This window comes from Homalodisca vitripennis, chromosome 8 (genome assembly GCF_021130785.1).
Source record: "Homalodisca vitripennis isolate AUS2020 chromosome 8, UT_GWSS_2.1, whole genome shotgun sequence".
Classification (NCBI taxonomy): domain Eukaryota; kingdom Metazoa; phylum Arthropoda; class Insecta; order Hemiptera; family Cicadellidae; genus Homalodisca; species Homalodisca vitripennis.
Genome location: NC_060214.1, coordinates 104,498,937 through 104,643,115, shown reverse-complemented (window position 1 = coordinate 104,643,115; position 144,179 = coordinate 104,498,937).

Genomic DNA, 144,179 nt, shown 5'->3' with positions numbered 1-144,179 from the left:
TTATTATTATGTACAGTAATGTTTTAAACCCAGGGTGAATTATTACCTCACCTTATGTAGGTCCATGGTTTTATCCCAAAACGTATTGTTTAGCATTGCAAACAAATATACATACAAATACTTAATTCCTTTTAATAAAAAGAAAAAGGTTTTTGATTTTAGAGCAAAAGGATCACAGGGCAGTCCGTCTATGTAATAATTGTAATAATTTAATCACTCTAGATAGGAATGTAATAGGGTAAAAAGGTAATAATAGTATAAAGAATATAATAGATTTATCATTATAAGTTTACATCCTTCTAAACAATTGATATTGCACGAAATATGATCGTAAAGCAAGCATTTAAAAATCAGACAGCGATAGGTAGAATCATATATTGATGATATTGTAGTTTTGGGTAAGATAATTTAGTAAATCGTTTACTTTTGTCCAGAGAACTCTATTCTTTTTGGGATCAAAAGATTAAAGAACAGTCCGCATCTCTGTCTGTTATTTTTCAAATTACTTATACGTTACTTTATGAATAGTTATTCGATGATCGGTGTGTTGTTTTATTTATTAGGAAAGCTTATTACTGCTTAACTACGTTTAGTGTAGGCTTCCATTAGAGTCTGCGGTCAGTATTTTGTTTAATTCACGCCCACTCAATCAACTGCCACTTGATATGCGACAGTAATAACGGGAAATACTGGACAGCTACAGTGTTGGGAGTTCTGTTCAGTCATTGCCATGCCTAAATGTTTATTCGTCTAATATTTGTACATTTTGGGACCATTTGTATCGTATTTACTGTATTTCGCATTACATATATTTCATTTAATTTATTTATATTAGTTTCTAAATCGGCAGAGCCATCCATGTTTTCTAATATGCCTGAAGATAAAGGAATAATTCCTTATAAGGCATCACATTTTAAGAAACCATTACATTAAGAATCCATTAAAATCTATGAACAATGTACAAGGAATCAAATCATTTCCACGAAAACGTGTGTTTTGTATTGATTAAAACATTCAAATGTAACAATGTTATACATGTAATAAAATCATTTCCATGAAAATATATAAATCCGTATGAAAGTTATCACAATCGATGAATACTGACCATTCACTAATTGGTTTACACAAATATCATATAGGTAATGTTTTTTTATTCCACTATTTTATTAACACTACAAACTGAAATGGGATATAATAGACTTATCGTTATACATTCGTAAGTTTACATTCATTCAACAAATGATATATCACCAAATATGATCGTAAAACAAGCACTTAAATATCTGATAGTAATAGATAGAATTATATATTGATGATATTATAGTTTTGGGTCAGATAAGAGGAAAATTACAAAACTTCTGTACTATTTGCTATGTAAGGCTAGTGCACAAGATTTCAAATTTAACTAGAAAATTTTATTACATGAGATTGTAAATCTACATTGCACGTTTAAGAAAGATACAAAGTTGTTAGAAGTTTTGGGATGTCCTCCATTTTTACGACCAAGTACATCCCGAGCCCAAGTAATTTGCTTCTTAATCCACCCAGAACAGAAAACTGCTTTAACAACCGTAGCTAATGACCTTAACGTCCATTACATTCCGCTGAGAATATAAGCTGGAACATTGAAAAATAGAAAAGAAAAGTAAAATAAATGTAATAAAGAGCGGAGTTTTGCTTTATATAGTATTCTGAAATTTTAAATGTGGTAAAATTTGTATTTGATAAAAAGAAAGAATAATAAAATATATTGTTCTAATTTTACAAATAACGTGTGTTGTAATAGAAATTTAACTTTAATTCATCTACCTAATTAAAACCCCTCTTCCGATACAAGTGTGGTGTTATCCAATATTCAACTCGGATGATTTGGAAATATTAATTAATTTGTAAACATAAACAACATTTGAAACTGCAAAGCGATTACAAGGTTATTTATTACAGTATAACCTATACATAGGGTAAATAAATGACGTATCACTTTCATGTATTACATAATAGGTGTATAACTATTATGTGTATAACTTCATTTGGGTGTCAGCATCACAATAATATCACAATTGTTTGGAAAGTACTCAATTGCAATGTCATTCTCAAGATTTCTTTTGCTATATATTTGTTGATCATTGTATTAAAAAACAGGGTTCCCTTGGTGTTTTTATAGCGTTCTAAATAAGCCACACCCATTTAAAAATGTTCGTGTTAAAATAAAAACTAGATTTAAAGTAGCACTAGTACCCTACCTTTTTATCTGTCTTTAAAGACAAGGTTTCATTACTTTAACCGGGCAACACACAAAAGCTAACGCGGTGAGTCATACAAGTCTTCGAACCACAATATTTGGCACAAGGCCTGAGGGGGATGATGGACTACACCATTTAGAACAACTGACCACACAATGAGACAGTAGAGAATAATGCAAAGCAAGGTGGGACTAGACAGTTAGCCGCAATATATTGCATAATTTATCTTACCATTGGAAGAAATAGGTGAGATCAGTTGATTTATGCGATCAGCTGTCTGTGTATGGACAGTTATTTATTTAAAAAAGTATATTCAAACTAAATATCATAAGAGGAATGATGATGTAAATATACCACGATAGGGTCGTAAAATAATAATTACACGTGTCAAATCATAAAATTAAAAATATTAATAATGAAGATATATGTTTTAAAAAGTTAAAAGAACTTGTGATATTTTTTGCTATAATTATATTTTTCCAAATCTGAAACCTACTTTAAAATCAGGTATATTTTAGGAGTAATATTTCCTTTATTTATAAAACCTAACACATAAATATAAGCATGTTGAAGGACTTGAAAATCTACATCAGTATTTTACGTAATGCATATGTATTGTATTAATATTTCTTGGAATTCACCAACCTTTAATGCATCAACTGATATATTCATTAGTGAATGATTTAATACACAAGTTGGCAAAGGCTGACAAAAAGTTTTTAATTGAAAATTGAGTCCTAGTTGAGTTTTAGTTGAAAATTGGTTTCTTTTTTCTACAATTACCTTATATTGGTGATAACTTTACATTCAATTCACAGAATGTCGAAATATACCATAGTAAAAAGCATGTTTCTTTCCATTTCACTTATACAGAGCAAAGGGTGAGACAAACAATTGGAAAGAGAATAGTAATAGTCCAGGTCTCTTTTACTACTTTTATCCGTATGGATTTCTATTTTATTTTGTAATCAGTTTTTGGTAATACATTTCCAATTTTTGTAATGCAGAATAAATGTCATCTTAGATTACTTTTTTCCAAATATATTAGTAAATAAGTTAAAAAGTCTTTTGCATTCCTATTTTTAGATTCAGTACATTCAATCACTAGCATATATTTTGTGAGTGATTTGGTAAAAGTCCCCAATGGTTCAATACAAAAATCATTAATTCTTAAAAATTATAAATAACTAAATTTCCATTAAACATAAACAAGCTTTACCAAAATTATCTATTTGAATTTGCATAGAGTGCTGTCACATTTCTCTTTGGCGGATACGGGATAAGTGGGTTAGGAGGAGGGCGCATACCGCTGTGGGTACCGCTATTTTTCTGTGTCTAGAGTTTGAGAGAAGTTTCTAGCTTTGAAGTGATGTTGGTTGTATCAAATTAATTTTCCAGGAAGTCAGAGCTTTAGTTCTTAAACCTTAGTTTTGCAAACCAAACACGCCTTTGTTAACCTAAATAATTAAGTTTATTAAACATTTTCATAAAAGAAATTGGTAAATTTTTGGAGACGATTAAAATCTAAAATACGTCTCACAGGTTTGAAAACCTTTTAAGTGTTCCTGGGAAGAAAAAAAAAACATTGCTATTCCTTATTACGGCGAGTAAGTTTTTTGTAACCTAACAACTAAAATAGATTGCAGTTCTCAAAATGTTCTAAATTTGTAACGTATATGGATGGTTTATGTTTTAAATTGTATTATTCTTTCAAATCATGCGAAACAACAACAAACAACATGAATGCAACAACAATGAATTCTTAATTGTGTATAAGTTCCAATATCAAGCTGACAGGTGCCCATAAGTAAGGGAAGTAAACTTTTATATTTCCATCACTTCCGCCAGACGGCAAATAGTGGTGCAATCAGATGATCTAAACAATCAGTGATCGAGGAACCAACACGACTTCCTTTCTCATGTTTGTGTAAATATTATCTTAAAGTTATTACAAAGACGAAGACAAAAGGTATGTGTTATTGATTTCTGTAAACTTTATTGCTCAAAATTGCCTGTTTAAAATTGAAGCTTTTTATCGATTGTAAGAAATTTACGTCAGTAAAATGAACTGTATATAGAAACAAATGAATTCGTTTATATATGAATTTTTATTTCAGGTTTCTTTAGTTGTTAACATACTTTTAGGTTTCCTAGTTATCAAACAATTACTTTGAAACATACTCTTTTTAATTTCTCTGTTTTTTTCCAAAACTGTTTAAATGCTAAAAACCAACAGTGGGGAGATGACTAATTAGGGTCATGAATAAGATCGCAATCAACTTATGAACCATTAAATACATTGGCCCCAAAAGTACAATACACAAACATATTCTGTTTTAAATATGGTAAGAGTTATTCATTTGAAAGCCTTCTATTTAAAGTTTAAAAGATTCATAACCATAAATTTGTTTATTAGTGAAAGAATTGAGAGATATTAGAAGTTTTCAATAACATCTACAGCGAAGTCGTTTTATTTAAAAGTTCTAAGAGAGCTACGGTGTAATGAGTACAGTAATTGATCCGTCTATTATATTGTAAATAAAATAAACTTGAAAAAAACTGGGCAAATTTACTCAGCCTTTACTCAATTTAAATTTTCTCAAATTAGGGTAAATTATTAGCTGGGTTTCCATCTCCAATAAGGTATTAAAAGCTACTTCAATTTTAATAGCAAACTTTAATTATTTCTATCAACATCGTTATAATAGAAGACCTTTTATGTTAGTTTCATTCATTATTTACGGTCTATTGGTGTACATATATTTATAAAATTTTATCAATAAAAAGGTCGGTCAAGTAGTATTTAGCGAAGAGCAGGTTTCAATACACCCTTTAATTTATCTAACCTCATACACCGCTTGACATATCACATATGTGTAAACTATGTGGTGGACAAGGTTTATTAACTACTCCTTACACAGTTTACTGAAAATACAAATACATTCAAAAATAATTTTTTATAATATTAGTATTATATAGTACAAAGATGAACCAGTGTGACATTCCTTGGCAATTTCAATACCTCTAAGTTTTAATTTTTCAAAATTACAATCCACCACATGAAATAATTTTGGAAACAGTATAAATATATTTACAGATGTGAGTGAGCATATTTTTCGAATTCTCTTGTCAATAAAATATAACTTCCCAAAGATATATGTCACTAAGCTAATATTGTCACACTGGAGTCACCTCTGAGAAATCATCATATATAATCAGTCTCTTCACAACGTTAGGGAACTAAAACTGGAATAAAATATTTCACTAAATATCCTTCATATAAATGCGGAGGATTAAATCATGTTTTCCATAAGCAAACCTGTTAATCTAGAATTGATGACTTCACGCAATATTTCATTATATTCATTGGAATATTTCATATCACTAGCATACGTTCACTCGAGCTACTATGTGTACCTGTTACTATATCTTTTGTTGTAAAAAAGCTAAATGAGATTTAATTCACCTTATATTACTACATTATATTGAAGTTTAATATTCAAGCTTAACCACAGCATAACACAAAATTTGTAACTGGAAGTGCCTTAGCATTATCCGAAAACCAATCCACCAAAGTACAAAAATAACTACCCACTATTACGTTTTCATTCATCACAGAATCAACACTTAAATGCATGTTTCTAATCTTTGTCTACCACAGATAAGAAATAATCTATGGTCTATGGGATATAAATAAAGCCTTACTGCTTGTTCTGCCACCTTATATTTGCGAAGCAGTTTTCTAAGGAATAAGGACTTGAAATAAATATAAAGGAGGGAATTTAGGAAACAATTTATGTATTTACTAATTATTTTGTACTAGTTATTATGTAAATAATAGTTATTTCACCATGATTCTACGGTTCTAGTTAAAAACTGTTTTTGTTAATAAGTTGAAATCATACGTAATGGTAAAATAGAAGAAATTTAGAATTATTATAACAATAATATCACATTTTTAATATTGTGAGGGTTTCAATAAACATAATGTTTTTTGTTAGCATTTCCTAAATAGGGCTACTAATATAAATTAAAATTTTATAGGCTCTCTTGTGCCAGAAGAGCACTATTTATTTTCTGATAAAAAATTAAGATGTTTGTCATTTGTATAAATACGTATGAAAATTTATCTTAACATTAAAATGTTATTTTTAGAACAGTTTATTTTTCTAACTCCAATAGGATCTCAGTTGAAATGTTAAAAACATTGAAAGAGGTAACTAAGTGAATTCAGAAAATGCAGAATACAATGGAGTGATATATGTTTTATCAATAACATAACAATGGCATATATAAACCAGGGACTACATTTGAGATATTTAATAAATTACAACTGAAAATAAAGTAACTTAAAAAAGTGAGTTGAGAAAGAATTTATGAAAGTACTGTTTTTATTTAATTTGTTTGCCAATAGACTTACGTGCCTTGTGTGCCGATGCCATACACGTCAGCGTGATATGAATGGAACCCAGGAAACGAAATTTGTGTTTTACCCACAGCGGTCACTTAATGTTTACAAGATTATGACTAAATAAGAATTGAGCTTGAATAATTTAAAACTGATCTTATGATATAGTAGTCCTATCTTCAATGTATTTTTAATCGAGTTTTCTCAAGCTACATAAAATCTTATAACCGAGACATCAGGTACAATTAACAAAACTTAATATATATATATATCTCAAAGCCAGTAAATGTAACTACAACATAGAACAAATGTTTTAAGAACTCTCTCTCTCTCTCTCTCTCTCTCTCTCACTCTCTCTCTCTCTCTCTCTCTCTCTCTCTCTCTTTTTGGTGCTTAAGGGGGTTCACGGGTTGAAAAATTTAAAAATTTTGATTTTTTTTGGATTATTAGTGTAAAAAATTATTTGTTTCTTCCTTAATAAATAAAAAAAAACACTCATGTATATACCTAATATACTTTTTTTTCTATGATTTTTTAAACAAGTTGCTACACAACATTTTGTTCCGATTTGTGCACCAAAATATCAGTTAACAGTACATCATTGTTTAGTGTTGTGTTTTTACCTTACTCTATGTAGGCTATAAGGCAAACATGTGCAGCCCATATGTTCAGCAGACAGCTGTAGTTTGTTTATGTTGTGCTTTTTATTATATTAGTCAGTTCTGCTACAATATTGTGCACATATTGAAAGTTAGTGACATATTTTTCTTTTAGTTCATTAGAATATACTGTGCTGGTTTTGTGATAAAATAATGACTAAATCCAAAGGTGTATTTAAAAAGGTTAAGTTTAGGGGTAATCAATATACTAAGAAAACTGTTCAAAATATTGATTTGACTAGTGTACGCCTACAACCAACTACATCAAACGCTTAGGTCTAATACTCCTAATTCCAGCAAGTCTATCCCTACTACAAGTACTAGTGCTTCAAACAAAGAAACTGTCACTGGGTTAGGAAACTATGACAACTATATAAATACTGGCAATGATGGAAATATAATTGTAAGTGTAAATATTTTATCTGTAGCAATTAGTTCTTTTGTTAAAATGTAAAAACTGTTGATTCCACCGAAAGCATTGTTATCGAAGAAGATGTTACAAAGAGAAATGGTTCTAGCTTGCAAAACTACTTGTGAAATGTAAAAACATGTTTGTTCACTACTTCTTTTATGACTTCTAATAGGCCTAGCCCATTAAAACCATATGAGATCAACACCAGAATGGCTTATGGATTGCGTTGTAGTAGGAAAAGGGGTAACCGCAGATCGAATGTTATGCGGTGTTTTGAATTTACCTGAACCTGTTACAGAATTTATTCCAATATATAAATATATATTACCAGCAATAATTCAGGTTAGGTCAAGACAGTATGAAGTTAGCAGCTTCAGAAGCCGTTCAAGAAATCAATGGATGCACAGATTTGGCCATAGCTTGTGATGGGAGTTGGCAAAGAAGAGGACATACGTCATTGAATGGAGTCATAAGTGCTAGTAGCATAGATACTGGAAAAATTATTGATGTAGAAATACTAACAAAGTTCTGCTTTGCCTGCAAGAAAAATAAGAACAAGGCCCATGACTGTAAAAAAAAACTTTGTAGGATCCAGTGGCAGCATGGAAGTTGCAGGAGTAAAAAAAAATATTTGAACGATCGGTGGAAGATCGAGGAGTGCGTTACCTCACTTACTTGGGTGATGGCGATAGTAAAGGCTTCATGAGTGTTCTTGAATCTAAACCATATGGTGAAGATGTGATCATATCTAAGTGGGAATGTGTTTGCTCATGTTCAGAAGCGCTTAGGTACACGATTGCGAGGTCTGACAAAAAACTATGAAAGGCGTTCGACTTGAGGACAATAAAATTGTTATATGGTAAGGGTTAGACTTTCCAAAATAGAAATAGATACCCTTCAAAAATTACTATGGGGGAGGCTATAAGAAGAAACAAAGGAAATCTTGAAAACATGAGGCAGGACATATGGGCCATTTTCTTTCAACAAGCTCTCAACAGATGAGGATCCACATCACGGTCTTTGCCCCAAAGGTATCAAGTCCTGGTGCAAATACAAACCGTTCTCAGGTCACCAAGGAAAAGTATTTGCATAAACACTCACTTCCAAAGCCAGTTCTTGATGCTGTAAAACCAATCTTTAGGGATCTGTCATCTCCAGATTTTTATTGAAGAAATGTTTACATGGACTTACTCAGAATCCTAACGAGTCTTTTAATAGAGTGTCGTTTGGAATAGGATTCCTAAGACAGTTTTTGTAGGATTAGATACTCTCACTTTAGGTGTTCAGGATGCTGTGATCTCGTTCAATGAGGGAAACATTGGAAAATGTAAAGTGTTGGCTAAATTAGGTATAAGTCCAGGCTCCAATATGATATCAACAATGAAAAAAACTTGATGCTTTGAGAATTAAGAGGGCAGAAAAAGCGGTGACCGAAGTTACCAAAAAAGCTCGACAGGCTCGAAGAAGGTGCCCAAGTGAAGAGAAGAGGATAGGCTAGAGGATTCCTGACAACCCAGAGTATGGAGCAGGAATGTTCTAAGGGAGTAATATTGTGAAATTTATTAAATTATATACATATATTAATAGTTTTGTGTTTATTCGCGAATTTCCGAAAACCCAATTTTCAAGTACATATGACCCATTATCTCAGGAACCTTAAAAATCAATTTACTTGAAATTTTAAAGCCTATATTATGTACCTATACTGCTTTGTATACTAGCAATTTGAAGCATTTAAAAAAATAATTAAGCCTAGTACAAATTTTTTTGTTACAAATTTTTAGAAAAAAATTACGAAAATCTAGAAAATTGTAATAAAAAAAAACTATAAATGCCATATTATTAAAAGTGCTTGGAAAGGTTAGACATGATGTAGTCTCCATACAGTAAAAAAATCAAGCTTGTATCTACTACTGTTTCTGAGATAACGGGTCATGTTTTTTACCTAATTTTAACATTGTTAGTATAGGCACCCGTGAACCCCCCTTAATATTGTATTACCTATTTTACACTGAGAAAGTAAATTGTAGGTAGAAAAATGTAAAAATTTTAATCTGACTTCATTGGATACGGAGCAAGGTCCAACTGCTACTACTGCTGTGACTAGTGGCCAAAATGTGTAACGACACATCTCGACGACACCAAATGTAAATATTTCAGACGATAATGTCACCTTATTAAAGGATCCGATAGGGTGTTCTTAAATCCGTGTCGTTCTCCTTCCATATGTCTATCAGAGTACAATAAGTATTGATAGAGAAATGGTTCAATCTTCAAAGACGTTATATGCGTGTCTCGTGGTTCAAAAAATAGCCTTTTGATTTCAGGTCATAGGGGAGTATGTCTGACTTTCCAATGTGCACAAACTATTGACAGAAAAACCCTGGGAAAAATCAAACTTCATACTTAAACCCCTCTTCAAAGAACTCATAACGATATTGAGGTATAAACGTCAAGGAATCCGTCTGTCTCTCTGATGTTTATGAAATAACTATTGGTAGTTAAGTTCTAGACTTAAAAGTTTTTCTATCGGTTACTCTTGGAACTAAAAAAGGCTGTTGATTTCAGGGTTAATAGGTTAAAGGGCAGTAGATCCGCCTAACTGACCGTTCGTCTACCCTTTTGTGCGATAACTCTTAATAGAAAAGTTCCATCAAAAACACTAGCGTTTTTGACGAATGTTCTTTCTCAAGGGTTGCTTCTATATCGATTTCTTGGAAAAAAGGCGCAAATTTAACTAAACTCGTACTAGAGTCAACTTTACTAAGACAATAGGAAGTGATGTTTTTATCGTTTCGAAGGTATTTTGAGAACTAAGTAAAGAGTATTGAAAAAACAGTTCCTGGTAGCTCAACTCCCACGTTTTGATCTGATTAACATTCCAGGAATAAAAAATTGTAAAAATGCAATAAAGTATAAATACAAAAAATCTAATCTTTTTCAATAATTCATATAAAAAATTATTCCAATTATTGTCTATTTACTCCAACAATTGAGGAGGTAATTTTTACAACCCCACATGTCAAAAATGATTACTTTCGAGATTGTGTTTGCTCTTGTTTAATATTGCATAAACCCTATATTTCTCATTCTAAGCTATCTGCATAAGCTGGTCCTGCTTTTAAAAGTTAAAACTGTGATTCAGTTTTAATTCTCGCATTAATTATATCTGTCTATCAGAACATATTGACCTAAAAAATTACAACTTAGCATGAATATTCGATGTGTTCAATGTTAGTGCGTGGCACTTCCTGAGATTTGGCTGAGTGGTAGGGAAAATTTTTACTTGGTCTTAGAGGGAACAATATGGAATCGATAAAATTTTAATTTGATAAATTTGTAAACGAACCGAGTGAAGTTACCTGCCATTTATACATGTATCTACAGACACATCTATATACTTGTCATTTTGCACACAACCTCATCGAAGATTGTTACGTGACACTTGGTGTGATGCCTTTTAATAACAGTGGTCATGTGTGTATTTATAAGTGTGATACACCATTATCAATATCAACTACATTAAAGAACTACGTTGGTTTGTATGATAGAAAGGTTTATAAAATATGATGATATAGACAGATCAGAACAAAATAAAACCCAAATATTCGTCAAGTTGTTGAGGAGTATCTCCTATAAAAGATCTCATATCGTGAAGTGATTCTCAGACGGGACCTCATTATACTTGATGGTTGACAAAACGCTCTCGTCTCCAACCTCGCAATTGAATTGAGTTTGGTTGGGTGAAATGCAGGGTAATCCTCCTTAACATCTGGTTGTGTATTTAGTGGCGCATCAACACTCGTTTATAATCATAAACTAAAGAGGACGTTTATTTAGTCTGCAGACTGTAAAATATCAACAATATTATTTCGAAGGCTGTTTACGGCATTAGAGTAATTATTGTAGAGGAAATATTGAAGTAATTTATTGAGGGTACAGTCGATTATATATGTTTCAAATCCAAATTTGTATCATATGGTAAAAATATATGATAGTTTTATTTATGCAAATAGTCTACTTATAGTCTGTTTATGAATAATAACCAAAATCGATACACAAATAAATAAATTTACTAACCAAGTTCGTTTGGATTCTAATACAATTCTGCTTTCCTCAACTTAATAGAGCGGTAATTCAATGTACGTTTTCACTTCAGTGTATGGTTATTATTCATTTTTTGTTTTAATTTACTGTGTAGATTTTTAATAATTTAAACTACAAGGTCGCTTAATTTGTTATAAGTTAATGTTAAACTTTCAGTACAGTAAAAATAGTTAGTCCTGTACTGGAAAAGGCGAAGGTTCCGATTTACGTAAACTTAAAACTTACACTGCCGCTCTGACGCGCCTTACACATCGAGAAAGTTTTAACATGGAAACGAATACTTCAAGAACCTTGACCAAAACAGCAAACAGCTGAACGCTTCCAACACCTGCCCACCCCACGCTGCGGCCTCGAGGCGGTCAAGACGAGTATTATGGACGACAACAAACAAACTACTAATAATTTAATCTACACATTGCCTCTGGAGGGCCTAATTTCCAAGGGTAGTTTTAGTAAGAATAAACTGTTTAGTACGAGTTTAATGCCTGACTATGCCTACAAGTAAAATACCACTACAATCTTTAGTAATAAAACTACTACCGCTTATAGCCTTTTTATTTAATTTTCTCATTTTTAGTTGTAAAATGAGAAACTCACTATTGCACAGTAAAGCCATCTATGAATCTTGGTGCTCAACAAAAAGTTAATTAAAGATATAGAAACAAGTGCCTTTGTGTATACGGCGAGCCAACTTGTGTGACTTTCAGTGTGACTGTGTTCCTCCCCCCCGCCCCCACCATCAACCGGTATTACGTCACCTGTGCAGACGAGGTCGGCTGTAGTGACTATTACACAATGAAGCATGGTGAGTGAGATCTTGATGTAAATTACATGTCTTTGTATTCGTTCTTCCCTTGTTATAATACCGTTTGAATTTTCCTCTTTATCCAAAAACTAGTACGATTCTATCCATGAGGTGAATGAAGAAACTGGACATACATGTCATGGTTGAGATATGCTCAATAATAAATCTTTATAACAGCAAGACTGTGTAATCGCAATAAGTAAGTTTATAAAATATTTATAAGTAGGATAAACCATTTACCATTCATGATAAAAATATACTCGTTCGTTGCGAATTTGAAATACTTTTGTTGCAAATGCTCAGAAATAAATATTACATTCTATGACGAAACAAGAAATGGTTATATTTCTTCAGATTGATAGAAGTAACAGAAAGTACAATAAATTCACTTAACAATAAAACATCGTACAGTAAATCCCTCATGTAACTCCCACACACGTCTAGTATTCCACTCCATCACTTATGACTGTCTTTTATAGTAAAGTAAAAAAACTAAGAATTCTTGTCCTCTTCATTTACAGTTTGGATTCTGTATGAAACAGAAAGTACTGTCAGAGTTACGTTCTTTATTTTTGGATTTTAAAATAATAATCACTACATAATTTATATTAATTAGTAGTACAGTTTTAGTAAACATACAGACGACTGCAAATTATACTAACTTGTACCAAACACTATAAATAAACATCGTAGAAAAATATAAATTGTAAAGTTTTAACAGAAAAAACGCATGTAGGTTAAACAAAATGTTATAATTGTATACGAAATAAAATTATAAAATAAATGTTCTTATATATTTAAGTAAAGCACGATAATGTGTAATACCGTACAAATACGATTTGTAACAGATACTATTTTTCAACGGATAAATAGTTTTTTATGCAATGGTGCATTAATCAACAACATGAGATGCTCTATAATGCTTTAATTCCTCAGTATAATGTAATGTAACAAATATGCATCCTAGATGGGTTTTTTATCCATGACTAAGATATAGGTTTATAATTGAAAATAATACTCTTTGGTATTAATACGGATCTTTCCATGGTAATTTTCCCTTTATTACGTAACGGAACTATACAGGTCTATCTCTGTGAAACTAAACATCTTGTAATACAACGACGATTCAAAGCTTTGCTCGAATTAATTTTACAGAACATATTTGAAGAAGAGATATAGTTTTACAATTCCAGAGTATAACTAAAAAGTAGCTTCAGTTCAACATTTTATGATACACTTTCCTATAAACTCATTGTTCCTTACGTGTAATATGCAGTTAACACTTTGGGATGGATTTAAACTGCATACTGTTTTAGGGAAAACGCAAATACTTAGCACTGGTAAATGATGTGTGACATGTACTTTTTTAAGTGGTTTTCTAAATGCACCATCCCATGCGGCTAAGATATATAAAAGAACGAGAATAGAGGTAAGAATCAATAAAGCAATAGGGAAAACAGGTCATTACTGTCCAAGACCCATAAAGACATGTTTGTTGGTCAATATTACAGTAGAGTTTCCAATATTGACGTAAAAACCTTCAAAGAAATTTACGCAATTAGTAGGTTACATGTACTTTACAGTACGCGTTTATTACTTGCAGTACACAATAAATGTTTGTCATACTGTATTACAATTGTGCGAGCACGTACGCAATTTTTTATGTAGTGTATTTAACAATTTCAACAACTTACAATGCTTTTTTATCACGATTAAATCATAAAAAAGTCTTCTACCGGATTGTTAAAATAAAATCAGAAGGGTTTCACTTCTAACACGTTATTTAATTAATATAATGTATAATTTTTTTAATGTATTATTAAGTGGTTGAAAATAATGTAAAAAATGTGTTATACCCTATCAATGGTTATTGCATAAAATCAATTTGCATCCACATAATTTTCATTCAAGTCCCATTTCAGTATTCTTGATATCCTTTCATACTTAAATAATGAACAAATTTTCTTTCATATTAACTTTATTTTTTGAAACATATTCAATGCCTTACTAATGCGCTACGTTGTTTTAATACATTGCAAAGGATCCTGCTAGTATTGTAGGTGTTAAAGCAAAATAACTAGTAATTTATCAAAGGAATGTAAAAGCATGTGGTTATTAAAGTAATGCAAAATGAAGAATTACACCTCAAAGGCTATTAATTTTTTAAAACTGATGGTTCAATTTCCATGTCGTGTATACTTATTCTTGAATATCCTGACCACGTGTCGGGAGAACGATTCTATAAGCAATACAAAGGATCTTTGCTCTCCGGATAGCAGTGCTTACCAGATATATCTTAATGAGGTCATTGTTTTGCAAACTATCACTAGATATATATATTTTTTTAAGAGAAAGTACATTTTTGCTAAGAAAATTTGGGTTCATCCGATTTCAGACCATGGATAACTATCAGGAGTGAAAAAAACGAATGAACAAGAGATCTAGAATTGACATTTAAGTATATTGTAGGCGTACAAACATGGGTGAGGCGAATATCTACACTATTATATAAAAATATAATTGTGTCTTTCAATGAGTTTCCGTGTGTGGTTCTCAATCACGTAAAACTTATTACAGCGATTGTAATGGGCCCCTGATGTATATAAGGACCTATTATTAGTTAAAATACCACTATGTTCTGAAAAATTCAGCCTTGATTTATAAATTTGCGTTACAGAAAAAAAATATTATCAACTGAGAGAACCGCTTAAATGTTATCAACTGTCCAAGGAAAGCACTGTATTCTGAAAGCCCAAATATACGATAAATGTATTTTCCTATTGTTTCTAAATTTTTATATTTTTCATAGTCTTGAAAGCACATATTAAGTTTGATAATAACCATACTTCTTATCCATCCTTAAGGTTGCAATGAAATAATACTTCAAATGCACACTTTAGCACATATTATATGCAGTTATAATATAATACGTCTTGATACCATAGATAAAGTAACTATCTACCTTTTAGTATAATTTTAAATAATATTAAACCAAACTCTGCTGTCTTTTTATCAAATTAGGCTTCTCAGATCTCTGTATTTATATATATTCTCTTGGTCCGTAAAAATATAAAAGTCGTCATGGCACGATAAAATACTAAGATCGAAATCAATTACAATGGCTTTTAATATACACTTTTTGACATAGTTTCTTGATTGTGACAACAAGGCAAACGCAAAATTGGCATCAGAAATATTTATATATAACTTGTACCAAAAGCTAATACAATTGCAGAGCCCGTGAAATTACATTTGAAATAGGGTGACTGCTAATAGCTAATTAAGTCTAGGAGTAAATACAGTATATCTAGTAGGTTATTTTTATTATGCAATATATTATCTACATATTAAATTCTCTAAAGGAATTCGCTTGTATACCAGAAAATAAGAAGTGTCTATCCTGTGACAAGGGAACACTAGTGGGACAACTTCCCTGACTGCCCTGACTTTACAGACGAGCTTAACTACGGAGGGCGTAACAAATATCTATTAGTGTGATAACTTTCCTTGTTGCACTAACTTCTCAGACGAGCTGAACTGTGGTAACTGTGTGCGCAATATCAAATGGTTTGACGACTACTTTCACAAACCTGGCTTCTATAACGAGATTAACTGTAATATTTATGTACCACAAATCCACGGTTGCGACTACTTCCTCTTGATTTCATTGATCAAACAACAAATACTGTGCACGAATTATTGAGGATTTTATTCCTTTTTGAATTATGTTCATTCTATAAAAAAACCATTTCCTTCTCAGTGATGTGGTGCTACTTTGAATTTTAAGACTGTATAGCAAAATATTCAAAAAAGCGTTGAGTAAAAAAGTTGGAATTAATTTCAAAACCATGTTTGACATTAAAAATGTTTTAAACTTGACTTTATTTATAATATTTTATAACTGGCACTTTAACGCCATTTTTTTATATGTTCTGTAATTTCCACGTGAACTGATATAAAAGGAAGTTAATACCTCTAGAAAAATTAATATTATGGATATAAGATGAAACCTCTTTTCCATTAAAGGGCATGATTATTATGCACTAGTATATAATTTTGGATAAGTTCACTCTTTTAAAGAATGTATTATGCAACGTATAGTATTGAAGTAATCCAAGAAAACGATTACGCGACTCTAATACACAAGTTTATTTTATTTAGCTTATATGTTTACAGAAAATACACTCAACAGGAAAATCGTATTCCATAGCTCAAGTTCGATTTTTATGAAACATTTCTACCGCTGATTACATTAAAAATTAGGTTATGTGCTTATACAATGTAAATTAGCTGTCGGCTCCCAGAATAATAAATATCAAGCAGTTAAGAATCAAAATTAGAATCATTTTCACTTTATAAATATCAAACTGAACATACTGTATTTTTTAATATAACACGATTGTGCTCAACAGTTTCAAACAATGCTATCAGTTTATTTGAAGACTTGTTTTCCGACCTGTATCAAGTCAGCCGGTAACTTATAACGAGACAATAACCCAGTTTGAAGTTATAACACAAGTGACAACACTCTTTGTAACTTATAAGGACAGATTCCACGAATCCTGCAACTTAAAATTATTTTGAACGACCTAGTTTATAGTTTATAATTACATGTGAGAATACAGCGTGACTTGTGTCAACTATATATATATATATATATATATATATATATATATATATATATATATATGTGTGTGTGTGTGTGTGTGTGTGTAGTATATAGTTGTATAACATGGTTTGTATGTATGTGAGTGTGTGTGTGTGTGTGTGTGTGTGTGTGTGTGTGTGTGTGTGTGTGTGTGTGTGTGTGTGTGTGTGTGTGTGTGTGTGTGTGTGTGTGTGTGTGTGTGTGTGTGTGTGTGTGTGTGTGTGTGATAAGTATTACAAATTGCTATTAAGATTGAAAGCTCAGGAAATACTTATAATTGTTTTGTCCTCGTCCTCCCAGGACTTTTAGCAGTCGATGTGACCGTTACACAGGAGTGAGATTTTCAGACAGTGTCCGTTCACTTGAACCGACCCTAAGCACGTTCCCAGTCATCTGAAATACAATTTCTGAGATTATAATATAACTGCAACAAGCTTTCTCGTCTTATAAATGTTTAAAATTAACATCCCTTTTCGATCTTGTGCTGATTCTTTTTGATGGAATTGCTATGATTCAGTTTTGGCAAGATAGTTTTTACACAGATTAATCATTTCATAGCTTTATATGTTCAGGTAATTTATCGTAGTAAACTAAGGATTTTGTTGAAAATCTAAATGCAATGTATTTGTAATATACGGGGTGTACATAAAGTCCTGAGCAGGTATAATATTTTCTGAACGATAACAGATAAATCAACAAGATTTTGGTACACCAACACTAAACCTAAAAATCTACTTTTTGAAGGAACTATCAGTTTTCTGTAATATCATGGGGACGTCCCGCAAGAAGTCAGGAGGAAATCTTAAATAGGAGCATAGGTCAATATACACATCATTTTAAAGGAATTATCTAGCAGAGTTTAATGCCTCAAACCGCAGTCAAAAAGATTGATACAATACAAAATGGCGGCTGTTCAAAGGTTTTTCTTGGTTACATTTTATTAGTGGCCATAACCCCAGTAAATAAAAACTGCAACCAAACGAATACTGCAGCTAAATACTACATTATGCTTGTCAGTTGTACATAAGTGAATTATGACGTCAGTTATACTCAGAGGTTACAAATTTGGTCCTAATATATTGATGACGGGGAAAACCTGATAACAGTAACAATTAGAAAGCTCTTATCTTTGGGTCGCAGTTTGGACTTTCCTATTAGCCAGTCTATTCATAGTAGGCTATTCTAGTTTTATTGTTTTATTAGTGCTGTCCAACCTTTCTATCAGTGCGCTTTAGTACAAAAGAGTTGGTCGTATTGCTTGTAGTTCTTCAACTACACTATATCGCTTGACGAACGTGAATGTAAAACACTTCTTATGATGGTTGGTTGGGGAAACAACAGACGATCACACAAGGAATCATGCCATTTATTTAATGACTACTTACACGAGAGGCAGCCAATTTCTAGAACAACTGTAGGGAGAACTGTTCTACGCTTTATGGAAACAGGAAGTGTTTCCGATCGTCATAGGTCAGGAAGGGCCGCTACTGCAACAACCGAAGATAACTCTGTAGATGTAATGCAGTCATTTATTGAGAGCCCGCAAGAGTCTCTATACTCAGCAGCTTAAACTTATGACATCCCTATTACGTCTGTTAAAAAAATTCTGAAAGGGTCTAATTTTAAGCCTTATAAAGTTCATGTGGTGCAGAACTCAACGAAGATGATTTCGATCGACGTATAGAATTTTGTGAAACTATGATGGCCAAAATAGATCGCAACGAAATTGATGTAAACAATATTGTGTTTTCAGACGAGTGTTCATTTATGCTGAATGGAAGCGTAAACAGGCACAATTGCCGTTACTGGAGTAGCGAAAATCGTCACTGGATGCGGGAGGCACATACGCAGTATCCACTAAAGGTGAATGTCTGGATTGGTGTGATAGGTACCCAGTTGGTAGGTCCTTTCTTTATTGAAGGAAATTAAAATGCAATATCATACTAACGTTTGCTGGAAAATGAAATTACACCAGCACTTCGAAATATGTTTGGAGAACATTTCCAGAATATCTGATTTCAACAGGACGGAGCACCCCCATACTACGGCATCGACGTAAGAGCCTATTTAAACACTGTTTTTTGGCAACGGTGGATCGGAAGGCGGGGGACTGTATAACGGCCAGCGCGTTCACCAGGTCTGTCTCCATTAGACTATTTTGTTTGGGTTTACCTTAAAGACAACGTCTACAATACAATGTCTCAATATTTTAATGAACTGTGATAAAGAATACTTCAAGAATGTCAGACGATTCCTCAAGTTGCCCTGCAAAATTCTGTTGATAGTTTTTATGTGCGTCTTTCCATCTGTCAAATAACCGGAGGTGAACAATTCGAACATTTACTCTGACAAAAATTGGTAAGTAAACATCTTTTTTAAATAAAACCTGAACAGCCGCCATTTTGTACTGGATCAATCTTTTTGAGTGCGGTTTGCGCCATTAAACTCTGTTAGATAAGCTCCTTAAAATTATTTGTATATTGACCTATGCTCTTATTTAAGATTTCCTTCTGACTCATTGCGGGACGTCCCCATGATATTACAGAAAACTGATAGTTCCTTGAAAAAGTAGATTTTTAGGTTTAGTGTTGATGTACCAAATCTTGTTGATTTATCTTTTATCGTTCAGAAAATATTATACCTGTGCAGGACTTTATGTACACCCTGTATAATATATCTTTACAAAAATGTTTGCAATACTACAATAACAATTTTACTGTGTGATTTCACAGTTATATATACTTGTATACAGATTCCCTTTTCAGTTTTCTCATCCCCTTAAGTATTTTTACTTTCTCATTCCTAATCCACAATCTTGAATTTAAAATTTTACTTGTAACCTATCAATAAATTAACATTGATAAATATTTTATTTCAACCATAAATGTTATGGTAATAGGGACATACGGATGTGTGTGTGTGTGTGTGTTTGTGTGTGTATGTATAGATTTAAGACAATATGTTACATTTCGATGCTCATGGTAATAGGTATGGTGAATATAAATGCGGAAATTTGTCTGAAGCACTTATAACTCATTACATCAGCGAACCACAACTGTAGGCATATTAATGGATATATGTATGGAAAGGTTTCATAAGGTTTTTGGTGGTTGATATTCAATTACACCCAGTCAGGGATTTCCACAAAGCTATCAAAGGAAGCACTTTGTTAGTTTAAACGGTTATGACATTGTGTGGGTTACGTTTGTTACAGTGTTTTTGATGGAAACCATATAAAAGCTATCAAGCGATCGGTATATCTCGATTTACCAGTACTCTACAAGTTGTAAGTTTTCCTTCCCATTTTGAATTATAAGTTACTATTATTAGATAGAAAAAATGTTTTACAGTTTTTTGCAAATTTACTAAACCATACCGGAATATTACTGTTTGTTTTTAAAATAAACTATTTTATAAATAAACCAAGCTATGACAACAATTTAATATTATAAACACTGACATCAAGGACGTAGTCATCGAGGGGGTCCGAAGGTCCGAAAGGACCCCTCCAATTTTCCAATTTTTTCAATTAATTTTTTAGCAATCGATTATTATTATTTATATAATTCAGTATTAGTGAAATGTACTGCTACAATTCTTTCTCAACAAAGAAACGGGTAAATACATTTTAAGGAAAAATGGGGCCTTATTTTGAGTCCACTACAGGAAAATATCAGTTGTCTGGAGCCTCCCTTTACCAAATTATCTTATACATTTGACCTTGATCTTATTAAGTATGCCTTCAATAAACAGAATATGCTCTTACATATTTACTGTGCATGTATACTGCCTGCCGTGATCTTCAGTTGTGTGCGTAATACAAACAAACACTTAACAAATGTTAAAATTTACACGAAGAGAGGTTTTACTCGTAAAAAGTCAAACAGCAGTTTAAACATGCTGCTCTCACCATGTTGTATGCCGAGGTCAACTTGTAATGTCTCCAAAGACAAGTAAAATTATAGCATACATTATCGTCAAAGTTATACATATGTTAAACAAATATAATTAATTATAAACTTTGTTTTAAATGTATTATAAAATAATCCTATGGATTTTAGATACAATGTACCTGCATACAATAGTTTTTATAATATATAACAAAGTAATTAAAATAATAATATTCATATAGTAAGTGTAAACCTACCTAATAATGTCCTAATGTAGGTTAGTACATAAAATACAAGTTGATTGTAATAAATGTTTGAAAAGTAATTTGACAACAGTAACAGAAGTAACTTTCATATAATCGGAAGTAATCATGTTATTATAAAGATTTCCACACACAACAAACTAATTGATAGAATATTAAATGGGACACGTATACTTTTTGATTATTTTCTTGGCATTCACTTTAGTAGTCACTAAAATAGCATTTCAGAGAGAGATGTAGAATAGAGTACGATTATGACTCTGCCATTTCTTGTAAATGATTATAATCTGGAGTAAAGTATTTATATAAAATGGTCACCTATTTCTAGGTTTACTGATGAGTTTTGTGTTCTGCTGCCTAGCGAGATATGTCCGCCTCCTTCTTATGCCTCCTGAAGAGTTCAGCTGCTGCGAGGATGAGATGAGCAATCTGGCTGCTGCAAAGCAACGCTATAAAGCTACTAGGTAAAGCTACTAGGTCTTTGACCTCACCGACACAAAGTAAAAACCTAACCGGCAGAGACTTAGAAGTACTTGAGGGGATCCACCCCCCCCCCCACAGTCAAAGTGACCTAACCTGACCTGCTATCGTCGGAAACATCACGTCATGAATTGGCGGAGCGTCTACGGTTACTGCAACCAAATACATACCCATCATTCAATCTAGTGCTGAGACTGTGTGTTTTAATATTTTTCATTTCCAAAAAACGATCTATAAAAACCTAAAATCAATATTTTCTGCTGTCTGAGTCATAAAATCTTTTGACGAACTCCGATTGACTAAAATATGCTACTGTAATCCAAAGCCAAATGCTACAAATTTTATTTTAGAAACAATCTGCTGGCATATTGAGAGTTATAATGGAAAGGAAAGAATGTGTGAATTGTCAATCCAACCACTCCCTTAAATGTAAAAACTTACTTTCCTGAAAGGTGCTAAAACGTCGTCGCTAACATGTCGTAGTTATAGCACCAGACTATTTCTTTATTTCAACTTAGTTTTCTTATTCTACAATTGGTTTTTTCCTTGTTATTCGTAATGCCATATCCTATACTAAAGTAAAAAACATACCTAATAAATCTGGCGAATTGTAATCATATAACTATGGACTATTGGCTATTGTAATTCTTAAGAACTATAACTAAGTAGGAATTTAAAGTTAAGGGATGTTTCAGTCATCACTCTGGATTGCTTTCTCCTGATCAAGCCAAACAGCTGATACTGCTAGGCTGGCTGTTGGCTGGGTTTTTCTCCGAACTTCCACTAAAGCACATCAACTATTTCCAGTGAGTTGTATTGAGTCCCAGTGGACGAAGATAATGTAGATCGCAAATGCATATTAGGCACCAATACCACTTCAAGGAGTCTTGGTAACTAAATTCCCAGGTAGGTTAAATTTAAGAGAAGTTGGATTCCACTCAAAAGAGTTAAAATTTAAGACAAATACCTGAAACCAGATACTAATAAAAACAAATAATCTTGCTTTTAGGGGTCAAGAATATTTTTTCACATAAATCTACATTTTACAATTATCCTACAAGATTAACACAGGTTCAAAGTTTGACACTTAGTTTGCTATCTATTAATGAATGCTTAAGCTGTTGCTTTACAATGATACACCGTACAGGGAGAGAGAAAGAGCACATACAAAAACTCAACAAGGACAAATGTTTTTATTATGTTATCTTTTGAAATTACCCATAGAGGGGAAGAGGATTCTATTGTTTCTTGTTTGACACATGTTTTTGTAGCCAGGCTTTCACTGTCAATTTGTTAACTTTTTCCACGGACTCTTTGTATTAACGTTTCTAATGTCCAATGGCAACTCTTCTAACACACTAGGTAGAAACAAATTATTTCATTATTTGCTTATCAAATTTTAAACATTGTAAATAAAAAATGCGTAGAGCAAGTGATGTGATGCTGTCCACCATACTATGGTACATCTTAGCATTACAGAATTCTTCGCCTCTTGCTCACATTAGTTCCCTAATTTTCATTACTTAAGGAAAACGTGTCCTGTCTGTAGACGTCATCCTATTATCCGGACATAAACTAATATTAACCACGATATTTTATGAAACCAACTGTATTTTATTATGTATCCGACCGAGCATTAATGAAATCGTGTCGATATCTGTCCGTTCGTGCGAAAAAACTTTATAGTTCTTGCGATATATCTTCTTAAGAATTGTACTTAAAAAACATTCTCTGGTTCTAGTAAAGAACTCAGTTGGTTTTAGGGTCAAACCATGCAGTGAAAAGAAAAAATGAGTTTTTGAAAATTCAAAGAATCTAAGAAATAGAGGTACATTTGAGCCAGACACAATTTTCAAACTTAAGACAAGGGTGTACAAAATGGAGGGTCTAGAAGACAAAGAAAGCTCGTTTCGACGATGCAATCTGTCCACTTTATCTTGGAGGTCATAACACTTTGGGTAATGCTCTTTTCTTGAGATGATGTAATAAATGTTGGACTTTGCTTTAATTTGATATTTTGATATAAACGGTGATAGAAAGTACTATCATATATAATTTGTATAGAATCTGTCTCTATATACTCAGTGTATAAATATATACTTAAACTGCATTATTAAACATAGGTGGGTGTCAAGGGATGCTTATATAATTAATCACATATTTTTAAACAAATAAAGTTAGTTACTGCATTAGTACAAATCGTAAATTTTTCTTAGCTGTACGAGAATAATAGATAGAGCTATAAAACAAAATTAATAAAGAGTGATCAATAATGTGGCAGATTAAAATAGGTATGAGATTGCTTTTTACGTTATGAACTTATTCTGTAATGTAATTCTTTGTTCTCGATTTTTTTTATTTGTTCTGTAAATTGTTCCATTTTTTATTGAAAAAAGGCCTTATAAATTCTCTAGACACATATTCCTGACGTTTGCATACAATTTGCATCAGCGAACAAAATGAAATGTATCTCTGAAATTATTGTGAAGGCAACAACTGTTTATATTGTTTCAAAATTGCTTTTGAAACTGAGACTTGCAAGTTTCAGTTAGTTAAAAGTTTGTAATTAATGGTTCCATGGCCAGTGCAGCACGGAATGACAATAAATACCATTTATAACTTAACACTGTTCAAGTTACAAAATAGATATCCAAAGATATGGCTCAAGTAACCTAATTTACCCATTTCAATATGCTTCAACTATTATCTATCGGAATATGAAGTACGGAAAATGTTCAATAAAAATGTATTAATAAATATTTAAACGCTTGTGAACTATAAATTTAAACTGCATAGCAAATTTCATAACAATTTATTGAGTTTTCTGGTAAAAAAATTTTTTTATTAAAATCCACACAAAATTACGCGCGCGGGCGCACATACAAACCTATGTATAATATAGATGTATGTTTTAACTAATTTTTGTTTAAATACATTAATAATTTGTTTTGTGAATAATAAGTAATAGGATTTTGATGTAAAATTTAAAGAAGTTGGATATTTTTTGGTTCTTCTACTAATAAATAGTTTTTGTAAAACAATACTACCAAGCATCTCGAAATGCTGCAAAATGGAAATAATTAAACTTAATTTTGATGTAATTACGATATTGCGTAATGTTCTAAAGTTGTCTGGGCAAGTACGAAGGATTTAAAGTCTTTCTAATGAAGCTATTTGAATAAATTCACTTTGTTCCTCTTACTTGCCAAGGTAAATTAGGAACACCTAAGTGGCAAACCGCGTAGGCCTTATAACTTGTTAATGTATATAACCTATTGTGAGATACAAATCTACTACCTTTCTGGAACTAGTTTTTCAGTAATGCGTAAATTAAATTTTAACTGATCCCCCAATTACAAGTCCTACTAGTCTAGTATTAGATAAGTTCCGATCATCAGTTAAACGAAATAATTTTGTTGGTTACTTTTAGCATAAAAATACCTATTAGTGTAATTTTGTTGTACATATTTAAAGCAATAGGCCAACAGCTCTGGTTTTAAAATGGTGTTATATATAGTACTAACGGTTACGCAAAATCAAGAAAAACCTGAAATATTATGAGAAATGTTTTCCTAGTTAATTATAATTTGGCAAGCTACAAAGGCCATTGAACGGGAAGAGTCCGGTAAGAATCGCTAATGAGCGATTAACAGTTCCAAGTTTGTATTCTTTGAAAAGTATTAGCTTCCTTGCTGAAGCTCTTATACTTTGAAGAGATGTGGTGGAATTTATTCGAAATCTGATAAAGTGAGTTTGAATTTATAATTATCTAATTTAGGAGATTTTAATGAAAGCTGAAGGTATATTCCAATAGAAAAGGCTTTATATTTAATAATATATTTGTTTACGATCAAACGTTTTATACTTTGATAAAAACTTTAAGCGACAACCAGACAGATAAGTATTAGGTATGGCACCATCAGTTCACGTTAAGTATATCAAGCTAAATCTCATGTGATTCAGAGTTTAACCTATTTCGATGGCCTCTCATTTGTCATCCTTGAATATAACGGCTCACGATTGATTTTAAGACAAACCACCTTATGTGTTTATACAATGCAAATTTTCTCACGTTTCATGGACTAAAATAACAAGACTACATAATAGAGCAACATAAATATACAATCAAATCTCTTACGGAATATATACGAATATCATTGAGTGGATAAAAAAATATTTTACTGATAGGAAAAATAACAAAAGGCTGAAAATTTCTGAAGGTTATTTATTGTTATATAGTTTTCGAAGAGCCAAGGTGATGGGTAGTAAAGGGCTGAATTATCACGACATGAGATTGATTCAGTGGCAGCAGTGATGTGGATGAAATATTGGTTTTCACGTCTGCAAAAAACATTCATTGTCATTATATTTCATTGCATTGAAGTCATTGAGAAACATTCCTCTACTTTTGCTAATTTATGAAACTATTAAAATTTAAAACTGGATCAGATTTTATTTTTTCATTCAGGATCAACTTTATTTACCCACATAGGCTACTGAAGGAACGAACCTTCTGTTCTACATACTTATGTTCATAACTTTCAGAACTTCCATTTATTTCATATCTCATTTTATAATTGTTTAAAGCCAATATTTCCTTAATATCCAGCTGTACATGGATAATTTCTCTGGTCATAAAAAGTAAAGGATCCATCAGCCTATCTTATTTATTTTGTACATTGTCGTTGATGGTGTCATCTTATCTTACCTTAGCACTAACAATACTGAGCCTACATTAGTAATTGTATAACCAGTTTCTAATTGATACTTCAAAGCATGATACACAAAACCCTTTCATTTATATGGCAACATATTGAAACTTTGCTGCAATAAATGTGCTTATAAATATAAAAAAATCCACTGCATTTTACGCAGTGTAACGAAATTTAATATTTAATACATCACTATTTTCAAAATGACACACAAATAACTAGTTTCACTAATAATATTTTTTTATTTATAACTGACCTACGCAATTAACTAAATTTACTAGAACCAATTTTCAAAAAATTCTACAAACTTAAATTTTTTCCAATTGCTCAAATTCTTCTCCTTAAAAGCTTTGAATCGTATTGAGACTGAGTCACCAAATTTATTGTAAAACATAAGTTTCCTTTAGAATTTGAAGTATTTATGCCCAATCTGTCTAGTAGCAGAGGGTATTTGTCTTTTACTGATCAATCGATTGAGAAAAATTTGCGAAAAAAATTATACCAATTAAGTGTTACTTGTTGAGGATAAGGTAACTAAATGAACCCATCATTAGGTTTATGCTGTCGGCCAGCTCTTAGCTCAGACAAGATTAATGCTCTTGAATACGATTGTATTTTCTGTGATTTTAACGTTGCAAGCATTAGTGTGCCTTGGTCAAAGAAGACATTTTCAGAAAACCCCAAATTTAGAGCATATATCATAGTAATTAAATTGTAAAATTATGGTTGCCTGTAAAGTCGGTTTTACGGGCGAAGATTTTACGTGACAACGTCTTTTTCTCGGTAGAATATTTATTGATATGAATATTATTAAATTGCACAATAGGAACAAGGAATTGAATGAAAATAAGAATTGCACAAATTTTAACTATAGAAATGTATTTTGTTTACTAAAACATTGTACATGTAAACTTAAACTTAACTAATTCCTACGGGATCCCAAATCTACAAGTAGTTTCGCCTCGCTTCGTGCAGGTGAAAGTGTGCTTGTGGATTTGATTGGCGTAGATGGTATCGTTGGGCACATCTTCTTTGGCGACGGAACTCAGCTTCTCCACAAGCTCGATGATCTTCGGCATATTTTCTGACACAGTCTCCTGTGGATCATCGTGTAACCACAGTAAAATGTGAGCATGCGGACTTCCTCTATGTTGAAACTCAATGCGAAGGAAATAATCCTCCACGTAGTACTGGCCAAACGGATTGTATGACTGTTTTGATTTCATCATTTTCATTAATGTACCAACGAGTTTGTGGAAATATATGCAGCATGTAATTGGATCGTCACTCACCAAGTTGCACCGCTCTGATGTGTTGAGGTCTTCGGCAACTTTGCCAGGATATTTGTTGCTCAACTTGAGGAGTAAATTCAGCAATACTAACAGCGTACCTCGTTTGCACTTAGAGTGAGAAAGATGGTCGGCTTACCAAGTTGACGGAGCATAGGGAAGAGATCTCGTTTACGAGAGGCCCAGTACTGGACAGAGGTTGGCACCGACTTCATAAAGGCGAGATTCTGCACAACAAATTCTTTGAGAAACTCCGGGTCCTCTAACATGCGTCGAGTTACGCTCTCTGTGATCGAAACACTTCGGAATGTGCTGTAAATCCCATCGACCATTCGTAGACGTAGAATCTTCATTGCATCGTATAAGACTTTTTGCGGCGTGGCTCCGCGCCTGTCACTCCGTCGTATTTCACTGGTCGCCATCATGTACGGTGTCACTGAAATGTTCATGTTGAAACGGCGGGGCTCTCCGAAGTATATCGCAGGAAATGATAGTTCTTCTGCATGACGGTCATAAATGATGTTAAGAGGCGTTGCCCGATGTCCTGGTGCGATGTCAAGACAATCCTCTTCATTCCACAGTAGTGTGTGCTGTCTCGCAGCAAGAACTTCAGACTCGGGCGTATATTCGGCAGAGATTGCTTCGATCCGATTAGCAGGATCATCCTGAAGGCCTTCATCTGATGGCAATGCAGGCTGCAGCCTTGACAAATCTATTTTGATTTCGTACAAACGATATAGACTTGAATTTTGAAGTACATCTAACCATTCTTTGACCGTACGCTTAGACATGTACCCGCTGATGTAATTTGTTTTGTGTGCAAGATTCCTTTTGATGTTAACGTTAATAACATCGTCCTCTTCTAGATGGCGAGGCAAGCATTTTACCATGTCTTGTACGTTGACTGGGACGTTTATCAGTTGTCAAATAATTCCATAAGAGAAATCATGACGCAGTCGACGCACTTGCATAAATGGAAGGCGCGGTGAGACCAAACGTTCACTGATAGGATCTAGAGGCGGTAGACCTGGAGGTATGTCAGGATATGAGAAGCCGTTGACCTTTGCGAGAGCAGGAAGCTTACGCTTATTCAGCGATTGTCTACAGGTGTTGCAAGACTTTGTATAATCCTCCTTGCGTAGCTGCCGATTTTCCTTAACGTACCAATCCGAGATTACCTTCAGTTGTAGTACAGTGATGGATTTAAGGTAATTCTTGAACCACAATCTGTCACAAACCGAGCAAGCATGGCCAAAATCGTTGTCCAGGAAAGTAGATTGATATCTCCTTATTGACGAGGACCATTTGGTATACCAGGTGGATTGTTCCAGTTGTATTGGTGTTTGGCTTGAAGAAGTATTCGGTTGTACATCAGTCCGAGAAGATGCAGCTCTACGTTGTCGGAATGCACGTTGCCGTTGAGCGTTAGTTAGGGGAACGCTCGTTCTCTCCGCCACGACAGGAACGCTTGTTCTCTCCACCACAGAACAGGACGTTGAAGCAGGTGACTCTGACGTACCGCTGGTGAGGGCTATGTTAGCAGATTGACGTAGCTTGAACCTGCGTTGCCTCTCCACGGCCGCTTTTGCAAAGGCTCTTGCTTGTTCAGGAGTTCTGGTCAATGCTTGACGTTGTCTGTACTCACGTTGTCGCTGAGCATTCGTTCTGGCGGTAGAGGTGGTGTGTGTAACAACGAATGGTACTGCAGACGTTGACGGCACGATATCCTCCGGCTCCATTGATGTACTGGACGTTACAGGCATTTGCTCGTCCGTTTCCATTGTTTTGAGAGTGGTGATTCCTGTTGAACATTTGAAATTGAATGGATGAATTTGTAATGTTAAAAGAATCAATTTGAAAATCAAAACAATTATTCAGATCGAAGGTTCAAATTTTTGCTAAATAAATTTGAAATTAATTTAAATTTCTAATTGTAAATGATGAAGTTGAAAATTAAAACATTTACTTAAATTAGATCTTAAAATTCTTGCTCAACACAGTTTAAATCAAGTTTTCTTATATATGCCACTTTTTCTTAATATTTGTAATTTTAAAGAATCAATTTGAAAATCAAAACATTTATTCAGATCTAAGGTTCAAATTTTTGCTAAATAAATTTGAAATTAATTAAAATTTGTTATTGTAAATGGTAAAGTTGAATAAAACATTTACTAAAATTGGAATTTGAAATTCTTGCTAAACACAGTTAAATTCTAACTCCGCGCGTGGTGATTGGTCGGTTTAGTTCGTTTGTTTGGTCGCACTGTTATAATAGGTTAGAGGTTATAATTTGTTATTTTAATGTTTGACTAGCAATACGCGCTGTTTCTTCTCAATCGACTGAATTACGATTGATTGCAGAGTGATTTAAACTAATAATTTACTTAACACTATCAACATTTGTCAATAGTATGACATAACCTATAAACTCAGTTTCTCAACTTTTGTGTCAATCTAACAATTAATCAATCAATCATAGTTTACGATAATGAAATATCAGTGTACAATTATTTACCTTTATTTGTGTCAATCTAACAATTAATCAATCAATCATAGTTTACGATAATGAAATATCAGTGTACAATTATTTACCTTTATTGTTGTAGTTGTTGTAAATGACGAATCTAAGCACTCCACATTTTCACGAATAAACATAGTTATCTGCTTTATCCCGTGCGGCGGACCCACAGTTATCTGCTTTATCCCGTGTGGCGGACCCACTGTACGGGCATCGTAACGTTACCGGGCGTTACACATTTTCACGAATAAACATAGTTATCTGCTTTATCCCGTGCGGCGGACCCACAGTTATCTGCTTTATCCTGTGCGGCGGACCCACTGTACGGGCATCGTAACGTTAACGGGCGTTACACTTTTTCATGAGTCACTCCGAACCGCAACCTAATTTAAGACGTTGTCACGTCAAAAATAATTTTTGCATCACGTGTACGATTGAAACGACTGAATATATTAGGGTATTTTAATTTTCTGTCTAATTAAATGTATTCTCATTATAATACCGGTCTCGACTTATCTAAAAAACTCAGAATTGTTTCACTTACGTCAAAGAAAAGACGTTTAATCCGGACAGACAGTTATGAGAGCACTGGCGCTGATAATATTTCTACTTTAGGAGAAACCTTTTCCAGCTTATTGTTTAAGCAGTACCGATTTATTCTTATATAATTAATAATATTCACCCACATTATTGATAAAGCTGGTAGTGAATTAATGAATACATAATATTTCATTTTATAAATAAATTTACAGTATTGAAATATTAAAAATAACCTTTAAAATTGGGCACAAGATGTAGGCCTAATTTCATACAAAAATATGCTCTATGGAAAAGCATCTTTTGTGGAAAGTGAGCCTGCATGGGATATGCCACCTCTGAGCAGATTTGAGTTTCACTTGCCAAAATAAATCACGGGCTGAATATTCATAATGTTTAAATTAAAAGTTCAATTAAAGAAATAAAAAGGGTCCGAACTTACTTTGAAATATTTAAAGAGCGAAATACCATTAGATAAAACGTAAATTACAATGGAATATAATTATAAGGGCGAAACAATTATAGGTAACTGGATTACAATATTGCAGCAGATGAAAATGGATCTGTTACACAACTGTACACAAGTTAGACAGTCCACCCGTGGTTCGTAGAGAGCACTGCATCTGCATCTTCAATATGACAATGAAAACAACCAACTGGTTATTTTTTCTTTTGAAAATAAACTCATAAATTTCATTAAAAACAGTAAAATTAGGAATTTTTACTGATATTTTTAGAAAATTACGTGATTAAGGTAGTGAGTGTTTAAAATACTTAGTTAATCTAGAATAACGTGTGTTATTGATGAGTTGAATTATTTTAAAATTATTATAGCATTTTTATCCATGTAAGTTAAAAGAAATGTTTATTTAAAACTGAAACATTACTAACATTTTACTGTGTTGTCATAAAGTGTAATTTTTAAATCTACTATGTTTTTAAAAGCGATTTTTTAAAAATATTATTAAATATTTTGTTTATCTACTAGCTTTATTTTACACGATTTGGATTACTATCAATATTATATTTTGGTTCTTTACGTTTTAAAGCAATCAATATAAATTGTAATTTTTTACAAATATACAACTATAAAAATAGACTAACAACGGAATAATCTAACATATTCTATTATCAAAATTTCTGTTGGTTTATTTCAAATAACTGAATAAATAATAGTACGAAATAATAGATCGTTTGGATCTCGAAGTCTCATTGGCTTGGATGAATTGGAAAATTTTCAATTTATTTTATTACCAACAAATTATTAATAGTAAACATTTAAGTTAAATGTATCTATAGCTGGAAAAGGTATCTGCGATCCATCTCGTGGTATGTATATTACATTTTTAAATCTTATATTATTATTTTAATGAGGTAACTGCATTTCAAAATCATGGTTATATTACATTAAGATCTAAACATTGGGTAAATTATCTCGAACCATCTTTACATGCGTTTCGATTATTTTGTGTAAATATCTTACTCCAAAGATGGCAGAACTAAAACAATCATTCAATATACCGTACTTTTATTAAAATTCATAAAACATACATTTGTTAGTATTGTGAATGTTTGAGAGAAAACAGAAATAACAGTAATTTAAATTACTTCCCTTTAAGTAACACAATTTAATTTATTTACCCACTACATATACAAATGTATAATTATTCTAAGCTCTCCATTTCGCGACAAGGTATTTTTAATTTGCGTTTTCATTTAGAATCTCACTTTGTTTTAATATGAAGTAGTTTACTTCTTTCGAAAAAGAGTGAACACGTATTTTTAAAAATTTACTTAAATCTGGAGTGTATACATTATAACAAATAGTTATGTGACATTAGAGTTAACTGAATATAAAATTTACTTTTGTTGGAATTTCTGTGATCAATCCCAAAACCATCTTCATAGCATGACCTCCAAGGTCAATCAATCATCGTCATTATTACATAGTCGGCTGTAATAGTTCTGACAAAGCCAATGCAACTAGTACGCCTGGAATACAGATAATGTATGTTTATAGACGCTATGTTTGATACTTTTAGTATATTCGCAGCATAAGGTGAGTGTTATCCAAAATAAATGGATATGAGGTGAAAGAGTATAAAGAGTTTACTTATGAGAACTATATAATCAATGGTAGTAAGATAAACAGGCCAATATTACTATGTAATTTCCTTGAAAAAGAATAAAAATGATACTTTATAATCAATATAAATAGTTACTGAACCTAAAGGAACCTATGTAACAAGTTTAAAATCTGCAGGACTTTCTATAAAGTGTTTTCGAATAAACGGGCAGGCGAAGATATAGACAGACATTAGGACAGTCTTTTGACCCCAAGTAGGTACTTTGGAGGCCACTATATTCTTAACAGTTTTTTTTATCAGACACATAAAGCCACTACATTGTTAGATAGAGCAAGTTTTATGGGACTTAATGTGAACATTGAAGTCACTATGAGGATCGTTTCTTACTTTAATTTTGCCAACACTGGTATAAACTGTGAAAAAGAATAAACTACAGAAACATTTATTTAATTTCTTTACTACTACGTATAAAAGAGCTAACTCATGCCAAGTACTCATTCAAACATCACGTTGCGAATTAGAATTTATCCACCTGAACTGACTTACTTTCAATATCAAGTTTCCCATTTATGTTATAAAGAGTAAACACGTGTTATCAACATTTTGTCACATCTACATATTATGCGAGAATGAGAATCATAGCCTACACAAATAATTGTTTCCTATACAATTATAATTTAACTAACCTATGTTTTTAATTAATTATTCTCTATTCATGGAAGTGATTTGAGAGAAGTAGAAAATTTCACATAAGAAATATTTTAAAACACTAAAATTGAATGCAAAATTTCAGGATCTTAAAATGGTATTATGCTTTGTGTACAAATATAAAATTTCGTTTAGAAGTTGCAATCACTTATTGATATAATCCAAGTAAAACTTAAAAGTGAGCCAGATATCCCGGTTACAGACAGTTGGTATTTCCAAATTAAAAAATCTGCACGGTGGGCAGATGAGCTCTTAGTCTAGAGAACAAAACAGCATTTCAGGAAAGATGTAAATACGAGAGTTGAAATCCGGTCTATAGCTAATTCCAAATATACCACCTGGCATAATCTTATAAGCATCTTTGGTCTTTGGAGTTAACTCGAGTACTCCAAAGTTTTAAGGTCTATAAAACTACAAAATATACAGGACAAATATAAGTGGACAATAACAAAGAGATTTTTGTGATATAGAATATGTTGGAAAAACTGCATTTTCCTCTGTTTATATGTATCTCTATCCGAATGAAACCTCGAAAACGAACTTATCTATATTCTTCAACTTATGCATGATAATGTTGTGAGAGTGTTGGAGAATCGGACAGGCCAACGTCCGATACAAAGAGAATAAGACATCGAGTTTCCTGACAGTAACAAAATGTATAATAGATGAATAGCGTTGTTGGGGAGAGAGTACCCCGTGAGTTGGGGCAGTTTCTTTATATGACCCGCACCGCTCCTCCTTGAATGAGCGGTGGGTGGACACTGTCACCCTTCTCCATTCATCTATTAGGCTCTGGAATTTGAATGTTCTGGAAACGCCAATAACTTTATAAGAAGCTGGAGCGACAGAGCGAGCTAATGGAATTTTAGAACTGAACTTTTGAAGTGACATAATTATTGGTAATAGTCGTGATCATGAAAGATGGTCTTGTGTTAATAATTATTGACTGCCGCAATGTTAAATTGACTCTTGTGTTAATAAGTAGAAAATTTGGTTAATATGGACTGTGAAAGTATACATTAGTGACAATGAGTTTCATAAACAACCATTTTATTTAAGGCCAGCCTATTTTTATTGAAATAAAATATTTAGATTTGAATATACAGGGAAACCAATATATAAACGTAAAAATACCATTTATAATAAGGCTGAGTACAGTCGTATGAGATTAAAACATATGCCATATTGACACATGGAGCTCATTCGTTCAATAAAACACAGTGCCTTGTTACGTTAAAAGTCAGTTACAAGAGCTTTCTTCAGCGCACTCTTGCGGTACCTACCTAATCATAACTATCGTTAATGAAATATTGCTATGAAACCTAACTCAATTGTCTAAACGAGTTTAATGTGTTATGAATCAAGGTATGTATTTTAAATAGTATAAAAGAGATAATGACTGAAAAGTAATTATAAAAATAAAAATAATGATCTATTATATCTCTAATAAAACGTTTCTTAATGAACAAAATTATTTTAGCTGAAACTTGTCAAAATATAATCTTGCCACAGTGAAAGACAACACACATCCTATTGGTAGTGGTGAATGTGCCAGAAATTGGAAATTTGTTATGATTTGCCAGACTGAAAGATTTCAAAATTTACGATTTTGAGATTTTCTATCTTTGTGTTTGTCATTTGAGAGTATCTTTCCTAGTGGAAGATTGAGATTTACGGTACTTTTACTGCTCAAAGAGCTGACATTTTATCTTTCACCAATTGTGTAACTATCGTTTGTTACATCATTAAAAAATGTTATGCTTATTGTTAAGCGTAGGATGGAACACTTACGGTATTTTTGTGTACGATTACATCTTGTACGAGTCACACATTTCATAGAAAGAATTAAATGTTCAAAATGAATATATAATGGTTACGTGCAATAAAATACCTATAACAGTTGATGTGAATTTAACGTTATCAAAGTTCAGCGACCTTACTTGAAATATTTTTATACTTATTTATTTAAAAATTCATTCAAATTTTGAAATCTGGAGCAAAATTATTTATGCTTATAATGTTCCCAAATTGGTAAACTTTCCATAATCTCAATTTTTATACTACAAACCGGGGTATTATAGTATCATTGAGACTTGTTACCGAAAACAAAATTAAACTGTACTATATATACATTGTATGAAAATGAAGTGAAAAGTTAAGGACAGTTGTGTACACTCATAACATACAAATAAATCAGACGAAACGAACAAGCTTTATCATTTACAGTCATTAGTTTACAAATTGAAATATTAAAAAATCTGGTATTTAATATGGTTATCTTCCGGGTTATGTTTAACTCTAAACGGGGATAAACGTAATTAATCCCTGCTCTCTTGCTATTATTTCTACTATGTTGAATCATCAATATTTACTTCTTTATGTAAGAAACATAGTTTTATATTTATTCAATGGGCTAAATAGGACATTTTATAGTTTCAGGCTTGACTGATTCAGTTATCTATACAAATATACGATTGTATAGATAATATACAAATTTATTTTTGTGAAGGGATGTAATCAATTATCAGAGTTTTGTAAGATGCGGAATCTCCTTATTATGTGAAGAGTTACCATCAAATTACGTGATTTACTGAGCTAAATCAAGGTCAGTGAAGAAGTTTTTAAGGTCATGAAAGAAGACTCAACTTCAACGCTGAAATCGAAAAGTCACGTGAACGAGTTTAGCCATCAGACCTAATACACTTTATAACATGGCACCGTGATCAGTCACTAGCCGTCGATCTTTAACTTGGAAGTCCCATTGCTAAGGAAAAATTACCAAATACCTAATGCTATTAGTCAGTAAACCTGTCACTGCATCCATGCTACACTCTGTCATGGATTCCTCAAGTATGAATGCTGCATGACCTCCTCAGTAGTTGCCTGGAACAGAACAATCTGTCATCCATACAAGATCTGAGAATTGCCTTTATTGTTTAAAAATAAAGAATATAAACACGTGAGTGATCAAAACCATATCCATTTATACAGAGCGGAGGGACACAAAGAGAACGATAACATTTTCTCCTTTGTAATAAAAAATAATACTTTTATCTGTAGCAAATAAAGTAAAATATGAAGCAATATAGAAGAAACAATTAAGAGAGCAAGCTATTAACTTTAACTAGAAGATTATTTAAATATCCAATACACTTTTATGTATGATTTTTCAAAAAGTTTTAAAATTAAATTGATTGTGTTTCCTATTGTTCATTACAAATCTTTAACAACACTACTGTTCTTCATCTTCATAAATTTATTTGAGTTAAATGTTACGTTAAACATTTTCTTTTCTATAATAATGTGCTTAGTGAAATGTAACATTTGTGAAAGTCACAGACCTAAAATATAAAGTTAATGTACTAATTTAATTTTGTAGTGTAATGTATTAACTAATTTGGGAAATTGTATGAAAGTTGTTGTTTTAACACCGAATACGTGTGATAAATGATCGAATATTAAAACAAGTAAATATATTGGTTGGAATAGATCATGTTATTTATTTTTCAGTGTTTCAGACCGAGGTACAAAATAACTGATAACAGGAAAACTTATTGTTATTATAGAGATAAGATGTTGTAAACCATTTTAGGTGTAATAAATTCTGTGCTCCACAAAATTTCAAACAATATGATCAAATATACGAATGTGATTTTTTAACATCGAAAAGGAATTTCCATCAATAATGAGAAAAATTGCCCTTTAATTTTGTGCCAAGTCTACCAACCAAATTGTAATCGAATATAAATATTTAGAAAATGATTGTATTTCAGTTAACACTTTATATTATGAAAAATAAATCGTGACTGATGATATGAAGTAAAAAAGTAAACAGCTCGCATTCAAATAAAGCTGCCATGACTTTCCAATAACAGAGGAAAAGCTTTTAGCTTTAACAATATGGTGAGAAGAAACACACACACTTTACTGTCAGTAAGGAATACAGAGAAAATTGGAATAGTGACGGAACTCATAAGATTGAAGACGCTGAAACTTTACGATAAAGAAATATTTGGGTCGTTCTCTTTGACATCTCGGAAACTTTCTTCAACTAGGAAATTGTGTTTTACAGTTACAGTTTGAGAGTTTGTTATCTGAAACTTTAAACCGTAACTTCGTACGGAATAAAAAATCTGTAATATTACTTAATATAGGATACGTGATAAGAGAAATTTAAAACATTGTATTTGGCTGAGCGTGGGCGAAGCATATCGTTGGATAGTTTAATTTCTGTGTCTAACTGCCCGTCTGCCCACAAGATATCTCGGAAACAAAATGCTCTATGACATTTCCATGAACTTTAAGGGTAGTTCATAGAATTTGAAAGAACATTGATAAATATATTGTTTTGCTCTTATGGGTTTCAAGAAGAAATAAATACGTAAAATAAAATCTTAGGAAAACTGTAATTTTAAACAAACTGAGTACAATGATTAAGTTAAATGTGACATAGTAACACTTGTAGCTTAATACATTGTGTCTTAAACTTGAAATTTATCATCAAACTTCAGCGAAGTCTGTAACGAGACAAGTGGTGTGGCTTACTCACCCTTGTAATTAAAATATTTGTTTTGCCCAGAACTTATAATTCATTTTATGTCACTACACACACACACACACACACACACACACACACACACACACACACACACACACACACACACACACACCACACACACACACACACACACACACACACACACACACACACACACACACACACACACACACACACACACACACACACACACACACACACACACACACACACACACACACACACACACACACACACACACACACACACACACACACACACACACACACACACACTATATTACTCAATTCCTTAGTTTCTATAGTTTACGTCATTTTTCATTCTGAAATGGATGGATTCTGTTTAAATAAAAATATCAATTTGCATTAATTTTGTTATTAAGAGAATCCTAAAATATGTTGTTGAACATTAAAAATTGTTTTTCTGTGGAACCTGTCGATGATTTGGTCTTAGAAAGCGTTAAATCACTTTAAATTAAATTAAATCACTACAAACTGTCAAGCGAGATCAAAGCATCTATCCAAGTTTACCTCTTTAGCCACATCGATTGCATGTTTAAACCGGTACCATATTAAATTAAACTCATTTAAGTGCCATAGCTGAGCGTTATCAAAGCCTATATGTCTGTCCGCACGATATGTCGAGAAGGAACTGACTATAGGATTTTAAATTGCATACAGTCCTCCAGAAACCTCATTTCTATATACGTAATCCACCCACCTACGTAGGATGTGGTTGTGGTTGTGGTTGTGTGGTTGTGGTTGTGGTTGGTTTCTAGTAGGTGTGTTTATGAAAACCTTACTAGATTGGTTCATTAACTTATAAAAGTTGTTATGAGAAAAAAGCCTTTTACGTATATGCCCTAAATATTTTATTATTTTGCTTGTGTACCAAAATTACTTTTTCATAACATACATTCCATTGTATTCTAATCAAATTTAGTTTTATCGTTTCATTTTATACGCTGGGAGATAATTACCCTTATTCGTAATTTTAGGTAATAACAATAATGATAATAATAATCTATTGAAATTTTTTACAATTTACGATCACCCTATCAAAATCGTCATAAAATAAATAATTATAGTCCTAACTGGAAATTCATACACATTCACACTTTCAATTCATACATTCGCTCAAACACATTCAAATTGACTTTAGATCCAGAGCAGACAGATTCATACTGACTTCAGATCTAGTGCAAATTTAGATATTATGAATTCATCGACAGAATAAAACGCTATTTACACTAAAAGGCATTTGAGATGATTTTTGAATTGATTGTGATTGTTGGAATGAATATGTCACCCTTAGGGAGGTTGATGATCAGTTTGACACCAACTTGTTGCGAAGGTGTTGTGATAACGTCAGTCTGTAATGCCGAGTTTGAAAATTGCCCCTGCCTCTTGTCTCATGTTAGTAAACGTCACCGCCACGAAGCAAATCACACTTTGATTTGCAGTACGTGATCACTTCAAGAATCTAGAGATACAGCAAAGTCAACAATCCCAGCTCCCTGAAAGATTCCCTGCGCGGCTCTAAAATTCAGCTTTGCAATGATTCTGTTGCCTTTTTTTTGGAGCTTGAAAACTCTTTCCATTTTGTTTCTGGCACAACCTCTCCAAAGCCTCTCTCCATATGTATACTGTGGGTTGATTAAGCCCAATTAGGCCATTTTTAAAACTCTGAGGGAACAGAACTTTGCTAAATTCCGCAAGGCATATATGCGTGAGGCCACTCTAGCACAAAAACTGTCAACATGATCCACCCAGGTCAGTCTATCTATAAACATTCCCTAATACTTTGTGGAATCAGTTTCCTCTTAAAGAAAATCATCCAAAAACACAACGGGCCACGCTGCCTGATAATTTTGTATAAGACTAAAATGTACGACATTTGTTTTTGACTGTTTGTTTTCAGGTTCATTTCAGCGAAGTACCGATCGCATGCATTTCATTCTATGAAAGAATTGATATCCAAATCTTGCGTTGATTTGTTGAGACAGAGAGTAGTATCGTCAGCGTACAGAACAAGTGTTCCATGCTGGATCACTGATTTCAATCTACAGACGTGAATTAGGAACAAAATGGCCAAAATGCGGAGCTCTGAGGGACAACGTGGGTCATTTTAATTTACTTTGAAACAGTGTTCTCAGCGCACTGTTCGATCCTTGTGGTAAGAAGTGAGCAATAAGTGCGAGGGACCCCGTATGCCGCATTTCTCCAACTTTTGCAGCAGTGTCTCATAATGCACACAGTCAAAATCTTTGGATAAGTCAAGGAATATGGTAGGCACAAGTTCTCGTAGTTCCAATCCATTGATATCATTGTGTTCACATCATCCACTGTATATCTATTGTTTGTAAATTAAAATTGTTCTGGGTTTAGAATTTTTATTATCTAGAAAGCTTTTGTCTTTTCAAAAACATTTTTCAAAACTTTTGCTGAACACTTGAAGAATTGAGATTTGACGATAGTTGCTTGCAAGGTAAGTCCCTGTATCACAAGTGTTGCATATTCTTCACAGACATAAGCCAAAGTCATAGATGCAAATAGTTCAACAGCATCTCACCCGTGCAACTGAGGTTAATTGAACGCCGAGTTCACAGTAGCCACGGAAGAGAAGTACTTATTGGATTCGTTTGCCACTTGAGTTTGATTTTCAACAATTTTGTCTTCCATTTTGATTGCAATTTATTTGGTGTTTATATCCAGTTTTTATTTAGAGAAATGTTTTCTTAGAATTATTCCCCGTTAGAAGTTTTCTCAATTACCTAAGGCTCTGTTTACATCACACGCTTTAGCTGATCGTATGACTTTTTTATAGATCCTTCGGTAGTTTCTGAAAAAGATTTGAAATAAAATTTTTGTTTCTAATGAAAATATTGTGAAAACTTTAGCTTCTCTCGAGATAGAAGAATTCCCTCAGTCTTCCTCGATCTTTCTATGGTCCTCCTGAACGGACGAGCAACTTCCAGATAATAGTTGAAACCACCACTGAAATACATGTCATCGACACTTCCAAGGTTGTCTTAAAACTGCCAAGCCATGACTTCAAAATCTCGTTGAAATGGAGAAGCTTTCGGGGACGAATTACCCTAGTAACCTTCAATTATAATTTAATAAACCACGGCCTCCTGCGCAAAATGGTCAGAGATTGCTGTGTTCGAAACAAGAGACTGTCACGTCAGGAATCGTTGCAGTAGCACTCGTGTCGGTGCAATTTAGATTGAAACATATTTTAACATCGTGAAACCGCTGGGTTCGGTTGTCAGTAGGGTCCATTAAATTAATGTTAAAGTCTCCTGTTATTAGGAACTTCACTAAGATTGAGAAAAAGTTAATTACAAGTTTTTAAAATTAATAATTAATAAAATTAAAAAAAATTCCTGCAGCCATTGGGTGATTTATACAACCCAATTAGGCTAATTTTACCAAAACAATCTGATATTTTTCGATGCCTCAAAATTCATGTCAGAGATGTTCTTGATTTTGAAACGTTTGATTATTGAAAACTTTTTTTACAAAAATTGCGATACTATTCGCTTTGAAAAATCTTAACACAATTGTTCTTCCAATACAAAATTTGGAATTTTGAAAAGATGAATCGTTTCAACTATGAAGCCGGTGCTTAGTTATTATAAAAATATCAGGTTTAAGCTCTTCGCAGCATACTGCCAAGTCAAAAATGTTGTTTCTTGCAATTTGAGCATTCTGGTACCGAGTTACTTTTTTCGGTTGAGAATTTTGAATTTTTCGAGGCTTATGAAGATGTATTTGAGTTTTTTATGTTTCGAAACTGGGTCCGAGTCACCCCTAGGCCGACTTCTCACTAACAAGAGTGGCCATGTTTTTTAAGTCAAGAGAGCGTCCATTTTTGTCACCATTACCTGGCGTAGGTGATTCCATGAATGCTCAGCGTAAGGGACATGTTGCTGTCCTGGAGACTATTGAGGGATAACAGCTGACTCCCCGCTGGCATAAGTAGGTTTCAGCTTCGAGTGGGAAGGGCGGGGGCTCCTGTTGAAACGAGGGTACGCAACATGGGCGCAGACTCCCCAAGTCTCGGATGGGTGGCCCTCAAAGGTGCGAGGTTCAACACTATCATTCCCTCCAGTATCCGCTTGCCTCGCATTGGGATCCGCTTGCCTTTACAAGGCATCGAGAAATGCACCCGAACAATTTTATTGAAGTCTATTACTCGGATGTTATGTCGAGAAGCTAGTTCCTCAATGTACGCATTTACGAACTTGGTCTCATCGTGTATGGAATGAAACGACTTTATTTGTCTTACTGTGAAAACTACATGTCATTTTGACGATGACTCTGTCTACTATTTGTTATTAGGACATATAGGTAGTTAAATACATACCTATTTGTTATAAATATAAACAGTTTTATTTTGGTACTATATCGATGGATGATTTGATTTCCGAAGTTCTGTGGTGCCGAAGGGTCGCTGAACCGCACACTGATAGAAAGTGACAGAGGTATTTCCTTTTATGTAGAACATTGATACGTTGATATAATAATTAAACCGTAAATCTACCCAAATAATTATGACATATTACGTGAATATTAAGGATGGACCATAAGAAGCTAGTTGAAAAGTAGAACTTAAAACATTTTAGGAAATACACGTAATAAGACTGGACATGCTAATAGATCTAAGTGCCATTTTTTAACTTTTTGCTTTTTTCAATGCTATTTAATTTAAGTCTTTGTGCCAATGCCCTACTAAGATATATATGTGCTAATATTGTTTCTAGTAGTTTCTACAGTCTCCAAAAGAATGCGCTGGTTCTATGTCCAGACAGGCCTGCACTGCTATGCGATCTAAGTGCCACACCTGTCTGCCACCAGCTGAGCAGTAGGCAGAACGAAAACACGCCATTGTTTTGCTTACTCAAGCTAGTGCTTGTTTTTCACCAAGATTTAAGATGATAGTAATATAAACTACAGTGCTTTTACTAATGATGAAGTTGATGAGAAACTTACTTTCAGAGCTAAACCGCAAAAGGCAAGACTAGGTGGAAAGCCTTATCTTACACAGAAGAAGGAGAATAGGAAGGAAGTTGCAACAAAACAACCGCCAAATTTACAGGTTAGTTCTTTTGGTTTTTTTACAGGAAAAGTAAACGTATACTACTCAATATTTCTTAATTTTATATTAACTAAAGTCTTAATTATTATTTTGTACAATATCACTGATGAAAAACTTAGTCAAAACTTTAAATACATCTAAATTAATCTAAACTAACCTAACCTTTTGTACCTCAATACTTAGGGCTACTTTTACCTACGTTTTAGGCCCACATTCCTTGCCTAGACCTTGCTTACAGTACTCACATGTTAAGTTTTACCGGTTTCTTTATGTAATTTTTTTTCAAGTTGTCTGCAAGTGTAAGTTCAGCTGCAGAGAGATTTTTCATATGAAAACACAACTGTTTGAAGAATACCGCCAACTTGACTTGAACCAACAAGGCAATTACCTGATGGGTCTAATTGAGATTATTCCTGTTCAAAGACGACGACATGGTACCTATAATGAAGATGGAAAGAGTAGAAGACAGTCAACCATCAGCTACACACTTCCAGATGAGTCTGGAGACTTCAAGAGAGTATGTAAAGCTACATTTTTAAGTACCTTTGGAATTTCTCCTAAATAAATTCAAACAATTGTTATCGAGAAACAATCGGGCTCTTTAATTTTTAAAGACAACCGCAGAGGACCTAAAAAGTTCAAGTTTACTGAACGGGACAGAATTCAAGTTAAAAATCATATTAGCTCGTTCCCAAGAGAGGTTTCTCATTACAGTCGTTTGAAATCCGAAAAAGAATACCTCAGTAGTGACTTAAAAGCCGCATGTTTACTCCCTTTAAGGAAGATGGCAGTTAAAGTGATGGACTGGACTCTGTTTATTTATATATTATATTTTTAGTTGCTCTGCCACATAACTGGAAATCGTGGCAGTGTAATTCCGAGGTTATGTAATGTTATTTAATTGTTTAGTTATTATGGAATAAATCATTATTCTCATGTATCCTGATAGTGGTGTAACATACAAGTTCTACCGCAAAGTATTTCTAAAAGACTTTCCTAAGCTATCTTTTAGACGACCTAGAACTGATACCTACAAAAGGTGTGACTATTTAAAAATACAATCACAAGCCAATGACCCCATACAATCAGACAAAGCCAAAACAGCATTCGATTTACACCTCAGAAAAGCTGAGAGTGCCTTTTCTACAATAACAGATGACACAGTATCCAGTACCTTACCTCTCAGCCAACATTGCACCATTATTATGGACTTAGAAAAAGTGTTCCCACTTTCTAAATAGACTCATTGTAACATGTACTACTTGCGCCAGCTCTCTTGTTATAATTTCAACATTCACATAACCGATACAAACGATGGCATAATGTGTTTGTGGCATGAGGGGCAAGGAGGTAGAGGAGGGAATGAAATGGCATCATGTATTTTGCAGGCTCTAAACTCGGGTTTACTTCCAATCAGAAAACCAAATCTTATTTTATGGAGCGACAATTGCTCAGGTCAAATAAAAAATCTAATGTTGATATTTTTGTACGTGTATTTAGTAGAACTGGAACTTTTTAAGTCAGTCGAACACAAGTTTTTGTTTGCCGGCCACAGTTTTTTCTGTTCCTGATCGCGATTTCGCTATAATAGAGAAAAGCAGCAAGACAGCCAAAATGCAAGTAATGGAAGATCTTGAAAATGTAATCAAGGAGGCTAGGCCTACAAAGCCTTTTCGAGTGTTGAACATGTATGATAGTTTCTTTGACTTTGAAAGAAAAGCTTCAGAGTGCATTACCACTAAAAACTTGGTATCACTCAGGTTTCTTTGATCAGAATCAGCAAACAAAAGCCTGGTATTGTGTCCTGCAAAAAAAAACTGTTCCGATATTATTGTACCTGGGAAAATGTTTATGTATTGAAGAAAGGAAAGACAATGAAAGACATTGCAGCTGTAGAATTGGAAAAACTTCCAGCAACAGTTCAGTTGGCACCAAACAAGAAAAAGGATATTTCTGCAATTATTGATTACGTTGAAGAAAATAACAAGGCATTCTTCCGAGAGCTGTTATATTAACAATCTTAACACTGTCTTCTCAGCTGCTTTTGAGGAGAAAGATCTAAGTACACAATGTTTTGACTTACAGTAGCTCAAGACAGTGTGGCACTTAGATCTATTAGCTATGTCAAAACATTGTGTACTTAGATCTTTCTGCTCAAAAGCCATTATATCTTCTTTATTTTTTAAACTAATAAAAAAATGCTTTTCAAACTCTTGTATAAACATGTAAAGAGTTAACTTAATTTTAATTACAAATAAATATTCATTTCTGTCAAACATGTGTAGTTTTTTTCAATTCCTGAAAAATTTCACTTTTGGCACTTAGCACCTTTAGCAATTCCAGTCTTCGTTTCAACTTCTATCACAACGTGACTGCCAAAAAAAACTTATAAATAGGTTAAATTAGATAATTGAGGTCTGTATGCACATCTTATCAGAGCAAATAAATTTAAAATCTTTCCACCCTTCCATAATCCTTTCATTCTTACTTCATCTAAATTATTGTCACTTTCGTTGCTTTGTCCGTATTGCTCTCCTATTCCAAAATACCAGCAACATGAAAAACAAATTTGAGTATAAAAACTATACATTTGTTTCACTTTCCATTTAGTTTTAGTTAAACGTAGGTATACTTTTTTCCGCTGAAAATATACCGAAGTATGATCCAGCATCAGGAAACTTTGTAGAACCCTAAAATAGAAAAGTTTAAAGTGTAATAGTCTAGTTAATATTATAACAAGATATCCTTAGTATAGGAAACTATTTTAAAGTCTAATATTTTTTTAACGAGTCTAATAAGAAGGATCCATATACAGATTGAAGACTTATCCGTCAATTTACTGGTAAAGCACTTAAAGATCCCTAAATATGAATTTAAACGCATTGAACTTTACAGTTCATGAGCTCAGTAATTCCTAAATTCACACTCACAAAGGACTGAAATATGATAAGGGAGACAGGATTTACAAAGGTCCAGGGACTCAGCCACAACCCTAATAAACTATACGTGTTCAGTAGAGCCTGGATTTGGCTAACTCCGAGTTACTTTGCTTTAACATACACCGAGTTGAGTAATGAGTATGTAGAATGAATCATGAATAATTATTTTAACTAATATATGACGTTGAGCACTTTACACATACGACCCAATTCCTTATTTGGTTTTTATGACCAACAAAAACAACCCGAGGAGATCAGTAAATATTTGTAAGTGGTTATGGACCGATGTCCTCTCTAACGTTTGGTATGTATGCTCAATTGAAATGGATGCCAATAAAGCAGACAGACCTTTATTGTAGTCTAGGAGTCTCACGTTAAAATTATGCTGCGTCACTGAATACTTTTGTATTTTATCATTTTTAGATTCCAAGAGTCCAGTCTCTAACCGTATTATACTCCTAACTCTATACTAAATGGAAGGTGAATTTAATTGATTCATGCTAAAAGGTAAAGAGTCAATAACAGTTAGTTTTTGAGAAAGTTAAAAACTATTTTTAATCCATAGCTCTTTCACGAGAGCCAAGACATGTTTTATACACTGACTTAGAATTGTTACCAACATTATAGTCTGTTAAGAAAAATACATTCCAAAAATCTGATATAAATTATATGTACATTATAAAATAATAATATAAAAGCAAACACGCTATATCTAGGCCAAATACAAGTTGTATAAAAAAGTATCCAACCAAATCTAAATTGGTTTATTGTTATACACCGGTTGGTATAGTTAAATAATTGAAAGAGTTGTTTTAGTCTAAGTACAAATTCTTATAAGTTTAAATCTCTCTATATTAGCTGAGTTACTTCACATTTTCATTAAAACCAAATTATATTTTTGGATAAAACCATAAAAATTGATTGAAAATCTGATCACCCTCGAAAGTTGTCAGTACAGTATAACTGTCTTAATAAACTTATTTCAATAGTTTTAAATAATTACAAAACAACATTGAAAAGACTATTAAAATATAATATTGAACATTTGGCGACTTTCAAATTAAAAAAAGTTATATCACTACATTTCATCGATTGTAATATACACTCTTTTTTAGGCTATTTTAAATTTTGTTATATTAATTGGTTGCGTTATAACTTTTAAACATCTACTACGGTTAGTTAGCAGCAGGGTAAAACAATTTTGAAAAAATTATGTAGCATCAAAATTATAGTAAGCAATATATTATAATGCATCTTTATTGATGTGAAAACTGCGTGACATATTAAACTTTAATAACAAAATTTAAGAATTTTCGAGAAATAAAATAGTTTCTTAATAACTTCCTATAAGTTTGCAATATTAAGGTAGGTGCAAACTTAATTGGGGTTTCAAACTTCGAAACTAAAGTTTCCTATCGAAAGGTATTCTCTTGAGTGTAGCAAAGAAAAGAATTTTCTTTCAAATTATTTTTAAATTTTTAGACTTTCGCCTATTTCAAGAAGAATTGAAAATATTTGTATATGATACGATAGAAAGTAAAGGCAAACGTTTGCTTTAAATAATGTTCTATTAAATAATGAAATTAAATATATTTAAATATGCTTAAGACTAAAGAAAATGTTCACTTAAAACGGTTATTCAATCGTTAGTCAACATTTAAAAAAAATCCAGATATCTTTAAGAGAAATAAAAAAGAGCTGTTAAGCCTTATTATGTTCATATTTGAAGCTATATTTTAGGATTATTAATAATTGATCCCTTGAATGTAAATTTAGGAATTACTGAGCTCATGAACTGTAAAGTTCAATGCGTTTAAATTCATATTTAGGGATCTTTGTGCTTTACCAGTAAATTGACGGATATAAAACATAAATATTCTAATTTTAGGATTACGGGTGGTAAAAATTAAAAACATCTTGCAAATATTCTTACCTGGTTAAGGTCTTTGAACAATTGTTTATTATTACTGAAATGGAAGATAAACATTTAATTCAATTTGTTACCATGTATGAGGGAAAAATGGATGTTGGTTTATACATATTCCTTTAGCTTAATATCCTCCTAAATAATAATTGTTTATGATTAAAAGAAAGGTGAAATATTTTATTGAAATTCTATGTACCCTTTGTGTTAGTGGTATAAGCCTAAAATGCAGCCAACATTTTCATTTTTATATTTTGAAAACTAAAATGTGTGTCACTTTAACAATATATTGGTTTTGTATGATTTAAATTAAACTTTCAAAATCTCCTAATTTATGAGTTGGTATACGTAAGTGGGGATACGAGGAAGACGATTATACCTGTGTATTTGATATGCAGTGTATATAAAATTATCTCTTGCGTAGTATCTAATTTTGGATACTTTTATCTCCCTACGTTGAAACTCTCCTAATTTATGAGTTGGTATACGTAAGTGGGGATACAAGGAAGATGAATATACCTGTGTATTTGATGTGCAGTGTATATAAAATTATCTCTTGCGTAGTATCTCATTTTGGATACTTTTATCTCCCTACTTTGAAACTCTCCTAATTTATGAGTTGGTATAAGTAAGTGGGGATACAAGGAAGACGAATATACCTGTGTATTTGATGTGCAGTGTATATAAAATTATCTCTTGCGTAGTATCTAATTTTGGATACTTTTATCTCCCTACTTTGAAACTCTCCTAATTTATGAGTTGGTATACGTAAGTGGGGATACAAGGAAGACGATTATACCTGTGTATTTGATGTGCAGTGTATATAAAATTATCTCTTGCGTAGTATCTAATTTTGGATACTTTTATCTCCCTACTTTGAAACTCTCCTAATTTATGAGTTGGTATACGTAAGTGGGGATACAAGGAAGACGATTATACTTGTGTATTTGATGTGCAGTGTATATAAAATTATCTCTTGCGTAGTATCTCATTTTGTATACTTTTATCTCCCTACTTTGAAACTCTCCTAATTTATGAGTTGGTATACGTAAGTGGGGATACAAGGAAGACGAATATACCTGTGTATTTGATGTGCAGTGTATATAAAATTATCTCTTGCGTAGTATCTAATTTTGGATACTTTTATCTCCCTACTTTGAAACTCTCCTAATTTATGAGTTGGTATACGTAAGTGGGGATACAAGGAAGACGATTATACCTGTGTATTTGATGTGCAGTGTATATAAAATTATCTCTTGCGTAGTATCTAATTTTGGATACTTTTATCTCCCTACTTTGAAACTCTCCTAATTTATGAGTTGGTATACGTAAGTGGGGATACAAGGAAGACGATTATACTTGTGTATTTGATGTGCAGTGTATATAAAATTATCTCTTGCGTAGTATCTAATTTTGGATACTTTTATCTCCTTACTTTTAAACTCTCCTAATTTATGAGTTGGTATACGTAAGTGGGGATACAAGGAAGACGAATATACCTGTGTATTTGATGTGCAGTGTATATAACATTATCTCGCGTAGTATCTCATTTTGGATACTTTTATCTCCCTACTTTGAAGAAAATCAATTAGGGAAGGCTCCAAACAGTTTGATTCTAAATGTAAAAGATTTGCCAGATTTTTTGCCAGGTTGGCTGTTTATCTATTTCTGTTGAATAATTTTATTCCTTAATGGAACTTTGAAACCATTATGACCAAAATATCTCTTCCGTCAAAAGAAAAGCAGATTTCATATTAAACTGTCATGTCGAAATGTGAGACTGAAAATGCGCAATTAATTTAGATATTTCAAATCTAACATTGATGGCACAATCCTCAATTGTAGCATATTAATACGTAAGATGTATTTTAATATAATTTCATGATCTGCAGTGACACATTGAAACAATGTTTTCACCCATTTTAGGTGGAGTGAGGTTTGATCTATCTAGCTGAATATAAACTTTTCTGGACGAAGTGAATTATATACCCAACGCCGACGCAGAGATTGCCTTGTTACCACGATCTAGACAAGTGTATGTTTACACGTACATATACTTTATTATAAAGTGGTCTAACACTCAAGCTTAAAGTTTACCTAGACATTTATTTTAAAGACAAATAAACATAGAAACTTAGCACCTTCAAATAGTATTTGGCTATTTAATATACAAGACTGTTTGGTAATTGCAGTTTATAATGTTCAGGTGCTTTGATAACTTTTATATTTTGCAGCGACGCCTGGTGGTGAGTTGGATAATACAAGTTTTAATAATAATCGGTCAAATAGGTTCTGAGTCTATATAGGACAAACAGACAAACATTGATTTACACACACACAATGTGTGTGTGTGTGTGTGTGTGTGTGTGCGAGGTGCTTTGGTATTTTTATTTTTAAATTGACTTGTCAGGTCATTAATTGCGTGCTCCAAAATATCTTGCCTTGCCTTTAGTGTTTTCCATGCAACATCAGTAAAGCCTGTTACGACACGTGGTGTGGCGTACTTATACCTTATCCCATTTTGGAAGTAGGAAAGTGTAAAACTTTTTTATATAACATTCATATGTCACGTACTAAACTCATTGAAAGTGTAATTCAGAAACGCTGCAGAGTTTTAGAGCAGATATTGTTCTAAGCTGCAGAATAGTAAAACACTGCTGTATTGCTCAAGTGATATAAGGATGAGATAACCTGTTTGAATTGGAATTATATCTTTGCAAGGAATCAGTTCACTTGAGATACTATACAAATTATCATTTTTGTACATATTTAGGTGAATTCCAAAACCTAAGTTAAATATCAAATGTCAGTACTGAAAGAGCAACACTTTACTCTCTGCTATGGTAGAATATTTCATTTCTCATCACAAGAGCTTTAATTACTTCCGTTAATAGGAGATACCTAGGGAACCAGTGATTTATGCGCACAATTAAAACTTATTAAAATGTTAAAGAAAGAGCACTGGTATGGAAAGGTTTTCAAATGGATAAAATTGGAACGGCGTTAATACGAATTGAACAATTTTGCAAGTTAAAATAAATCTTTTATTACAATTACACATATTGAATATATAAATTCTTATAAATTCATCCTAAATGTTTAGATTTCAAATTTCAATTAAAAACATTCTTATTGAAATATTTAATACCCAAGTTAGGAGAATTCTTTCCTTTCCAAGAAACATTATATTAACTTTTTATTAATTTTTAAGTGCGAATTATTATTTGTTTAACTAAAAGGAGAATGTTATTTGAACTTCATTTTATTATAAAAAGTCTTTTTATTTTGGTTTATAATATTATACGTTATATTTCAGATTAATATCTCGAATAAAATATCTATAAATCAATAAATGAATATGATTTTTAACAATTAATCGTTTGTTTATTTTGAAATTTCATAATACTACTTGATTTTCTTAAGTATATCCACAAAATGTTTTAATATTAAAAAATAAAATATTTTTAATGTTATGGAGGTTTTGGAATGATTAACAAACTTGAAACAAAGACACCCGAATTTATTTTAAAGGATTAATTTGCCAGAATTATCTTCATAAAGCATGAAAATTGGTTATTTGTGACTTCTTAATAAATTAAATGCGTAAAGCAATCAGTTATAAGTGCGTATCAATCCTTTCTGAAATCAAGTAATTCCTAAATTGAGAAATAAAAGAAAATTTCAAAGCAATGACTGCTGTGCTAGCATTTATTATATGCCTGTGTTGTCTATCGTATCTCTTATTCTACGGTACTTTAAGGCCTAATGTTTATTCGTTCGAATATTGTTCTACTGTTTTTTTACATCTAATAAGATTTGTAGATAGCGCATATGAACATTTTTAAGTTCTATACAAAATGAAGGGAGTAATTATTAACATGGTAACTACCGTACTTATCAATAGATTGAGACTAAGCGTGGTACAGATACAGTATTTACACAAATTTCGGATGAGTTCGTGAGCCAATTAAAACTTTTCAGACATAAAACCAAAACGATAAGTTTTAAATATGGTAAGTAATTACAAACAACTTTTTATTGAACATTAAGTATTATGTATTTTATCATTTTATGGGCAATTATAACACAAATGAAAATGAGATCTGTTCTTAAACTTTTCAAGCCTTTCTAAAAATATAAATCATAATTATTTTTTTATAACTATTACTGCTTCAAGTTTGTGGTTGAAAGATTTAGAATTATACAATGAAACATTTATCATTAAACATGTTTTCAAAAATAATTCCCTAATAATTTTAACAAGAAATTTCATATTTTGCGTATTAAAATCACATTTATTCTATCCGAACTCCAATTGTCACTTTAGAAGTCACTTGCAGTATGGATGGTTTATGAATTATTAAAATATATTTAATACTATTTATATTTATACTAGCACAAATCCCCTAGATTCATACCATTAACGGAAAATAGGTTTTGCGAAGTGTTTCGTGCGGCTCGGATCAAAGAGAGTAATTATTCTGACAAAAGACAAGAGAAATTATTACTGTTTCCATCGCAGAGTAAATACCCATTTCTTGTCTGATAACAATCTGCAATTTATGGAAGCAAGTTAAATGCGAGTTTATGTTAATTTAGTGTCATTTACTACAGTTAAATGTTACTTTATGGGTTTTATGTAATAAACAAACAAACTAGGTGCTCTGGAAGAAATATCTTTTAGAACTTTGCACCATTCATTATTTAACTTTATCTATATAATAAACTCCATTTATAATAAAATTGCTCTGCGTAAAATAATTAAAGATTGGAATTAAAAAAGGAAACTGCCACCGAATATGGAACTTCGTTACCGTGTATTGATGAACAATTTACAGTGTAAACTTAGGTCGTGATAAATATATCTTATGATCCAAAAATGTATGATAAGAAAAAAAATGATGACAGACCATCACAAATGGAAAACGTATAATTGCACTTAGTCCTAAGAGAACCAATGTGCTTGCTTCTAGAGAGACATTCATACAGCAAAGCGCTTTATCAGAGAAAATAACCAATTTAAAAAACTCAAATTACATACAAATTATGAGATTCAAAACCTATATAATAAAATGTTACTAATGGATAATTTTTAAGAGGACGTCCTCACGCGAAAAGACAGATTCCTAATGAAATTTTAACACCTATACAGCCCAGCTACCCCTGGTTTTACGGTAATTTACCCTTATTTTCTCTCGTTCAATGACTCTTCCTATAACATTGCTTTGAGGCTACTATTGCAAACTTTAAATTTTATTAAGCAAATAGATCTACTCTAAAAAATGAATAAATATTTATACCGAATGGACTAAAAACATGAGGTGGAAGGGTCTGAGGTTATAGAATTAGTTACATGAAATTGCATAGTGTAGAGTGTAAGTTTAATTTCACAACAGCTAACTTGCTTCCAAAAATATATTATAAATAAATTTGTATTGTACCTGGGGTGGGCCAAATGTGTTTAGAATATTGCCGTCGAAACTTAGAGAAAACATTATAATTGGTTTCCATTAAGAAGACTGAAAAACTACGAACTAGGTAGGCTTGGCTCGTCATTTATTCTAGACATCAGAGCTCAAACGTTTGTAGCCCAGTTTAATCGTGGTGAACTCGAAGTGTGATGAATCTACTACAAACTGGGGTGAAGAACAGAACAGAATAATAAAACAACAACTAGCATAAAATAATTAGTTATTTTTGTTACAATGAGTAAATTTTATAGGTAAAAGACTTTTTTCTGTAATATTACAATCAAATATTTTAAAATAAGTGCTGATTAATGTGATTTTATTATGCGCGTATAATGAAATTTTCAAATAATAGTAAGTTTGTACCAAGAGAATTGATTACGCGGTTAGCCATTTATAGAGATACCTTACATTTATCACAACGTAGTCTTAGGAGAAGGAATATAACTATATTCAACTATATTCCTTTGCAAGCTGTAAAATAAAATTCATCCTATATAATTTGTGTTTATATTCAAAAATTTACTGTATAATATATATAAGTACTAGCTGTTTCCCGCGGCTTCGCACGCTTTTCGTAAGTTTTGCCCGCGTATGAGCATTTCTGGTTGAAGTAAATTATATTTCCAACCCTGATGTAGATTTTACCTTGATGTCACGATCAAGAAAATATGTCAAAAATGTATTGTACATGCATAATGTATTTTATTACAAAGTGGTCTACCACTCAACCTTTAAGTTCAACCAAAAATTTAGTTTAGACAATTATACATCATAACTTAGCGCCTTCAAATATGTTTTACTGTTTAATATACGTATCTATCTCGTAATTGCAGGTTATAATGTGCAGGCGCTTTGAAAACTTTTCTTCATTTTATTCGTTTATATTCACGACATAAGCGAATAATTCAGATAATAACTATCCTATCTTCTAAGTTAGACTAAATTACGGATACATGTGAAATTTGATTGAAATTGGTTCAGTCGTTTTGGAGTTTATTGGCAACATACATCGTGACTCAAGATTTTTATATATATAAGATAATATATGTATAATATACAGTTGTCTTGAATGACAGGCCAAATTTACGGTACGAAAACTATTACTCTCATTTACAGACAGAGCACGTGAGGTTTTTTCTGGTAGGCAGGTTGTCTCAACAGAGATCAGTACACAAATCATAACCAGTAACAAGTAATAGGGTCGTATAAATATTCAGAGTATAAAATAAAGGAACAGTAAGGTTAATATCTAGACTGTTTTACTATTTACAGATCGGTACTTTGAATACTTAGTTCCATTATAAATTACAAGGAAGCTGGCTTTCAAAATGTTTATGATTCATCCTGAAAGGATTAAAACATTGTGCTATAAAATCAATTATAATAAATGTTTAATAGAATATAGAATGTTAAGTCTACAATCAGCGAACATGTTACAGTTAACTGTTATATTCAAACATTGATTACGGAGCTGTACTACAAAAAATTATATTACACTATAATGCAGTTACACTACAATTAAATATAACGACCCGGAGTAAAGTACAATACTCAAGGGTTGTATTATGGTGTATAGATGACGTCATGACAGAACCAGCGCAGAACGTATTATCCGATGAGGTATTCAAGAGACGTCCTTGATTAAGATGATGTTTGCCCTATCCTCCCCTCTCTCAACCCAACACTGTATTGTTCAGTTCCGTTCCTGTTCGGAGGTTAATTGCTGGTTTACTGTATTATGATGGGTTATTTTGTGTACATATTGTTGATATTTACACTATTTTTGAAAATATTTTGGTATATAACTAAATATGTGTAAACATTCTCTAAAATAATACGATTTATGCGCTTTGTTTGGCGACTGTCTGTCAGAATTTTAATAAACCATTAGAAAAATAAACTGCTTTCTACTAAAGTAACATCAATACAAAAAGATTTAATTCATATTGAAATTTAAATTTCGTAATATTTACCTGACACATTGGTGATTCAAACAATGCATCAAGAACGGGTTTTAGATAAATACAGTTTTTATTTTAAAATACCATTTAGCTTGATAGAAATATTACAGTTCTCACAATAAAATTTTAGGATTTAGGATATAGCAAACAGCAGAAAAGACTAGTAACTAATCATAAGGAGGTAGTATCAAGCAAGAACAAAGACGGGTTTTGATACAAATAAAGACATCTCATGAAATATGGTAGGAATTTATCACACCACGTGTGGTGGAACAGACTTCATTGAGGTCGAGTGCACAATTTAAGTGTAAAGCTAATTTAATCCATGATATTTCCTGCGGACAGACAGACAGAAAAGAAATGTTTAAATCAACCGACAGACAAAACACAAACTGTGCGAGCCTACTGAGCGGTATACGTACATCAATTCCGCTCATATATATTGCATTGATGGACATCCACAGTCATAGAACTCGTTCTGGTCGATGCAGAAATAGAGTTCCTTCCAAAATTATTATTTTCACTTGAAATCCTTCTCGATATATCTTTGGAACAGTTGTCTGACTAGGTTACAAATTAAAATGTTATGTGGGTAGAGTCAGTGTGTTTATAAATAAATTTATTCTGCGGTTTTCATAATTACGCTAAGTTTAAAATTAAGTTGGTTCTTTATAAAGGTATTATATAGAGAGACATATATTCTTCTATCCTTTCTGTCTATGACTTGAGTAGATTTGCTCAAGTTCTTCCTTTCGAACTGCCGAAATGTTATTTATGAAAACCGTCTGTGAAACGCTGAAATGCTGCATAGATCACAAGATTTATCTTCGAATGAGCCCCAATAACAGTCTCTCTTTTAGGGAGGAGGGTTCAAATCACGATACGTCATAGCATAAAAATGTATTATTATTACTATTAATTGTATAAAGTTCCATTTAACATTAATTTTATTATATATACGGAAGATGAATCACTCCACACACAGTCCAAGTGCTTACTCATACACGGTTCAATTTATAGCTTTGTATGATTTATCTCTTGTGTAACTAATACAGTTAGATTTTGTACATGCTGTCAATGAAGAGCATAATGAGTAGTAATTAGCCCGTACAGTTCAAAACCCTATTAAATGCAACATACATACAAATTTTTACAGTCTTTGAATAGACAACGGCTCTTGGTAACGCTGGAACTACGTGTACACATGCTATAACATGATTTAGCCATAAAAACTGTGTGAACATTTTGTTCATTACTAGTAGAAATGAGTACTTGCTTGAGTTTTGTTTATTTTAGGAGTATTATGGATGGCGGTTTTGTATTGTAAACACAATAAATGTTTTTGTTTTGTATATTTATCATATTGTATTATATATAAATGGAACACACACTTTTGTTACTTTCTAAAACTGAAATACAACGTGCTTACTTTAAAATATTTTAGTTACTATTACAGAAAATAAGGTCTGAGCCACACAATTCATTAAAGAAGTGCACTTATTGGAAACAAAATCTAATAACTTCTGTCACAAAAAGATAAAACATATAAAATTTCTCTTCACTGTGGTGAGGTATAAAAATCTCACACATATGGATGATAATACATTGAGAATAAAAAATATATATATATTTTTATTATGCTTCTGCCAAATTTATTTCTAGTACGAAACCAGACAAAAATATTTTTTAACACACATTTACACTTAAACAATGTTTACACTAAGTCTTACTGATAAAGTTATCGGAAACACATAGAAGTGAAGTCATTATCTACAAACATTAAAACGGTGAATACAGCTTGAAATTAGTACAAAACGAGATACTCTGCTATACCCTACTCCAAGCAACGCAAAATAAGTATAATCACCGGACTTCCCTATCTAACTTTATATGAACTCTAACTCCGAATTTGGGTTTCCGCTTCTTAAAGTATGGGGCAATTCCTGCTCTATAAACCGACAAAACTGATCTAAACGTCAAGCGCACTCTCAAACAAGATATCTTTACTTTGCTGCACAGCAGTATTTAACCACCGGGCTGAGACCAAGATTTAAATTTATGTAGTATTAAAATTTTTGTCAACATCCATTTTAGCTGTCATATTGCAGACGGCATGATATATAATTATAAAACAATCAAACTGAATTACGCATTTAAAGTAAAATCGTCTGCAAAGGAATATTTTCAATGTTTTTGAGACAATTAATACTGTTATTAATCCATCTTTCGAACTGCTCACAGCCAGATTTGTATATTTTATTCGTTGTTATAGAAAGGTGAACAATTGTAATACCACTAGCATTTATCCGCGGCTTCGCCCACAACTTCTCTGCACCATTCCGTGTATTTTGTAGCTACCTCGTACTATTTTGCAACAACTGAATTATTTTAAACCAATGCAGAGAAAAAAGTCAAATTCAAAGTAAAAGTATGTATGATTTAATATGATGTTTATTATTATTATGAAAATTATATTTAAGATGTAACAATATGCATATAATATAAATTATATATAAAGTATATTATATACACATTTTGTAGTGTTCATGGTTAAAAGGGTCAAAGATTAAGCAACAATGCAAGTAATATTTATTTTAGATTTTTGCACTAGTAGGAGTACTCTTGACTTGTATGAATTATATTTCCAACGACAAACTTGGATACGCTAGCAAAAAAATATTAAACAAAAATTAACACACATCAATACTTTCAAAATGACAGTTGTCATATATCCTATAATACCATAGAGTCCTATGGAATTTTGGTAATAAGATATTTTAGTGTCCTTGGTTGAAATAAACAATAATAATAATAATAATACATTGGATCTTATAAACAAAATATATTTCCTCAGATGTAATCTACAAAGTTTTTAAGTTTCGACAAAGAGAAAAATATTAATAAAAAGGGAATAAAGATTAATATTTTATTCATATTGTGAATTCTAGTCTCCTTGTTTTTAAAAGTCGATAATGATCGATTATATAATTTATTAAATTTATTACTTTACATGATGTTTCGAAATAAAATATTACTTTTAGGTTGAAGCAACGTCGAAATGATTTTGGTTATGTTAAATTACTATTGGAATTTTACTAAACTGCTTGAAACCAATTATTATTCTTAAAGTGTGTCTAATTTGCAGCATAAAACTTTTATACTTTTAAGCAACACAATATTGAGCTTGTATTTTTAGAGTCATCAATCTTAATTACTTGAATCTATATTCAGTCTACATACTTCTTAGTATATGCTCTAAACAGAGCGGGACAAAGATGAGATTAAAAACCATGAGGTCGGTGATAGATTTACGAGTCTGTGCTCATGAAATACCTTTGATCCATTGCAGAGCGCTATACATGTTGCTGGATAAGGTCAAACAGATAGTGCACATAGAAGATATACTATAATCTCTATCTCTGTTCATACTCAGAGTTAATTGAGTGATCCCTATCACCGCACATTACAAATGCATAACATGAGTAACATTTAACAACCACTTAGTTTACAAGGACTATCTAGTATGACCTCCTTCTTTTCCTCCTTTAAACCAATTTTAATCTTGATACTATACAGGTTTATGACTATACTATCCATGATTTAATTACAATTCTGCTTAGTCATCACATATATGATCAATGATGGATTTCATACATTCGACAAAGGACGTGACGATTTACACGACTGGAACATGGGAAGGATAAATTCATTACAGACATTTCCTCTTTCATTTTATTACTGCAATATTTAACTTGTCCATATAACGAGCATAGAAAGTTGTATGTGGGTTTGACTATATTAAATTATACACTAGTCCATAAAATTATATCATTAAGTAGCAAATATGCCTAGGATCAATATTCTTCGAATTTTGTTCATTTGAATTTCCATCCCACTAATACTTTTTTATATTTCTTTTTATCCACCTAAAAACAATACATGTTTTTCATAGCATTCAGAAAGGCTACAATTTCAGCATAGTTCATGATAGATTTCGATTAATATAATTCTGTGAAAATAAATGGGCAATTTCCTTCTTATTTTTCAGTTGCCTACTTTGCTGAATGTAGTTAGTTCAACCTTGATTAATCTTTAGCTGTTTTACACCTTGAATTGTACCTTGAATGTGTTAGTTCTTAATGTTTTTAATTAAAACAAAATATTTGTTAAATCTAAATTCAAATTTACATAGATTTTTCCTTAAAGTCAATCAGTAAACCAGTGTTCTCAATAAAATTATCTCTCAGTATTCCATATTTTGACAAGTTTTAAATTACAATCATATTACTTTTCCAAGTCAGGTTATCAATTTAAATTTTTAGACCAACTTCTCGAAAACACTTAGTTTTTTTATTGCCAACGCTAACACATTGTACATTAGTGTCTGATAACGCCTTAACTATCTTGAGTTCGAATAAAAAGTTAAACAGTTTCTCACTAATTAAACTAAAACTACTTTCAGTGTCTAAAAGAAATTTTACACTGATGTTACTTCTTAAATTTACCATTAAACTTGGCAATTTAATATTGTTTTCAGCCTGCCGCTTTAGCAACATGACTGAGATATGCTTTTCAATGTTGTTATTACTGGTAAAAGTAAGACATTTATTTATATCGTCTACTTGAGTTATTTAAATAAGTAAAAATGCTAGCGCCGATAACGATCAAAGGCATTGGAGTTTTATTTGAGCTTCTTCTTTGCAAACTGTTTTATGTATTCAGACGAATATGATTCCATATTGCAGAAGTCAAGTCTGTGATAGCGTTATATTACAGAAGTTGCAATAAGATGAAGGTGAACTGAAGCTAATATTAACGTTTAGAAAATAATTATACTAGCTTTAAATTAGCCCCTAATGTTTTACTGTACATTTCTGGCATTTTTCTTACTTTATTAGCCTTGAAAAGTATTTCTGAATAAAATAAATAGTTCTATTTTTTTATATCGTCCACTACGAGATTTGCCGTTTGCCAAACAAAGAGCGTTACGGTTTATTTGGTCGAGCAGTGATTGAGTAAACCTGCTTTATTTGGACGGCTGGCTTTAATTTTCTTCAAAGCGATGATTTCTCGGGAAAGCTTCTTTGATAGGTTAGGGGTGTTCATTCAATGCAAGTACGTTTACAATGTGCTTAAAACTAGCACTTACTATTTCAAGGGGATGCTTATTCAGCCCCACAACCATGTACGTGAGTTGAATATTCAAAATCTCACCTCAATGGAAGCTTATGTAGCGCTCGGACATGATGAGCCCTATAACTAACATATTTCATGTCACGTGTAGGTGGTTCTATATCCGCGAGTACAGTCGTAGCCTTCACTACTGAGACATCAAAGACAGCTGATCCTCATTTTCCTTACCTCATGGTTGAACGAACAGTGGTTTGGTATGAGTGCTTGCGAATTATTTTTTGAATTAGTGTATGGGTAGGAGAAATATTTGAACCGTATGATAAAATGTTTCCAAACATGTAAAATAAATCAACCAAGGATCTTACCTGGTGTAGTGTCGTTTGAACATGGGTTAGTTTTTACTTATAGTTGGGTTAGTTAACCGCCTTCAGGAAAAATAAATTTAACTATAACTTATACCACTAACTGGTAACAATGAACAATGATAACGATACCTAGAAGTAAACTAAATTAAACATATTGCAAAAACAAAATATGTTGTTAATTAAATAATCATTACCATATTGTGTATAAGATACATAAGTATAACCGCTCTAGGTCAAATGGTAGGTAAGTTTTATTATGCGTTGTTGAAACATATGATGGACAGCAGTTATAAAAATACGATCTCTCGTTGTTGGCTGAGCGTCAGCGAAGCATATAGCTCGAGTGGCTGGAACATAATTTTTCTGCACTTCTGTCTGTCAGATCGACATCTAGAGAACGAACCTTAAACTTAAATGAAGCTTGAATTTGTTATAAGCAATATAGAGTTCGATGATGGCATTGAAAAAATCACAGATAAGATTACTCAGTAGTGTATTACTTAAACCCCTCTAGCATACATGGATCTCGGCGTGGCCAACTCGGTTCGTCTGCCCATGAGATTGATTGTTGTTCTATTATTGCTCTTGTTGGTCACCGAATGAATATTTTAACTTTTATTCAGTCCACTGCTCCCATTGTTTGGTTTGTTGGGGATTAATTATCTGACCATACCCCAAGTTACATCTGGAGCGCTTACTTCTGGCTAGTGTATAACCTACACTCGGAACAGCAAAAACCGATAGTCCCTTACTTAAGGGCAAACCGATGTATGTCCAGGAGTGGCATATCGCTATTCGCAAATTCCGAGATATTTGGGAAGAAAGTACTGGTCGACAAGTCTTGTTTGCTGCAAGTTATGACTTTAAGATTGAGTGGTTTTCTCTTACATGCTGTATTTGATCAAACAATGTATCAATGGTATGCTGTATGTACATGTATTTGAATGAGAAAAATAAACATATTTTATTATTATTATTTAACAATGACGACACCTCCATGTTTGTAAAAATTCTTACTAACTATTTAACAATACACATGCTATTGCTAAAATAAACATTTTAGACAGTAACAAATATTATATGATTACGTATATACTTTAATTTTCATATCTACCCTAAGAAAACCTTGTCCTATACCTCTAGCAGTATGTTTTTATTTTTTAGTCACAGGTATTCAATTAGTTCTTAGGTTTAGTTCTTGCAATTAGTTTCTTTTAATTACTTGGCTAAATAAGAGATATTAAGAAACTTTTCTGAACATGTATTCTACTCTAATTACGTCACCGATGTAGTGGGTCTATTCTATTTCTATTCACTGTTTATTAGCTATTAGTAATGAAAATATATACGAATTTTTATATTAAACGAGTATCTACAATATTAACTGTCAGAGCATTTGGATCGATAGTATCATTTAAGATTATTTTATAAAAGTTATTATGAATAATAATTTCTTCAATAAAAACACTCTAAAGGTTTTAGTTTTTAGCTTTAATCAGTATACTTGTAAATTACGTAAATTGTATAAAATACTGAAAATATTTTTGGCTGTTAGCTATAAAATGAAACAGATTATTAGTTTTCATGTTAGAAATAGTTTGGGTGTATATCATTCTAATGACATTTCCAACTTCAGCTATGTTTTGCTAGGAACATTTGCTTTAAAAGATAAGCTTAGTTACAAAACCTGAATGATACTTCCAAAATCCTTACCCGACTATTACTTGAGGAAATTATATAGAAGAAATATGCGGAGAAAGTAACGTGTTTGAGAGGAGACTGGGAAGGAAAAATTGAGGGAACAGGTAGAGGTAGTAATCTGTCTAGTAGGGGTAGTGGTGGAATGGTGTGGTAAGCGAGAACAGAACGTGTGTAGAAGTGCGCGGACTGACAGGACTATTGATGAGTAAACATGTATTCCAGAAATAGATGTAAAGACGGCCTTATACTCGTACAGTGGTTTCAGATGTAGAAGCGATAGTGCTGTGGGGGTAGGGGTTGTGTGGTAAGAGAGAACAGAACGTGTGTAGAAGTAATTAGAAGGCGCGGACTGACAGGACTATTGATGAGTAAACATGTATTCCAGAAATAGATGTAAAGACGGCCATATACTCGTACACTGGTTTCAGATGTAGAAGCGATAGTGCTGTGGGGGTAGGAGTGGTGTGGTAAGCGAGAACAGAACGTGTGTAGAAGTGCGCGGACTGACAGGACTATTGATGAGTAAACATGTATTCCAGAAATAGATGTACAGACGGCCATATACTCGTACAGTGGTTTCAGATGTAGAAGCGATAGTGCTGTGGGGGTAGGAGTGGTGTGGTAAGCGAGAACAGAACGTGTGTAGAAGTGCGTGGACTGACAGGACTATTGATGAGTAAACATGTATTCCAGAAATAGATGTACAGACGGCCTTATACTCGTACAGTGGTTTCAGATGTAGAAGCGATAGTGCTGTGGGGTAGGAGTTGTGTTGTAAGCGAGAACAGAACGTGTGTAGAAGTAATTGGAAGGCGCGGACTGACAGGACTATAGATGAGTAAACATGTATTCTAGAAATAGATGTACAGACGGCCATATCCTCGTACAGTAGTTTCAGATGTAGAAGCGATAGTGCTGTGGGGTAGGAGTTGTGTGGTAAGCGAGAACAGAGCGTGTGTAGAAGTGCGCGGACTGACAGGACTATTGATGAGTAAACATGTATTCCAGAAATAGATGTACAGACGGCCATATCCTCGTACAGTAGTTTCAGATGTAGAAGCGATAGTGCTGTGGGGTAGGAGTTGTGTGGTAAGCGAGAACAGAGCGTGTGTAGAAGTGCGCGGACTGACAGGACTATTGATGAGTAAACATGTATTCCAGAAATAGATGTACAGACGGCCATATACTCGTACAGTGGTTTCAGATGTAGAAGCGATAGTGCTGTGGGGTAGGAGTTGTGTGGTAAGCGAGAACAGAACGTGTGTAGAAGTGCGCGGACTGACAGGACTATTGATGAGTAAACATGTATTCCAGAAATAGATGTACAGACGGCCATATACTCGTACAGTGGTTTCAGATGTAGAAGCGATAGTGCTGTGGGGGTAGGAGTGGTGTGGTAAGCGAGAACAGAACGTGTGTAGAAGTGCGTGGACTGACAGGACTATTGATGAGTAAACATGTATTCCAGAAATAGATGTACAGACGGCCTTATACTCGTACAGTGGTTTCAGATGTAGAAGCGATAGTGCTGTGGGGTAGGAGTTGTGTTGTAAGCGAGAACAGAACGTGTGTAGAAGTAATTGGAAGGCGCGGACTGACAGGACTATAGATGAGTAAACATGTATTCTAGAAATAGATGTACAGACGGCCATATCCTCGTACAGTAGTTTCAGATGTAGAAGCGATAGTGCTGTGGGGTAGGAGTTGTGTGGTAAGCGAGAACAGAGCGTGTGTAGAAGTGCGCGGACTGACAGGACTATTGATGAGTAAACATGTATTCCAGAAATAGATGTACAGACGGCCATATCCTCGTACAGTAGTTTCAGATGTAGAAGCGATAGTGCTGTGGGGTAGGAGTTGTGTGGTAAGCGAGAACAGAGCGTGTGTAGAAGTGCGCGGACTGACAGGACTATTGATGAGTAAACATGTATTCCAGAAATAGATGTACAGACGGCCATATACTCGTACAGAGGTTTCAGATGTAGAAGCGATAGTGCTGTGGGGGTAGGAGTGGTGTGGTAAGCGAGAACAGAACGTGTGTAGAAGTGCGCGGACTGACAGGACTATTGATGAGTAAACATGTATTCTAGAAATAGATGTACAGACGGCCATATCCTCGTACAGTAGTTTCAGATGTAGAAGCGATAGTGCTGTGGGGTAGGAGTTGTGTGGTAAGCGAGAACAGAGCGTGTGTAGAAGTGCGCGGACTGACAGGACTATTGATGAGTAAACATGTATTCCAGAAATAGATGTACAGACGGCCATATCCTCGTACAGTAGTTTCAGATGTAGAAGCGATAGTGCTGTGGGGTAGGAGTTGTGTGGTAAGCGAGAACAGAGCGTGTGTAGAAGTGCGCGGACTGACAGGACTATTGATGAGTAAACATGTATTCCAGAAATAGATGTACAGACGGCCATATACTCGTACAGAGGTTTCAGATGTAGAAGCGATAGTGCTGTGGGGGTAGGAGTGGTGTGGTAAGCGAGAACAGAACGTGTGTAGAAGTAATTGGAAGGCGCGGACTGACAGGACTATTGATGAGTAAACATGTATTCCAGAAATAGATGTACAGACGGCCATATACTCGTACAGTGGTTTCAGATGTAGAAGCGATAGTGCTGTGGGGTAGGAGTGGTGTGGTAAGCGAGAACAGAACGTGTGTAGAAGTGCGCGGACTGACAGGACTATTGATGAGTAAACATGTATTCCAGAAATAGATGTACAGACGGCCATATACTCGTACAGTGGTTTCAGATGTAGAAGCGATAGTGCTGTGGGGTAGGAGTGGTGTGGTAAGCGAGAACAGAACGTGTGTAGAAGTGCGCGGACTGACAGGACTATTGATGAGTAAACATGTATTCCAGAAATAGATGTACAGACGGCCATATACTCGTACAGAGGTTTCAGATGTAGAAGCGATAGTGCTGTGGGGTAGGAGTGGTGTGGTAAGCGAGAACAGAACGTGTGTAGAAGTGCGCGGACTGACAGGACTATTGATGAGTAAACATGTATTCCAGAAATAGATGTACAGACGACCATATACTCGTACAGTGGTTTCAGATGTAGAAGCGATAGTGCTGTGGGGTATGAGTTGTGTGGTAAGCGAGAACAGAACGTGTGTAGAAGTGCGCGGACTGACAGGACTATTGATGAGTAAACATGTATTCCAGAAATAGATGTACAGACGGCCATATACTCGTACAGTAGTTTCAGATGTAGAAGCGATAGTGCTGTGGGGGTAGGAGTTATATTTGTGCAATGCAAGAAGAATGGGTCTTGAATACTGTAGTAAATATTACAGAGCACGAGAAGCATATTTTAAATATCAAGACGGCTTACTTTTGTGCGTTATTTCATCTGTCTCCGTTTGTCACCGGTCTGAGCCAGGACCTTTCAAAACAGAAGAAGAAAACGCATCTGTATAGTTTAGATGTTTTAATCTTTAATTGAATGTAAATCATTTATATGCTAATAATGCGATATAATTCATTATATATTTCAATCTGTAATTATCTGTGTGGAAACTGATAATGCTGATGAACGAAAGAAAGAAAGAAGGTTCCTTGGGTGTAATACGAAATACGCAGTGCAGCCAATATTACGGAAGCATATACTCGTATACTTTAGAATTAAATAAGGAAACATATTGGGTGGTAGTAGATTACACGCAGACAGGTTATATGGTAATACATAATATTGGTAAATGGTAAATGGAGTATACGGGCTGATAACATGAGCTTATAGTGTGGAAGTTACTGCATGAGGTGTAATGTGTTATGTATGGACTTGGTAGTGCAGGTAATGTAGGTAACTGGCATAATAACATGCAGTAGGCATAGTCTCAATAAGTGTTAAAGAATTTGTACATGGTTTTTGTGAGAGGTTGTAAGTAATTAAACGGTATTCTTCAGTGTGAAAGTTTGAAATTTTACTAGGTAATGTAATTAAATTTAAACTAACCATTCAGAAAGTGTTATCTAAAGCGTTCTGATTACGTAACTGAACAACCAATCAGGCGTTTCTTTGTGGTAAAATTACATCGTATATATTTTATAATCTACCCAAATAGGTACCTTAATTATATTTTTTATCTTTCTTTATTTTTAGGATTTTTAATATTGAAAATTTCCTATTGCGATCCCATCTCAGTATTCTATATCATTAATAATGAGTTGATGGTTTTCCCCTTAATATACACAGAACAATAGTTTTTACTGTCAAAATATGGTTAAGGTCTATATAGGTGATACATCTTTCATTCAAGAGTGTGGGAGAAAATCATACTTATATGCTTTATTCGTGCATTTGTCAAGTCCCAAGGACTCAACACACAACCAGGTTGTATAAATTAACACTCACTTATGCATGTGGCACATTAAAAGGTAAAGTTCCCTTTGACTGTTAACCGCAATTATAGTTTTCTCTACTATCTCAATGCTCCCAATGTGTAAAGCCATGAATTTGTGAGATATTACTATACCAAAATCTTGCAAAAACCATAATAATAATAATAAAACACATATAGTCTAACTGTGCATGCAACCTGAGCAACACTTGTTATGGGACACATAGTGTGACGTGCTTCTACATCGGTATATTAATAATAACGTAAAGAACAACATTCGCTTAAGGAGTGTATAATACTTCGTAAAATTATACTTTGTGTTTACAATTTTTAGGTAAATAGTGTAAAGTAATTACCTTTAATTCAAAATAAGCAATTGCAGTCTTCTGAAAATAGTCTATTTCGTGGAAAAAAATAAACGTTTGATAGAGCTAAAAATATTTATAATCTTGGACAACATCTAAGCAGACTACAGTAACACTCATGGACACTAATAAAATTAATTTTAACAACTGGAACTATCATTCGCTTGTCACATGAGGTATTTTATCGGTAGCGACCGTTCATCCATCAAACATAAACTGTGTTAACTAGTAATTAAATGAGACACAGCGTCTCCATTACCTTTGACATGCGTACATTGTACTCGAACCTGTAAAGTTTATTCTACTTAGAATGTTTTCATTAGTGCTTCTCAACTTACAAATAATGGTAGTACTTGTAGAACTACAGTTGTATTTTCTCTAATCCTATCCTGGGTTTAAATCAACAGTTCAGTTGTAAACAAAAATTACATTGTTTTATCTTATATACCCCTGACGTTTCCTTATTCACCTAAACTTTATAGAAAACCATATAATAAAGAATATATACGTTTTAACCAATAAGTTTTAGAGATATTGGTCATAGCAAAGAATTTGATTGAAATGGAATTGTATCAGTTGAAGCATATGAAACGTTTATTGTACGTTATATAGAAATAGTCTTCCAGATCTGATATTAAATTAATTTTGTTGTCTTTTTTATAGGAAAAATTAAATTTATAGTAACTACAGAGCAATCTGTATAACTGATTCTTGATGAACAATAGAGCACAATAGAATCATACAAGATACATTTGGTTCAAACTTGAAAGAAAATTTAATTAAAATTGAACTTTGTTAATAACTTTGATTGAATTATGGAAATTTAGTAATTTATTTATATTTAATTTATACTGTTTTATTGTGAATTATTAATTTGAAATTAATTGAAATTTAATAATTGTTTGATTGAATTGTATTACTTATTTTGAATTTTGAATGAACTTAAAAGTGAACATTTTTATTTTAGTTATTTCCAAGCGGTATTTGATTTTTATGTGAAAACTTTATTATTTTATTTCAGAAGAGAGCTCTGATTTTTAGTTTGATATATTTGATTAATATTTTTATTTTTTGCTAAAGGACCTTTTAAAATTACTAAACGGTTTATCAATTCTTTGTGGAAAATAGAGTGATGAAAATTCTGAAACATTGCACTTATTAATTTGCCAGTTTAAAATAAATTCATTATTTTTATTTGTACTGTGATTTTTATTTTAGACAAACCAGATAATATTTAATAGTTAACAATTTAGTAATGAAGTGTACTGAATATTCACTCGGAGCTTACTAATGAAAAAATATTTTACATCGTCTTGGATGTCTGATTGATAATCTAAATCTTAATATTCTGGAATAATAATATCTACGCGTACAATACAAGTCGTTATAAAACGATAATTACTTCTCAAGTTATACATTCTTCACTTGATATGCACTTATATCCCATTTGTAGCATTTGCTTGCTACATAGGCAATTTAAAAACTAGTTATTAAATATTTATTGAAGAAAATGTAAGATAAGCGAAAATATTTTAGAATTAATTAGTGATGACAAAGTATAGGTGGATTAAATTATGTAATTTCTCAAGAAAGGGTCTGCGAATATAGGATGATACAGTGAGATAACACTGTTTTTTCTGGTAGTCTAGTTTGTTAACATGATTACAACAGGGGTAGGTTTGAAGATTACTTTTTTCTCTCTGACCTTAATTGTGATTAAACAGTTGGAGGCCAATCATAGGCTTGGTTTTTAGTTTGCTTGTTTACTGAAGGGGAGGTATAAATAGCTACAACACGAGATTCTCGGCGTCTTTTTCGAGTATCTTTTGCGGTTAATTTAGTTGGTGGTTTGCGTCTAATTAGTTTCCTGTACCCATCTGCGAGAGATTTTGCGGATATTGTATACATTTTTGCACAAAAATGAAAAAAGAAAATTTGAATTTAGTGAATAAATAACGCAACTTTTCAAGAAAGTACACATCGTTGAATATAGTTTTCAAGCTTTTTTTTAATTATATTCCTCAATTTTAATGTTATATTAAAGTTACTGCTAATAACAGTTTAGTATTCAATAGTCAGAATGATTTTTATACATCAAGGTATAAAGGTTTTAATAAGTAATTTGGGGTAAAACATAGTTAAATTATAGTGTGATGTTTCAGTCTATACCAACAGTCACAGGTTGTGACATAAGAGGTTTAAAAAATATTTAAAAACTTTGATTTAAAAAATAAAATTTGTGCACATATGTGCACATTTTGTCTTTATACCATCCGGTTACATTTAAATTCAAAATTAATACAAATTGACATCATTTTGTTATTGTAGGAAATTAAAGCACAGAAAAGGTTTCAAATATCTTATTTTATTCACAAAGTTATGTATGCTTAACCATTTCTATATTCTATGAAATTCTAGAAAGCAATTTCTCTCTTTTGAAACACAGAGGACAACTTGACAACGAAGACACTTGATTCTTGACCTAGCCTTACAGCCTGGATTCCTGCAACGCGGGGCCGAAGAAAGATCCATCGCCTGAGGAAGATGCAGCGCCTGTTTGATTCGAACTTCTCGAGGAGGTAGTGACACATTTCCAGGCCGGCCTGCGAGCTTTTTACGAGGAGGTTGCTCGTCATCTGAGTCTTTCGTATCTGCAGATGGGTCTACACCAAGAATTAGAAGCTGTGAAAGGCGCATTTTGAAAAAATGCATGTCCGTTACATCTTTTTTCGGAGTGTGTCTAGCTTGTTGGTCATCCTTGTAAGTTATCCAACTATTGACACATGCCATGTCCAAAAAGTGCTCCATGAAGCGTACAGGCCACTTGTTAGTTCTGTGGTAGGACCGGTAGTGAGCTAACATCCTATTGTGTAAGTCCACTCCACCCATGTTGAGATTGTACTGGCTAACAATTTCGGGCATTTGTACTTGTATGTATTCTCTGTCAGCCCTGGAGTATCTTCTTGCTGGAGTGAATGGTTCTGCACCATGTCGAGTTGAGGCTAATGTTATTACTTTATTGTCTACCCATTTCAAAGCAAGGACTTTTTCATCATCTCGTATTTTTATGTCACATGAACCTCTTCCTTCAGCAGAGAGTTCAGTGTCTGATTTGAAGTTGATGTTTGGGAGCCTGTTTTTCATTGTTGTGCCAGTTCCTGAGATCCCTTTGGCTCTCAAAGCTTCAAGTAATGCTAAGCCAGTAAAGTACCGGTCAAAGTAAAGATTTGTACCGGGGAGGCAAGTTTCACTCAATCTCATGACTGCACGGCCACCGGTCCCTAGCCTCAACTGTGCATTGATTTCTGCCGGAAGCCTTGTTGTTACTTTCCCTTGGTATACCTCAAAATCCAAAATCAAACCATTCTTTGACGATAGAACGTAGTTTTTTAAACCAGTCGGGTTGGGTTTCCTTGGCACGAACTGTCGAAAGACGACATGCCCTGTGAAAGGTATCATCTGTTCATCAATACTTGCTTCCATTTGTCTTGGAATTTTTAATACGGTTTCTCGAAACTTGTCGATCACTGGCCTTACTTTCCAAAGCTTATCGTTTACTTTGTTTTCAGCTGTAACATCAGTATCATTAACAACATGAATAGCAGATCAGATCATGAAGAATCTATCTCGAGTCATCGCTTTGGAAATCAAAGGGATTTTAAATGCTTGATCCCAATAAAGCCGTATTCGAGGGTAACCTAAAGTACTCATGAGCATAGAAATTCCAATAAAAATCTTTGTTTGTTCTTTGGTTACTCTAAGTTCCTTACCAGTCTTCATGTGATAATAAATATTAGTTTTTTCAACCATCAAGTCAAAAATTCTGTCATCGAAGTATTCATTGAAGTATTGCAATGCATTCCAGCCATTCCTATTGCAACGCTCGTCAGCCGGTGCCAGAAACGGAGGAAAATCTGTATCGAGAGTTTCACCTTCCCAAATTGCTTCTGGTCGTCTACCACAGCCATCTCCATCACCTCCTCCTCTACCTTGTTGTTGGCCCCTTCCACATCTGCCCCCTCTCCCTCGTCTTTCCCTTCTTCCTCGATCGGTCCCTCTTCCTCGATCGGTCCCTCTTCCTCGATCGGTCCCTCTTCCTCTGTCGGTTCCTCTTCCTCGTTCAGTCCCTCTTCCTCTGCATTGCTTACCCCTCAAAGTAATGCCAACATTTGCTGGTTGCCTTGAAGGTCCAGCGGCACTCAGGTCTAAATCTAGGCCTAGATCCTCGTTTTCACTTTCAAACGAAGTACCTGTTTCAGTAGTAGCAGGCCTAATGTTACCTATCTGGTTCTCGGTTTGGTCACCCTCAGCTCCAGTAGTTTCACCTTTGTCCTGCTGTTTATCGTCATCACTTTCATCATTCGGCACAAAATTTGGATCATTGTCGAGATCATCAAATTCGAACTCGCTGTCTTCTAACGCAGCCAGTAGTTCCTCATCTGAGATAAAATAACCTTGTGTGCTCTTACGCTCCATCTGTAAACAAAAATGCACTCTATTAAAGGTTTGTCTAGACTAGGTTAAGTTGAAAAGAATGTTAAGTTAATTTAGGCTTCATCAATTGAACAAACACTTTTTATTCATACAGACCCAATGTGCACAGCTGTGCACAAATAAAATAACCCAACAATTGCTGTACAGACCCAATGTGCACAAGTGTGTATATTTTTTTTTCCAGTAACATAGGAAACAAAATATTTCCTCTTTAAACGTTATCAAACAATTGTTCAAAGGTTTCAGATAACTAAGCATACTCATAATTATTGCTAATAATGCAATTAAATGATAGAAATAGAATTACTTACCTCCTAGTTAGGTTAAGGACGATTCTCAGTTGAGGTGGTAGTCGGCAATTTTGAGTGAAGACCAGAAACATCAAAATAGCTCACCGAAAAAAAATCAGGCTATGTCACAGATTATACTGAACACAGAGAAACAAGTTCCATTGATTTATTTTATCTTGCAAGTTTGTAATAAAATATTGAAAATATGTGCACATATGTGTACGTTGGGTCCGAGGAGTGATATAAGTATTTTAATATAAATAAATATAGGTTCATCAGTACAAAATTTATATATTCCCAATAGGTATCACCTACCTGTGAGATTGAACACAGTGAAGAAGAATAAGAGGTTAAAATTCTTTTCTAGAAGAATGTGTCAAAGGTTTTTTTAGCCATATGCCAACATTAACCACACGAATATTCCTACACAAACGTTAATACAAATACAAATTGAATTGTAACACTATTATTTCATTCAGTATAGTTATTACATTTTCACTCTGTACAAATTGTACAATTACCTTCTGAAATAAGTAATGCAAATGAACCTTTTGGATTTTATAACAAATCTGTAATTAATCTACACTGAATAATGAAATATGCTTTGTGTAAGAGAGGTATAATAATATGAAATGATGAATATAAGATAAAATCTAGAATAAATACTCCTAGAGCCCAGGTCTTCCAGTTCTTTAGTGCTAAGCTGATCTTCCTCTGGTTGAGGGGTTCCTGGCCAACTAAACTACCAAAGAACTTTCAGAATACAAAACAACTTGTATTTGCCGGGGCCACGGATATTCATAAATACATTTTTTATTGCTGAGATTATCTATCTCACTGTTTCTACCCAAAAATAATGGATACCCATTTTACACTGTAAGTGATGTAAGTTAAGTATGTGGGCTCGGCTATTTTATATAGTTTTATTTAAAATCTATCCATCGTAACTCTTAAGAGAGGACAAAAATAGCGAGTATGTATGACTTTTAAAGCTTTTAAATATTATTTCAGTCATAGTAGAATTTCAAAATTTCAATTTCAATTTATCAGTTTAAATTGTTGTGCCTTAAATATTTTAAATTTAAGAGAGTATATAATTGAAGGAAGCACATACTTTAATTTTTAATTTTTATTCAAAACACGTACTGCTGCCATATTCCAGAATAGTTTTAATAAGAAGAGCCTCTAAACTGTCATATGTAATATTTTTATTAAAATAGCGTAAAATAACAAATACAAATAATAAATTTTAAGAAACACTTGCGAAAAACAGCGGGATGATGCTCGTAATTATGCACAAGGACGTCCTTTTGTTACTGTAATAACAGAACATTTTTCATAAGAGTTATATCCCTACCTATTGCATTTAAATTGCGTATAATAGATATCTGGTACAAGAAAACAGTCCAAACCCATATAAAAATACTATTTTATATTATTATTAAGAATCGAACCCGTTAGAGGTGCAGCCTTACTCCTACACTACCGAGATTGTTAATGTGTTAGTCTTAAGTATTGTAGTGGGTTTATGTAGAGTCGCCAGACTTTTTCTCGTTGGTTACCTGATATTTCTGCAGATTTATATATCTTTATGGCACTCAATGACCTACTAGGAGGTTTTAGTATAGACACTACAACTTATCAAACCAGTAATTTGACGTAGTGATATCAAGTATAGGTGTCCCTGGGGTTCAAACCTCTCTTTCACCTCTTTTACTAAACATCGTTCTTAGCTTTGGAGATTTTCCAGAAATTATTTTCATTTTAAGACAGTTAATTTTAATTGCCAAGAAATGCGTCAGTGTTAAGCCAACTGACTATCTCAACAGTATCGAAGTAAGACCATTTCCACGATTCTCAGCGATTTTTTAGGGAAAGAGAGGTGAAAATGAAACATTCTAAATACTATATCCGAAACTATACTTAACTGGCGATTTTCCATCACCCTTGTATTTCTTAGCATTATATTTAATAAATAATGTCTTTACCTTTGATATATTTTTGTAAAAGGCAGTTCTCGTTTTAATGTTTTCACAGTTTTCTAGTAGCCATCATGTTAACTCATAAGAACTATGTAAATATTTTCTCCAACGTTCAACCAAATCCCATAGACTGACATACATAATATAAATTTATTGATGTCACTGATATATGAATGAAGTTTCATGCAAAAGGAAACAGGATTTTCCGGACATTTTTATCTAAAGAAGAGATCAGATTTCAGATCTCGAAACGTAGTGCTACTGATTTTTTTTGTATCACTGAACGATGAAAAATGTCAGGGAAAATCCTGCTTCCTTCACAATCCTTCCATCGTCAAAAGCAAAATTCCAAGAAATATGCAAAATTTGTAATTAATAGGCATACAGGAATGAAATTACTTAACTGACGCTCAGCTAATAGAATTTTCAAATATTAGTATAGATTTTTTATTTATTTATTTTTAAAGTGGTAACTTAATTTGGTTTCCTGCTCTTAATAGTTTTATTGTATTTATTTAAATAGTAAGATGTGTAAGGAATTAGTTTTTAATTGCTTTATGGTATTTTAGATATACCTATGTACTTTTACTTGATATATATTATTAGTGATTATTTTTTGATTATTACTTACATTCAATTCAAAATTAATGGTCTGCGATTAGCACCACAGGTTTTAAATCCGGTTTTTTAATAGTTAAAAAAGGAATGTAAACATTAATGTTGGTTTGAGTATAGCTGAATAGGTTATCCAGTAGATCTTACAAATAATTTCGGGCGTAGCCAATCATGGCTACTAAAATACTCATGCGTCTTGCTATTGGTAATAACTTAACCTGTTCGAATAATTATTTAACTTAGAAAACTGGATTTCACAGTTGTCATTCTTCGCAATGGACCCTTACACTCATACAATTTTGTTAGAAAACACGAATAATCAATATGACACAATCAATATTAGTTTTATTATTCATTGATTTATACTAGTTTCACAAGTCAAGGAGCAGAGTACAAATTTGTTGTATAAGCACGCAAAACTGGGCTTTCTTGGAATTGATTGAGGAATCCTTCCTAAGACAGAAATTTATCATCAGCTACTAGTTTCGGTTTAGGTTGACATGAGAGAGCTTCAAAAGAGTTAAACTTAAAAAATGAAAATTTATTCCAGATCATATGTTTTAGCTTGATCCACTAGAAATCAATCGTCGGAGACAAAAATGTTGAATCAGAGGCAACAAACTCTACACACACACCAATAAGGTGGCGAATTAACCATATATCTATAAAGTGGTGGCTTTAAATCTCTTTTTGTAGTGGTCTGACGGTGATATAACTATTGTTTATGTGTTTTATGGTCGGGTTTGACAGAACAAACCTTAAATGGTTTTTCTATAAAAAATTATTTTAACTTTCAATGTGTGGACAGGAACAGAAATACGCCTTGCTGAGCGGAAACACTATAATGGAACTATGGAGTAGACCGGAATGGGAATGGTGACAAACGATCACAAACTGGGAGATTCTGAATCTTCGAGATACAGAGATATTCCGAATTCTTTCTCTTCGACATTTTGTTACTTCGAGTAGAAAATTACTTTTCACAGTAATTGAGCAAGACTTAGGTGGCTGAGTGTTTATCTTTCACAATTTTTTTTATTTAATCGGCGGATCATGTGTTTTAAAAGAAACATAAATTGCAATTGTACGTGCACTATTTATTGATTATTCATAATGACAAATACAACCTTTAACGATGGGTGCATTAAAACCAGACTATATATTTTTTTATTTTTGATATTTATATTGAAACAGAATCCATCCATTTTAGAATGAAAATGACGTAAACTATAGAAACTAAGAAATTTAGTAATATAATGTGTGTTTGTGTGTGTGTGTGTGTGTGTGTGTGTGTGTGTGTGTGTGTGTGTGTGTGTGTGTGTGTGTGTGTGTGTGTGTGTGTGTGTGTGTGTGTGTGTGTGTGTGTGTGTGTGTGTGTGTGTGTGTGTGTGTGTGTGTGGAACAGATTATCTTATATATAAAATGGTTAAAACCCAATTTAATAAAATAGTGTTAAGAAACAATAAATTATTTCAGAGAGAGAGGTGCACGCACACACTCACACAACATAAAAAGTTAACAAAAATATTTCCAAACGAAGTTAACCATTTAGAACGTACTTTTAATGTTTAAATGCAGATATGCAAAATTTAGGTATTGAAATTTAATCTTTATGTTTTTATGCGAACAGATGTTTTTATACGAGACTACCACTCTAACGTACTCTGCCATGATAAAGGTTACGAGATCAATAAAAATTAGACTGGCAATTTGAAAGCAGTTAGTCTAATACTTTACACCTTTCATAATTTGTATATCAAGCGAAATGGCCAAAATCTTTCAGAAAATATCGTAATGCATAAAAAAGGATACACTGAAATACTTAAAGCTAAGGGTTTCATCCTTTCATACAAACTTTATTAATCTTACATTCCTATTTACGTAAGTAGGTCGATTATGACGTCACAGGGGTTGAGTACGCACAGACCACGATGATTAAGGGTCACAACCCCAATCTGTACATGACCTCAGTTGTCGTATTACTAACTGGGAGTCTCCTTCGAAATAGGGTCATTTATTAAATGAATAATAATGAATGTATATTCAAGTACATAGTTTTGAACTTTCACGAGTATCATTCGTATTAGTAACTATTACGTTCTAATAAACGCACATTAATTTTAAATAATATGACATTATTAATAATTTAAAATAATTCTAGATTGCTGCAAATAAATTGTATAAGGAGAATAAAAAACATTACTAAAAGTTTGAAAGTTAAATGTATTTTAAATAAAAAACGTTCTGTTGAACATATTAATAAAAAAAGAACTAAGATAAAAAAGAATAGTCCATTTCTGAACTTCAATGTCAAAATATTAACAGTAGTCATTTTTTTATGTTGCAGATAATCGCAACTATATTTCAAAACGCAAAAAAATGAAAACTCTTAATGATAAGGAACCAAACCTTGTTAAAAAAATTATACTTTGTAAATAGGCGAATAATGATAGAGTAATGTAACATTTTCTTCATTTTTATTAATTTTTAGCCTCTTTAATTTAATAGTAATATTTATTCAGTAATTTTTAAGGAAATAATACCCACGTACAAATCACGCTTAATTTCATTATGTCATGAAAGCTCAATGCAAACTCTCGACCCTAGCCCTTATTAAAGGTTGAAGCAGTAATTGTAGCACTAGTTTCGTCTCAAAGAAAGTTACTTTCTGGCGTCAATAAGTAGTATTTGAATCGAGTAAGTAGTAATATTAAATATTTAAATTGATGATATCTAGAGTTGTCATAGTTTAAAATTTACGATCACAGCACAAAACAAAACAAGTAAATAAATAAATAACGGAGCGTAACATTTGATACACCTATCACACTTAGACTGTTTTCAATGCCATGTGTTATTGTTAATAGTCGATTCGCATTTTAGCGTATAATAACATTGAGAATAATAATGCCGTATTTCTCTATGTCCACAAGACGGCTCGAATATGAAATGAGCTATCGTCTGAAAATGTTTCATGCAACCTTATCGAAGCCTGTTACGAGACATATGGTCAGGCGCATTCCTGCCTTGTTAACTCATCTACTAAGATTAAATACTGTGTTTTATACCGGGTTTAATTTTGATATGTTACAAATAATTCAGGATAAAGCCACAAAACGTGTATCGTAAAAGGCTTTGGTGACGTTGCATGCAAATATTCCTAGTATAGTATAGCTCAGTTAGTTTCTGCGGTGTTCTACTGACAGATAGACAGTTTCACATAAAAGAATATTTGACTAAACCCAGGCAGTAAAATAACTTCGTTCCACTATCTATTCAGAAATTAGGTTGGTAAAATAGAATAAATGTTTTTACCTTTACAATACTTTTAGACGTATATCACTTCCGATTGTAACTATCGCAGAATTCTAATAAGTTCAGCGCTCACATCACAGCTGCTCAGGAAAATCACCTTAATAGCTATAGACATAGCTATGTACATTTTTAATAGTAGCCATTAATTTTGCTAGGCAAGTTACTTTTGTCCGCAAACTCCATACGCTGTGGAGAAATTAAAAGGGTTAGTTATAGTGTATATCGATATCCCTCCTATCAAAAATGTAATTTTGTAATTATTCGGAGCTATCGGACGAGAATTACAAGTAATTTCGCTGGTATGAGACGATTCTGTTTTCTGCGCTATCGTACTGTTTTTAGCACTGGCGGATTTCGTGTTAGCGAACGTACCCACATGCTGAAATCATCAAAGATGTGTTACGTAATGAGAGGTCTAGATATTAGAAGTGGATAGTCGTCCTCATCAAATCATTCATTACACTGTCAGTGTAAATATTAAACTTGGTGATTTATGATTAAAATGTTTTTCTTTACAGTATTTTTAGGGTTATATCACTACCAGGCGTAAGTGCTTAATGCTTTGTGGGAGAATATCGAGTCCCTTGTTAATCAATTAGTAAACACGTCGGGCTGATACCCTTATGACTCCGGATTTACTCTAAGCTGCTTGCGGTGTCCCTTAGCATCTCTGGTCACGGGTCCATTGAATAATCAACGTTTCTATGGATTATTGTATCTCAGGTTATAATGCTCTCGTGCATATCAATCAAACTTATTCTATTCCAAAATTTGGTTGAAAATCTCTGCCCAAATTATGAAAATGCTCATCTCACCTAATTTTCCCTCTAAATGTTACTTGAGTATCCATCGAGGATTTGAGAAATAGAGTTTTCCACACTGGTTAAAGATCAGATTTAATCGATTTAAAACAGAAATGGTAAGTACATTTAAGCTAAAATTAGTGGAATTAAACCTTATTTTTAATCAGAGGTTCACATATATAATGGAATATGTGACTAAAAGGACTTCTTGAAGGTAAGTGTGATTTTGAATAGTATGTAAGTTACCTTCAATACGACTCTATATTGAGTGAACTGAGTGAATATTCTTATACCACAGTGCTCGCCGTCAACGTGTTCAACTACTGTACAATAATTGTCTGCTATAATACATGTAGTTAATACATTTACTGTACAGCTGCACTGAGTGAAAGTAGTCTAAAATTACAAGACGCGCCATGTGTCTGACATGTATCGTATATTTACGCACCAGCTATTTGTTGATCTCGGCTTGTGCAGGGGTACATTTAAAGTGGTCGTGCTCGCTTATGCGCTGACGGATTTTGTTGAAAAAGTACGTATGGAATTGATAAAGAAATTGCTTGATATAAAATATTTAGTACCTTGTAAACATTTTATTACTGATGTAAACATGAAATGATGTATAGCTGATAAATTTTTACTAACAAAAACATTGTAGCTCCCGGCTTGTGTAAGCATACTTATAAAGTGATCTTGATCGCTTATGCGGTGACGGAATTTTTAAGTTACTGTTGGAATTTTAATAAAATTACAAAATAGTTGGTTTCTTAAAATTTGTTATAACCATACTATTTTTTTTTCTTTTATTTGATTTTAAATATATGCAACACACGCTATGTTGACGATGTTTGAGCAAATTAATACATTAATATTTTTAAATATTTATTGCTTCGTATGTTTAATGTTTCGTTTTATTTAAGTATAATATTTCTAGAAAAAATATTTCTTTATGAAAATATCACATTTATCGACCTATATTTATAATTATATTCAAACTTAATAACTTGATTCAAGCGCATGCATGATTTCAATTATTAGAGGTCAACTATTAGAGGATAAAAGATGATACTTTTATTTCGGATTTAATAAGAGCTATACACTCAGTTCAAATGTTTCATACTTTTATGCATCTCTCATATTTAACTAAAATATAGTTTTACAGGCATCGCCACTGATACCTAGGTGTGATTTAATACTTTCGTTAATTAATATCTTATATGAGCAAAGCCACAGAGTTTAAATCAATGCAATGTTGTAATTGCCCTCTTTTTTTTCAATAAGCATAGTTTATAGAGTCAACTTACGAGACTTATTGTAAAAAATTTTATAATATATAATTTTTATAAAATAATTCCGGTTTCTTTTGGGTACCCCCTCGTACATAACTGCATTTGGTTTTATTGCTTGGATTTGTAATAGAGTTTATCAAATACATTCATGTATGTATTATTTAAGTTCAATAATCCACTGTTATGCAAGGGAACAAGATACCTTTTGTAAAGCTTATCTTCCTTAATACATGGTGAAATCGGCTTCATATTCGTATACATTTTTACTATAAAATATAAATGTTAAAAATACATAATAAAGATATTGACACGTAATATTTCAAGCACTGAAAGATTACTCATGCTTTTAGAAAAAAAAACGATTCAGTTATAAGTTATTTCTTATTTCCGTAAAAGATATGAATATATGATTTTGAAACTGGTAATATGTACACACATGGGAGATATATACAGAAAGAAAAATTCATACTGTACATAACCCATGAATAAAACTTTTTACGTGTTCGTAATTTTGGCATTTGCTGTTATACATTCTTTAAGTTTATGATGTCATAATAATACGGGTAGTTTAACTAACAAAACATATATATCAAAATATAAATTCAAAATTCTAGTATTAGCCTTCATTTTTAGGATTCACAATAAAGAGTATTAGTGATTAATATAAACATGCACATCAGTATTAATATAATATTATTATTATTGTTTCTGTTTCTCAACAACATATTAAGTAAGATGTTGTCAGCTAATACGTATTATAGAGAATGCTTAATTTTCCTCATAATTGAGGTATTAATAAATGACCCTATTTCGAAGGAGACTCCCAGTTAGTAATACGACAACTGAGGTCATGTACAGATTGGGGTTGTGACCCTTAATCATCGTGGTCTGTGCGTACTCAACCCCTGTGACGTCACAATCGACCTACTTACGTAAATAGGAATGTAAGATTAATAAAGTTTGTATGAAAGGATGAAACCCTTAGCTTTAAGTATTTCAGTGTATCCTTTTTTATGCATTACGATATTTTCTGAAAGATTTTGGCCATTTCGCTTGATATACAAGTTATGAAAGGTGTAAAGTATTAGACTAACTGCTTTCAAATTGCCAGTCTAATTTTTATTGATCTCGTAACCTTTATCATGGCAGAGTACGTTAGAGTGGTAGTCTCGTATAAAAACATCTGTTCGCATAAAAACATAAAGATTAAATTTCAATACCTAAATTTTGCATATCTGCATTTAAACATTAAAAGTACGTTCTAAATGGTTAACTTCGTTTGGAAATATTTTTGTTAACTTTTTATGTTGTGTGAGTGTGTGCGTGCGTCTCTCTCTCTGAAATAATTTATTGTTTCTTAACACTATTTTATTAAATTGGGTTTTAACCATTTTATAAAATATCATGTTGTATGAACACGTTTCTCAGTCACTAAACGTCAGTTTCAACTGATAAACCACATAAGCGCACTTAACAGGTATTCATAAATAAATGCGTTTTAAAAAAAGTCACAACTACAATTCAGCAACAATGAATACGATGGTAAGTAGGAATCACATGGGAACACTTAAAAGAAAACTACACCACAGTAGGTCCACACTTGAAGTCTGACTCTTCACTGGTCATAGTCTAATTGGCGTTAAAATGGCAGTTAGATTGAAAAATACCGTTTTAAACTAATAAATTTATATCTTTTTTGAATTTTAAAAATTGTGAATAGACATTATATCTTAAGTATTTATGATAAAGTTAAAAACTGTAACATTGGACTAGACAATTTATCGATTTTTCATTAATCTATGTTTTTTTCTTTAAATCGAATTTATGAAGCAGGTATGAAAACTGATCATATTGAGAAATTTGTTTTAAATAGATACTTAATTTCAGTAAAAACAGGATGCATTGAATATAGTTTCTTCTTACAAAGTTACTTGGAGTGAGTGGCACGGTGAATTGTGATAAGATGTTACTGTAAGTTTCTTAATACATATCTGGTAAAGTTTAACAACCCTCAATTTTAAGACTTCATCAACTCCACTTTACTATCTCTAAAATTTGATAATGACTTTTATGGTATATCCTTTCAATTCCATAATAAACAGTTATATGACCGTCAGTGAACATTGAACGGCACTGTACTACATACTCACAGGAAGATTGTTACGACATCCCTCTCTGTGATTCTTGATCTAAATATTTGGTTCTTGGACGATACTCTAAAAATTGTTTAACAAGTTCGAATAGGCGTAAAAAATGTCATTGACAGATTTTTCGCCCATATTTTGTAAGAGTTGGTGGAACCAACTAGTTTAACTTATTGACATTTCTTCATTGCCAAAACCTTAAAATAATTAATCCCTTACTATAAAATATTTAATTATTCATATTACAACGTATGATATAAGTATACTTCAAACTTAATGCATAATGTATTTTTTATGTATGTAATGTATTCTTTTTGTATGTATTTTTTCCAGTATACTTGGAAAAAATAAAATATTAAGGCAAATACGCATCTACCAATGACACTAAGATCATTCATGGTGAAAAAAATTAAGTACTTAGTGGAAAATTACTTTTTATCTATCATTCTTTTGATTTGAACAATCCGCAAATAAAGAAAACAATCATTGAAGGTAATACATTTGTTAAGGAGATTGGTTAAATCTAAATTAAAATATAAGTTATATTCGTTTGGCAACCTTGTGAAGCTTATTTGGCGGCTTATGCGATTTAAGTGTCATTAGGATTCGATAAAGATCTATCTACACCCAGTCAAATTGACATTAATCTACTCCTTTGGCAAATAAGTCCAAACGATTAACAAAAAGTGTTTCAGAATAGACAAAATAACTAAAGATAATTGATTACTTCATAAATGGTACAAATTCGCTCTAAGAATTTTAAGCACACTGCATAAGGAACTGTATATCCTCCACCTAATATTCCCGAATTCGTATATAGTTCAAACCCGAAATTAAATTCGTCAACACGAAACATTTAAAATGGTTTTATTTATCCGTAAACTACTGGAGATCAAACTTTTTGACACATATAAAATATAAAAATAATTTATATTGTTTATTTATTATGTGGTTTGTGACATTTATCGATAGTATTTTAAGCACAATAAATCGAAATATCAAACAGTTGACGAATAAGAACTATTAGAACAGTACTGCCTAGTACTGATCTAAAAATGAAAATAGTCTAATATATGCAATTTTTTAAATTAAATGTAATATTAAATTAGAATGAAATAGAGCAATATACAACCTTTGCAGCAGTTCCACATTACAATTTATCAAAGAATAGGATCTGCAGACACGAAATCGTATTCATACCATTTTGAATAATGTTTTACATTAGACGGAGACATGTCACGTGTCACTTACACTGTTAGTGTGGCCCCAAGTAGTATGTTCACGCCACTGAACATTAATAGCGAGGTTACATGGACTGATTTCATTATTTTGTCACTTGCAATCCAACTACGGAAGGATAATATTTTTATGGAGTCTTATAAAATTGTGTGTGTTTTGCGAGTGTGTGATAAGTGCACATATTGGTACATGATATATATATATATATATATATATATATATATATATATATATATATATATATATATTTAATGTCGTTGTAACACGATAAGTTGTTACTATTGTCACTGTAATACTTAATACAGTAAAATAATTTAGTATTGAAAAATTGTAAGAGAAATGTAATATTGCAATAAAGGTTTATGTAATCTCTTACATATCACAAATTCTGATTGCAATACAAGTGCAATTTTCTTAAAACCAATAAAAATTTAAAATGCATTTTTAGCGGAAAAAATAACTTTAACGCATTTCTGACGAAATTTAGCGAGAAAAGGGTTGTATCTGATAGTTTTAGAACGTGGTACTCGTAAGTATGGGGCATTTTAGTCAAAGAATTCACTTATTAAAACAATTGCTTTATACTAAAATAAACAGCAAATGTAACAAATATTGAAATAACTATTAACTTACAATTTAACCAAGTGAAAGATGTTCATTGATTGATTTATCGAATCCTAAAAAAAAAAAAAAACATATTGTTGTTTTTTCATCCGATTGCGTGAAAACAATCGGTGTCGATTATATAACAACTATTCAAACTAATTTTTGGCCAGAAGTAATAATGGTTTAGTCTGTTACATAAAAACTTATTTATAACCTATAAAACCGTGTAATTCAACAACATATTGTTCCTTACTCATTATTATATATAACATACAGTAGTGTCAGTGTTACTTTATAGATTTTCTGTTTCTTCAGCTTTTACTGTTATAATACTCGTATAAGTATTTGTATTGGTGATACAATATTAACACTATAATGGCAAGATAAGTATATTTTTACCAAAGTTTTTGAAACTTCTTTGGGTGCATGCGATAAAAAAACATTTAACTTTTTTTTAATAACAAGAGAGGCTGATACCCTTTTAAGCCTTATTCTGTCCGTCCTCATGGGCCACTGGCCTGTGCGAGGATCTCATCCTTATTATAAAGTCCAACGACTTAGGTCGCTCGGCCATCGGCACTCCCAAACTTAACGTTTTGTTTTACTTTAAACAAAAACGAAAAGACTTTTTGTAAAAACTGTAAGAGAAACTGCACGTTTCAATAAAATTGTATGTAGAAATGTTTATTCATTCCAGCTTTTATATATTCTTAAAATGCACTATACATGCAATATATTTATATATTCCAATAAATAACTACTCTGCAAGTAAATTCCTATACCTCGATTCCTACTGTTTAACAATGAAATCTGAGCTTTCACAAGAGTTTATCAGATTAGTGGGTTCTTATTATTTCTGAAAACACTATTCAAATACCCTCGTTACCGACGTCTATGAAAATATTTCAACCTTTAGAACAATTGGAATTAATGAAAATTGTTGATTACCACCCAAAATTTAATCCATTCAAATTATGAATGTATGTGTTCACAGGGGAAAAGTTTTCTTTTCGCGTCACGTCACGCTTGTTCGCTCTGTAGCCGCTAGGGTCGGTATTATCGCGGACATTTTGACGTCAGGGCGTTTTCCGTTCAGTTAGTGGCTAGTGAAACGTTACTGTCACTCCTTGTTGAAGTTGCGAATTTTTGGTGGGCTATGAATGTATGTTTTGTACAGCGGAAAAATTTAGAGACAGTAGGGGGACTGACCAATAGAAGTGACTACTTCTTATAACGGAATATAAATAAAATAATCTCAGACTAACATAAATGGTAAAATACTGATTTGAGTAAATCTACGAACTACGAATTTATAAATTAATGAACCCAACGTAAAACTGATAAAACCACTGAATCATTTAATAGCAGTTCATGGGGTTCTAAATTGAACATTAGCACGGTAGTTATTAATTCTGATTCCAGTTCACTAGTAGTTTCGTCCTGACGAGATCTAAAAAGGATTAAAAATAAATTTATTAGATCTCTTCTAGATAACAAGGTGATAGTGAGATTTAATTCTGGAAGAAAACTATTTTTTTCTATTCATTACAAAATTATAACCTTCAACTCGTCAACTGAATATAAGTAAGACATGTCTTTAGAAGAATCGTCTTTTTTGATTACTATACAGTCTGTCAGGCTCAGAGTGTTCGGATGAAATATGGTATATTAAATTGAATGACCGTAACTAATTTTCAACAATTTTAGGCTGATTAAGACCTGTTTGAAAAATATCATATAAAGATTCAAAATGGTGGTCATAAGCAATTTTAACAATATTAATTTCCAATTTAATTAGTTTTAATTGATATGTTTTTATAGTTTTTTATCTGAAATTGCCTAATTTTTAGGGCTATCTAATACAGTTTTAAAACTCTTTGGCATATCATTTAGTTATTAACGTATAAAAAAAATACTTGCTTGCCAAATCTCGGAAACAATTGAAATTGTAAAACATCGTGTATTACGTAAAATGTTTTGGATACTTTAGCACTATTTATTTCAATTTTAAATTCATGACTGTTACATTTATGTTGTATAATTTTGGCAGTAATAACAAAAATACCAATTTATCATAATAATTTCATACCAGTTTTATGGTGCTCAAATTCTCCGTTGTTAAATAAGGGTTTAAGCTAGTTTCTTCTGTTTCCTAAAATTCTAATAATTCAAAAATTTTTCCATTCAAGTTACCATTTTAATCTGCTGAGAGGACTGTTTAAGAAAAGTCTGATGGGTTGGGTGAAAAAGAAATTCTAATACTTTGTAGTGTAATAAATACTTATTTGAAACTCATATGAGATATTACCTTGATAAAGCATGTGCAGCTAACCCATCTTATACCAGCACTCTCGTGGTCTTCACACAAAGCTCATTGTACTCCTTATATTGTACCATTATCCTGATAGTCTGAGCTATCCTTTCTTCTCATGAAAAATGTAATCTTGCAAAAGCTAACCAAGAGCAGTATTCCCACTTCCCATGTGACTTGTATTTATTGAACACACATTTTCAGCGTATATCTCTAACGTATTAAGTAGGCCTAATTAGGCATTAAATCACTTCTTCATTGGTAAAATTTTGACTAAATTAGATTGTACCTCAAAAAACACACAATTTAAAAAAATAATTTTTTTGGAATAGAACAACGGGTTTTTTTAGCACTCATAAGCATTTAGTTAGTTAGTATAAATTTTATACAATTATATTACTGAATACATAAATTTAATGGATGGTTCTCGACGTGCAATGTTAAATAAGACCAAGAAAATAAACCTAATTAATAGTTTTAATAAAAGATATAAACCAAAACGATAGCAACCATATGATTTTTTACACTGTGCAAGGTTTTTCTCGTAGACATCAATGTTATTCTTTGCAGTAAAATCTTATGTTACTATAACAACTATTTTGATTGATTGTTTTGAACGCCCACTAACGCTCTATTGTTTAAGTGTATATATAGCGTAAGGTATAACTGTAATAATAACTAAATACTATATATAACTACTAATAACTGTAACAGTTGCACGGTGAAAGATGTTAATATATTATTGCAACACACCGAGACAACGGGGAATCTAAGAATTCATATGAGAATTTATGATTCGTACATTCATAGAGGTTACAACATTATACATACATAAACGTAAACCATAATAATGTATATTGTATATTCATTGTACACAGCAGCAAATAAAAAATACCTGCCAGTTATATAACTATTGAAAGTATCAATTAATCTGATGTAAATTTATAAATCCGACAGTTTTCTGTTGTTACTTACGAAACATAGAATAATTGTTTATTACATTTGTGCCATAAAAAAGGGTGGCTTCGCCTTAAAAAATGTGTGTTATTGGCTTTGAATAACTTTGATTTTCTCATTTTAAAATTATATTTTTTCCTTCAAAATTTCCGTTTTTCCATATATATTTTATATATATATATAATATATATATCGGTTTATTTTTATTTTAATAAATGTATTATTAGGAAAACAAGAAATATATTGTCACATTTTCAAACATAGAAACCTGAATGTTCATTACAACTACTTGATGTGGCATAAAAGTTTTAAAAAATATACATAAAAAATAGTGTCATGAGTAATAGTAATTTATGCTAATACTAGTTGCTGATATCGGTAATTAATATGAGACCATTCTAATATAGTTACAATTTGTCGTGTTAAAAAATTAAAAATAATACTTTCTACACATACTAATAGCAAATTACTATCAATTATGCGATAAGAAACCTAATTAACCGATCATAACGGTTGATAAGTTATTAGGCTACACCACATCAACTATGCATCATTCCGTTAATTCGTTTCCTTGTTTACTAATTCAAACAAACATTTTTGTTCATGTTTAGGATTGAAGTACTCGTATAGTGTTTAGTGTGTATCTTACTGTTTAAATTTTTTAAAGATTATTTTATATTACAAAGTGCACGTTATAAGGCTAAATAGTAACTTGTCAAACGCATAAATTGTAAACATTATCTTCTTTAAAAGCAGTTGAGCACTAAAATATACAGGTAAGGGTGAGCAAAACCAAGGGGTTAAGAATTCAATGTACATTCTTTCCTAAAATTTAATACTGTTTTGTATTTTAAGTACTCATTATGAATATTGACTTTGTAATATAACAATGTGAAATGCTACGAACCTTAGTAACTGAGACTTCGGTCACCTATTGGCTAATAAAAGCTATACGTCAGTACTAAAGTACTTTTTCAGTACAATGAAGCCGTTAGCCAGGCGAGTGAGCTGGTTTTTGTGGAGGCCCAGCCCTGACAGTTGCCAGAGAGTGGAGACCATTCCAGGAAGACGTTAATGTTTTTTTTTTTTAACTCCATGAATGGCATTTGGACTTGCAGTACCTTTATCTTTGTTTCAGAGCTCGTCTGCTTTGTAAATGAAGATTATATATTTGAAGGAGGGTATTTTTAATTGTTTTTACATTTGTAGCACATGAGATTTTACTATGTTTTGTAACTTTCTAATATAAATAATAGTAAATAAATTTACCATCATTGTCTTTGTTAAAAATACAAAATTAAATTTCTCTATTAGATAAGGAGTGATGACATGGAAAAGTTCCCTAACATAAATTTCAATAAATCAATCCATTTATTTCCATGTCAGACAAATGAAGATGTTAAAAATACGATAATAACAAATTTAGAGAGAAAAAAGATTATTTCTTAATGAATAAAAACTTGAATATCCCAACCAGATGGAGCCCAAAATTCAAATGAACATTGTCTGAAAAAATATTTTTCAGGTACATTCTCTCCCCTCTATCCATATCACCCTCTCTATATCCCAACTCATCCACTCACTCACTCACTCACTCACTATTTCTCGCTCCTTTGCTTTCTGCCTCATTTAAAAGTATTCTTGTTCAGATTCAGACCACTTAAATTTGTATACGTCGTCAATCATATGCCCTAAATCGGTACGCTTTATTCTACAATATAGTTGTGACATCTAGCTTTAGATATGGCTAATACCTTTAATAATGTAGCACCTTAAGATGATCTGTACAATAGTTTACGTATTATATACAAATTTTTTTCGAGTAATATCTATTACAAATATCATAACTCGATGAAAGAAACGTTATTACGCGGTATTGATTCATATCACGTGTTGTATAGGGACATTCGAAACGTGTAGCTGCAAATACTGAACAGATTATATTTCAATTTATCTGTTTGCGCTCTTCGGCTTCAACCTCACTCTATACTTGTTAGATATTGCTGCATAGAGTTGCACTTAAGAGCTTTAAAGTTTTGTTGCTGTAACTTTTATTTTGAATTATTTTTACGGAATTAATGTTTTTACCATAGCATCGTTTAATTATAAACAAATTAATAAATAAAAATTTACAAGTTTATAATAATAAAATATATACGTGTAACACAATAACCGTTTTTGGTAGGAGCTCGTGACACGTGTTGAGTACTTTTGAGATTTGTGAATTCACTCAATTAATAAACGTGAAAACTACACTCTTAATTTTATAATTGTTAACAAAATGGGAAAATGTAATTACAGCTATGCAAATTGACAACAACCATGCCTGAAAAGTACACTCATGTACTATAATGATTATTACTAATTTTTACAACCTACTAGTGACTATTCGCCTACATTCGAAGACCAACTAGACTAGTCGTTAAAACTAGTCGACTAGTTTTCTTGTCTTGACATGAAAATAATTCTACTGTTGCCATTGATATTTCTAGTTGTCACTCGTATTTGCTGTTATAGTTCAATAATATTTAGTACTAAATTTAACTGATAGATTAAAAACATCTCTTCTACTATGAATAATTAAAAAATATTTAATTTCAGATACTATTACTTGCAAATAGTACGTATGCCACGTCAGTTCCTTCCAAACGAATTTTTAAGTAGCCGAACAAGAAGCAAATGATAGAAGGATTAGACGAAATGTTAATAAAATTAAGTTTTTATATTCTAATACTCAGTACAAATAATATAATTCAAATAAATTATGTAGGCTGCTGTAAATAATAAAGGTGCTTTGTAATTAATTTAATATTGTCAAATACAAGTACTGTGTTACAAATTTTAAACACTTTCATTACAATACCTAATTTATACTTTTAATTATTGAATGATAATCTTTGATAGGTAGAATAACAAACTACAAAATGTATACTGAATTAAACTATTCGATTAATTTAGGTCTACTGTATTGATATCTGAAAGGTATCATTAATAGCAAATGAACAAGTTTACTCTATACTGTAATGTATACATAACTAACATGCATACATTTCTAATAACTTTTTTGAAATTAATCTTTTAAACAAATAACTTTGAAGTTATAGAATTGTAACCACCAGGCTTTGTAAATTATTATATGTTAATGTATTAATTACAATGATATAACATTATGGTGATACTGCGTTGAAAATATTGAGGTGATCGCCATTTAACATTCCGTTTTGTGCAGCATCTAAAGTTCCAAATAAATTTGTGACATCGTTTCTATACCAGGGACACCTATATAACAAAATCAAGGGCAATCTAGATAAAAGTAGAATTTTTATTGTCTCATCAGGTGCCATTGAGCACACTTTATTAGTGCAATTTAGTCATTGTTTGGAAATTGAAATTTCAAAAGATTTTAAAAGTTTATTGTGAAATTTTGCAATAGTGAAGTTATATAACTCATAATGATACTTTTTTAGAAATTAATGTGTTCATTGATCGTAAGAAAGTTGCCAACTGACAAAAATATATGAACGCTCGAAAGCTGTTTTATTAATACCAAAAAGTATTAATTTTGTAAAGGATTGTATCCTAACTGAAATTTTCGAAATATGAAACCACTTTGGCTTTCTCCCTATATTAACACAAAAAGGGTCACGCAAGTTGAAACAACTGGAATTGTATAAAATATCTAACCAAATAGCATGCAATCTTGCAATAATATTTAAGTTGCAGAAATCTTTACATAAAGGAATCGTTTTCCTCTCGAATTCAGGAAATTCACCAGACGTGTCAAAAGCTTAAACAATCAATAACTTGAAATGCCTTTTCTGATATACGGATTAGTTGAATGAAATACTTATCTGAGGGTTACAAAAAATATTTTATAGAGTTGACAGTACAGCAATTGTGAGGAAATACAATTATGGGTATTAATCATATTACGTCATACATACATTTGAGTATTTTCTCTCACTACGTCAGCGATTCTCAACTACTTGGCGAATTTTTGCAGAAGTGAAGACAGTTTCATCCAATCATACAATCGGCGGCAATTCACTTACAATTTGAGTTCTTGATCACCACCCATTGTGAAGGATCACCACGTGCAATGTATATTTTGCATTAATGAGTTTCTTGTGTAAGACAAACACGATACAAAATTTACGTAACTGTGATAAAAGATAATAGCTTGTGATTGTATTTAAAGGCGGATTTTGCAAAGAATCATCATTTAAACAAATGGAAATCTCTTGTTTACAATTTTATTTTTAAAAAATCGACGGCAATTGCTAAGCGCATACAACACTTTTAATACAAAAAGACGAATTTTAATGTTATGAATGTTATGCTTGGAAGCAACGCGTATGTAGTACAATCGTGAGGTACAAATAAAATGCGTCCACTTCTGATACGAAATTTAAAATAAATAATGAAAAGTGAATTTCAAACCAACTATAACTTGTTCAATCCTTAATTTATTAAATATTAAATTTAAATTTTCGGTATAGTATTACATTTATAAAAAAGTCGAAACCTACTGTTATGTTCTTGCTATATACCCTTTTTGTGATAGATACAGCATGTAAAATCAATGAATTCATTTTTAACTATGTAGAAATTAGGTTTCATACCAAATTTAAAAAATCTAACACATTAAATCGTTCTCTACATAATCTGTGGATAGTCAGGCTACTTAAACGTTCAGGCAAACCCTAAAAGTAGGAGATTTTTAGTAAAAATTTATAGCTCAATTTATTCTCGATATATAATCTTCAGTTATAGTGTTACTGACGTGCAGCAAAAATATTATATTCCTTAACGCTTTTCTGCCTTAAAAGTAATAAAGGAAATCTCAAAATACGCCAATTTTGTAGTTAATAAACAATCCAAAGTTCTAATTGTATGACCGTAACTAACCACTTAAGGAATTAATCAGAGGTAGTCCAAAATGAAAGTATAAAGATTTAGATGCCTTAAATATAAATAATTAGTTGGCTGCAAAAGTTAAAACTTTGGGAATATTATTTAGACTTTACGGTCATATTTTATGTTATTAAGAGAGATACGAGCAGCGTATCATATTGAGGCCTGATATATAAAAACCCAGACTAAATAATATGGTATTTCTCACACATAAACATCCAAGAAACAATTACACAATTATATTATTGGCCATATCACACTATGAATTTAGGTAAATTTTGTCACAAACTCACTTCTATCATGTTCACTGAGACAGGGTTTAACATTCTGTCTCCAAGTTTTCAACGCAATGGGCTAGAAAGTTACTTCTTCTAACTTGGGATTTAAGTTGAAGCTCCAAATTGTAACTTAAGATTCCGGAGATAAATATATCTTCTAATGACAATTACCATTATTAAGACTATGCTTAATACCGTCCCCAAAGAGACTGCCAACTTACTCTCTAGTTTTACTGGGAAGAAACCTGTGTGGAAACACGGGCAGCCTCCATTAAAAAACTCTATGATAAAAACATTTAAACAGTACGTAATCAGATGTTAATGAAATTATATTAAAATTTATTACTGAATTTTTAACTGTTAAATATTATCTGGTTTGTCTAAAACAAAAATCCAAGTTAAAAACAATAGATTTATTTAAGCAATAGCAAATTAAATGGTACAATGCTTCATAATTTCATCAGACTCTATTTTCCACAAAGAATATTGACTAACCGTTTAGTAATATTAAAAAGGTCCTTTGGCAAGACATAAGAATTTCCTTCAAATATATCAAACTAAAAGTCAGAGCTCTCTTCTGAAAAAAATAAGGTTTTCAAATAAAAATCAAATACCACTTGGACATTCACTTCTAACTAAGTTCAATCAAAATTCAAAAATAAAAAAAATCAAACTTCTCTTTTCACTATTTGCACCTTAACTTTCAAGTCTTTGCAATTCAGATACAACTGTCTCAAACAATTATTAAAGTTAAATTTAAATGTCCAATTAATAATTTACGATAAAAAAAGTTAAAATTAAATATTAATAAATTACTAAATTTCCAAAATTCAATCAAGTTATCAACAATAATTCAAATATAATTCAAATATAAATATAATTCAAATTAAGTTATCAACAAAGTACACTTTTAATTCACTTTCTTGCAACTTTGAACCAAATGTAACTTGTTTGATTCTATCATGCTTTATTTTTCATCAAGAATCAGTTATGCAGATTGCTCTGAAGTTTCTATAAATTTAATTCCTCCTATAAAAAAGACAACAAAATTAATTTAATAACAGATCTTGAAGACTATTTCAATATAACGTACAATAAATTTGGTCCTTACCTCAAAATCCCTCGCGAAAAAAAATTTAGATCGCGACGCGCACTGTCATCAACTTACTCAAGATAATTACCAAAAAAAGGGCCGAAAATTATGAGCTGGCAGTTTCTATAGTTCCCCTTCCACCCCCTTCTGATGGACACCCGGGGCGTTCTCTCATTGGTCCAAGCCGTATCCATCTTGAGAAGCAATAGCCCCCTCAGATCTGACGTAACTGCAGTACACAGACAAGTTCTCATCAATTCAAGGCAGTGAACCGCCTTCCTAATAATTTAAAGTTACCTGCACTAACTAGCCAAAGGAATTTATATTCGAATTTATTCTAACTTCTCACAATATAATTAAAATTAAATCCCAATATTTCTTTCCCAAAAATTTTATTTAATTTAAGTTTCCATAAAAAAATCAACCAATCGAGGGCTTCATTCTAATACCTCGTATCTCGAAAATTTGGATTTTTTAGATTTTGATGGTTTATTGTCAAACAGGGCCAGCTATCCAGTTCTAATACCTCATAAGGCTAAATCAACTCACTTAATGAATAAAAAAAGGGTAATGTGACCTAGTATCTTGGGAGTCGGTGAATATGAATTCTAATACCTCGTATCTTGTATAACACCTGTGAGTAATGACACAGCTGATTTGTAGCAATGATGGTTTTGTTGGTTAATATTGTTTTCTGAAAGGTTTTGTTTTAACAGCTGTTGTGTTATAACCTTAAAAAGCCTTTTAAGAACCACACCAGTGTGTTTGATTGACTATAAAACAAATTAGTGGTCAATATTGATGTTTAAAGTGAAGTTTGAGAGATACGTGTTATTAGAATATAAATTTTCAGAAATCAGTTCTGAGATACGTGTTATTAGACTTGACTAATAGTTTGATTGATTGAGTTAAGTTTCAATTTAGTTGTTCATTTCTAAAATGGAGCCAAGCAGTGAAGATGACTTCTTTGTTGATGACATTATTATGAGTCTTTCAAGGGAAAAGTTTGTAAGTAAAAGTTTGCAAGTGTAAGTAGCCATGTTTGTTTTCAATAATTATTAGCCTACTCTAGGCTTACTGTAAAATGAATGCCCAACTTTGCAGACCTAACCTGACTGTTAGTTATTCTTACCACTGCCTATCTACTTTTAAGGCTAAAAAGGCCAAGCAACCTACTTACTTGAGTATGGCACTCTTCCACGTCAATTGTGCCACTAAATGGTAAAGGCTAAATTAAGCTTATCAAGCTAAATGAAAATAAAGTCTATAATGAAAATAATGTGATAAAATACTAAAGATCCATAATTGAACCTAAGCTTAAAAATACAAGCTTGGAAAAGTAATTGGTTTGCATTACCATTCTATTAAAAAACTGAGCTTATCTTACACTTAAATCAAACTTGGCGTTATTTTTAGGTGTTGAGAGAACCGAGCCACAAAACCCCAAAGAAGTCTTTTCTACATCAAGTTGTTCTGAAGAAGTTTCAAGTCATGGAGTCGTACCTCAAATTCTGTTAGTAGATGTCAATGCAGAAGTGGTGATTTCTGATGGCATTGACATTTTGGATATTGTTGGGGCGGATATAGAAGTTGCCGAAACAGTAAAATTGATTGAAACCACTGAAGGTACGCTTGCTACCAATAAATTAAATGAAAATGTTGAGTTCTTAGTTACTGCTAATCAAGATGTGCTTTTGGAAGACAATAGTTTGAGGGATGATCAAGATTTTATTCCTTCACAATCTCAGCAAAACTCTTTTGACTCCCAGGAGTTTATTGGAGTTGACGATTTATTTGATGACGAAAATGTTGAGAGCCAAATTGTAGGTGATCAAGCTTTGATTTTAGATGACAGTAGTTTAGGAAATGATACAGACTATAAACCTGCAGCATCAGAGCAAAATTCGTCTGACTCATCTAGTGAAGAAGAAAGCGAGGAAGTCTTGTTAAACAATATCCTCACATATTCTAATCAAGAAGTTCCTGTTCGGAATAAAAGAACAAGAAATCGCAAAGCTGTTCCAGATGATTGGGGAAAAAACAAAATAAAAAATGCGCATGTCTGGGCAAAAATACACTGGATATGAAAGGAAGAAAGTAAATAACAAAATGGTGGTTACAAAAACAAATTTTGAAAGAGAAGAAAGGAAACTTGGTCAGCGCTGTGATTCAAAAGTGTGCATGGCAAATAAAAAAAAGAAAATGTTTAGAATTCACAGAGATAGAAAGAGCAAATATTTTCAAGACGTTTTGGGAGTTGTCTTGGAAAGAGAAAGAAATATTTGTTTGTTCAAATGTTACACTATCTAGGCCTAAAGTAAGCACCTGTAAAGGGCCATCTCGGCGGTCAGGGACAGTATTGTATGGACTTAAGCATGTAGGTGTATTGAAGCCTGTCTGCAAAAAGTTTTTCCTGAACACCTTAGGTCTTGGAGAATGGACAGCTCTCAATTGGATAAAAAATAATGAACTCTGTTCAGCTGATGGGATTGATAAACCACAAGAGATGGATGTTGAAGCTCGAGATGCAGCTGATGGAGCCAATGAGAATTTAGCCGTAAATAACATTCCAACAGTTAAGCGCAGAAGTACTGTCAAAACAGATAGTGCTAGAGAGTGGCTTGAAATGTTACCAAAGCTACCGTCACACTATGCCAGGAAAGACTCAAACAAATTATACCTGAAGCCAATCTGGGAATCAAAAACTGCATTATAGAGTGAATACCAACGATATTCTACCGAGAGTGAGAAGACCTGTGCATCTTTAGCATTGTTTTTTGACTTATTTGTAGAGATGAATATGTCAATTTTTACACCACGCAAAGATCAATGTGATACGTGTTGCTCGTACAATGTAGGCAATGTATCTAAATGTGTTTGGGACAAACACATCTCTGAAAAACCTTTAAAAGAACTTGATAAGTTAAGAGCCAAGAATGGAGAGATTTATTGTTTTAATGCTGACGTACAAGCAGTAAAAACTACTCCAATGATTAAGGCTAGTGCATTATACTACAAAACAAAGTTGTGTAGCCACAACTTTTCGTTGTGCAATCTATCTAGCTATCAATGTACTTGCTACTGGTTTCATGAATGTGAGTGTGATTTAACAGCAAACACTTTTGCTTCATGCATTTATGACTATAGAAGACAAATGCCTTGATGCTAAGCTTCCAATTGTCTTGTATACAGATGGGTGTACTGCTCAAAATAAAAAACCAAATACTTTCCAATGCTTTGTTAAATTGTTCTGCGAAATATCAAGTTGAAGTGTTTCAAAAATTTCTGATCAAGGGTCATACTCAAATGGAAGGCGATTCTGTTCATGCAAAAATTGAAAATAAGCTTAAGAATAAAGATGTCTACCTTCCATACGAGTTTGTAAAGTACACCAAAGAAGCCAGAATTCATCCATTTCCCTATGATTTCAAGTATTTGAAACATGATTTCTTCAAAGACTTCTCTACCTTAGAGTATTATCCATCAATTCGACCAGGGCGCAAGACTGGTGATCCTATGGTTACAGAAATTCACTGCCTAAAGTACGATCCCACAGGAATTATTCATTATAAATTGGAGTTCGTTGATGACTAGAAGGATCTCCCTAGAAGACCCTCAAAAGTGCAAGTCAACTTTAAACAATTACACGCTGAGAGACTTCCCATTCAACGTTCAAAATGGAAGCACTTGCAAGACCTTAAGTCTGTAATCCCAGAGGACTTTCACAGTTTCTATGACAACTTACCATATGTTTAAACAGGGAAATATTCAAAAGTTATTTCTGTAATTTAAATTCCAACCTTGTACTAAGAAATCAAAATAGTAACTGTAATAACTTTAGTGTTTCTTTCTTCTAATACCTTGTATGTTAAAAAAAAGTCTAACCTCGTATCTCTGATATTTATTTCTAATTTCTAATATAAATAGTTTGTCAATTGAAAAGTAGTTCAAAATGTGTTCTAATCACATCAAATGTTTAGAAAAATTATAGTTACCTTTTTATCACACCACAATGCTAAGCCATAAAGTTTTTCCTACCTCTTGAAAAGTGGAACTTTTCAAGATACGAGTTATTAGAACGAAGCCCTCGCAATGTAGCTTTAAAACGCTACAGTAACCTATTATTATAGTTTTTTAAGTATTCTAAATGGGTTGCTATTTAGTAAATGTTAGAACATCACACAATATCATCCAATTTTATCGTATTAAAAGTAGATCTACGTCACCACGTGTCACGTAATCAGGCTTTGGAAAATTTTATGTTTATATCTAGCTACATTTGTTAAACGTGTCATATTTGCTTATATTCAGTTTGTTTGAAAATGTATTGTCTCTGCGGTTATTTTCATTATTATTGGTTTTATCCTCAAGACCAGTGCAAAAGTTTTGGCTAACTTTAATTAAATCTTATAGAGTAATATCATTCGCATCTAATCAGTTCTTCTTACAGTAAATCAATCACCACGTGTAGAGTAATAGACTTCACTGAGGTTGCGTGCAAATTTTTTTATCTTTAAAATATTAAATGTCCCGAGGGCAGATAGACAGACAACCAACAAATAATCATTACAAAAATGTATATAATATCTACCTTCAGCCATATTCTATGGTTTTGCGTTCACCATCATACAACACATTCTTGACAGCGTACAGTTATAATAATGCGAATGTAATAATAAATAATAGTTAATAATAAATTTATTTTTTGAATAATATTTTTTATTTATTAATTTAGATTTCATAGCAGTGTTAAAATATCACCAGTTTCGGTGAGATAGAAAGTGTACTAAACGCAAGCGTGCGCCTTAATAAAATCATATTAACTTAATAAAAGTCTATTAAAATCCATAAGTAATTTGAGAAACAAACATCGCATTAGGGATAACAAACATGGTTCACTTAACTGTAGTTAATTGACCATAATTTTCGACTCTTATATGAGTTTATATGTTCTCTTATTTAAATTTTAGAAAATAAAAACTGTTTGGAATAATTAACTAGCACTTATCCATGACTTCGACCACAGTGCATCAGTATTATTAATTCAGTATTCATTTAAAACGTCTATACATTGATTTACAAGTTGTTAAGAAGGAGATTGCTTGTTGTGAAACCGCAGATAAATTGATAGTTTATTATTATAATATTAAAAATACTGATTGAAAATTTCAATACTCTGCTAAAATGTTTACCAAAACCATTTCAAACAATGCATTTATTTTTTTAGGTGTTGCAACTTCCAAAATCTAACTAAAGATGATAATGAAAGGCAACGTTTAGATTACTCTCTTAATTATTTCAGTTTGTTGAAAATTAAGAACTTCAGAGCACTTATAGCAAAGATAAATATTGACTTTTGAGCTCCTAATGGTTTTGACGGGAAGATTCTGGGAATTCAACACGCATATTCTAACTTAGTTTGGGGTTTGGAAGGTAAAGACTATCTTGAATTATTAATTTAAAAAATATTCAGATTTCATTATTAATTCACATAGTATAATATTCACTGTACTCTGCAGTGACAACAATTTTTTCATATTTAATAAGGCAAATATTGCTAGGCAATCAAGAATATTAATTAAAGCCGGCAACTTAACATGTTACAAGCAAATTATTTTAGCTTTTTCAGTATATATCAATTTAAGTTTGTTACCTTTTTCCTATTCCCTTCCCTGGTGTTGGAGCTATGTACGTTCGTTAGTCAGAATATTACATTTTTTATCTATATTTAAAGGAAGAATGTGAATACTAAATTAGGAGTAAAATGGTACTAATCATTAAACTTGCAACATTTACTACAAAACAGAATAGGATGCTAAAATCATCATCAATGTAAATATTATTTACCTAAAACTTGTAGTACCAATGATACTACATTCAAGCCTTCAAATTTAGGCTTATATTTTGAATGTTTTCCATCAGCGTAACTACTTCTTGGTGTTAAGATTACTTAGTCTATTACCAACGTTGTAATAATAGTAAAATAAAAACCGGTAGACAAAGTAACTTTTTTCCCTTAGTCTAGTTATGGTACTTCACTACTCCTTCCTTAGCATGAGTTAACGATTACTTTATGTGCTAGTGGTATATAAATTCATCCTCAAATTCTGACTGAAATTACCTCTTTATTAATCCTAAATTCCATCTATGCATTTTTTATATAATAACTTTAAATTATGTACTAATTATAAATAAAACAAACTATTATCTCAGAACTTAAATGATCGAAAAAAGTCGTTACACACACCATTTTCAGACTTTAATCAAACCGTACAGAATTACAGTGACAAACGAAGATATTCATAATGAATATTACAGTGTGTGGAACAAATGATTCGTGCTTGTTGACACTTTATAAATAGACATTACTGTTTAATAACAGATTGCATTATATATTTTATATTTTGTTTATATTACCACATACGAATATATAGCGTTTATTACATTTTATTTTGTAAAATTAGTAAGAAAATTGTCCATTTTTAAATTGCATGTTTTAGTGTTATTCCAGGATTAAATATTATTTAAGTTGTTAATTTTTCATATTTTTTATTTCTTAAAAATGTATTTAGATATTAGACATAACCAGGATTTATTTTAGGAGTGAGATATAATAACTTAAAAACTTACATTCTCATACAACTTTGTAAATATATTAGCCTACCTCAATGTTTATGCAAGCCAGCTATTGAAAACACCAATTTTTTCTATTATAATAATTATATGTGAACATAGTTTTACTAGAAATGCATCATTCTATAAGTTATTCGTAAGTCTAAAAATAATATTATATATTGTACACCCTATAAATCAGACTTTAACAGACTACTAATAGCAACATTATATCATGTGTAAATGTTTTAATGTAAACTTCCTGAGATTTAAGTACAAGTTATTATGAAGTCAGATAATACATTTCCTGATCATTAATAATATAAATAAATCCAAAGTTTTTTAACATATAGTCTGTAGTTGTCTAGAACATTTTAAGCTATACAAAACATAAAATTCTACATTTACAAGTGACTTTTGACGGTAGCCATGGATTAAAGGAAGTATTCTTAAATAGTTATAAATAACTCATTAAAATATATCTTCTCAACTAATATTAATTACAACACCTTACAATATTACTAACCCCATTTAATAAAACTCTATGTATCAATAATACTATTTAAAATACAGTATATGTGCATGAATAATTAATGATGAAACATAGAACTATTATAATATAAAATGTAATTGTGTTTCTACAACATAAAGCAAGTAAGTACATGCTATACCAAAAGCTTATTATAACAGCGCTAAATTAAATAAATAAAAATAAAATAATTTTTGTAGCTTATAAATTAAATTACTTGCGTTATATTCAATAATGAATACTATTACATTATTTTACTATTAAATTGTGTAGGATCGAATTACTTGAAATATGATATTGTTATTTAACTGATTTTTATAACACTGTACTAATAAAACTTGCTTCCAAATAATTATACAAGCAATATATTGCATAGTGAGTACTAAAAGCAGCAACTAAAGCAGCAGACTGTAAAAAAATAGAATTAAAAATCAATAAAGAGCTGGCCAAAGATTCTAAAAAGCTAGCGGAACACTGTAATAGCTTCTTCGTAAATGTGGCTGAAAACACGCTTAAAAAAGCTAATATAAACCGACAAATCTCAAACTTACCACCACTCAACCCATATACTACAAAAAATGTTTTTTCAATGACTACACTAGCTCCCACAACAGAGAAAGAAGTTAAATTCACAATTCAGGAATTAAAAACAAAAAACTCCGCTGGTTTTGACGAATTCTCATCTAAAATGCTGGAGTTCTGCTCAAATGAATGAATTAAACCTCTGGTAAATATAACTAACAGATCATTCAAAGCCGGAGAGTTCCCAACAAACCTAAAGCTGTCCATAGTATACCCAAAATTTAAAGGTGGATCAAAACAGGAAGTTAGTAATTACCAAACGATATCACTTATTTCCACGTTCTCCAAGGTTATAGAAAAAATTGTCCTAAAAAGACTCCTACAGTACTGTACACAGCACAACTTAATCACAACTTCACAGCATAGATTCCTAAGGGGGAAATCAACAACTACTGCAATGATCGACATGGTTGAAACCATAATTGACAATCGAAGAAGGTAAACTAACAGCAAGCATATTCCTCGACTTCAGTAAGGCCTTTGATTGCCTGGGGCACGAGCTCATACTACAAACACTAGAATTTCTAGGAATAACAGGAACAGCTAAAAAGTGGTTCGGAAGTTATATCATGGGTCGAAGTCAGCTAGTTGAACTTAAACAAACAAATGGGGTAACAGGATAAGCCAAGTCAGGTCCCTTACCAATCAACCGAGGAGTGCGACAAGGATCAGTTCTCGGCCCAGTCTTGTTCATCCTTTTCATAAATGATATGCCTCAGTACATAGGAAATCAATTTCACACTCTTATGTACGCGGATGACACCACCCTGGTCCTAAAAAACTCCAAGTCAGAAAATCTAACATCATCTTGTCTCACTTCAGTAAAAAAAGCATATGAATACTGTAGTAAAAATGATCTGGCAGTAAACACTACAAAGACACTACAAGTTGCTTTTGGACGGCGAGCAGAGATAGTTGAACACATCCCAAATGTGGAAATGAAGAATCATACTACGTTTCTGGGTGTTACCCTAGGCAAAAACCTGACATGGGTACCTCACTTGGACAGCCTATGCAAAAAGCTTAACCATAGCTACTTTGCAGTAAAACGCATTGCAAGTTCTTGTGATATAAACACTGCCAGGACTGGGTACTTTGCATGTTTTGAGTCCCATCTCTGCTATGGTCTGGTTGTGTGGGGTGGAACCTCAAAGACTAACTTAGAGAGAGTCCTTAAAATTCAGAAGAAACCCATCAGAGCCCTAGCAGAATTACACTACAATGACAGCTGCAGAACAGCATTTAAAACTTTTAAAATCTTGACTGTTGTGAATCTCTATATTGAAGCAGTGATCTCCAGCACCTGTAATGAAAACCCTAAAAAAAACAGTGATGTCCATCAGTAAAACACAAGGGGTACTGAACTATATCACCTACCGACCCACCAAATGTCACTGTACGAGAGAAAACCAACCTACATTGGAAGAAAACTGCACAACCACCTACCACCGGAGATAAGGAAACTTCAAGGCAAGAACTTCCAGCACATGCTAAGAAAATGGTTTGAAGATCGCCCAAATTTTTAAATAAAGATTGTATTGTAAAAAGTACACAAACATTAGATACCCGATAATTGAATCAACAAGTAATTGGTAATAGGTTTGCCTGTGTTGTAATTGTAAAAGCAATACGCTTCCTAGCGCAGAACTGAGTTTATATAATATTGTTAAATTACGTACTTGTTGGAGAGGAACGTAGATAGCTTTCAAGTTCAGTTATCTACTGTGTAATTACAATCCAAGGTAATAAGATTTAAATTAGGCTTTCTCCTACTTGAAAACAGCGTAAGTTCCCACGTTTTAAATATTCATTTATTACTGAATTATTTGTAATTATCAAAATATTTTAAGAAGCACAGGCAAATTCCGTAGTTGAATGTGCACTATCCTAGAACTCATTCTTATCTATAACTGAATTTCAATCGAAATTTGAAGTCTGCAGATGAAATCTTTACCGAGATATCTTGCCACATGATAGGTTAAGATTCCTGTTCATTAAAATGTTTTTCATACAGTGTTTAGATAATAAAAGACTAGCATATCAACTAGCCATAAAAATATGTTGTAGGAGTAGGGATATTTAGGCAATATTAAGTTTTATTTTGGTGTATTGAATTCGTTTACAAATGTATTGGCCGCGCGATCTTCCCGTTGCTATTATTGTTACTGCAACACAATTGTAAAACTAATCCCTAACACTCAGCTAAATCCGATGGAGTGACATTTACTATCATCGAACTCTGTGTTCCCGTGTAGAGTTAAATCTTCATGCAAAATGTAAAGTTTTTAAAGGAATAAATTTCATTATTTCATTATTTCAGTTTATAAGTTAGTTTTCGAGATATCTTGCAGGCAGACACACACCTTGACAGACAAACATACACAAATTATTTTTTTACAGCAACTGTACTCTAGGGAAGTTATAGCATGACCGGTGGGATGCGCGTGAGGAGTGGAGGAGTTGAGCGCGTGGGGGCACAATCTAAAGTAGGGGAGGGAATACGTTGCTACTAACCCTACTGAGAGTTTTCGGCTCCCGGCTCATAGTGGTGGCGGGAGCCGAATATTGTAGTGTTTGCCAACATTTCTAGACCCTTATGTTCTTACCACGGTGGTCTTTTATGATGACTAATTTAGTATAGGAGACCTTGAGAATATTTGAACATTTCTAGACTCTTTTGAAGTTACGGCGACGGACTTTTATGATGGGGAGTTCAATACAGGAAATCTTGGAAATATTGGGACCGGATGTACGTGATCTTAACAATGACAATGTTCTGCCGAAATTGTGTTCATAGCTCACCCTTCTTAATGAGTTCGCAGTAGAGATACCTGGTGGTAAGAAAGGGTTCTCATAAATTGGGAAAGGGTAGGAATTTATATTATTCTTGATCTCCAACGACGACAACAGTTCAGAATTGTAATTGTTACGCTTTGTTAGCCATTAAAATTCAATTTATCATATACTAACCGTGTGAGCTTCAGGATTTACGATAGTAGATACAATTATACACTACAAAATTTTCAACTGACATAGCCTAGCTGCTAAATTAAAAATTAATATAAAACTGGTTAAACTAATTTGTCAATATACACAGTAGAATAAGGAAAAACTCAGTTTTATCTACCAACTTGTATCAAGTTAACTTAATGATGTATACTTAAAATAACAATAACGCCAACGATCCACACGTAATAGTTAACATAATAAAACCCCGTTGTCGATGAAAATTATTTATTGTTCTTCGAACTACACCCAAATCAAAATTGTCCAGATTACTTTTAGTATGTTTGCGTTTTCTTACTTTGTTGGGCGTACTAAAAGAATTGCCAATTGGACTTATTTTTTTTCCTCCTTCAAAATTCGTCTCAGCGTACTTTCAGGAATTCCAGTTGCCTCTACGACACGCTGTTGAACTTTATCAAATTTATAAGTGTGTTGGTTTCTGCTTCCCGTTTCATAAAATGGGAAGCACTTCTCTTGCTTGGCCGTGTATAACCTTTCTACCTCCAATTTTACTTTTTACATTATGATCCATCTCAAACTCTTTACTTAAAACGTAATGAGCACAACACAATTAATTCACAAATTGTATTACAACTCGTGAATTGGCACAAGCGAATGTTTTTTGGGCGGCACGTATAGAAGACTGGAGACCGAAGTTCACACGGCTAAATACGGCAACAGACTGAGCCGCTCCATCCCCCACCAATTTAGTTCCGTCTTTGCCTACGGCGCATCTCGAAGTCACCGGTCATGCTATAAATTCTCTACTATATAGTCTAAGTAGATAAGAAGCTATTTGCATTCTGATTGCATTCACATTCAGGTATTTTTCTTCAAATCAATACAGAAATGTTTCTTAAGGAAAATACGATAATTTTGGTGGATGATTGGAAATTTATGAAACGAGAAATAGTATATGACACTCAAATTTTTTTCTGGGATCATATTTATCTTAGTTTGACAGACGTAAACAAACTGCCAGACACTTTCATGTTAAGTCAACGTCAGATAACGTAAAGCGGTGACTTTCAATCTCTTTATCTAGTTGTCTGACGGTTCTGATGTGTTCGGTAGCTTGAGTAATATTATATAAGAACAATTATTCTTCCGTATTTTTACACTTTCGCTTCTCCCATTTCGACCTTCGTTATAACTTTTATGGCTGACGATCGCTTTCTTTCTTAGAAAAATTCCTCTATAATTTCATTAAATTATAAGTATTGTGCTTATACAGTGCACATTGGCTCTTAGCTCATAAATTGAAACAATCGATTTACTGTATGTTAAAGTAAGTGATATATTTAAAATTAATTAATTATAACAGGTAGTTATTTTTTGTTACAACTTAATATTAATAAACTACTAGACTAGCAAACTGAAGATTCCCCAACTATAGCAAGACAGGGTACCGAATTCCTACGTTTATATATCCTCATTAATTTCTATTAAGCTGCTAATAAGTAGCTTGTATGCCTTCTGAATTATGCAACGAAAATTCGGCTTAAGTTTTATTTTTACATTCTTATGTGTCATGGGCTTCACCCGTTTAGGTGTGATTTTTTTAAGAAATACAATTTTGAACTATATTTTAAAGTGTCACCTTCTTGACCTCCTGTTGAAACGATACGTAAAATTATAATGGTATTTGGAAATAATTTTGATGTTTGAATAATTATTTTTTATCTGGGGATATCTATATATTTCTCAGAAAATGCCATAACTTAATTTCTTATTTCTGTATATAAACACATTGAAATTGTTAGAACTTATTCTAGAAAGTTTGTCAAAACTGCAGAACAGATGTGTACACTTTAAGTTTTTTATCTTTCCATCGCTGAGAAAAAAAATCAACAGAGACCGCAAAAAGTATAATATACAACAATATAAGCCAACAATAAGCAATGATTTTAAGACTCAGCGATACAAACGGATTATAGGTCACTTACGCTTTTAAAATCTAAACCTAAATAAGAAAAGAAAAAAAGGTTTCAAGAAAATAAAATGTTCACAATAACTATTTAAATCAATGCGCTACTAATGTACTCAGCAAATAGTATGAAAGTTTCCACAAAGTTATATCATGTAATTATAATAGGAGTCTATCACCCAGGTCTTGGTAAAATTTACTAAAACTTTAGTCTTCATAGCAATGAAAGACAAATACGTAAATACATTGCAACTCATCTTACACCTACAAAGATTGTTCAACTAGATGTTTATAATTAAATGAAACTCATTTTTAACAAGCTCAAAAATCATGAATTGCAACTAAAACTGTTATATTCGCAAAAGAAGCTATCTACAAAATCACCAAGTGGCGCACTCAAGATAATCACTTTGAGAACTTGACAATAACAGCGACTAATGGAAGCAAGTCATTGCGTTTTTTATAATATTTATATATTTTATAACGAATTTTATACCCGTTAAATAAGGTTTTGTTCCTGACCGTTCCTTTCTAAGAAATGAACTAACTTTAATTTATTTTGTTCAGAATAATCAATTTAGTTAACTAAAAACTATTGGCAAATAAAATCACTATTGTATTTTCAATTCTCTTCGCTTAAAATACTTTTTAACTACTTCACTTAACTATGCGATGAATACACAAAATTGTTGTAAATTAGAATAGTATTTACAAACGATGCCGAATAAAATTGAATATAATACTGTTATGTTACAAAGTAATTTAAGTGATAATATTATAAAATAAGGCCGGATACTATATGAAAAAAGCAATGTACTGGTCCCGTATAATTCTACTAACTTCAGTTAAGCTTGCCGTCCATTAAACGATCTTTGGACATTATTTATTGTTGTCTATGAATTTCATAAACTTTTACATAACAATTTTTCTCTGGAAGATTTATTTTATTGTTAGCCTACAGCGAATCCATAACGCTTTTATTACTTTGTCTAAACTGCTTACGAAGCTGGTCAATGTGTAGTTAATTACTATAGAATAAGTTAGCAATTAAAATTAAGTAATTGACATGAATAAATCTCTAAATACATTTGGGCTAGATTTGTTCTTAAATCAATATAAACTCTATTCATATATCTCGATGTGTAATTTACAACAAATAACAAACAGTTCTTATGGTCAGTACTGGATAATCAGCATTGGCAGTGGGGTGAATGAAAAAATCTGGAGGAGCAGTAAGGGAAAGGGGTATAAAAATATATTGAAAGCCGGATTCCCTTGCATGGTATTTTCCAAAGACTAATTGCGTCTTTTAAAAAACATCTAGCTGAAAAAATACGCCCTCACGTCTGTTTCTAACGTGAAAGAAATTAAAATTCAGGAAACGTATTAAGTTGATGTTTTCCGAATTGATATTATACATTTCTTTTTATTCGATTAGATATTTTGACGTGACAACGCCTTAAATTAGGTTGCGGCTCGGAGTCACTCATGAAAAAGTGTAACGCCCGGTAACGTTACGATGCCCGTCCAGTGGGTCCGCCGCACGGGATCCGCACAGGATAAAGCAGATAACTGTGGGTCCGCCGCACGGGATAAAGCAGATAACTATGTTTATTCGTGAAAATGTGGAGTGCTTAGATTCGTCATTTACAACAACTACAACAATAAAGGTAAATAATTGTACACTGATATTTCATTATCGTAAACTATGATTGATTGATTAATTGTTAGATTGACACAAAAGTTGAGAAACTGAGTTTATAGGTTATGTCATACTATTGACAAATGTTGATAGTGTTAAGTAAATTATTAGTTTAAATCACTCTGCAATCAATCGTAATTCAGTCGATTGAGAAGAAACAGCGCGTATTGCTAGTCAAACATTTAAAATAACAAATTATAACCTCTAACCTGTCATAACAGTGCGACCAAACAAACGAACTAAACCGACCAATCACCACGCGCGGAGTTAGAATTTAACTGTGTTTAGCAAGAAATTTAAAATTCTAATTTTAGTAAATGTTTTATTCAACTTTACCATTTAAAATAAAAAATTTTAATTAATTTCAAATTATGTACAATGTTTTAGTAAACAAAATATATTTCTATAGTTAAAATTTGTTCAATTCTTATTTTCATTCAATTCCTTGTTCCTATTGTGCAATTTAATAATATTCATATCAATAAATATTCTACCGAGAAAAAGACGTTGTCATGTAAAATCTTCGCCCGTAAAACCGACTTTACAGGCAAGCATATTTTTTTTTGCCTATAGCTTAGAAGAGTAGATGGAAGTGTCTTTTGAACGGATAATAAAGTCAGAACTAATAGGTAGATACAATTATTATCATTTTCACACGTATGCATTGAACTTGCTTCATGCTTCATTAAAACACTTTGTTATGTTTTTATATTAAACTTAAAAAAATTATCATTGCACAAAAGCTTTCCGAATAATATAAGGTTAGTAATAATATGGTAAGAGTTTTATACAGTAATAAACGATGTTATATAGTATTAAACGTAAAGACTATTTAGTAGTACATAAACTTTCGAAATATAATGGGTGTTTTAATGTTATGGAATTAGTGTTATTTATTTATAAGTATTATTCAAGTTCGATTTTCGGTATCTTTTTTACTTTAGCAATGATTAGTGTATGATACTCTCATTTCTATGGAACTCCTTGATGTGTTAGTGGCTATTTTTATATATTAGAACTTATAAATATATATTTTAACTATACCTTTTTGATTGCTATATGTAACGCTGTCTATAATATCAGGAAGGACAGAATAAGGGTAATTTCTAGGAGAAATAAATAACAACTATAGTTTTTACAATAGAACGTTCTACGCTCAATTTGAAAAAAATCGTATATGGCATGATTTCTTTTGTAATCTATTCTTGGTTCACAGTGGGCTTCCAATTGTAACTGAAAAGTGTCTAAATTTGATAATGCAATCGACCGGTTTCTACGAAAGACTGAAAAGTTTATTTCAAGAACTAAATAAAATGCCACGTATAGATAAAACATTTTCAAAGAAAAAATGGATTTAAAAGTTTTTTTTAAGTAGTATAAAAAGAAATATCTAATATAATTGAACATTATTTGTAAATATATCTCAACTTTAAATAATAATAGATTGTATAATTCAAATTAATCTGGCCACTTTATAAAATTTAGCGGGAGATTTTAGAAATGTATTAACTATTAAGTTGGAAACATATCATACAAATATATTCCCTGTAAGATTAATAATTAAGCAAGAAAATATTAAATTATCCCTGTGGTAATACTGAAGGTAATATATAGTAGAATGGTCGAAGCAGATGAACGCCATACTGTTCATCTTTATACATATAATGCTTTCTCTTATCCATTATACATATTCCAGTTTTAAAGAACTAACTAAAGATGAATTTTCTTAACCATTCAGTGACATCCATCTATACGTGAATAAATGGTTTACCATATTGCTATGATTGGGTTGAGAATGATCATAAGTTACACGATATTGATAGGTAAGGCATAGCATTGAAGCAGTAACACGAAGTCTGACAAACACATTATTTTCCTCTTTACCCTTTATTTCAGGTGGATTTCGTCTAATGAAGTATTATTTAACATTATTTTTGACACATTTTATTCGTTGTAGTATGGTAACAAACAACGGTGCTAATGGATAAGAGAAAGCCTTATTTGTATAAAGCTGGACAGAGCGGCAATTATCTGCTTCAGCAGTTCTACTCAAACATTACGATATACATGAACGATTATTAAAAAATTAAAAGAAATTCCATCAACCAAAAAATGCGTATATAAATATTACATATTACCTGATAATCATGTAAATAACTTTTATGTTTATGACAGTCTGTCTTAAGTTCATCTAATCATAACAAATATAATCTGATATAACATATTAGTTTCGTATTTTAACCCTTTCGTTACCTGCCATTTTGATCACCGTATTCGTGGAGTTTTGCATTTCATTGCTGACGAATGAGATATCTTTCGAAGGATAAATATTCCTCTGTTGATTAGAAAAAAACCCAGCTTTTTTGTTTATACATTGCAAATTTTCTCTTGGCTCCAAGGCTATTATTTTAGAAAGTTATTAAATACAATATAATTGTTATTTTTGGTAATGTGTTATCGAAAATTGGAATGCTCATGAATAGACTAAGCTGTAGGAAATCAGGCCAATCATCTATTTTTAGAGGAAGTCTAAGGACCTAGCAATACAAATCTCCCGGTTATCATTTATTATCATTACTAGTGTCATTCAGTGATCTATTCGTTTATATAATAGACCATTTGTTGAGTACATTAGATATGTCTATACACAATGATTTCTCGTTCATACAATGATTGTGTCTTTATAAATCTATTGTTCCTTGAGTCATAAAACTATGCTACATATTATAGTTAGTTGTTATTTTATTATGAACTACTAAACCGCAAAAGTCAGAAAAATATAAAAATACACTTTTATTTCAGTAGTTCAACTTATCAATATTTATATACGGAGTCAGAGTTTGTTCAAAACAACCTCTATTGAAAATATCGTTTGCAATGAATGAAAGTTATAACGAGATGAGTTGCCACAGACTGAACTTTGCCACAGATTGTACTTCAAACATTATTGCTACAGACTGTGCAAAGTTTTTTTTTACCTGTTATGGGACTTCTTTATAAACCCTCTCTGGTTTCTAGATTAAAACAAATCCTACACATAGTGCTGCAAGTCTTTAAAACTTTGGTTTACGCAAGGAACTTACTATTTACTTAATTTACACTATGTTTACTATGTATCTTACTTCGGTTTATATTACACAAATACAGCATTGGTTATGCACTTTAATAAAAATATTTAATTAAATAACAAAGTTAGAATAGGTACATAAACAAAAGTGTATAGAAATTTATAATGCATACGATTTAAATGTTACTCTAAAATTAAAAGGTGTTTAATTCTATAATATCTTTACATGAAAACTATAAAATATCGGCCATGTCACACATTTTTCTCAGTTGTAATTATTAGTTTTCCTTTGAAAGAAAACTATTTGAATATGTATAATATATTTTCTTATTAAAAAAACGTTTTACCTTAATGATTCCTTTTAGTGGAGCTTTAAAGCCATGTACCGTGTTTGTTTTAGATTAAAGTTTGAGAATTTGGAGATGATAACCCTGGACTTACGGTTTTACAACACTGCACATAACATCTGATTATAACAATTTAACAATGTACGATTATATTTTGTTCTATATTACAACTCCTTAGTCTAAGAGAAAGCGAATTTCTATTCTCAAAGCGCACCGCCTGTTTCTCTTCAACTCGGTAGAGGAATTTTCTAAAGAAATGGTCAATTTTCTTACTTTACACTATTGGTAGAGACCAAACAGGAGAGTATTAAAAGAGTTAAAAATATGAAATAGTTTTTTTCATGCTATATTTTTAGCTCTACACATTAAAAAGCGACCATCATCCTTATAATAATAATGAGTTTTATTTTCTCTCTCTCTCTCTCTTCCTCCCTCTCTCTCTCTCTCTCCCCCTCTCTCTCTCTCTCCCCCCTCTCTCTCTCCCCCCCCACTCTCTCTCTCTCTCTCTCTCTCTCTCTCTCTCTCTCTCTCTCCTCTCTCTCTCTCTCTCTCTCTCCTCTCTCTCTCTCTCTCTCTCTCTCTCTCTCTCTGTGTGTGTGTGTGTATAGAAACAATAATTACTTAGAAACCAGATTTGAAATCAAGAATAAAATTATACACATTAATATCAATACCTACATATAAAAACACAAATCAAATCATCTAATAGTTTAACAGACAAGAAATCAAATCAAACATTCAAATCATCACTAATTCTACAACTAAATATCAATATATATATATATTATTAGAGGTTTTATCATTAGTAATAAAATTTTATTGTGTCATCAGACAAAAATAGTAATTAAAATTTTTCATAAAACAGTCTGAAACAAAAAAATAAATCTATGACGTTTATTAAAAAATATGTATTCCTAAGCCGTACCTTATAATTATTTTCGTTCTGGTGAAGATTTACACTTTTACTATAAAAAATTAGAACTTTGAACCACAAAAGACACTTTGAAGATAAATGTTTTTGTGATAAATAAATAATAATAGAGATATATTTTAGGTGTTTTTTTTTTTTTTTTTTTTTTTTTTATTATTGTTAGCTGACGCTAAATTAACGTAAATTTTTGGGTTTAGGTAGTTTAAACTGAGGAAAATATAATTTTATATTTTTAATTTAATTGTTACGCTCCTATTTCGGCCTTTTCCAAAACTGGCGTGCTTAGCGATACATTGTTCCTTAGAAGAAATGTCTTTACCGATGTGAATAAAACCAATTTGAGCGCTTATTTAATGTAATTGGCTTTTGTATCGTAGACTATAATCGTTCTCATAATAAACGTTCATTTGGTTAGAACAACACTACCTAACACACCATATACATGTGTATCCTACAGCCTCTAGTTTGTCTTAATTAGTATTCTCCAATACTTCCTTGCACTATCATAACAAAGGTTTAATTCCCAAGAATTGTCTAATCACTAACTAATAAGCAACTTGCCCTTGGCGTTTAAGGAACTTAATTGAAATTTAATCGTAACCTAGGAACTGATTGGATTTAATTATAAACTTTATGTAGAAGAATTGTCGGATGTCACTGAGGTTTTTATATCTGCAAAACCCTCTTACGATCAGAATTCCATTTGCAATAGGTATTGTATATATATATATATATATATATATATATATATATATATATATAAGTAGATATGAATATGGGGTTTCTAGACCACTTTTGGGACAGTCAGAAAATCAACATAAAATACTGTTTAAAGGACAACAAACGAATCTGTAACTCACGAATGAAAAATTACCGAATCTATAGCTGTTTGCTTCTACTTTCTTGAGCTGTCAAATCAATCTATTTGAAATGTCTCGAATAAACGAAAAATCTACTCTACAAAATTGACGGTAACACAGTCTTTATCTTTAATAGTCTTCTTTCCAGTAACAACCAAGTGTAATTTATCATTTTTATTCAATTCTTTAATCTTTTTTTCATCCAAAACAGTCAAAAATCTATTTGGCAAATGTACTTTGAAATCTTCTAATTCTGCTATGATTGTAAGCCCGAATTTATCTTTCATTTTATCCAATGTCACAATTTTATACTTCTTATGTTCTTCTAATTCCATTAGTTTCTTATATTCTTTGAACTTTAAATCACCAACCTCATTTAATTCCTTTAGTAGCTCCATTTAAATAAGGTAAAAATTTCTTAACTATGAATTTGAAAAAGTAATGATTTTTACTAGAATTTGACAGAAATCAGCACATTTTCTAGTGAAACAGTGATAGATTCTTCTATTTATTATAGAAAAATCTGTAAACTAAGACTTCAAATTGTGCTGATCTCTGTCAAATTCTAGTAAAAATCATTACTTTTTCAAATTCATAGTTAAGAAATTTTCCCTATTTAAATGGAGAGGAAAAAGGTATCATGTCCATACTGCAAAAAAGATGTTTTTGAACATCATTACACCAGGCATTATAATTCAAAGAATCATCTGAAAAATAAAGATATTTATGAAAAAGAACTAAATTATTTGAGGAATTGGGCTAAAGAAAATCAAATTGTAGATCATGAAAAGATGTACAATATAGAAAAATTACGAGAATTAAAGAAAAACTTTAAGGAAGATAAAAAAGATCTCAATCTATTTAAAGATGAAAAATTCAATCAATCGCTGAAAAATTGTCCATAGAAACAAACGATAAAACTTAGTCTGAAATGATCGAAGAAATTGATAAAACTCTTAAAGTAAAATCCGAAAATATCATTGATGTAGAAGTTTTATCCTCAATACACGGTCTTTTCAAGCAATACATTTTAACAAACTTGAACGACAATTCCATGTCAATTTACAAATATCTTTCAATTATGCGGTCAGAAATTAAAAGTTTAAATTTCAAGAAAATGTTAAAAATATGAAGGGTTATCTCTCTTTGGAATGCGAATACGAACGAACTTTAGTAAACGGTGAACGACAAACTTGCCCAATGTACTTTACTATAAAAGCAGACGAAATCTTTGATGTAAACGATTTTATCACCAAACAATTTAATAAATTAACACATCGTGAACAAACAAATCATCCAAATAAGGGTTCTGGATGGACATTTAAAAGCTGCAAACAACTAGTTTTGAGCATTAATAAACACGAAATGATGAACGCAGGATCATATATCGATTTACCAAAGATAATCAAAGATAGGAAGGCTTGTGTGAATATCAAAAATAAAGATGATTTCTGTTTTATTTATTCTATCCGATGTGCTATTGAAAAACCAGAAACTCATGTAGACAGAGCAAAACAATATGAAAAATTTGTAAATGACGAAATATTTTCGGAATTTGAGTATCCAATGTCTTTAAAGGATATACAATCATTTGAAAAACGAAGTTACAATTCCAAGTATAAGTATCCTAAAATGTCTATCAATGTCTATACTTATGACGAAAAACTCAACATTGTTCCGTTACAAATTTCAGAAATGTATGACGCCGAGTTAGAAGTTGATTTATTGTATGTAAAACAAGAAGATAAATCTCATTATGTTTTGATAACCGATCTAAATAGATTAGTGAGTTCACAGTTATCTAAACATAAAGAAAGGAAATTTCTTTGTAGAAGATGTTTAAGCCATTTCTACAAATCTGGAGATTTAACAGATCATTTAGAAATTTGCAAGCAACATGAAGTTTGTAAACCAATTATGCCATTTCCAGGTCAAACAACATCATTTACTAATTATCAAAAGAAGTTTAGCCATCCTTACGTTATTTATATGGATTTTGAGAGCATATTAGAAAAAATTCCGACATGCAAGAACAATCCACAAAGATCGACTACAACCAAGATTCAGAAGCACATTCCTTATGGTTTTACTCTATATTTAGTGTCGAATGTGACCAATCGTATGTACAAGCCGATATGTTATCGAGCAAAAAATGAAGAAGATTTGCCAAATGTTCCTGCAAAATTGTTTGAAGAACTCAATAAATTATCGAAATACATAGCTACAAAATATAATTCTAAGAACAAAAAACCTATGAAATTGACTGAAGAAGAAGAAATTTCATACCAAAATGCAAACGTTTGTCATATTTGCGAATGGTCTGCTTATGATGTTGAGTCAATTCAGTATGGTTTTACTCCTGATAGTTGGAAAGATAAGAGTTATAATAAAGTAAGAGATCATTGTCATTTGACTGGAAAGTTTCGAGGCGCAGCTCATTCATGTTGTAATCTGAATTTGAAATTTCCACAAAATATTCCAGTTTTCTGTCATAATATGTCAAATTACGATACTCATTTGTACATAAAAGAATTGGCAAAACAGTACGGTAATGTTGATTTGATTGCAAACACCGATGAACGATATATAAATTATTCTGTAAATTCTGGATACGGGTATGAGTTTGATGGTGACAAACCTAGAAAGTTCATAAAATTCTCTTTCGTGGACACATTTAGATTCATGGCCTCGTCTATTGAAAAATTAGCGAAAAATCTAAAGAAAGAAGACTTCAAACATACAAATCATTTTATACAGGATGGAAGAATATTGAATGAAATTCTAAAAAGACAGCCAAATGACGAAGAAGAAATCTTTAAAATTCTATCTGGAAAAGGCATATTTCCCTATGAATTTATCGACAGTATTGAAAAACTTGATTACACAGAAGAATTGAGAATTCAAGATTTCTATTCACTTTTGACAGACGAGAGCATATCTGAGAAAGATTTTCAACACTACTTAAATGTTTGGAACAAATTAAAAGAGAAAAATCTAGGAAATTACTCCGATCTCTATAACATTCAAGATGTTCTATTGCTCGCTGATATCTTTGAAAATTTTAGGAATATTTGTTTGAATTGCTATAAGCTTGATCCAGCACACTATCTAACAGCTCCCAGTCTTGCATGGGATGCTATGTTAAAATTAACTAAAATCAAGCTTCAACTGATACACGATTACGATATGTATTTAATGATCGAAAAAGGTATTCGCGGAGGCATTTCTCAATGTATTAAACGATATGTGAAAGCAAATAACAAATATTTAAAAGATTTTGATAAGACAAAGCCCGAAAACTATTTACTCTATCTCGATGCTAATAACCTTTATGGGTATGGCCTCATGCAAAGTTTACCATACGGCGATATCAAGTGGATGGATCCTAAAACGTATACAAAAGAAGAGTGGCAAGAAACAATTTTAGAACTCACTGGCGACGAAGATTATGGCTATATTCTCGAAGTCGATCTAGGATATCCAACAAATTTACACGAACATCACAAGGATTTACCTCTTGCTCCAGAACATTTTAAAAACAAACTTTGCACAACTCTACTGGATAAAACTGAATACGTTGTTCATTCGAGAAATTTGAAATTCTATCTGGAACAAGGAATGGTGTTAAAACATGTGAATAGAGTTATCGCATTCGATCAGAAGCCTTTTATGAAAGAATACATTGATTTTAACACAAACATGAGAACCAAAGCTACAAGCGACTTTGAAAAGGACTTTTATAAGCTGATGAACAACTCAGTTTTTGGAAAATCTATGGAAAATGTGAGAAACAGATGTGATATTAAGCTTGGAAATGAAGAATTTTCAATGAAACAAGCTAAGAAAACAAATTTCAAATGCTTTAACATCTTTGACGACAACTGTATAGCGAGTCACATGTACAAACAAAAGGTTAAATTTAACAAACCGATTTACATAGGATTTTCAGTTCTCGACCTCTCAAAATTGCTAATGTACGAGTTTTATTACAACAAATTAAAGAAGTTTGATCCAGATTTGAATCTGTGTTACATGGATACAGACAGTTATTTCCTAGAATTGAAACGAGATCCTTTTAAAATTATTAAAGGAAATATAGATGACTTTGATACAAGTGATTATCCAAAAGATCACGAATGTTTCACTACTAAAAATAAGAAGGTAATAGGGAAATTCAAAGATGAGTTAAATAGCGAAGTTTTAGAAGAATTTTGTGGTTTAAGGTCTAAGATGTACTCGTACAAATATCTAGATAAAAACCCAGTTAGGTGTAAAGGAATTAAGAGAAGCGTTGTAAATAAAACAATAAATATCGAAAACTTGAAGAGATGTTTGTTCGAAGATAAAGAAGAATTTAGGGAGATGACAGTAATCAAAAGCTATAAACATGAGTTGTACACCGTTACTATAAACAAGTTAGCACTGAACGCTAAAGATGATAAGAGAATTGTCCTAGAAAATAAGATCGATACAGTACCATACGGCTATGAAGCGAAAGATGATAAGAGAATTGTCCTAGAAAATAAGATTGATACAGTACCGAATGACTATGAAGCGGAATCTAATATATTAGATGAGTTAAATAAACTTGGAAACTTTGACATGTAAATGGAAGATGATTTGATTCACTGCCACAAATGCAAGAAAAAAACGAAAAGTATAGATTCAAAAATCGTTCAAACTCAAAATGGATTGTATAGAATTGCTGCAAAATGTTCAAAATGTAAGACAAACAAGAGTAAGTTTATAAAGAATCCAAATCCAAAACCTGTTAAGCAAGAATTGAAGACTAAAGATGAGATAGAGATTGAAGCTCGAGAAATTCATGCACCAGTACGAAAAAAGTTTAAAAAGAGAAAAATTATAACTTTAGGAATTGACGATTTATGGGCAGCAGATTTAGTTATAATGTCTAACTATTCAGATCAAAATGATGGATTTAAGTATTATGTTAAATGTTATTGATACTTTCTCAAAATATGCTTGGTCAAGAGCTATCAAAAGAAAAAACGGCAAGGATGTTTCAAAAGCTTTCGAAGATATAGTAAAAGATGCTATAAAGATCGGGCATAAACCTCCGAATCTTCTTCATACAGATAAGGGTTTAGAGTTTAAAAATAAAGAATTTAACGATGTTTTGAGAAAATACAACATTAAGATTTATCATACTGAAAATGAAGAGAAATCAAGTATTGTAGAGAGATATAACAGAACTCAAAATGAGAGAATGAAAGTAATTTTTGAGATTAATAAAAACTTTAAATGGATCGATATTCTTCAAAAAATCGTAAACAATTATAACGATACAGTTCACAGCACAATCAAAATGAAGCCCAAAGACGTAGATAAAGATGCAGAAAAGGAGTTATTAGAGACCGTTTTCAAGTATATTCCACCAGAAATTCACACAAAAACTAAATTTAAAGTCAATGATCATGTAAGAATTGTTAGTATAAAACAAACATTTTCGAACAAATATAAGAACAACTGGTCAAGAGAAATCTTTGTGATTAATCAAATTAATAACACAGATCCTGTAACTTATAGTATAAAAGATTTAAATAATGAAGAAATAACCGGAAAGTTTTATGAATATGAATTGAGAAAGTCAAAGATTTTTTCTATATAAATGGAGGCCCAAAAGAAATGTTCAATGTGCAAGGAAATAAAAGGTTTTGAAGAATTTTATAAAAATAGAACTAAAAAAGACGGATTTGGACATTATTGTAAAGATTGTCATAATAAATATCATAAAGAATTGTACGATAACATGGAAAAATTAACTTTGGAAGAGAAAGAGTGTCACATTTGTAAAGAAATTAAGAATATTTCTGAATTTAATAATCGACATTATAGTAAAGATAGAAAGGACGCTTTTTGTAAGGAATGTGCTAGAAGAATTTTCCGAGAAAGTCGAAAGAAAGAGACTCATTGTGAATGTGGAAGAATTCTTCAATGGTTACCTAGTTATGCTAAACATTTACAAACCAAATATCATAATTCGAGAGTTTAACATTTTCATCGTGTAATAATTTTTTCTATATAAATGGAGTCTCAAAAGAAATGTACAAAGTGTCAAGAAGAGAATAGAAAAGACTGTTATTGTAAGGAATTATATGATAAAATGAACAAATTAACTTTAGAAGAGAAAAAGTGTTACTTTTGTAAAGAAATTAAAAATATTTCTGAATTTAATAACTGGCAGTATAGTAAAGATAGAAAAGATGCTTTTTGCAAAGATTGTGCTAAAAAAATTTTCAGCGAAAGTTATAAAAACGAAATGCCTTGTGAATATGAAAAAAAAATTCTACGATGGTTACCTAGTTATGCTAAACATTTACAAACAAAATATAATAAATCGAGAGTTTAACATTTTCATCGTGTAATTTAATACTTGGCAAAACTTCTTTTGTAACCCACTTTTTAAACAATTTCGATTCTGGCTTATTAGATCTCAAAATTAAAGAATATAAACCAGATTCATTAACGAAAATAGTATGTTTTTGAATATTTTCTCGGGGTCTATGGGATAGACTCCTGTAATTTATACATTCAAAAGTTGTTTTATCGTCATTATCGACATTATTTATGATAGCTTGTCTCGTATTTTCATATTCTAATACTTCTGCAACATCTTTAGCCTTAAACCAGATCTCATTATTTTCGTCAACAATCGTTACAATGTCTTTATTATTGAATGTAAGTTGATTATTGAGTAGGTCTACAACTGACTCCATTTAGATAGAAAGAAATTTAACTAGTTACTTGCAATCTTAAATAAATTGTTGTTTTACTCTCATTTTTCAATAGATTTCCTTCAGAGTCTTGAATAGTCAGAACGATTTTTTGAATTCTTGTAATATTTTTTCTAATAGGAATATAATCGATTTCATTTGGTTTTTCACTGATTTTTGATCCATAGGCAACATTTGGGAAAAAAGTGTACAAAATTTCAGATTCTTTGTGTAAATGTTCGGTATGATTTTCAAAACTAGGTTCAACGAGATTGCAGTGCACTTCAATTACATCGAAAGGTCTATATTTTGGCGTTTTATTTCCTAAATATATCTGATTTGGCTCAATAGTTTCTTGAACAAACCCTAATAAATCTACAATAATTGCTGAAAACATTATTCTTACTGGTGATTTTATTTGAATTTTACTAGAGAGATAATTTTTTTGCATTTCAAACTTGTTTTCGTCAAAGTTTAAAGATTTATCTGATTGTTTGAATGTTTTTAGATAATTTTTAAGGGAATTTTTTATTTGATCGAAGGTATAATATCCTTTGTTTAAACCATAATATTTTGTTATGTTCTTCTCACTAAATCCTATACAATAAGGAGAACTTTCACTAATATTTATTACAAAATTGTCAGAATAAAAACCGCTTAAACCGATAAAATAATTTGATTCTTCCTCTAAGTGTATAGGATGTTCCAAGTTTAAAAATAATTGAGAGCTTTCTGAAGTCAACTTGAACAGCTTCATTTTCGCTATTTAAAGGGAGAAATTTTTAAAACAAAAAGATCAAATAAAGCTTCAAACTTTTGAAGAAAAAAAGAAAGATCAACCAATCAGATTGTTAATTGTTGGTTCAAGTGGATGTGGAAAAACAACTTTATTATTGAATTTTATCTACAATAGGTTGATTCCTTATTCCAATTTATACGTCTTTAGCAAGTCTTTGGAACAAGACGCATATAAAAAATTACAAGAAAGATTTGAAAATATTGAGAAGAACTTAAGTAAGAAAATATCATATTTTTATAATGCTTCCGAGGACATAGTTCCATTAAGCGAATGTAAACCGAATTCTTTAATCGTTTTTGATGATTGTATTTTAGAAAATCAAGACGTTATCAAGGAATATTTCGTAATGTCTCGTCACAAAAATATATCCTGTATCTATCTTTCCCAATGCTTTTCAAAGGTTGATAAACAAGTTATTAGAAATAATTTGAATATGTTGTGTGTTTTTAAGCAAGATGATCACTATTCGAGAAAAATTTACAACAATTATGTGGGATCTGATATGAGTTTTAACCACTTTAATGAATTATGTGATAAAATTTGGAAAGAAGACTATGGATTTTTAACTATTAATCTAACTTTGAAGCCTAAAAATGGAAAATATTTGAATAAATTTTCTAACATAAATGCTGCTCAGTGGTCTGACAAATCTACTTGATAAAATATTTGTTACAATTATTTTTACATTATCTTTACTTTTTATTTACATTATGAAAATAACAGAAAAACGGTAAATCTGTTCACGTTCCACGTTTTACGTTCCACGTTTTCACGTTTCGTGTTCACGTTCTCGTTCACGTTCTCGTTCACGTTCTCGTTCACGTTCTCGTTCACGTTCTCGTTCACGTTCACGTTCTCGTTCACGTTCTCGTTCACGTTCTCGTTCACGTTTTACGTTCCACGTTCACGTTTTACGTTCCACGTTCACGTTTTTACGTTCCACGTTCACGTTTTTACGTTCCACGTTCACGTTTTTACGTTCCACGTTCACGTTTTTACGTTCCACGTTCACGTTTTTACGTTCCACGTTCACGTTTTTACGTTCCACGTTCACGTTTTTACGTTCCACGTTCACGTTTTTACGTTCTACGTTCACGTTTTTACGTTCCACGTTTTAAAATTTTCCTAAATAAATGGCGAACGTAACTTCTGAAGAAGCGAAAAAACTTGATCAAATCGAAAAGAAATTAATCAAAGAATTTAAAGAACAGATTCGAATGGATGAAGAAGAACAAGAACTTATTCAAAAAATTAATCAACCTGTAACTTCTGCAATAAAAAATGTTGAGGGCAAAATTGAAAATGTTTTAAGCGATAATCAAAATTTAATGAATTTGGTTCCAGTTGTACGACAATTTGCCAATATTTCGATTCCAGAATCTGAAGTAGAAGAGTTTGAATTGCCAAAATTACCATCTTCAACACCATTTAGACCTCGAATCATTGAAGACTCTACCATAGTTGAACCAATAAGTCCTGGAACAACGGATATAATAATTGGTAAAATTGGTAAAAAATTCCTTCCTAGAGTAAAAGATGATAAATTTGGTTTGTATTGGGATAAAAAAAAGAAAAGTTTTATGATTGGAAATTTACCCGTTAATTTTGAGCATAATGATATCATTATTAATGAAAAAACATATGAAGGAACTCAAGGTTTATGGAGATTATTAATAGACTATGACGCTCCAAAAGATAATTTATATTCTGAAGAAGATTTGAAAAAGTATACAGAAATTTTATGGGAATCTGACTCAATTTACAAAAATAATGATCCATCTACTAAGAAGCCTAAGTCAAGTAGAGGTAAAAAATATATTAAATTAATTAAACCAATTTGGGAAAAACGAATCGAAGGATCTGGTATAAGAAAATACAGTGATAATAAGATTGAGTACAGATATATTGACGATTTGACAAAACTCGGTGGAATTATAAATTATATTTATGCTCAAGAAAAGGCTGGAAACAACAATTTTTTGAACGAAAAGAAAGCGATTAAGGATTTTATTTCGAACAAACTTGATGAAATGATTGAAAAACCTGATGGAATTAAATATTTAAAACGAGTTTTGCCGGCAATAAGTTCATCTATGATTGAAGGTAGCGGACTTTTGAATGATTTTATCAACAATTTACCTTTTGAATTACACGTACCAACTTATCAGTATCTGGGGCCCGGCACAAAAATATATCCTGTATCTATCTTTCCCAATGCTTTTCAAAGGTTGATAAACAAGTTATTAGAAATAATTTGATTATGTTGTGTGTTTTTAAGCAAGATGATCACTATTCGAGAAAAATTTACAACAATTATGTGGGATCTGATATGAGTTTTAAACCACTTTAATGAATTATGTGATAAAATTTGGAAAGAAGACTATGGATTTTTAACTATTAATCTAACTTTGAAGCCTAAAAATGGAAAATATTTGAATAAATTTTCTAACATAAATGCTGCTCAGTGGTCTGACAAATCTACTTGATAAAATATTTGTTACAATTATTTTTACATTATCTTTACTTTTTATTTACATTATGAAAATAACAGAAAAACGGTAAATCTGTTCACGTTCCACGTTTTACGTTCCACGTTTTCACGTTTCGTGTTCACGTTCTCGTTCACGTTCTCGTTCACGTTCTCGTTCACGTTCTCGTTCACGTTCACGTTCTCGTTCACGTTCTCGTTCACGTTCTCGTTCACGTTTTACGTTCCACGTTCACGTTTTACGTTCCACGTTCACGTTTTTACGTTCCACGTTCACGTTTTTTTACGTTCCACGTTCACGTTTTTACGTTCCACGTTCACGTTTTTTACGTTCCACGTTCACGTTTTTACGTTCCACGTTCACGTTTTTACGTTCTACGTTCACGTTTTTACGTTCCACGTTTTAAAATTTTCCTAAATAAATGGCGAACGTAACTTCTGAAGAAGCGAAAAAACTTGATCAAATCGAAAAGAAATTAATCAAAGAATTTAAAGAACAGATTCGAATGGATGAAGAAGAACAAGAACTTATTCAAAAAATTAATCAACCTGTAACTTCTGCAATAAAAAATGTTGAGGGCAAAATTGAAAATGTTTTAAGCGATAATCAAAATTTAATGAATTTGGTTCCAGTTGTACGACAATTTGCCAATATTTCGATTCCAGAATCTGAAGTAGAAGAGTTTGAATTGCCAAAATTACCATCTTCAACACCATTTAGACCTCGAATCATTGAAGACTCTACCATAGTTGAACCAATAAGTCCTGGAACAACGGATATAATAATTGGTAAAATTGGTAAAAAATTCCTTCCTAGAGTAAAAGATGATAAATTTGGTTTGTATTGGGATAAAAAAAAGAAAAGTTTTATGATTGGAAATTTACCCGTTAATTTTGAGCATAATGATATCATTATTAATGAAAAAACATATGAAGGAACTCAAGGTTTATGGAGATTATTAATAGACTATGACGCTCCAAAAGATAATTTATATTCTGAAGAAGATTTGAAAAAGTATACAGAAATTTTATGGGAATCTGACTCAATTTACAAAAATAATGATCCATCTACTAAGAAGCCTAAGTCAAGTAGAGGTAAAAAATATATTAAATTAATTAAACCAATTTGGGAAAAACGAATCGAAGGATCTGGTATAAGAAAATACAGTGATAATAAGATTGAGTACAGATATATTGACGATTTGACAAAACTCGGTGGAATTATAAATTATATTTATGCTCAAGAAAAGGCTGGAAACAACAATTTTTTGAACGAAAAGAAAGCGATTAAGGATTTTATTTCGAACAAACTTGATGAAATGATTGAAAAACCTGATGGAATTAAATATTTAAAACGAGTTTTGCCGGCAATAAGTTCATCTATGATTGAAGGTAGCGGACTTTTGAATGATTTTATCAACAATTTACCTTTTGAATTACACGTACCAACTTATCAGTATCTGGGGCCCGGCACAAAACTCGAAAAAAGACTAAAAAGAGGAGATACTGGTATAAATAAATTAGATCAAGCTGCTATGGAACACGATATTTTTTATGCAAAACATAGAGACACAAATTCCAGACATATCGCAGATAAAGTTTTGCAAGATAAGGCAATGGATAGATTTTTATCAAAAGATGCTAGTTTAGGTGAAAGATTTGTTGCGCTTCCAACAGCTGGAGCAATGTTTTTGAAGAGAAAACTAGGAATGGGAATCGAAGAGAACTTGAAATTTTAACTATATAAATGGAGGTGAACGTAAATTTCAGCAAAAATCAGAAAGAAAAAATAAAATCCGCTTTCCAGAAGAAAATACCCGTTAGTATTCAATTTAAAATAGATCAACTAAAAAATGGCGAAGATAAGATATTTTTAACAAATAGACAATACAATAAACTCGAAAAACATAAGAAAAACAATAAAGGAACCAGAATAGAATTTTCTTATAATCAGTTGAAAGAACTTAAAAATGGTGGACTTTTGAAAGATTTATTAGATTTTGGAGAAAATATTCCAGTTGTTAAAAATGTTGTTCCTTATGTTCGTAAAGCTGCTCCAATCGTTAAAAAGGATGTGATTCCTATTGTTCGAAACATTTTAAATTGGTTAGATAAAGAGTTGGAAGATGTTACAGGATCTGGATTAGATGAAAAAACTTTGAATTACGTGAAATCAAACATTGAAAAAAAAATTTAAACCTTTAACATTCGGGGAATTGGAAGAAATCTGCAAAAATATTAAACATTTTAGAGGAATCTTCATGAGAGATACATTACCTGAAAAAGTTAAGAAATTTGAATGTGGAATTGTGAATTTAGACTCGATTATGGGAAGTGGAACGCATTGGATTTGTTATTATAAAAATGATAAGAATGCATGTTATTTTGATTCGTATGGAAGAATTGAGGACAAACCACCTATAGAATTGATTAAATATTTGAAAAAATCAAGCGTCTACTACAATGATTCTCAGATTCAAGACTATAAAGATCCCCCAATTTGTGGTCATTTATGTGTTTTTGTTTTGAATGAACTGAGTACTGGTAAAGATTTTAAAGAAGTTGTTAACAAATTATTACTTAATAAATATGGATTCACAAAATATTTTTTACGTATTTGGTACACAAATTATTCAAAATGTAGATAATAGTTTCAATTTTGATAGTTTGAGAAATGAGTTTGATAACAAGTTAGAAAATGTATTACAAACCCTTCCAGATTCAGATATGTTTGCTGTCGAGATTGAAGATTTTAAAGCAGAATATGATAACAAACTTGCAAATTTCATGAGTTCAAATGAAGTTGCTGATAAAATAAAAACATTGGAAAAAGAAGTTGATGATGGTGTAAAAAAATTATTTACCAATTTAATGTCTCATATCGAAAAAGCTGATAAAATTACTGAAGCGATCAAAGTTGAAAAGAATTATGTTAGTTTGGCTAATAAAAAAAGAATTGTCGGTGTTCGACCTGGTATTGACAAACATGATGTTGTTGTTAAAGAACAAATTTTAAAACCTCTAAAATTATCAGAAAACATCGATATTGTTGATTTACATGATCCGAATGTTAAAAATGCCTTAGATTTTAAAGGAAAAAGAATTAGCAGTGTTAGTAAAGGAATTAATCCATTTGATGTTGTTGTAATGATTCAATTAGAAGATCCTATTAAAATGTTTAATGAACTAAGACAAAATTATGAGAATCATAAACAGCATGTTAAAGATTTTACAACAGAAGTCTATGAAAAACTTGATGAAAGAAGTAAAAGATCAGTAGACGATGTTGGTGAATTACTTGATAAAGTAAATAAACTAGAAGAAAACTTTAATACATATAAAAATAATGTTAATGAATTAGTTAGTGAAGTAGTTACAAAAATTCTGGAAAATTTTGATACACATTTCAATGAGAAAGTAAACTTTTTTGAAAATTTTGGTACACGTTTCAATGAGAAAGTAACACATAATAATGAATTACTTAAAAGAATAGATGATCAATACTCTTTATATCTCGATAAAGTAAATAAACTAGAAGAAAACTTTAATAAATTTAAAGAAGATGTTAATAAATCTTTTGAAAACATTGATAACAGATTTAATAGATTAGGCGGTTATGATGATTCATTTTAAATTTTCCCTAAATAAATGGCGCTCATATATTGTGTGAGATGTAAAGAAAAAACTGCAACAAATGATATAAAATACTATGCAAACATCAATGGAGTTAAGAGAATTTCTGGAAAATGTGCTGAATGTAACTCAAGAAAGAGCCAATTTATAAAAACTTGAAATTTTTTCTTAATAAATAGAGATGGCGGGACATTACAGTGCTTTCGATCTTTTTATCATGCAACACGAAAGAGATTTGAAAAAAGAACATTGGGATGACATTTCTCAAAAATATGAATTATCCGAAGATATGATGAGATTATACGTAAACAAATTGAATTGGTATAACATTGCAAAATATCAAACTCTGTCCCCAGAGTTCATTCAAGAAAATATACATTATCAATTAAAAGATCATATGTCTGTTCTTTGTCTCTATCAACACTTGAGTATAAAGTTTTTGGATGAAAATAAAGATACAGTTGATTGGAACAATATTATAGATAGCGGTTACTATCCTGTGCAAATTTTATTGAAATATGTGACCGAGATCGCAAAATTTAAGGAAGAGAATCCTGAATATGACGAAGTAGATCATTAAAAATGACTCTAATCTTTTTAATTATTTTACTAAAATTTATATCTTTTCTTATAAAAACGTACATTAGATCGATGAAAAAATAATATCTTTCTTATACATGATGTTTAAAATTTCTAAATTTTCTCTTATTAAATGGCGGACTACAGAAAATATGCTATTGATATTGAAAGGGCGGAGTTTAAAAATTTCTATCCAATTAGTAAACAACATTTGAATGAACCGAATAAAAGAACAGAGTTTAATATTGATTTTGGAGATAACTTTTGCTCGTCTAACTTCCAGTTTTATATTTCTGGAACTTTAACAAAACAAGATGGTCAAGCATATCTTGGAACTGATAATGTTAGATTAATCGATAATTTTATACCGTTTTTATTTTCTAAGATTGAAGTAAGAAAACACAATAAATTGATAGAAGAAGTCGAAAACTGTGGCCAATTAAGCACAATTAAAGGAACTATTTCGTATTCAAAAAGTGATGTTATTTCTCAAACTTCTAATGGCTTTGAATCAGATTTTAAATTTGGTGTTTTTGAAGCATCTGGAAATTTATCTCATTTTGGATTAGGATTTTTTGAAAATGTTACTATTCCGATCTATAAAGGAGGATTTTATCTAAGTTTTATAAGAGCAGAAGACGATGATGTGATTCTGAAGACTGCAACTGGAAATGTTATGCCTGTTGATGGAAAAATAACAATTACAGATTTTTTTATTAGAGTTCCAATGATTGATTATAAAACCACGAGTAAAATTAGGTTGATTGATGAAATTACAAAAAGTCAAAACATTATGTTTAATTTTCTAGATTGGCAATGTATTGAACAAAAAGGTATTTCCGGAACAACTTATTCGTTCGATATTACAAATATTTATAGAAATATCTTCAATCCCAAGTTCGTTATCATAGGTTTTCAAACAGATAGACAGAATAATCAAGAAAAAAATCCTTCAAAGTTTGATAGTTTGGATGTAAAAAATATCAGAGTAAAATTGAACGGTTCTTATTATCCAGATGAATTACAAAATTTAAACATTTCAGGAGGTCTTTTCAGAATCATGTATCAGATGTATCAAGATTTTAAGAAAGTTTACTGTAATAATAAGGAAATGTATTACAATCCTAAGGAATTTTTAGCGAATAGACCTATTTATGTCATTGATACAACAAAGAGTATGACAAATATTTCTGGTTCAAAGAACGATATAATTATCAATATGGATTTTCAAAAAGCTGTTACAAACTCGACATGTTATGTGGTTGTGGTTTCTGAGAAATTTTTAGCCTATGATGTGATTAAGAACGATATTAGAGAAATTCAATAACAAAAGACTTTTAATATGTTCTTGTTTTCTATTAACAAATAATTTTTAAACGTTAACTTAAAAAGTTATTACAAGGATTGAATAAATAAAATACATTGAAGATATTTCAAGAAGTTGTTTTTTATTAATTAAAGATGAAACATAAGTATCGTTTTAAAGACGTATTCACATCGTATTTGTACCACACACGGTGTGTGCAAAGCAAGGTCATTGTTTGGTGTCACTACTGTCCTTGTACCACACACGGCGTGCGCAAAGCAAGGTCATTGTTTGGTATCACTGGCGGAAGTGTTACAGATATGATGCAGGCGTAGTGATTAATACATATTAATTTCTTCTCTTTGTTCTGACGACATCGGTGACACCACTGTGGACTGTTGATCTTTCCAAAACAATCTGTATTCTTCATTCCTTCCCAACATAGTGTTTATTTCTTTCTTGATCTGTAGAAATTTGTGTACTGATATTGATAAGTTTTGAAGTTTTGGGTATTTGTTTATAAGTTTTCCAACACTTATAAGATTGCTTGCATAACCATCACTTATATTAAAATTAATTTTCAAATGCCTTTTCCATGTCTCATCCCTGTATTCAGCTTCAAAAAAACTTTTGTAAATGCAGAGATAATGGCCATAAACAGCATACATGTTAAAATGTTTTGCGTTGCTTATTTTAAGCTTATCACTACATTTAGTGAGGAAGTTATAAACAGCAGTCTGATCTGATTGTAGTGGAAGTGGCTCTTCATTTACTGTTAATGAGTTAACTAAAAGACTTACAAGGTAGCTATGTAACTTTGATGGATCCTTGGCTTTAGACGTTTTTTCTTTCAGCAGCGATTCAACGCTATATTTTGGACGTTTTGAAAGCACTAAATTACCACTATCATACTTCTGCTTAATATTATCAATTCCACTTTGTTCAATTTGTAACAAAACCTTAACACACTCCCTATGGTACCGTTTCAAAGTATTCACTTGTTCAATTAAATTAACCTCTTCCATCACTACAATATACAGTATGAAAAATAGTTACTTGATTACAGATACACTGTTGATAACAAAGAGTGACCACACCCAGCGTGAGTGATGTGCAGCGTGCGCTTGTTGCGGTTACACTTGACGCATAGAGGAAAAAACTCATCGTTGAGCTGTGTATAGAAACAAGGAAACATTACTATAACAAATCATTCATTTTGTATGTATTTCATTATATCGTAATGAATTGCTGAATGACAAACGTTTCTCTTTTCTTCGTCAGAATCACACACACACAATATATCTGTTTCGTAAATGTTTTTTCCATATAATTTATCCCAATCTACAACAAAAGCGTGATCTCTTATAAATTCCTTTGATAAATCTTGTTGTTTACAAAGACTTGTTAAAAAACTAGCTGTATGCATATTTCTTCTCCAGTATGGATATTGTCTTCTCAACATTTCAACAAATAAACAATGAAATTTAGCATAAAAGCGATGAAAAATGTCAGATTGTTGGTGTTTTAGTTTATTTTGTAAAAATCGGAATATTTTTCTTATTTTTCTATTATTTAATTTAAAATCTCCTATTACATTTAACATATTTATACTATCTAAGTTGTCTGTAATAAATTGCATTGAACACCTTTTAGTACTTAAAAGTTCTCTGAATTCGTTTTCATTTAAGGATTCGTTTTCACTTAAGGAAAATATCAACATTTGTTTAACATATTTAGGTAATTCAAAGAAGTCTTTATAACTATTTCCTGTGGTAAGTTCTTTAAATGCTAGAAACTGAAGTGATTTTGGAGAGTTCATGTTGTTTGATGACTATTTAGTAGAATAGATTTTTTATTTAAGAAAAATAATTTGCTAAATTCATATTATTCTCTTTCATTCCTTCTAAAACTTCAAAAATATACTCTTTCGCTGATGAAAAATCTCGATTTCTTCCGGAATAATGTTTGTAATCATAGACAAAATATCCTAAATAGTTGTACAGTAGAATGAAATTATTTCTATTTATCTCTGTTGTAGAAATGTAAACACAAACATTTGCGCTGAAAAATTTATATCTCGGCAGAGTTAGTTCCATAATCTCCATTTATAAAAAAATCTTTTTGTTTAAATGGAAGAGTATAATGCCAACTGTTACAAGTGTTATACTTAATAGAGGAGAAATTATTGATAAAAAATATTTAGTTTGTAGAGATTGTAATTTAATTTTGTACGAAAGACCTAAACCTAGGAAATTTCGAAATAAACTAACACATTTGAATAATCTGCTTACAAAATTACAATACGGAGGTGAAAAACAAACAAAATTTGTTACAGAATTTAGAAAACAGAATAAAAATTTTTACTTATCTCTCATAACCCTTGAAAAAATTATTTTCCTTTTCAAAGAATACATTAGGTTTGTTGGTTTAAATACACACGTTTATTCTGAAAAGATATTACCTGTATTTTTTCATTATCTGGATGTTGAATTTGTCTACGATTTTAAGCTAGAAATCCTCGATGATTTTATAGTACATTTGGAGAAATTAAATGAAGAACCTCGTCAAACAATGAAGATGTTGGCAATTCCCTCGACTTCTCGAGTGATTGTTAGCAAATTTCATTTTTTCCGTCTTTAAATTTTTTCTATTTAAATGGAGTTCTTGAAAGAATTAAATGATATTGGAGAATGTAAGTTTAAAGAGTATAAGAAGTTAAATGAATTGGAAGAAAGGAAGAAACATAGAATCTTGAATTTGGAGAAAATGAAAGATAAATTCGGGTTTACAATAATTGCCGAGTTGGAAGATTATAAAGTACACTTACCGAACAGATTTTTGACTGTTTTGGATGAAAAAAAGATTAAAGAATTGAATAAACATGATAAATTACACTTGGTTGTTACTGGAAAGAAGACTATTAAAGATAAAGACTGTGTTACTATCAATTTTGTAGAGTAAAAGATTTTTCGTTTATTCGAGACATTTCAAATAGATTGATTTGACAGCTCAAGAAAGTAGAAGCAAACAGCTATAGATTCGGTAATTTTTCATTCGTGAGTTACAGATTCGTTTGTTGTCCTTTAAACAGTATTTTATGTTGATTTTCTGACTGTCCCAAAAGTGGTCTAGAAACCCCATATTCATATCTACTTATATATATATATATATATTAAATTGTATAAATGGCAATAGCCTTATTTAATTTCAATAAACATTGAATCGCAAAAAGTACTTGCTACGCCGGGAGTCGAACCCGGATCTCTTGCTGGGTGAATGTGCTAGCATTACACCACAGAGCGCTCACTTTTTCCGATTCAATTATTTTGTATTTGGCCGTATCTGTCACATATGCGTTTAAATAAGCAAACTAACATATGATCGGAAGACCAAATATATATATATATATGTCTCAAAATATATATTTTAAAATTTGTTTGTTCCTTGTTGTTCTTTGTTTGAATTTTTTTGAAGATGAAAGGTTTGAAGGTTTACAAGATTTTAGACATTTCCAATGAAAAAATCAGAAATCCCGTTATTTTCAGCAAATTTAAAAAGTAAAGCAACAATAAATATCAAATTAATAGTAAATATGAACAAATATCTTCTTAAAACACATTATATTTTTCAAGGCAAGTCAGAATATTGAATTTTATTAGATTGTTTTATACGTAGCCGACATATCCAAAGATTTCTTAATTTTTAAAGAAATAATAAAATTACAAAATTGAATTTTGATTTATATAAACAGGATTTTTCTCATTAGACAACAGCAAACAAAATCCAAAATTATGTAAACTATAATAATTTTAAACCGAATATATTTTGAAAGTTTTACTGTCTCTTTATAATATGAGGTAATTCCAGATAGGTTTTGTATGATGATTTTATTTATCAACGGTATCCACCATTGTTACTATAATTAACAATATTCATATAACTAATGCGATATACCAATATAGACCTAATAATACAATATAAATATACAATAATACATGCATTAAATATGTGGACAGTAAATAAGGCAAAAAAAGAAGTCAGGAGCTGGTGAGCAAAAACATTAAAAAAGTGTAACAACAGTAAAACTTTTAAATCAATAGCAAGAGATAATCTTGAAAACAAACTATAACAATATGATACAAATTTAAAAAATAACAAAATTAAATTTCCAAAGAAATAAGACAAGATAAACTTAGAGAAACTTCAAAAATTAGGACAATAACTATAACAAGTTGTTTAAACAGAGTGTACAAAATTACACCCACATTATAAATTGCTATATTTTTCTGATACTGCCACATCAAAAGCATCACTATGGTTTCTTATACATAATTTTAAACAGTACTTTTTGGAAAAACAAATCATGATGTAATCATAGAAGAGTTGCAGTACATCAAGTTTGTTATGAACTACGAAGAAAATATTTCCTTAATTTTTTCAATAGTGAGTTTACAAGAATGCTCAGAACTTAAGACTTTGCCTTATATTTTATAACTCTTGTTACAAACTAATTGATGTGGTTGCTTTTTTCATGTCAAACCCGTACTAGTAAAGCTAGTTACTCCTTCGTGTCATTATTACACACAACAGGTGGAGTCTGCATTCTTGATTATGTCTTCTTAACATTTTCTTGGACAATGTAAAGTAAAAAAACAGTTGTTAGAATTCACAGTTTTGACTATGACCAACAAGCCGTTACATCCCATGGTCAAAAGACACGAAAGGACGTAACGAAAAGTTATGGCACTTGCTAACTGATAACGACAAGAGATCAAGAAGGCTCTGGCAATTTAAGAGGTGACAGCCTCACGTGACGTCAACCTCGATTACCTTTCCCTCATTTCCGCCGGAAGAGAATGTTTTATGGATTCGCTGTCCCTACTTTCTTACATTTTCGTATTGATTAATAGTTTTATATTGCCGAATTTTTCTCTCCTGTGTAGTATTTATGATCAAAATAATTCCACAGAGTCAATCAACACCAAAAACTCTTCCAAAAATCTAGATGTAGCCTGTGGTTCGTGTGCTTATCCGTTCGTTATATAAAGGCATTAAATGACATACGTTTTTAAATTGTATACAAATTAAGATCAATTTTTAATGATGTTTAGAGATGAACGCCAATATACAAGATTGCCATAATTAACGTAATTAATTTTTCTAAACTAATTTTCAAAATAAAATACATTTTTGTGAAAAAAGGAAATCAATCTGTCATTTGGTTTCTGGAAGATATAAGTAAATCATTTCTTTTGTGGAAATCTTTAGAGTGTCTAATTGAAAACTGTTTACAACTTAGTTCTTTGATATTAGTTCCTTTTAACTAATAAAAAAACTATTTGTTTGATGGCGGAGATTATGAATACAGTGTAACACGTATTGCAGTTTTTTTTAGTATATAAAATCAGCCTAATGCAATTGACCTCATTGCAGCTCGTGGATAATTTCTATATAACTTAATAAAGCTTCCAGAGAGCAAACCAACTCCATTTGATTACAAAGAAAGAGTGAAAGTATTGCTAAATTAATTTGACACAAATAGCTATTTGGAGGTAGGCATACATTTTCATTTCAACATGGCCATAGTTACAAATTTCAAGTATTTCACAGCCCTGCCATTTATATACATTACAGTAGAAAAGGTGTTTTATGATTCATATGATCTAAAAATTTAGACATAATAATGTTTGCATCTCTAACAGTTTTTAAAACATCTAAATATTTCTTAAGAATACTTTAATCATAAGGAAATGGCAAAATAAATTGTGAAATATGCTGAGAGTTCAAAAATGGTACAAATATTGATCATATAAAGAATTTTTTCAATTTGGTGGTCATTATTGTTTTAAATAATTACAAAATCCATTATTTGGGGTGTGGCGTACAGAAAAATTATATTTGTACAAAAGAGGTTGAAATCATCAATTTTAAAAATAACCAATATAAATATTTCTGTTGTCTCAAATCTACTTAATTACTCTGACCGAGTTGGAGGGATATTTCGATTGAGTTAAAGGGACTATTCCTATATTATTTTTTATTTCTATGTATTTCTATGTGTGTGTTAATTGCTGAATGATTTTAAATTTAAAATGTATCGATTGGGCCAGTATATTGTATGCATAAACTCGTATTTATCGAAATTTTTATTATGAAAACTAATAATAGTACTATTTGAACAATTTAGATATTATTTATATAGCTAACAACATAAATACGAATTATTTCAGAAAACATAAAATATTTTATTTGGACTAAATCAGTTCTTTACTGTTCTTACGAATGTGGTCATTCATGATTACTATATATTTACATAATCAATTTAAAGCCAAATCATCGTTTCAAAAAATATAAAGGTTATAAAAATGGTTAAGGGATAATATAGTAGAATAAAATAATATGAGATTTTACATGTTAAAATATATAAATGATTTATATTGCCATGCTATTTATGTTAAGTCTACTCTACTCTATTTCCTCTCTAAGTGGTTTATTATATTCGGCTTAGCATAATGTGCTCTGCTTTAAAATTTAATTCCGGCCATTCAATGAAGCTCCAATCCATACTAGGATACAACATGCATGAGTAGGTATAACAAGGGTTGTAAAGTATATGTTATATGCCGAAATTTCCTAGTCTATTTTATTTGGCATATTCGAGGTAGTTTAATAAAAAAGAGACATTATCTGATTTTATATTTTAATAATATTTCAAAACACTATTTGAGAGAAATGTGTACGCTCAAAGAGTTCAGAGAATGCAAGAATATCTAAGGACTTACAAATATAAATAAAAAATAAATGTTTTGCCTGGAGAGTATTTGTTGTCAATTTTGTGAGATCAACATGAATTTAACCAAGTAGCTTCAAACAAATAATTTCAAAAATCTGTTAGAATTAATATCCATTCACAGTTGAAAGAAAGCGTTTTTTCGTGATAAGAATTAAATGAAAGTTTTTTCCGTATGGTTACTGAGAAATAGAAAGGTTTAGATATAAAATTTTATATATTAAAAAATATGATCATACTCGTAGATATTGCGTACTTGTTGAGATAAAATGCAGTTTGGTTTATTAGATTTTTAATTATATGTAAAATAGTTTACAATTCCTAATCACTTCAGATTGTGCGTTTCACTTATATTCAAAAAACTAAAAACAATTAACCGTGTGAACACTTCTATAAGTAGTTCCTATTTGCTAAAAGGTAGTAGCACAGTCTACAGCACTTAAAAGTAGTTGAAAAAATGTCAAGGTAAATGTTGTGATCTGGTAACGAGTAGAGTTAACAATAATTGCGTCAGACATGACTCCCCACTAGTCCAGCCCGATCTGGGTTTCCAATGCTGTTAAAAGTTTCTGCTGATAAATTAAATATGTATGACAGAGAAGCGTATTTATTTTAAAGTACAAATAAGTTTTTAAATACTCGTACTTGAATTTTATATTTCAATGATATCGAAGAATATACTCAATTAAATTTAGAATTAATGTTATATAGTATGTTGTGAGTACATTCACATAATCTGATTTATAATCTTCTGCTCCCTAAATGGCATACATACCAGCTGTTTTAATGTTTTATGATAATTTAGACAAGACCAGTGCATATCCATGGTTCTAAAGTACTCTAAACGTGTTATGTTCGTCTTGCTCACTGTAGAACCACCTATGTGCCATTGTGTTTTACGTCACAATTCCTCTACTCAGACGTTCATGTTCCTTCTCCGGAGAACGGAGAGAGTGGAGACTTCGAGTTATTTTGAGTGGAAGAGAGAGTTAAAAGGTAAAAAGTTAAAGATATAGATGTTCTTACTTTGTGAGGTAAAGTTAGAGCTATGAAATCCTCTCTGACAATTAACCTAGGTTCCAACGGCTTAAAGGTAATATAAAACCACCACCACTGGTTTGGATGGCGGGCTGCTTGCAAAGGCATGATCTCTTAGTGATCACCAATCCAAGCAGCAGACATGCTCGGCGTTGCTCTTGCGGTAGCTGGCAGAGTGGCAAAGAGCACTGGAATTGGAATTGTGGAGTCCCTTTATTCTTCTGAAACATCTGTTTCCATCTAAATTTTATAAAACATTAATAGGCTTTACTCATTGAGTGTATGTTTACAACATAAATATTGTTGTATAATATCAGTTCATGAAACGCTCATATAAATAACCATTATCATAAGAAAATTATGAATATCTGGTAACAAGGGCCGATAATAACAATTAACAGAGAGGAAACTAAAATGTATAAACAAACCATCCCGGCTTGCCATAATTGTTAATGTTACATCTCGACTGTAAAACAAAACAAAACAGACTGGACTGACACTTTACCCTTCCATATTTCCATATCCCACTCCAACACCTACCCGGCATTCATCTTTATGGCAATATAACAGGTATTTTATTACTTATTTAACCCCCTTTCACATTCACACTAAGTCAGATGCACATTCTGTTTAGATTTTTCATTATCTTAATTATTACACGATCATAATTTTAACAGTTACCATACACATAGTTTTCATCAGTTCCACTATTTCGGATGTTTGTATCCTGCATTTGCACGATACTTTGTCTTTACAGTGAATATTTTAAAATAAATAAGCACAAACAACACGGTAATGTAATTTAACAAGTTTTAAATAACGTAGGTGACTGAATTCCGAATCCAATAGTATTTTTTCAGGAAATCGCGTTTAACATAGTATAATATTTCATTTCGTTGAGGTAAGTAAGGATAAATACAATTTTTTTATAGCTCTTTCGTTACCCTCTGAATCGAAATCCAAGAAACCCTAATAAAGCAGCCCTCATAATGGCCTTTTGGTACACAATTACAGAATTTATTACTTATTTCTAAGCAGCACTGCAGCTAGCTAATCCGTACCTAACAAGTAATATGAGTACTATAATATCTACCAAAAATGTATTCAAGGTAAGTACAATGCTTAATTTAAAAACAAACAATGCAATATCATTTAATTTCGTTTTTATGAGGCCTTTCTTATTCAAGGAAGTATGTCTACTCTACATGTAAAAATTAATATTTAACTTAATGCACTAACGGTGAATTTTGTAAAGGTCCATGTTCATTATTTCCCTAGTATTTCCCAGTATTTCCCTTTTATTCTTCTGTATAAAAATCGTTTCGTAAGCATCAAGAAATAATGTATTTTAGATTTATTTTAATAATTTACTTGTAAAAGCAGTCTTCAGTATGAAGTGCGTGTTTTGTCGGCCGATCTTTCTTCTTGTTGATGTTTCAGACATGCTTTATGTTCCTTTATTCTCTTTTTATCTTTCTTTTTGTTTGGCTAGTAAATTTTAAATTGCGGTTGTCACAATTAGTTTGATAAAATCCAGATTTTAATAATCATCTATTTTATTGTTTGGATTTCCTATTATATATTTTCCTTGAATTTCGGAATTTGAGGACACATAATTGTTGGTATGATTTAAAAAATTTAGTAATTTCTGCAGTTAAATTGTAATAAGAAACAGAGATACATTTTTCAAGTTCTTTGCACTTAGTCTGATAAGAGTTGTTCTAGAATTTCTTTCAATAATATTCCTTTTCTTTTTTATCATTTTGTGAATCATTTCAGTTTTGTAGTCGTTAAATAATGCAATTTATTTAATTTTCTTTACATCTTTTTTATAACTTCCGTTGATAATTGGGTACTATGGAGTCGAAGGTCTTGTGTAATAAAAAAGTAATATTTTTCTTAACTCAAACCATATTTGGTTAATTTAAACAGTGAATTCTGAATTTACACCAATTGAGCCTTAGATGTCAAACTCTGCACTAAGTGGAAGGTAATATGTACCTGAACGCAACATTCCCTTTGAATCAATCCCCCACCACTGCTTTGTTATATGTAGGAAACCCCTTTGATTCGCCATGCTTTGGTATCGTGTTTAAACATATTGCATTCAATCTTGCATCCGCTGAGACAATGAGAACACCTCTTTATTCACACTTGGTTTCTTGGTGTTCACCATTTAACTACACTTGGTTTTGTAGTCTAGGTGTGTCTGGTGTTCAAACAATGTAGAATGTGTTCTGAGCTTCGTGGTCACCGACTTTTTTGGGTCTCTTCAGAGAACTCCAGATTCCCGTATTCAAGTATGTAATAACTTTAGATTATAGAAAATGCATAAGCAGAAGGTGAAACGGAAATAAACTCAAAATTCGTATCTATAAGTAAGTTTTTCTTGACATACATGCATATGAATATAACGGAAAAAAGTATTTCCATCTCTAGGAAAGATAGGCTTCTCAAACACTCTTGCTGATAATCCTTTAGTCAGATCTTGTAAGCTTATTGTTAAATTATTACAAACTACTCGCATTTGAAATCAATATTCATATTTGACCCACGTAAAATAAAAATTATTTGGATAGGTAAACCGTGTCAAGTTAGCTAGCGTGCATTTTTGGTACAATGGAAACATATATACGGTATAAATTCTGATTTTATACAAACACTGAACTATTATCACATAAATTTATATGCATACGGTATGTAGTTTTACTAACTTATATACGCCATACACGCAGCTATAATAATTGACTTACAGAGACAACATTTTTGGGGCAAGGTTGTCGGGAACTACATTAAAGTATTGAATACTAAAAAATACATGTAAACTACAAACATGTACGAACATTAAAAAAGAAACATCGCTCGAATGTACTTACTTGTATTTTAATTCTAACCAAACCAAAATATTTGATAAGGTGGCTGGGGAAAAATATGTAAAATTTCATCAAATAAAAATATCATAGACAATTAAAAAATGCATGTGTATGTTGTATATAAGATTACACATTTTCTCATTTTACCTTCAAAACTGTTAAAAAAAAAATGAATTTGAAAAATTATAGACGATTGATGTGAAATGAAACACAATTTTCTCTTATTTTTATACCTATCCTGACGCGACCAGTTCTATTTAATAAGTAATTTTTTCTTTGTAACTGTTGGTGTAATTTAGTGTCAATGTAACAGTGAAGTTAATAAGGTCCCTGTCGTTTGTCTCATAAATAACGAGTAGGTTAAACAGTTTTTAAACCTAAATATCAGTCATTGTATTTCTCCCAGTACTCGTCCTACTATCTCTTATAAAAACATGAAATAGCATTTATTCTCTCCTTTGTTGGTTTTTACACATTTTAACCTCGTCCATCTCAGTTTCATCATAATAAATAAAACTATAGTACAGAGATCTTTTTTTTTAAATACTATTTTTGTTATTTAAAAATTAAATCAGTCGCGGGACTGAACGACAGAAGTGGGTACTTCATATAGCAAGCTATAAATATACAGGGTGTTCAGTAAAAACTTTCTCATACCTAGGAATGTTATCCAACACGTAAAAATTTGCAAAAACTTTTACATGATGGTATGACCTAAAATCTTTAGTTTTCCCTTCTATCTATCTGTACGTGATTTTTATGAAAAGAATTATATCTTTTGAACAAATTATGAACCTTGGGAATCGTATTAACCTTTGGTAGACCTTTTTGAAAATAAACAATTAACACGATCCTTTTACCCGTTTCAAAATGGAGTGTGTCAAGTTTTAAAAGTCAAATAACAAAAAAACCTTATAGTTAAAAAAATGCATAGAATGCCAACTACTTAGGCATTTTATATCTATTCCAGCAGTACATGTTTCAAAGAAATCCGTAGGACCAATCATGTCCCAGTTGAGAGGTATCACTTATTAGTTGTTCCAGGCTTGTGTGTATCTTTAAAGTGGCCGTGTTCGCTTATGCTTTGTAGCATTTCCTTGAAAAAGGTACCGTTGGAAATGGTATAAAATTTACTAAATATTTCCTATCTTATGGAATTTTTAGGCTATACCAATATTTTTATATTCTTTAACAACTTTTAAAAAGACGCCATTTTTAAACGGGTAAAGGATTTTGTAATTATTTAATATTGCAAAGATAACATAATTTAATAGAATTCTCAAGTTTCACAACTTTATCTTAACTGATGTATATATAAATCTATAGTTTCTTTTATAAAAACACAGACAGACAGACGTAAAACTAAAGGTTTCCGGATATATCTTCACATAAATAATTTTGCTCAGGTTTATTAGTAGAATAACATTCCAAAGTATTGGAACACTTTACTGAGCACTCTGTATATCCTTAATAAGTGCATTTGCTACTTATTCAATGGTTCTTTTAATATTTTAAAATAATATGAGACAACAAATACTTTAACACTATAAGAATGTTTTATTAATTTTATACACGTTTTTGGAATATTTATTACATACAAATGATAATTGGCTTTTTTCCGGACATTTGCCGTCGTTCAGTGAAACAAGAAATCAGTAACACTACGTTTCGAGATCTGCAATCTGATCTCTTCTTCAGGTAAATAACCAACCTAATACATAATTACAAACTAGGTTAAAATAAACAAATCTTACCAAAGCGTTGTGGCACGCCTAGGTCACGAATCACAACCACCATGTTGTTTGTCAACTTCACTAACTCTATAACCATGCACTTAATAAAAAACTATACAAAACCCTAATCATTATAACTGAACTACGGAATACAGGTCAAAATACGTCTTCATTCGTCTACTGACCACCTACGACTGACCAGAAGACGCTAGTCACTCGTAATCGTCACGGCAGACCAAAACAAGATTGCGGAAATAAAAAGGAAGGGGGACAGGAATGGTCCCTTTCGTTATTATTGGTTCATGTGAGATGAACTTCTTAAAACCATATTGTGACTCCGCATTGGTTTATTACAAATATATGGTCCGTTTGATACTTTTGGTTTTCTCTTTAGTTCATTTTTTAGAATTGGCAACCAAAGCGGCCTAATCTCAACTGATGGTTGACTGATTGGTTGGTCTGCCAATTTAATGTATGTTGCCTCAATTAATTTCCTTTTGAAGAAATGTGGTTCCCGATGTATTATGTTGGCTTCATCCCAATTCTTGTGATGGTCTTCGGACCAACAATAGTGTGCAATTTTTGACTTTTCTGTGAGACCCTTTCTCATGTTTTCTTTGTCCTCTTTGATCCTTACGTTTAATGGTCTTTTTTAAGAACTGGTCTCAGTCTGAAGAAGAGATCAGGTTGCAGATCTCGAAACGTAGTGTTACTGATTTCTTGTTTCACTCAACGATGGCAAATGTACGGGAAAATCCTGTTTCCTTCACAATCCTTCCATCGTCAAATATAACCTTCAAACAAAGGATAATTGGCTTTTAAGTATTAAATTAATAAATATTTCTACACTTTCATTATTATCGTTTATTTTAGTTTCTATAATGTATTCAGTATCATGTTCACTACAATCTTCTATTTCCGAAATAATCATTTCATTTTCCTTGTCACAATATTTGTATTTTAAATACATTATACGTAATTTATTTTTTAAGTGGATGGAAGGTTAGATCCAATGTTTTTGACTACAGGCTATAACTATAATGAAAATAAATACTAATTTCCTTCCCAGATTAAATTAAACCACAGCTTTAAGAGGTAGAACACATCTAATAACTTATTTTTAATCCCTTTTTAAATTGTATCAGGATGAAACTAGTAGTGAACTGAAATAAGAATTAATATTAAACATGCTGAAATGCTGTTTAGAATCCGTTGAGATTTAAATTCTTCTCTTAATGTGCAGTGAGTTAATCAATTGTATGTTGGATTCGTTAAAAGAATAAATTATTAGTTCAAAGATTTATTCAAAGTAGTATCATACCATATATTTTAGACTCCTTGCAATGATCGTTTGGCATTGGAAGTTTTTATGTCTGGAAGTCAACATAGCTACTAAAAGCAGAGTATGAATGATTTTGTAAATGTTAACAATTTTTAAATATGGTTGCTTAAGTAACCTAACATGAATAAGTCCATAACCAAATGAGGTCAGCAGATGCAGGGATAGATCCAGATGATGCGATATTTCGGACAAAACTTACGTCAATAATGAGTAAACTAATAGAACAATTACAAAAAAAATAATTTTAAAACACTACTAAATTATAGAAATGTTAAGTTATTTTTCTTTATCATATATAATCTGTTATGCAATTGTGGTTTCTATATACCTGTTATTATCTCCCATAGATGTTTCAATAACTTCAAATTTTGTTAGTTTAGATCAGATTATTACATAATCATATATGTTTATATGGTTTGTTTACGTTTCGATAAAGCTGTGATTTTATTTTGAAAACATAAACCTGCGTGACTTTCCGTAACGTAAAGTTCATTTAAAATATTTAAGGCTTAAAGTACGGTTGTTATGGCAAATAAATAGATAAATTATAGTGAAAGATTGAAACAATTTTGTAAAAGTGGTTGTTTGAAATGTTTGCTTTGCTAATTTAGTGAATTTGTATAATCTACGGAACTATTACTTAAAGCGCAATCTTCAGAATTCTCATTCTGTAAAGTGCTCCAAATAAAGAGAAAATCGCAATCCTGTCACGTTTCGTGGTGTACAGTAACCAATGCTTCTTCTTTTATAGCGTTACTGTCTCACATGTCATATTGTCATATACTATATTTAATTGGACAATCCAATAACAAGGATCTATGATCGCCCACACTCTGTGGCTGTGACTTTAAATATATACTTCTTGAACAATATTCAGTAGCAGGCTATTTTGTACCGATATTTAGTTGTATTTCATATAATACATATTTTCCCAACCCTTTTACTCGTAATTGATTAGTATAAGTTTAATATGATGTTCTTGGAACTGTATTATTGGCGGATTAATAACCTAATTGGTACGCATAATATACTTTTCTCTCTCAAAACTTTGTTGCTGAACACCTCTCGCGCTTTGTACGTAAGTAAAATTTATGTTTTCGTATTATAAATTAGCCCTTTCATGCGAGACACCTAGTTTGAATGTACTATAAATTACAATTGTAAATGGTAAAGTAAATGAACTTTTATGATGTTTTATTTGGAACAGTGATACATATAATAGTTGTAGTGATGTCCTTCTGAAGAGACCACGTTGTCGTAATTATAAGTTGTGTAGATAAATGGCAAATACCGTCGTAATTTCGTACTAGGCGCGTTTACGAGTGCTTTTGAACTAAGA